This window comes from Oncorhynchus kisutch, linkage group LG3 (assembly GCF_002021735.2).
Source record: "Oncorhynchus kisutch isolate 150728-3 linkage group LG3, Okis_V2, whole genome shotgun sequence".
NCBI lineage: Eukaryota > Metazoa > Chordata > Actinopteri > Salmoniformes > Salmonidae > Oncorhynchus > Oncorhynchus kisutch.
The window spans coordinates 55,719,618-55,863,796 of NC_034176.2; the positions used below are offsets into that span (position 1 = coordinate 55,719,618).

The window sequence follows — 144,179 nt, forward strand, 5'->3', positions numbered from 1 at the left end:
CATCCAGCTGACAGATGTGACATTTCATGAAGCTAATTAAACAGCATGGTCATTACACAATTGCACTTTGTGCTGGTGACAATAAAAGGCCACTCTAAAATGTGCAGTTTTGTCACAACACAATGCCATAGATATCTCAAGTTTACAGGGAGTTTACAATTGGCAAGCTGACTGCAGGAATGTCCACCAGAGCTGTTGCCAGAAAATCTCATTTAAATTTCTCTACCTTTAAGCCACCTCTAACGCCGTTTGAGACAATTTGGCAGTACGTCCAACCAGACTCACAATCGAAGAAAACGTTTAACCATGCTAGCCCAGGACATCCAAATCTGGCGTCTTCACCTGTGGAATTGTCTGACACCAGCCACCCAGACAACTGATGACACAATGGGTTTGCACAACCGAAGAATTTCTGCAAAAACTGTCAGAAGCCATCTAAGGGAAGCTCATCTGCATGCTCGTCGTCTTCACCAGGGTCTTGACCTGACTGCAGTTTGGCGTCGTAACCGACTTCAGTGGGCAAATGCTTACCTTCGATTAGTGGAGAAGTGTGCTCTTCACAAATTAATCTGTTTCAACTGTACCTGGAAGATAGCAAGTGTTTATGGTGTCGTGTTAGGGCGAGTGGTTTGCTGATGTCAACGTTGTGAACAGAGTGCACCATGGTGGCGGTGGGGTTATGGGATGGGCAGGCATAAGCTACAGACAGCAAACACTACTGCATTTTATTGATGGCAATTTGAATGCACAGAGATTGCGTGACGAGATCCTGAGGCCCATTGTCGTGCCATTCATCAGCCGCCACCACCTCATGTTTCAGCATGATAATGGACAGGCCCATGTCACAAGGATCTGTACACAATTCCTGGAAGCTGGAAATGTCCCAGTTCTTTCATGGTCTCATACTCACCAGACAAGTCACCCATTGAGTATGTTTGGGATGCTCTGGATCGATGTGTACGCGTGTTCCAGTTCACGGCAATATCCAGCAACTTCACACAGACATTGAAGAAGAGTGGGACAACATTCCACAGGCCACAATCAACATCCTGATCTACTCTATGCGAAGAAGATGTGTCATGCTGCATGAGGCAAATGGTGGTCACACCAGATACTGACTGTTTTCTGATCCACACTCCTACCTCTTTTTTAAAGGTATCTGTGACCAACAGATGCATATCTGTATGAATATCTGAAATCCATAGATTAGGGCCTAATTGATTTATTTAAATTGACTGATTTCCTTATATGAACTGTAACTCTTTGTTCAATAGCACCCATAAGCTTGGTTTAGTCATCTTCTCACTGGTGTTCACAACTATCCATCTTTCCATGTGTATAAACATCAAATTAGTATAGCCAATATACAATACATTCCTTGCACCCCCCGCACATCAAAGCAACTATAGAAGTCTTTTCTATTGCAGGTGCCCCTAATCGTAAAGGCTCGTATCAGGTTTCAGAAATAGGATCCTTTTAAATGCCCTTTTTACTCAAAAGCCCTAAACTGTGCTGAGTATATGGTTAACATGAATATTTGATGGGGCCACTTTAAGTTCCATGTTATCTTTTGTGTATATGCAGTACCTCAGATAGTAGGTGTAGTTTGTGGCTTTCAAAGAATATACTTAAACATAAACATCTAACCAGGTAATGATTTCTACTGCCTTAAATATCGATCTTGAGGAAAGATCAAATATACCTGCCTCTTCTACTTTCGAAAATATACTCTCTGTGCACATCTGCAGAATGTTCATTTTATTCTCATGATACTGTAACAAATATTTACATTTTATTACTAGATGTTTTTGATATTTAGTTTGTTGTTCATGTCTCATCAAAATACAAACAGAATTGTAATACTCTTATTACGCTTGATTTTAATCTTATCCCCACAAATATTTATAGAATTACATTCTACAGTAGTTGCTAGGTCCATCTTCCGATCGAATGTGTCCAAGTCTCTTATCCAGGTATCCAGGTGTCCAAGTGTATCACTTTCCATAGAGCACTAACACAGCTATTCTAGAGAGGCACGCTGCCAAAACAACATGTTTCACTTTCCCCCTGTGAATACCCAAATCACAGACGCTGTTCAGAGCCCCAACCCATCCGGCTCAGTCAGGCAGGAAGTCCCTGAATGAGCTGAAGCTGAAGCTGCGGCCAGAGGGGCCAGGAGGATTGGAGTTGATCCTGGGGATCTTCTCCATCAGCTTGGAGACTGCTCTCCTGCGAAATGAGGCTGGGGAAGTGTCAAGTTGCTGGATCACATCTCCATAAAGAACACTAAAGACGGCCGCTGTCTCTTCCCATCCGTCACGCACTGAAATCTCGTGGAAGGGCAGTTTTAGACCCTGTGACAGGCCTTCTCCATCCTCAGTACTCACCATTCGGTCAAACTCAAGGTCCTTCTTGTTGGCCACAATAACTATGGGAGGAGGCTCAGGGCTGCACTTGCGGGCGCCTGAAGAGGAGTGGATGTGATTGACGAGGAAACAGAGGCGCATGACCTCGTCAAAGCTACACCTGTCTGTTACAGAGTACACAATCACAAATCCATCTCCCCACTTTATCTTCTCTTCGATCAGCAGGGCATCTTCCTCCTTACAATAAATGTATATTTAGATATAGAACTGCAACAACAACACAAAAATCATATATCAATAAAAAACTATACACTGAGTACACCAAATATTAGGAACACCTTCCTTAATATAGTTGCACCCGCCCTCTCCCTTTTGCCCTCAGAACAGCCTCAACTCGTTGGGGTATGGACTCTACAAGGTGTTAAAAGCGTTCCACAGGGATGCTTCCCACAGTTGTGTCAAGTTGGCTGGATGTCCTTTGGATGGTGCACCATTCTTGATACACACAAAACTGTTGAGTATGAAAAACCCAGCAGTATTGATGTTCTTGACACAAACAGAGGCACTTAAATCTTTTGTCTTGCCCATTCACCCTCTGAATGGCACACATACACAATCCATGTCTCAAGACTTTAAAATCATCTGGTCAGCCTATGTCATGGAGCAGGTGTTCTTAATGTTTTTTATACTCAGTGTATATGATTGAGTGGAATGTATTTGCAGAAATAATATGGCCAATTGACTGGTAACACATAGGTCTTCAAACTGCTGACCATGGTTGCATTATAATGAATACTCAGGATTCTGAATCTGGACAGAAACATGAGTGATCAATGATGATTAGATAGAATTGTAGGCTATGTTAAAACAATTTAGATTGTTTCATAGGATGATTGCATAACTGTTAGGTTAAGCCAAGCACGCTCACCTGCCCTGCTGTGTCCAGTATTTCAAAGTGTACCACATCACCACCAATAGACATCTCATGTCTGTATATGGTCTCTGCAGAAAGACATGCCAATTGTTTGTCAAACTTGATAGAGTGATCCATATTTATATTATATTCATTCTAATTATTTATTAATCCTTATTAATACACTAGGCTACACTGCGTCTTTACGCATGGCATGACATATCGGATTAAAGTCGACGCAATCCCTCTCCCTCTGAATACCTACCGAGCGTTGGGTCATACTCGCCAATGAATCTTCTAGTGATAAAGCGCACAGCCATTGCTGTAAAATACGAAATGAAATATGAGTTTTATGAAAATTACTTTTGATAGATATTACACGTGTGAAACTGAAGCAAGTCTGGAACTAGAGCACAAATCTGGATAATCTGATGATAACACATAACCTATGCTATAATATTTTCTACATCAATTATTGTTTCTACGCTAAAGTGGCTCTGTGCTTACCAGTTTTGCCAACAGCCGCTTGGCCCAATATCACTATCCTGACCGTTCTCGAAGACAAACTGCCTGTCCTTTTCAAAGTTCTTGATAGACCAAAATTGGTGGACATGGTTTCTTTATCCATTGGATGTTGTTAAATTAGTCATCAAATTCAACCATAAAAAGTTTCCAATTCATATTCGATGCGTTCCCCGAGCTCTACGAGATTGTACCAGCACCCACACTCCTGAATAGCAACCTGGACTCAGGGGGTAGACGTAACATAGTAAACAAAAAGCCTTACCTTATGTATGGTATGTATTAATTTGTGGATGTCCATTATCCATTTATTATATGTTAGGTATTAGAATTCGTATGGTTAGCTAACCTTAACAATTTAACCTAACATACTAAGTAGTTGCAAAGTTGCTAATTAGCTAAAATGCTAATGTTGCTCGTGATGACATTCAGATACGCAACATTTGGGTTACTAGACGTCCACTCTGCCCAATCACCCTCCGAAGACAGTAACAACCGACCTTTCAATGAGGACTCAAATCTTTTGCCAGTTCACGTCACCTATTTGTGGGCCAAGTCCTCTTTGCATTCACATTGCTATGTTTAGAAAGGAACCAAGATCTTTTTCCAACACGCACTCTGGGTTTTTACAAAGTGCAGGACAAGCCATTTTATCCAAATGTGTTCCCGGACAGCTAGATATAACTACTTACATTTTAGAAGCTAATAGATTGCATTTAGTTAAAAAATTTGACATTAATTATAATCAGAAGATACTATTAACATGTAAATTTGATTGGTAACATAATACATAGCAATAGAGTAACTACAGAATAATGCTGTCATTGAAAATTGTACACCCTAGGTGGGCTACTGCCCTTTTAAGAGCTAGAATAGATTGCCTACCCTATGGTGTGATTTTCACCAAATATGTTGTCTTCTCACATTATTCAATCTCCAAAATCAATAAACAGCTTATGAAGCTCTCTTAGCCTATAGACCACATATAGTTTTTTTTGTATCTCAACAAAAATTATAGTCCTTGACAATCGCTAGTCAATATCCAAAAACAGCCGTTTTTCCCCACGAACATGCACATCCTCATCTTCTCTTTTGTGACACCAACGTGAGGGTTTATGGCAGGGAAAACAGTGTTGCAGTAGTCTAGTGTGTGGTGCGGGAATAATGACAAGCGAATTTGGGGAGCTTGGCGTTCATTGTCCTAAAAAAATGGAACCAGACCCAAAATTCAAGCAAAGCGAAGTCAGACCACCTTTTTTTAATTTTACCTTTATTTAACTAGGCAAGTCAGTTAAGAACAAATTCTTATTTTCAATGACGGCCTAGGAACAGTGGGTTAACTGCCTGTTCAGGGGCAGAACGACAAATTTGTACCTTGTCAGCTCGGGGGTTTGAACTTGCAACCTTCCGGTTACTAGTCCACCGCTCTAACCACTAGGCTACCCTGCCGCCCCGGTCTCAGTTCGGATCTCTTCGGGGCTCTTTTGAGGGGTCAGAGTTCTTTTGGAGTGTTCACACTGCACAAAACAAAATTAAACAAACCACATTGAGTTCACAAAAACTGTCTGAAAGGGACCAAGTGTGAAAACGTTGTCTCAGAGTTTTTCGTTTACTATATTATGTCTAGTCTATGAGACCAGGCTGGAATACCTCAAGTTTTCCTTCTTTTCTGTCTTCAAGCTAGGTTTCTCAACTCCCGCAACATATCATATGGCTATTTGTCATATAGGCGAGAAACTGTGCCTGAATTTCACCAATTTCATAACAGATTCATAAATAATTGACCTATGACAGATTGTTGTAGATGTACAATATAAGCACATCTGCTTACATAAAAAAAGGTACATTTACAAAGATTAACTTTAAAGTTACCAAATGTTGTGTATAAATACGTTTTCCCATTATATTTTCATACTGAGCACGTGTTCTCAATTTCAGTGCCACATTCACTGACCAAACGTTTATTTACAATTCAAAACATATAGCATCATGTCAATCTGGGAGCAACCTCAATTGTGTTGATCCGAAGCACTGTCTGTGGTTGTACAATAACTGAAAAAGGAAAAGACAATAGTTATTCTTGCAGCAGCCACACTTATGTAGAATTAGTCTGAAAAACACACTGTCAGGTTATTCATATTGCTTTCACAGAATTTACTTCAGAGGATGAATATCCTTCAGAATATTTGAACATATAATTCATGAAAAATGCAAGACCTCAAGTGTGCCTCTCTTTTCTGTTGTGATATCCTGGGTCATTTCCGCTCTCTGGAGAAATTTAATGTTCCTGTTTACTCCAAGAAAACAATATCAAATTATACTTGACCAGTAATTGGCATGTGTGGACAGAGGAATTTAGGTCATTCATTGAATCTAAAAAAAAAATATATTATGATCCAGTGATCACCCAACTATGTATCCCTTAATTAAAAAGTGTGTAGTGTACCCATTCATACAGTGGTTTCCCACTTTCCTTTTCTACTAGCTACCCTGGAATGTGTCACTTTCCCACACTAAAACTCTTGCAGCTTTTACACACTTGTTCATGCTGACAATTCTCCCTGGGAAATTATATTTGACGTTTACATTAGAGTGTTGTTGTTTAGATTGTTTCCCAATTACATTAAAATACCCTTCATAGGAATATTATGGGAATAAAGGAATAATGTTGTGCTAGCTTAGATTTGTACACTACACAGTTTAAGATATTATTTTAACCTCATTGCTAAAATATAAAGAAAAACAATCAACAGCTGTCTTTTCCAGAACCGCATGTGAACTTTGGGCCATGTTTGGGTTTTGAATGTATGCAGTAAGGCGTAGAATATACTGCACTTTTTTGTTGTTGCCATATTCATGTCATATTCATATTCTAACAGCCATTTCCCCTCCTCTGTTCACATGTAGTCGTGATTTGGTCAGAGTAGAGGCAACTGTCATTGAGAAGTTGAGTGTCCATTTTGCAAGTCGACAATGGAAAGTGACAAATGAGGACCTGGTCCTCATTGAAAACCACATTAGACTTGAGAAGGTCTGTGTGCTATATATTCCGAGTGTTATTACTATTTGGAAAGGACGTCTGTGGTACATAACTGCTGGGGAACATGAGCCGAAATTGCGTTATTTTGATTCTATCATATTTTGGGTGGGTGAAGGTGTTCTCTTTAAATAACTTGAAATCAGACATCACACAGTAAGAATTGTAATCTAGAATCAATATGGAGAATTAAGTTATAATTTTACATTATGAAGTTGAGTGGATATACTGTACCTTGATGGTAATTTGATGATCTGAAAACTTTGATGACGTGCTAGGGCAGGACACAGAAGTCCTGAACGACAGCTCTTCAATTACTCATTTCCCTCAGAGAGAGATTGATCCTATTAATTCATCTCTGAAATACACGCTTGTTGTGTAACTACTCACTGGCTATAAATTACTTACACACCAAGATTATGCTCAATACATTCAATTGCGACCAATTTTATACAGATGAGACGCATTAATGAAAGCTGCTGATTTCCTTTTGATTTCAACACAAGTCATCAAGCTTCTCATATGTAATGGTTAGCTAATGTGCACATTTAGCTTGCTCTATTTCAGAGATAATACACTGCACGAATAATTCGACCAGTTTAGATTTGTGGACATACGGGTAAACGACCTACCCATTTGATTAAGAACAAGAATTTGAATATGTGCTTGTAATCTCCAACACGCTCTCAGCATCTCCAGATATCATTCCTCAAAGTCAGCGCCATATTGCCAGTGAATGGTGGGCGTTACAGTCATTACATTCCCCGGATAACTGTCGAAGTAAATTAAGTTCCATAAAAAACTATTGCTATTAGGAAATTAAAGATGCATTATACATAAATCCCTTCGCCATTTGCTGGTTGCTAAAATGCTAATATTCGCCTAATTTCATGTTGTGACAAAACAAGCAAGAGTAGTATGGAGATGTATTGTACGGCCTAAACAGCTGTGAAATATATTTTCCATAACCAAAAATATTTGTATTTTTAGCTGTTTGAAGCTGGTGTACAAAACCGAAAGAAAAAGACCAAAAAATGAATGAAAGAATAGGAAGCATTTCAATAGCGCACATAGAACAAGAGCTACTGGTTTCAATGAGATATATAACGCACATTTCTATGTGCATTTGGTCTGTCGCCCAAAAAATTACATAGTGCAGCTTTAAGAACCAACATTTCACTTTTTTGTTGTTGCAAAACAAGTATTGAATACATAAATGCAGTGGAAGGCAGAAATAGGTGTGAATGAATGAGAAATATGCTGCCACATACCTAAAAAAAATAACATATATCATTAATAAGACGCCAGCCACTCAAGTCATAGACTGTTCTCTCTGCTACCACACAGCAAACGGTACAGATGCATCAAGTCTGGAACCAACAGGAACCTGAACAGCTTCTACCACCAAGCTATAAGACAGCTATTGGTTAACAATTTAGCAAACTGGCCCTTTTTGCTCTAATCTCTTTAAACTAATCACATACGCTGCTGTTACAGTCTTATAGGTGCTTTATCTCTACCTATATGTACATATCTACCTCAATGAACTTGTACCCCTGCACATCTACTCTGTACTGGTACGCTGTGTATATATAGCAAAGTTATCATTAAAGTTTTTACCATTTCTATTTTTCTTTCATTGTTGGGAAGGTCCTGTAAGTAAGCATTTCACTGTTAGTCTCCCCTATTGTTTACAAAGCATGTGACAAATATTTGATTTGATGAAGACTTTTTATTCCAAAATAAATACATTTAAAAAACTATATTTTTGAAGGTTCCCATGAGGACTTTTCCCAGCCTCAACACTTTGGCAAAAGCAAACAGAACAGCGTCTGTAGACACCTCTGTGGCAAAGCAACAGCTCCATTTTTTAGGGGGGGGGGGGGGGGGAATACCAGTACTGTAGGTCAAAATAATGAAAGTCACAGTGGAGTGCCAAAACACAGAGTTGGCTGGGAATTGTGTATTTAGGGTTTAATATTACTGTATTGAATGACCATTTCCTTGTCAAGATTGTGGGATATCTTTTTTATATTTTATATGCATTGGCAGAGAAATGTATAACTAACAGAAGCAGACTCCAGTGCTGCCTGCAACCTTTGAAATACAGGTCCATAGTCTTCGTTTTGCTTGCTCCAACCTGTCCCTTAACGTTTGTGGGTTGGTGAGAAAGACAAACACGTCTGGTCATTTTCAGCACCAGAGCCCATGCTTCCCAAATTGTCTAGTCAGGCCTCTCTCTAGGTTGTCCAATGGTAATCATAATGGAGGCTATACTCATGCCACATAAGGCCATCAGACTCCCAGCAGGAGAATGGGCCTATCCTAGGCCTAAATTGAAAAGGTTTCCTGCTTTTACAAATTGCAGTAAATCAAGACACCAGTAGGAGTCGTCATGTAAAGAAATTAGCTAAACTTGCAGTTCAGGCTCTCAACAGAGATCTGTAAACTGTGTTCCCCTACCATGAAATGTACTTAAACGCAAGCAAAAATATGTTCAGGAAATGTACCTTTTCTAGTTGACTCGGATATTTCAACACATTATGCCTTCACATTTTCTTCAGAGAAAAGGGCAAATAGTCAGAGACAATTTTAATATGAATTTTTTAAATGTTTAATTGTACATAAACAAACCAACCAAATAGGGATCACAATTTTGGCTCACAAAATGACTGCTTATTGAGTGTGCACTTAGCTTCACGCCTGTGGAGACCGTGTTATCCTTAATCCAAAACATTTAAGACAATATCGAACTGAAATTGTTTTAAAAAGCAACTGTTTTGGACTTGTAATAAATTCAGCAATGTCTATGCCTCACAGCAAAATCACAACATTGTAAAACGAAACAAATATAAAGAAAAGCATTTAATTGAATTCAACTAAAGGAGACTTCACAGAAATGCATTATTTTATCAATTAATATTACAGCTGTACAGACTAAGGTTTGGTCATGTGGCAACTAAGCTCTACATGGTTGAACTTCTTTTAATTTCAATGTCACATTGTGAAATATAATAACTTTGTTCAAGTAGAAAAGGCAAAAACTGTACAAACCAAATTTTAAATAGAAAATCAGTCACTTTGTACCAATAATAATGCTAAAAATATCCAACAGGTTTCTTTTTTAGGATCACATTTAAACTCAGACCTAGCAGCTGACAAATCTGGAAATACAAATCTATCACAATGTTAAAATGAAATGAGCCCAGTCAATCCAATTAGTCTATTTTTTCTGCAGGTCAATTAATTTTAGGAGATTCCATCCAACACATTTTTTGTTGAACAATGGGAGATCAATAACCCAGAGAAGTGGTTTTTAACGGTGAAAATAATTAAAGGGTAGTTCCGAGTACAGAACACGTGACAGTTCTATGATGTGGGAAGAGTTTCCATTTCTAAGACCCAACCCTGGTTTGAGAAGAGGGCCCTGATGTTAACCAACAGGGATGGAGCCATGTTTTAACAACTGCAAAGACAATGGTTTGTATAGATATGGACCACTTAAATGATGACAGTAGAAGGGATTCATTTTGCCCAAGTAAAGCAAATTGACGAGGTTAATGCACAACGACACACACATAACACGGCAAAAGTTATCAGACAAAATCATAAGGTCAGATAAAGCATCACTTCACACGCTACAGACTGTGCCAATGCAATACATCTATATTAAAAAACAAGGTATGCTAATAAAACCTGTGCTCTCTGGGAGTAAAATACAAAGTTTATCAGGACCTGCATGAAAAGGTAGTGTTTAGCCTTTATTATGAGACAAAAACAAATCACTGAAAACACTCCCAACCCAACATAATTAATCCTGAAGTAGCTACAAATAAACCTTTAAGGGCACATGCTTTATAACCTGGTTTTAATGCATGAGATCTTTGATTTTGTTGTTTGACCTAGTTTGGGGACTACTTGTACAGAAAAATCTAAATCTTTCCAACACCGAACTTCACCTCAAATCCTAATGTAAAATATGGGTCCCTAAAATGAGACTAAAACACACACATGAAAACCTACGAGGTACAACCCACCACATTAACATTGAAAAAGAAACCAACCCCTACTTTTTGTTGCCCAGATCTTAACTTCAGTGGGTAACGTGTAAGAGATAAATGTGTCCAACAGCGTCGTTTGGCACTCGTTTATTCATCTTTTTTTCTTTCTATAAACAAAACTCAATCACATTTTGCTGAGGATTACAGTGCAGTTACAAAAACGTGCATGCTAAATATATATTTAACTGTGAAAAGAAAATCAATTCTGCCTTTTAGTATATTTTATTATTCAGACTAAGGATGATTTCCACACAAAAGGAAATTAAAACATTATGTGCCTGTGATGACTTCACACACTGAAAGACAAAAACGGTGATTCAAGTGTATATCGTTGTCACTCAAAAGAAACTCCCAAAAAATTACCATCATGCCAACTAGCCTAGCACAAAATTACAAAGTCATCCCCAGTTCAGCAAAATGTGACCAAAGACATCCTAAAAAAAAAAGTGTATAACTTACAAGAGAAAAAACACCCAAACACAGAAGTCGTTTCTATAAATTGATTGGTTGTTTTCAGACACAAAACCAAAACGTAGGTTGGGGGCGCTAAGGAAGACCGCTCCAAATATAATGAAAAAAAGAAATGAGTTTACCATCAAGGTAAAAATTAAACAAAACAAAATTAAACAGATTTGGAAAAATCGAGTGGTTATGTCAGTAAGTTCTAGAAAAATAGATTGTCTTTTTTGCTTAAAACAATACTCATGTAGCTTTATACATTGATTTTCTTGGCAGTCTTTCTAGCGCACCCTACTGGCAGCACAAAAAACAAGAGAGAAACACAGACCCCCCCCCAATAAATGTCAAAAGGTCAAAAAGGTGAACATTTCAAGCGTCAGAGAGGTGCAGAGGACAACGAACTGGACGATGAACTTTTGACGTCACATCAACATGCTAGGCAAACGATGAACAAACGGGCACGAAGATATCTAGAATAAAACAAAACAGGGAGACAAACCTAGGTTAAAGCAACAACAGAAAAAGGAGAGGGGAGAAAAAAGAAAATCCTGAATGATTATCTTTGCATGGGGAAGGGAAGGGGTCACTACCAGATACACAATCTAAACACAGAACATTTAATGTGAGACAGAAGAGGTGAAAGGGTGAAAGGACGGAGGGGGAACACAAGCAACATGCGAACAGAGAATTGAGGTGAGAACTTACAGGACACAACACCGAGACACCACACTGACTGCCTACTACTGTACAGTCAACATTTGTGACTTAGTATTACATTTGAAGATTTTTAATAAAGTAGTCAAAAATAAAAATGAAAATAAATAAATTATCAGTAGTATTCCAATTTCAGAAAATAATCCTCCCAAGGGGTTTAGTGCCGTCTGTCCCAATTTGCTTTTATAATTTCCTAACTGATTGTAAAAATTGCAATTTTTTGATATTCATTGCTTGTAATGAGTCACCTGGGTTATGAGCCAGCAATATTAGATGAAGTGTGCTTTGATAGAATGATCTATGAGAGCTGATTGTCAACTAATCTCAATTGACATTTCTCTTTGGATTTTGTGCTTTATCTGTTCATAATTCCATCATATGCAATGCAGCTTACATGCAATGCAACTTACATCCACAGCAAAACAGTGAAGTACAGTATCTGGCAAGGAGGTACCTTTTTAAATAAGAGGCAGTTTGTCAATTCAATACAGAAAGGGTAAGTAAAGACAGCGCAAACAAACTTCAGACATTTTATATAACAAATTAGTAAAAAAGTTTAACCTATAAAACTTTAAGACTACATTAGTCTGTTTCACTTTGTAAACAAAACAGCTTTTCTGTGAGTGTTTGGCATCTTCTCATGTTACCTCTACCATAATCTGCTGCTATTCTTAAGGATTCGTCTTCTGTACGCTTACTCAAAATTATGCCTTGCATACAAAACAAAATGTATGAGATGTACAGCAAAGTTTACAGTGATAGTTTAGTTCATATACAACAACTATGTGCTCCCATCAGTTGAGATTCAGTCTTTGGATCTTATTTTAATGGCAGCAAATACCCTTGACTTAACCCTGCTTAAGCCTATTTTCTCAGTTGGTATTGTTATGCACATGGAAATAATAGTTAAATAGGCACACATCTATTCTTAAAATGTAAGGGGGCTACTGTTTTGAAATCTTTAGCAGCTCTGGCAAATCCTACTCATTGACAGCAGTTCTATACAAAATTGCCACTTGTTGCACATTAACAATAAACACTTGAATAGGGCCACACAGGTCAGTAGTTTAACCCTCACATATTTAAATGTAGTAACCAACGTCACATTAGGACTCTACAAAATACTGTTGAAGATTCTTGAAAACGATCATTTAAATTCAGAGAAATAATGTAGGCAATAAATAGTTCCCGACACTCCGGAGAAGTATAAAACCCCTATAAAAATAGAAAAGGCATAATAGTTTTGTAATATACATCTGGACAATTGTTTATTTTCCATTTCCATAAAAACACTTCATAAGATAATGGAAGTCTAAGAAACTGATCACTGTGTTTGTTGTAGTGATAAACATCTATTTAATGTCGCCAATCATGAAATGCTAGCGTTTTTAGTCAATAATAAATACACACAAGGGAATAAAAATCTGCAGGGAAGCCAGTATTTTGAGTGAGTAGTCTCATCTAACCAGGTCAGAGGTAGAGCAGACTACTTAAAACTGCGGATGACGAATAATTACAAAACATTTGGGTTAACACCGAGGATAAATAATAATAAAATAAATTATAATATCTACTTAGAGCATTATTTTTGCATCAGTAATTAGTAGAGACGATTGGATACTTTAGGATGAATCTGTCAAAATGGCCCGACGTTGCACTTTTTTTTGAACATCTTTTCTAGAACACTCACTATTGCCGCAAGCATAAAATGCCAAGTGATATTCCATTTAGTGTTAGAAGTAGGACTGATGATCTACTTGAACTGACAGCTAAAAACAGAAAGGAAATAGATTGAATGGGAATATTCTAAATGGGTCGGAATGCTCGTTTGATGTAAAAGATCATGGCAGAATAGAGACTAAGTTATTGCCACTCTTAAAAGTCCTATGAAGGGCAGCATTAGACAGAAGGCCAAATTTACACATCTGACAGGTGGGGAATTAAATGACTTAAGCCAGATGACACCATTGTGGCCGTGTTCATTAAAACTTAAAAGTAGGACCCAATTATACCTCCCTTCACATACATTCAGCACAGCATCTGTTAAATGATGCAGGACCCCATATTATCTATCAGATATCCAATTGAAAAAAAAGGGTGAAGTATTTCAGATAAACTACACTACATGCCTGAAGCAAGGGCGTGGCGTTGTGACATTGTCTTGAGACAAATCAAGAGGTTGGCAAGTTAAATATCTCACAAAACCATCCAAGGCAATACTGCTGACGTCTTACAAATCAATTCATTCAGAGTTGTAAAAAAGTATATTTTGCGCCAAAATATAATGTTGAGGAAAGAAATCAAGCTTCTTGTTGGTTGTTGAATAAATAAACAAACAAACAAAAATATAAATAATAAGTAAAAGCCTACTGTATGCATTGTATTCCTGGTAGAGCATCACAAATAGACTTCAGGCAACTTAAACAAAAAAATAATAATAGAAAAGGTCTCGTCTGCTGGAGTGAAGTCAGATCTTGCGTACATGTAGATAATTTATCATTTCAGTTGGCAAACAGCTATTGTTTTCTTGCCATTATCCGGTGCATGGTCTGTCCATCCTCATTTCAAAAAGGCAGTTTTCTGGAAGGCTCCGCATGACGCTCAGTGTCCTAATGTACTGTATCAGTTTACGAATGCAACCATGTGGATGGTTTGGTTATGATGGGATTCATTTAAAGTGGGGCCAGGAGGCATGGGGCAGGATAAGGTGGTGGTGGGTGCAGGAGTAAAAAATTAAGGGGATATTTTGGCAACTGGCTGTCATTCTGCAACATCATTATGACTTAAAACTTTTACACAGAAAACTAAATGACCACCTTAACTTAAAAAAATACAATTATGTTTAAAAACAAACTACTTCAAAACCAAAACAGAATGTAAGTGTCCAGTTTCAGTTGAGCAAAATATACGTATCATTTTACATGTTTTTTGTTTTGTTTTCTGCTTGCGTTTGATAATACAGAGAATAAAAAGGATTGACCCCAGCAAAGTGGTCATCTTGTCATGCGTAAAGGGAGAGGGAAGAATGAGGAGAGGGGTAGGGGTTTGCAGCAGCGTTTTAGTTTCTTATTTCACACTCCACTTACCAGAAAAAAACCCATTTCCTAACCAAGTCCAATTGAGAGATAAAGCGCTCAGTATGGCTTGCTGTCATTTTTGGATCGCTTCAGCTGCACCTTTAGTCGCTTCATACCAATTTGGAAACCGTTCATCGACTGAATGGCGGCCTGAGATGAGACTGGATTGTCGTAACTCACAAAGCCTGTAAGAGAATCCAGGTAAAAGTCACATGCAAGATACAAATCAATCCTTGCCTTCATAATAAGAACACACTATATACACAGCCTTACTAGTGATGTGCTGTTTCCCCCATCCTCCAGCTTACCAAAACACTTGCTGAGGTTGGTCTGCTTGTCAATGAACACCTTAGCAGAAATAACGTTGCCAAAGGGCATGAACATCTGGAGCAGGTCCTGGTCTCCAAACTCCTGGGGGAGGTGGTATATGAACAAGTTGGCTCCCTCAGGGCCTTAAGAGAGCAGGAAATAATTTATTAAAACATCTGACACCACAAGATGACAATGGATACAACTAAGCCAGAGGCAAACATTTTGTTTTTGACAGATTAATAGCATTTCAAAATGTTAGCCGAGGAGCCCTTTGATACGGATTTCTGCTCATTTTAAAATGACATTTTCAACAACTAGTACTGTGAAAACAATTCAGAGTGTTGCAATTAATTCTTACCCGTGCTCCGACTGTCGCTTGCTGTAGCAGCATATTTAAAACAAGACAGAACCCTCAGCAGGTGACAATACATATTTTCACCAATATGCCACACTAAGGTCACATCACAAATGATTGAACCTAAACTCTTAATATCCCTTGCACTAGTACTACATTCAAACATCAATCACAGTGTAGCATGTGATCCCTGTAGAGCAGACATTTGAGTTAACACAAATCTCCCCATCCCCACTCCAACAAATCAAATCAAATGTATTTATATAGCCCTTCGTACATCAGCTGATATCTCAAAGTGCTGTACAGAAACTCAGCTTAAAAACCCAAACAGCAAGCAATGCAGGTGTAGAAGCACGGAGCCTAGGAAAAACTACCTAGAAAGGCCAAAACCTAGGAAGAAACCTAGAGAGGAACCAGGCTATGTGGGGTGGCCAGTCCTCTTCTGGCTGTGCCGGGTGGAGATTATAACAGAACATGGCCAAGATGTTCAAATGTAACCCTTTTATGCCCCATCTTCATCCCCCTACTTGCCTTCCTTCTGGCTCCCTGCAGCACTGACACTCTGTTGGGAGAGCAGGCTCTGGTTGTAGAGGCTGGGGAGGGCAGCAGCAGCGTACTGCTGGATCCCGGAGTAGGCCTGGGTAAGGGCTTCCATGGTGCTACCAGTTCCGTTCGACATGCCCCCGCTGCCTAGACCACCGTTCAGGGCTGCCATCCCTAGACACAGGAGCTCTGTTACAAGATTAGGGCTAGAATACCTTGAATATGTATCATGCACTATTCACATTTGAGATAATATATTTGTTGTAAATTAATTCATACAAATAGATGTTTGAGTCTGCTAACCTGCAAGTGAGCCCATGTTGAGGCCGGCTCCAGCCCCTGCGGCCAACGACTGCAGCGCCCCTAAAGAGGCCATGGGGTTCACTGAGTTGTTGTTACAGGAGGTGGGTGACGATCCTGCTGTGGAGATGAGTCAACCCCAAAACAATTAATCACCTAGAGGAAAACTCTGCTAGTAGGACTTCAAAGTCTTAATTCACAGACCAGGGAACAGAATGAATGCAGAGACAAGGGATGGGGAAGGCAACAGGAGGAAAAGTTCATGAGAAACAACAGTGTTTACAGAGGCGTCCGTGGAACGAGGTTAAAGATGCATACAGGTGAGGGGGTGAGAGATAAGAAGTGTGACCAACCCTTGTAGGTGTCCCATGATGAGTGTGCTTGCTGTCCAGTACCCGTACCTGAGCTGGTGAGCACACTGAGGGGACTGCTAGAGGTGGTGAGAGCGCTGCTGCCCGTGGCCTGTGTGGCGCTGGCCGCCGCTGCCAGAGCAGCCAGGTTCTGCATGGCATTCAGCCCTGAGACACATGCATAATCGGCACTTAATACGGGCCATGGAACCTAGATATCGCTTAGGTCAATATATAGGCTACACCGAGTCGAAACTAGGATCATGCAATCACTGTTTTTGTTTTACAGCATGTGAAGCTTAAAGCAGAGAGTTGCGGGTACCTTTCCAACACAATCTGAAAATGGGTGAGATGGGAGGCAAAAGTACAAACTTAGCAGCCCACACAATCAACAAGAGCACTGGCCAAAACACACAGAAAGCAGATACAACAATGCAGTGATCTGTGGGGTAAGTCAAGAAGGGGATAATGAGCTAACTTTGGTAAACATTTTGAACCAACTCGGATGAAGTTTCAATATGAAGTTAAAGCAGGCTTTGTAAAATATTGAATAATTGTAGCTTGCCCCATGACATACCCCGTGGTTATCATATTGGAATGAAAAACATTAAATTGCTCAGTTTTTGCCTTGATGAATTCGATCAGTAGCCACTCACTGCAGCAGACACACTGCTAGAAACCAGATTTTTAAAAAAACACCAGTTTGTGTGTTCGTGTTTACATCTGGAGTTTCCTGGTGGCAGCGCGTTTCAACTCAAAATGTGATTAATATATGAGAAGCAGGATTTTAACATGTTCCCTCACCACTGCTTGACACAAACACACCACACTGAACAGATTACTTGGGAGTTCAGGCATGCAGGGAATGATGCACGTAGCAGTATCAATTAACGCACATCTTCACCAGGCACATTACTGATGGCAGTTGGATGAGGAGGAAAATACATTCAGCATGCAGGTGTAAGAATGGAAAGCGGGGAGAAGGAAGAGAGGTAGGAAATGTCTTTGTTTTTACCTGACATACCAGACATGGGGTGAAGGTTGTTGAGGGTATTCCCAGAGGTGGCAGACTGCTGGAGGAGCTGTAAATAAAGCTAGACATTACACCAAAACAGAGAACAAAGGGTCAGGACTGCATCCAGGACTGTGCTTTCAGGAAAGAAATAGAAGAGAGAGACAGAGTGGGGAAAGAAAGGTAAAGTGGGTCAGGAGGACCGATGAAGCGTAAAAGGACAGGAAAGAGCGGAGGTGTCCATGTTGGTGATGAAGAGAGAAAGAATCACAGAGAAAAGAGGTGAAAAAAACATGACGCTGAGAAACACTGAGTGGGATGAAATGGGAATTAAGAGGAAGGCAAGACAGTGAAGAAAAAGAAGAGGTTGGAAGATATTCACAGCACACCCATGGAGCAGCACTAACAGCATTGTAGAAAGCTCTGCCATCTATATTGGAATGGCCACATCTTTGGAGGGTCAGAATTAGAGAAGCCAATTGAAAACATATTAGGTCTTTTGATGAGACTAGATGGCCATCCAACATAGATAACTGGCAACGATGCAAATATAAACCTAACATCCTTCAAGAAACACAGCAAACCAAATATAAGCAAGGAGGGGAGGGAGGGATGGAGCTGGCTTGATGCAGAAAATGGGTCTCCATCTAACCTGTCAGATTAAGGAAATGGCCCAAAAACTTAAACAAAAGCATAAGATAAATGTGTCTACTCCCTAAGGTCAGGGGGAATACTTACGAGGACAAACTAACAACGTTCAATCCATGGAAACCATATGTCAAATTAAGTCCTGTAACAAATTGACAACCTCCAGTTGGCACTGTACAGTTAATGCTCTAGAGCAGGGGTGTCAAAACATATGGCTAACACTAAAAGTGAAATGCATACTTACGGGACCTTCCCAACAATGCAGGGATACAAATAGAGAAATAATAGACAAATAACACAAGGAATAAATACACAATGAGTACCTATAATTTGCCTACATACACGGTGCACCAGTACATAGTCGATGTGCAGGGGTACGAGTTAATTGAGGTAGATACAGTTGAAGTCGGAAGTTCATGTACACTTAGGTTGGAGTCATTAAAATTCGTTTTTCAACCACTCCACAAATTTCTTGTTAACAAACTATAGTTTTGGCAAGTCGGTTAGGACATCTACTTTGTGCATGACACAAGTAATTTTTCCAACAATTGTTTACAGACGGTTTATTTCACTTATAATTCACTGTATCACAATTCCAGTGGGTCAGATGTTTACATACACTAAGTTGACTGTGGCCTTTAAACAGCTTGGAAAATTCCAGAAAATTATGTCATGGATTTAGAAGCTTCTCATAGGCTAATTGACATCATTTGAGTCAATTGGAGGTGTACCTGTGGATGTATTTCAAGCTCAGTGCCCCTTTGCTTGACATCATGGGAAAATCTAAAGAAATCAGCCAAAATGAATTCTAGACCTTCACAAGTCTGGTTCATCCTTGGGAGCCATCTCCAAACGCCTGAAGGTACCATGTTCAGCTGTACAAACAATGGTACGCAAGTATAAACACCATGGGACCATGCAGCCGGTATGGAAGGAGACGGGTTCTGTGTCCTAGAGATGAACGTACTTTGGTGCGAAATGTGCAAATCAATCCCAGAACAACAGCAAAGGACCTTGTGAAGATGTTGGAGGAAACAGGTACAAAAGTATCTATATCCACAGTAAAATGAGTCCTATAATCCACATAACCTGAAAGGCCGCTCAGCAATGAAGAAGCCACTGCTCCAAAACCGCCATAAAAAAGCCAAACTACGGTTTGCAACTGCATATGGGGACGAAGATCCTCTGGTCTGATGAAACAAAAATATAACTGTTTGGCCATAATGACCATGGTTATCTTTGGAGGATAAAGGGGGACGCTTGCAAGCTGAAGAACACCATCCCAACCGTGAAGCACGGGGGTGACAGCCTCATGTTGTGAGGCATTGATGGCATCATGAGGATGGAAAATTATGTGGATATATTGAAGCAACATCTCAAGACATCAGTCAGGAAGTTAAAGCTTGGTCGCAAATGGGTCTTCCAATTGGACAATGACCCCAAGCATACTTCCAAAGTTGTGGCAAAATGGCTTAAGGACAACAAAGTCAAGGTATTGGAATGGCCATCACAAAGCCCTGACCTCAATCCTATAGAACATTTGTGGGCAGAACTGAAAAGCGTGTGCGAGCAAGGAGGCCTACAATCCTGACGCAGTTACACCAGCTCTGTCAGGAGGAATGGGCCAAAATTCACCCAACTTATTGTGGGAAGCTTGTGGAAGGCTACCCAAAATATTTGACCCAATTTAAACAATTTAAAGGCAATGCTACCAAATACTAATTGAGTGTATGTAAACTACTGACCCACTGGGAATGTGATGAAAGAAATACAAGCTGAAATAAATCACTCTGTATTATTATTCTGACTTTGCACATTCTTAGAATAAAGTGGTGAACCTAACTGACCTAAGACAGGGAATTGTGAAAAAATGATTTCAAATGTATTTGGCTAAGGTGTATGTAAACTTCCAACTTCAACTGTATGTACATATAGGTAAGAATAAAGTGACTAGTTAACAGGATATATAATAAACAGTAGCAGCAGAACATGTGATTCGAAAGAGTTAGGGCAAGAAGGGCCATTGCAGATAGTTAAATATTTAACCAAATAGCTACCCGGACAAACTACTTAGCAGTCTTATGGCTTGGGGGTAGAAGCTGTTCAGGGTTCTTGTTGGTTCCAGACTTGCATCGGTACTATCATCAAGGACATCAAACACCCGAGCCACAGCCTGTTCACCCCGCTATCATCCAAAAAGCGAGGTCAGTACATGTGCATCAAAGCTGGGACCGAGAGACTAAAAAACAGCTTCTATCTCAAGGCCATCAATTTGTTAAATAGTCATCACTAGCCGGCTACCACCTGGGTACTCAACCCTGCAGCCCTATATACATAGACATGGAATCACTGGCCACTTAAATAATGGAAGACTAGTCACTTTAATCATGTTAACATACTGCTTTCTCATATGTAGATTTGGGGTAAAAAAGTATTTAGTCAGCCACCAATTGGACAAGTTCTCCCACTTAAAAAGATGAGAGAGGACTGTAATTTTCATCATAGGTACACTTCAACTATGACAGACAAAATGAGAGAGAAAAAATCCAGAAAATCAAATTGTAGGATTTTTTATGAATTTATTTGCAAATTATGGTGGAAAATAAGTATTTGGTCAATTACAAACCTTGTGAAGACTTACAGAAAACGTTTGACCTCTGTCATTGCCAACAAAGGGTATATAACAAAGTATTGAGAAACTTTTGTTATTGACCAAATACTTATTTTCCACCATAATTTGCAAATAAATTCATAAAAAATCCTACAATTTGATTTTCTGGATTTTTTCTCTCTCATTTTGTCTGTCATAGTTGATGGCTGACTAAATACTTTTTTGCCCCACTGTATATACTGAGATGGGCTATATGTTCCCAACATAAGCGATGATGATTGATACCGCAGAGAAGCAAGATTTAGACATTGCATATAATTTAACAGTTCCATTTCACGTTGCTATAAACATGTATTATAATTTACCGGTTTCTTGCAGTTATTTTTCCCAGGAAAAGGGAATGGTTTTGAGCAGTAAATCTCAGTAACCGGGTTTCTGCCATTCAACCCTAATCGATACCGCTTGCCGTGCTGTAGCAGAGAGAACAGTCTATGACTTGGGTGGCTGGAGTGACAATTTCTAGGGCCTTCCTCTGACACCGCCTGGTATAAAGGTGGATGGCAGGGAGTGATGTACTGGGCAGTACGCACTATCCCTGTAGAGCTTTGCGGTCAGATGCCAAGCAGTTGCCATACCAAGCCGTGCTGCAGGCAGTCAAGATGCTCAATGGTGTAGCTGTAGAACTTTTTGAGGACCTGAGGGCCCATGCCGAATCTTTTCAGCCTCCTGAGGGTGAAGAGGCGTTGCCGTGACTTCTTCACGACTGTGTTGGTGTGTATGGACCATGACAATTCCTTAGTGATGTGGACACTCAAGGAACTTGAAGCTCTCCACTACAGCCCTGTCAATGTGGATGGGGGCGTGTTCGGCCCTCCGTTTCCTGTAGTCCATAATCGGCTCCTTTGTCTTGCCGACATTGCGGGAGAGGTTGTTTACCTGGCACCACACTGCGAACTCAATATACTTTTAAATCAGTAAAACCAAATTAAAACTGTAGAAATGATAATGGATCTACATTCAATTTTGACGCCGATTAAATATAACACATTTTCAGTGCGTCCCTCCGGACCTCTATATAGACCGAATGCGGCCCCACTGGGCAAAATTAGTTTGACACCCCTGATCTAGAGACTGTCTAAACCAGTCTGCCAAACAGTGGTGCATTTTAATGTGTCCCAGCTGTAACCCTCATCTTTCTAGAACAAACCTGCGATTGTAGGTAATTGCAGCCTAAACCTTAATTTGCTTGCAAACACAAACAACAAGCTAAGCGTTGTCCTGAATAACTACCTCGCAAAATTTGAACCCAAAAAAGTGTGTCAATTTCTAAATTGGAACATTAACAAGGGCTTCAAGCCAAGCCACGGGTCTTTCCAAAGCTCTGCTGGGGATGGTGCAAGAGGAGGTGGTCACTTACTGCCAGATACTGTGGGCCCAGAGAGTTGAGCCCAGTCAGGTTCCCCCACATTGAGGCAGCGTTGAGCTGCTGCATCTGCTGCTGAAGCTGCTGGGCGATGCGCTTCTGCTCTTTGTCCTTCTGCGTGTCGGCAAACTTCACGACGATGGGAGACGAACAGCCCTAAGAATTCGGTAGACAGCAAATGGTGTCATTTGAAAACAATCTTCGATATTCCTCCAGCACAACAGCAATTTCAAGGTAGCATTACTTGACCAATGGGCCCTTTAGCGAGCCAATCATATAAGGGAAAGAGGAAAACAACAGGTTATTATGTTATACTAAACAAAAATATAAAAACGCAACATGCAACAATTTCAAAGATTTAACTGAGTTACAGTTCATATAAGGAAATGAGCAATTGAAATAAATTCATTAGGCCCTAATCTATGGATTTCAAATGACTGGGAATACAGACATTCATCTGTTGGTCACAGATACCTTTAAAAAAGGTAGGGGTTTAGATCAGAAACAAGTCAGTATCTGGTGTGACCACCATTTACCTCATGCAGCGCAACATCTCCTTCATATAGAGTTGATCAGGCTGTTGATTGTGGCCTGTGGAATGTTGTCCCACTCCTCTTCAATGGCTGTGCGAAGTTGCTGGATATTGGCGGGAAGATGCCGTTGGACACATCGATCCAGAGCATCCCAAACACACTCAATGGGTTACTTCTGGTGAGTATTCAGGCCATTGAATAACTGGGCCTTTTTCATCTTCCAGGAATTGTGTACAGATCCTTATGACATGGGACCGTGCATTATTATGCTGAAATATTAGGTGATGGCGGCGGATAAACGGCACGACAATGGGCCTCAGGATCTCATCACGGTAACTCTGTGCATTCAAATTGCCATTAATAAAATGCCATTTTGTTCATTGTCCGTAGCTAATGCCTGCCCATACCATTTCCCCACCACGGGGCACGCTGTTGACAACATTGACGCCATACACGTGGTCTGCGGTTGTGAGATCGGTTGGACGTACTGCCAAATTCTCTAAAACAATGTTGGAGGTAGCTTATGGTAGAGAAATTAACATTCAATTATCTGGCAACAGGTCTGGTGGACATTCTAGCAGTCATCATGCCAATTGCATGCTCCCTTGAGAATCTGTGGCATTGTGCTGTGAGACAAAACTGCACATTTTTGAGAAATAAGCTTTATATGCATATGGAACATTTCTGGAATCTTTTATTTCAGCTCATGAAACATGGGATCTACACTTTACTTGTTCCGTTTATATTTTTGTTCAGTGTAGAGTCTCTGTTTCTGAGGGATGGGAGGTGTTCAGGTTCAATGCTTACCTCCATAGTTTGTGATTGGTGCATGGATTTGATTGTTGACTGTGCCATCTGTCTTGCTGTAAAAGTGATAAACGCACAACCTGCAGAAGGGGAACAACTCATAAATGGTTGACATACACGGTCCTGACTCCTGACAGTATTTAGAAACAGATAACAGAAAGCATACAGCCCAGATTGCAGCATGCTATGGAGTCTGGTAAGTTGTTTTAAGTCTTGTTTTAGTTGAACAGCCCCCCAAAAAACACACTTGGAACAGTGTTAAACAGATATTTGGATCATCAATTACTAGAACTTAGTCAATATGCTACATCTAGAATTAGCAAGTGATGACCTTGAGAGAGGCACATTTTCTGTGAGAGGATTTGTATGGAAGATGTGTGGGATTTGTCAACGAGAGGACAAATGAGTGCAATTACTTATCACTCATCTGTTTGCAACTATTTTAGAGTGAGTGTGTATGTACCGCATGTAGAGAGATTAATGTTAAAACAACGACCAGTCCTTACAGTATAACTGATAGAGTAAATGTGTTTGGGTGCGTCTTGAAGGTGTGTGTGTGTGTGTGTGTGTGTGGATGACGATGAGGATGAAAGGTGAACTGAATCTGCCTCACCACGGCTCAGTCCATCCGGCCCACGTAGTATTCTACATTCCTCGATCTGTCCGTACGGCGAGAACATAAGTCTGATGTCATTCTCATTACACTTTTTCGATATCATCCCTATGAACAACTTCCTGTCTTCCACCGCTGAAAGAGACAATGAGGAAGAAAAGGTTGTTTCATCAAACAATGACCAACTGCATTAGAGACAACATACAACAACAAGGGCAGCTTCAAAGAGGTAGGGCTTCAACGTAAAAACAAATTACCACATCATCCAACAGTCTCCACTGCCTGCAGAGATGTAGCTATACTCACCATTATTCTTCTCACTGTCAGCTGGCTTCATCTGAACGGGGTGATGCATCTTTTGAGGAAAGACATTGAATTTAAAGGAAGCAAGAAGTGCTGACAGAGACTGCCTTGATAGGTATGAATGGATATGTGTGGAAGGCATACCTATAAAATCTGCGATGCGGAGAACGCAGACGGAATCGCAGAATCCAGACATTAAAACGGAATTCAACAATATTCAAAAATGTATTGGACTTAGTAGGGAATCAACTAAATGTATTGCAAATTATTTAAATTTGCCCAAGTTTATCATAAAACATGAACAGTGTGCATCAGTGATGGGTATTTCCTGCAACTTTCTGAAGAAGCAACGAGAATTCCCCCTGACTGTATGTGTGGTGCGCGCATCTACCACTTTGTTAGGCATTAACAATGATGCAAATAAGTATTCCGGTAGATGGAAAGGCTTTCCCAAAAACCTTTTCAATGAAATGTCAACTACAAAGTAGCCTATGCTTACCTGGCAGAATGAGATTATTTGCATCAATCCAGTATTTATTTTGCAAACTCTATCATCACATCTGCTCTACAAAAAGAGCATCTTGCTAGGTGCCATTGAAAATAAAGGGTAAATACACACCAAAATCTAAATAAAATGTAGAAAATCTAGACCTCAAAAGCAGTCTCCTGATGTTGTTTAACCATTGTTGTCGATTTATAAAATAACTAAATGGGATGCTCTATTTAAACTGTGATTTTGAGAGGGAAAACCTGAAAAAAAGGGGGAAATGGAAACCTGTAAAAACTAAATGGAGAAAAAAAATAGATTTTATAGAGCCCTACATTGAGATAAAAGCTGAACAGCAGCACTGACTGTTGTACTAGAACCTGGCAAGCTACCCAATACTTTGCCTATTCGATTTACTGATGAAGTTAAAACTTCCACCGATTCTACTCACCCCAGGGAGAATTTTCATGTTGTGAAGGGCATTTTGTGCTTCCAACGCTGATTTGCGAGCGTAATATGTTATGAAACAACAACCTGTTTGGAATGGGATATAGACAGTTGTTAGACAACAAAGTAAATGACACTCAATTTGAAAATGACATTGATAGAGTATTGGTGGGCGACCGAAAGTAACCACCACAGTTCCCCCCCTGGAAGCCTCTTCCCCGGAGCTAAAAAACATTCTGTACATGCGCTACTTCACAAACACATCCCCCTCCCTTCACGTTTCTCTCGCTCCTCTGAACCCTTCCTATCAACCAATTTGATCGACATGATGTAGGCTAGCCTACATCTGAGTCTTATTTCTGAACAGCTGATATAAAAACCTGGAATTTGAACAAACACCCCCAAAATATATATCCACACAATACCAGTCAGAAGTTTGGACATCCACTCATTCCAGGGTTTTTCTTTATTTGGACTATTTTCTACATTGTAGAATAATAGTGAAGACATCAAAACTATGAAATAACACATACAGAATCCCATAGTAACCAAAGAAGTGTTAAACATAAAAATATTTTATATTTGAGGTTCTTCAAACTTTCCACACTTTGCCTTGATGACAGCTTTGCACACTCGGCAAAGGCCGGCCCAGGGGTCGTATGCGGCACACTACCTGATTTAATATGGTCCGCGGAATTATGCTCAGATCACAAACGTATTTGTTATTCAAATTAAAAGCCCAATGAATACCTCACCTTTCTGTAATGATTTAACTCATATTGCTTGTGGGGCATTTAATTTGAAAGCACGTATAAATAACTGCATGAGGACAGACAGTGACTGACAGGCTGACACACACATCACAGTTACAAATAGTAGCTAGCTAAAAATTGCGCAAAAAATAGTTTTTCAAAGATTTAAAAGAAAAGGAAAGCACACCCCGGGGGCGGCAGGGTAGCCTAGTGGTTAGAGTGTTGGACTAGTAACCGAAAGGTTGCAAGTTCAAATCCCCGAGCTGACAAGGTACAAATCTGTCATTCTGCCCCTGAACAGGCAGTTAACCCACTGTTCCTAGGCCGTCATTGAAAATAAGAATTTGTTCTTAACTGACTTGCCTAGTTAAATAAAGGTAAAATAAAACAAAATGAATGTAGGGTGTTCCAGCGAGAGTGGGCATAAAAATATTTCTTCATTGAGGTATCAGGGGATGCTGTGTGCAAACAGAGCATCGCTGTCTTGAAAGACTACAACTTGTCCTGACACTTCCAGATGAAGCATGCAGAGAAATATAGGAATGTCTTCTGAGTAGAGGGCAAGGGCACCGAAAGAGTAGCTTTCTCAGTAGCAAAAGCAGCAAGGACTTCTCACAAAACTGAATTCAACAAATGACGGAATTGCGAGAGCTAGCTATGCATCTTTAATTATTATTATATGTTATTTTTATCTTACTTTCTTATTTTCTTAACTGCATTGTTGGTTAAGGGCTTGTAAGTAATTATTTCACTTTAGGGTCTACACCAGTTGTAATCGGGCGAATTCATTAAAGAATGTTTAATTGACTCTGCAGCAAAACTTTGCCTCAACAAGAAAGAGCTGTTTGAAAATGTTTCCCTGTCAAGACGAACAGTGACACAGTGTGTTGAGGACATCACAGAGAATATGGAACAACAGTTGAAAGACAAGGTAAAGGATTTCACCTATTTCTCATTGGCCCTGGATAAGAGCACTGATGCACGTGACACGGCGCAGTTGTTGATATTCTTACGAGGCATAACCCCAGACTTTGAAATTACAGAGGAGCTTGCTTCAGTGCAGTCAATGAAGAGCACAGCCACAGGGAAATATTTATTGGAGGTTAATAAGTGTGTGAGTTTAAAAAAGTTAGTGTGACCACTAACGGGTGCCCAAACTTGACAGGAAAAAATGTTGGCCTTTAGAAAAGGATACAAGATCAAGTAGCTGAGCTGAACCCAGATCAGAAAATTATTTTCCTGCATTGCATTATTCATCAGGTGCTCTGTAAATGTGTTCTGAAAATGAGCCATGTTTTAGATAGCCACTAAAGTGGTAAACTTCATAAGAGCAAAATCTTTAAACCACAGGCAGTTTGTCTCACTGTTGGAAGAGAGAGTTGGGTCATGCAGATACCACAAACGTGAGATGGATGAGTTTGGGGATGGTGCTTAAGAGTGTGGGACCAAAAGTCGGAGCTGGCTGAGTTTTTGCAAATGAAAGGAAAATGTGGATTTCCCTCAACTGCAAGATAAAGAATGGTTGGCTGATTTTGCCTTCACCGTGGACATCATGGCCCTCATGAATGAACTGAATTCCAAACTACAAGGGAAGGGCCTTTTTGCACATCAGATGTACAGCCATGTCAAAGCCTTCAAGGGAAAATGACTCCTCCTGACCCGCCAAGTAGAAGCCAACAATCTCACCCACCTTCCGACACTACTAGTCTGTTCCCTATCAGATGAACATCGCCGCTGCGTGCTTGAACGGTGAGTTCTCATTGTTTTGAGGATTTCAAAGTGCTGGAAAATGACACGGTTGGTTTCCTCTCATTTCACCTTCAAAGTGGATAACACCCACTGACCTGCAACTTGAGCTTATCGATCTTCAGTCTGATGCAGTGATTGGACTACTATTCAAAACAATGTCACTGACGAGATTCTATGCATCTCTCGATGAACAAAACTTCCCAAAAATTAGGAGTCATGCTCAGAAGATGTTTGTACTGTTTGGGTCAACCTATGTATGTGAACAGACATTTTCAGTGAGGAAATATAAGATAGCTCATCTCTTACTGACTCTCACCTCTCAGAAATCCTGCGCATAGCAACGTCAGAAACTATATCTGACTTCACTGCTCTAGTCAATGCCCATCAGAGACTTCACTCCTCACACTGAGTAGTTTAAATGTAATGTTGAGCTCTCTCTTTCTTTTTCTTGTGCATACCCGTTAACAAGAGTTCTATCTGTGGTGCTGAATGCACAGTGAACTTTTCCCTTTGTGTAGTTCATTGCATGTTTAATAATGAAAATACCTACCAAAAGGAGAACATGGATGTGGTTTATTTCTGTGCATGTTAAAAAAAGATAAATAAGTAGCATATCTGATCGTGATTTACAGTAGATATATCTGTCAACAGCCATACACATGATGCATAATCCTATAATATGATTCTGGCCCACGACGGCAAAATATAGTCTAATGTGGCCCTCCATGGAAAACAATTTACCAGGCCTGTTCTAGGCATTCTCTCAACCAGCATCATAAGGTAGTCACCTGGAATGCATTTCAAATAACAGGTCTGCCTTGTTAAAAGTACATTTGTGGAATTTCTTTCCTTCTTAATGTGTTTTGAGACAATTGGTTGTGTTGTGACAAGATGGGGGTGATATACAGAAGATAGCCCTATTTGGTAAAAGACCAAGTCCATATTATGGCAAGAACAGCTCAAATAAGCAAAGAGAAACGACAGTCCATCATAACTTTAAGACATGAAGGTTAGTCAATCTGTAAAATTTCAAGAACTTTGAACGTTTCTTCAAGTGCAGTCGCAAAAACCATCAAGCGCTATAATGAAACTGGCTCTCATGAGGACCGTCATAGGAAAGGAAGACCCAGAGTCACCTCTGCTGCAGAGGATAAGTTCATTAGAGTTACCGGCCTCAGAAATTGCAGCCCAAATAAATACTTCAGAGTTCAAGTAAGTGATATCTTAACATCAACTGTTCAGAGGAGACTGGTGAATCAGGCCTTCGTAGTCAAATTGCTGATAAAAAAACCACTACTAAAGGACACCGATAATAAGAAGAGACTTGCTTGGGACAAGAAACACGAGCAATGGACATTAGACCGGTGGAAATCTCTACTTTGGTCTGAAGAGTCCAAATTTGAGATTTTTGGTATCAACTGCCGTGTCTTTGTGAGATGCAGAGTAGGTGAACGGATGATCTCAGCATGTGTGGTTCCCACCGTGAAGCATGGAGGTGGTGGTGTGATGGTGCTTTGCTGGTGACACTGTCTGTGATTTATTCAGAATTCAAGGCACACTTAACCAGCATGGCTACTACAGCATTCTGTAGTGATACGCCATCCCATCTGGTTTGCGCCTAGTGGGACTATCATTTGTTTTTCAACAGGACATTGATCCAACAGACCTCCAGGCTTTGTAAGAGCTATTTGACCAAGAAGGAGAGTGATGGAGTGCTGCATCAGATGACCTGGCCTTTACAATCACCCGACCTCAATCCAATTGAGAAGGTTTGGAATGAGTTGGACCGCAGAGTGAAGGAAAAGCAGCCAACAAGTGCTCAGCATATGTGGGAATTTCTTCAAGACTGTTGGAAAAGCATTACAAGTTAAGCTGGTTGAGAGAATGCCAAGAGTGTGCAAAACTGGGAAAAAGGGTGGCTACTTTCAAGAATCTCGAATATAAAATACATTTAGATTTGTTTAACACTTGTTTGGTTACTTCATGATTCCATATATGCTATTTCATAGTTTTGATGTCTTCACTATTATTCTACAATGTGGAAAATAGTCTAAATAAAGAAAAATCCTTGAATGAGTAGGTGTGCCCAAAACTTTGACTGGTACTGTATATATATTTTGTAAGCTAATTTAGGATGTAGGGTAAAACTTTTTCGGTCTGTTGTAACTAAGGATATTGCAGTTGCACAAGTAGGGCGCAGTATAAACATTGCATTGGAGCAAAAAACAATCTGCGTTTTAACCAATTAACATAAATCTGTTAAACTGAAGGGAAAAAAACACATTTTGACTGACAATCGTCCTCCAGCTCAGACAATGTTGCAAAAAAAATAATAACATTAAATCTCAATTTTGACTGCCTGTCTGAGTCCTGCTTGTTTGATATCCTGTGGTAGCCGAGGGAGTAGTAAAGTAGAGAATATCGTAAATAAGCAGAAGCTTAGATTGTTTAGCTATCGGAAAGAGGATTCCAGAGAATTCAGCAACACAGCCAATACATGTAAAAAAAGGCAGGGAATTCTGGGTAGGGTGAGGAAGTGTAATGGACACCTCTTGTGAAGAACTCAAGACAGCACTGTCACCTTTGCTCTGTGGGGGGTTTTGACTCCTGTCACGCAACACATTGATTTCGTAGACGGCGCCGTAAGGCTCAAAAAGCTCCCGCAGCTGTTCCTCTGCCCAGGACCGTGGGATCTGGCCAACGAACATCTTGATAGCATCGATGTCGGGCTGGTCTGGGTGGTCCAGGGTCCCATTCATCTTCTTTGCCCTGAGAGAAAAAGAACGGTTGTTATAATATGGCTACATGACGTGAACTAGGGCAAAAGAAGCTACATTTAAAAGCAGTCTTCCCCAGTAGCACATTAAATATGTCCCTGCTGGAAATAACAATTGCATAATACACTAAGCAACTGGAAGCTTCACAAAATGGCATCTTCTGAGCAAGGGCTGTTTTGCAGAAAGGTACAATCAAGTGTAGACTAATTCAGTAGCACTGCATAACTTGTAGTCAAGTAAAGTTGTTAAGTGTCAGTTGAAAGAGGTGACGTGACTGAGGAAACATTCTAAAATGCATACAAAAACATACGGCACCAAATGCATACCGCCAGCAGAGAAATTACCTATGCAACTAAGACCAATAGCTCTAAAGAGAATGATCTTGACATTCGTTTTGAGAGATCTGATCTTTCATAACCAAACAATGATTTATTTAATGTAATATTGAAGGCTGCACAGAACAAAAGAACATCAAGTCCATCCTTGTCATATCCATAATGTGAATGAATTAATAGATAATAAATATAATTTGAATTTGTGCAAGCACAAACCAACTAGGTTTTCAGTTGACAAACGCATACCTCCATATCATCAGAGAAATCCAATCAAGACTGTCTAACCTAATAAAGTAGTCAAATTCTGACAGGCTAATTCTATTTTTATGCATTCAGACACCATATTCAGTGTTTAAGCCAATATCGCATTTCAAACACAAATGAAAGACGGATTTATTGAGATTGCACAAAAGATTTCAAATAGGACAGGAATATTTCAAGTAGAGGTCGACCGATTATGATTTTTCAACGCCAATACCGATTATTGGAGGACCAAAAAAAGCCAATACCGATTAAAATCGGTCGATTTTTTGGGGTGAATAATGACAATTGCAACAATACTGAATGAACACTTATTTTAACTTAATACATCGATAAAATCAAATTTAGCCTCAAATAAATAATGAAACATGTTCAATTTGGTTTAAATAATGCAAAAACAAAAGTGTTGGAGAAGAAAGTAAAAGTGCCATGTAAAAAAGCTAACGTTTAAGTTCCTTGCTCAGAACATGAGAACATATGAAAGCTGGTGGTTCCTTTTAACATGAGTCTTCAATATTCCCAGGTAAGAAGTTTTAGGTTGTAGTTATTATAGGACAATCTCTCTCTATACCATTTGTATTTCATATAACTTTGACTATTGGATGTTCTTATAGGCACTTAAGTATTGCCAGTGTAACAGTATAGCTTCCGTCCCTCTCCTCGCCCCTACCTGGGCTCGAACCAGGAACACATCGACAACAGCCACCCTCGAAGCAGCATTACCCATCGCTCCACAAAAGCCGCGACCTTGCAGAGCAAGGGGAACAACTACTCCAAGTCTCAGAGCGAGTGACGTTTGAAACGCTATTAGCACACACCCCGCTAACTAGCTAGCCATTTCACATCGGTTACACCAGCCTAATCTCGGGAGTTGATAGACGAAGTCATAAACAGCTCAATTGCTTGAAGCACAGCGACGAGCTGCTGGCAAAACGCACAAAAGTGCTGTTTGAAAGAATGCTTACGAGCCTGCTGCTGCCTACCAACACTCAGTCAGACTGCTCTATCAAATCATAGACTTAATTATAACATAATAATACACAGAAATACGAGCCTTGGGTGATTAATATGGTCGAATCCGGAAACTATCATCTCGAAAACAAGATGTTTATTCTTTCAGTGAAATACGGAACTGTTCTGTATTTTATCTAATGGGTGGCATCCATAAGTCTAAATATTCTTGTTACATTTCACAACCTTCAATGTTATGTCATAATTATGTAAAACTCTGGCAAATTAGGCAGCCCAAACTGTTGCATATACACAGACTCTGCGTGCAATGAACGCAAGAGAACTGTCTTCAGAAATAGTCTTCACAGAGTTCGCAACGAGCCAGGTTAGCAGGCAATATTAACTAAATATGCAGGTTTAAAAAATATATACTTGTGCATTGATGTTTATGGTTAGGTACACATTGGAGTAAGACAGTCCTTTTTCGCGAATACGCACCGCATCGATTATATGAAACGCAGGACACGCTTGATAAACTAGTAATATCATCGACCATGTGTAGTTAACTAGTGATTATGATTGATTGTTTTTTATAAGAAGTTTAATGCTAGCTAGCAACTTACCTTGGCTTCGTACTGCATTTGCGTAACAGGCAGTCTCCTCGTGGAGTGCAATGTAATCAGGTGGTTAGAGCGTTGGACTAGTTACCTGTAAGGTTGCAAGATTGAATCCCCGAGCTGACAAGGTAAAAATTTGTCATTCTACCCCTGAACAAGGCAGTTCACCCACCGTTCATAGGCCGTCATTGAAAATAAGAATGTGTTCTTAACTGACTTGCCTAGTTAAATAAAGATTATTTTTTTATTGGCCAAATCGGTGTCCAAAAATTACGTAAGTATTCAGACCCTTTACTCAGTACTTTGTTGAAGCACCTTTGGCAGAAATAACAGCCTTGCGTCTTCTTGGGTATGACGCTACAAGCTTGGCACACCTGTATTTGGGGAGTTTCTCCCATTCTTCTCTGCAGATCCTCTCAAGCTCTGTCAGGTTGGATGGGGAGCGTCGTTGCACAGCTATTTTCAGATCTCTCCAGAGATGTTGGATTGGGTTCAAGTCCGGGCTCGAACTGGGCCACTCAAGGACTTTCAGAGACTTGTCCCGAAGCCACTCCTGCGTTGTCTTGGCTGCGTGCTTAGGGTCGTCGTTGTCCTGTTGGAAGGTGAACCTTCACCCCAGTCTGAGGTCCTGAGCTCTCTGTAGCAGGTTTTCATCAAGTATATGGGTGTACTTTGCTCCATTTCCCTGGATCTTAACCAGTCTCCAAGACCCTGCTGCTGAAAAACATCCCCACAGCATGATGATGCCACCACCATGCTTCACCGTAGAGATGGTATTGGCCAGGTCATGAGCGGTGCCTGGTTTACTCCAGACGTGACACTTAGCATTCAGGCCAAAGAGTTCAATCTTGGTTTCATCAGACCAGAGAATCCTGTTTCTCATGGTCAGAGTCCTTTAGGTGCCTTTTGGCAAACTCCAAGTGGGCTGAGGAGTGGCTTCCGTCTGGCCACTCTACCATAAAGGCCTGGTTGGTGGAATGCTGCAGAGATGGTTGTCCTTCTGGAAGGTTCTCCCATCTCTACACAGGAACTCTGTCAGAGTGACCATCAGGTTCTTGTTCACCTCCCTAACCAAGGCCCATCTCCCCTGATTGCTCACTTTGGCTGGGCAGCCAGCTCTAGAAATCTAGGAGGTTCAAAACTACTTCCGTTTAACAATGATGGAGGCCACTGTGTTCTTGGGGACCTTCAAATTCTGCAGAAATGTTTTGGTACCCCAGAGCAGTGGCTTCGGGACAAGTCTCTGAATGTCTTTGAGTGGCCCAGCTCGGGCCTGGACTTGAACCCAATCCAACATCTCTGGAGAGATCTCAAAATAGCTGTGCAATGACGCTCCCCATCCAACCAGAGTGGCGCAGCGGTTTAATGTACTGCGTCTCAGTGATAGAGGCGTCACTACAGACCCTGGTTCGATCCCAGGCTGTATCACAACTGGCTGTGATCGGTAGTCCCATAGGGCGGCGCACAATTGTCCCAGCGTCGTCCGGGTTATGCCGTTATTATAAAATAAGAACTTGTTCTTAACTGACTTGCCTAGTAAAAAATAAAAATCTGTGACTCAACACAATTTTGTCTCGGAGCTCTACGGACAATTCCTTCGACCTCAAGCTTGGTTTTTGCTCTGACAGACACTGTCAACTGTGAGACCTTAAATAGACAGATGTGCGTCTTTCCAAATCATGCCCAATCAATTTAATTTACTACAGGGCAACTCCAATCATGTTGTAGAAACAGCTCAAGGATGATCAATGGAAAGGGGATGAACCTGAGCTCAATTTGGAGTCTCATAGCAAACGGTCTGAATACTCAGATGTGTTTTACATTTTTTATAAATTAGCAAAAAAAAATCTAAAAACCAGTTTTTGCTTTGTCATTATGGGGTATTGTGTGTAGAGTGATGAGGACTATTTATTTAATCCATAATATAATAATGCTGTAACGTAACAAAATGTTCAAAAAGTGAAGGGGTCTGAACACTTTCCGAATGCACTGTACATTGAGAATGACCGAGAGAGTACGGAACACATTCCGAGAAAAACGTGAAGCGATAGATCTAAGGACACCATCTTATGAGCACATGAAGGGTACTTCGGGATTTTGGCAATGATGCCCTTTATCTTCATCCCCAAATTCAGATTAACTCATGGATACCATTTTATGTCTATGTATCCAGTATGAAGGAAGTTAAGAGGTAGTTTCCATACTTTCCAAACATTGCGCTAATGCTAGTTAGCAACTTCCTTCAAACTGCACGCAGATGTAAGAATTATACCCACGTGTTCATCGGACTCGAATTGCCAAAATCCTTTATCACTTTAAGGATACCAGGAAATATAATCTCAATGGACACAATACTGCCTATTGACATGTCATGACAAGAGTTCACTTTTTAGTAATTAAGCACGATTTGTGAAAATCGTTCAACCTGGTTCTATTTCTGTGGTATTGATAACTCAAACTACCTTTAGATCACTGAATAATATGTAAAAAATATTCTAGATCCAAATGGCCTCATATAGGCAAACCAACCATAAGCTTTAATAGGGTTGGGCGGTATACTGTGGCATTTTGAAATACACACGGTATGATTTTCAATTCCATGGAAAATATTTTTGTAATCAATGTTTTAATTTTTTAAATGCAGTCAACATGTGCACTAGGTTAATAGATAAAACAGATTGCGTTCATTTCACCCGATTATTTTTCATTATGAAGTTTACCAAACAGCTGATTGAGCCGGTCAGGTGTTTGGTTACAAAAAAGTACAATGGGCAAATGGGAGCTTTGTGAGGGGAGTTACTCCTGTGCAGTACAATTTAAGTGAGGTGATGAAGTTACACTTAGTTCTATGACATTCACAACTGTTTGCCAGCTATATGTTATAGCTATTAAGTTAACTTTCTGAAATGTGCCAAATTAATTCTCTCCAGCTGTTTATTTGGTTAGCTAACTTGCTAGCCAATTGGCTATTGCAAGATCAAGCATCTGAGTCTTGGTAACAGCAGAGGCAATCCCCTGCTTGATTAAGATATACAGTTGAAGTTTACATACACCTTAGCCAAATACATTTAAACTCAGTTTCACAATTCTTGACATTTAATCCTAGTAAAGAATCCTTGTCTTAGGTCAGTTAGGATCACCACTTTCTTTTAAGAATGTGAAATGTCAGAATAATAGGAGAGAGAATTATTTATTTCAGCTTTTCTTTCTTTCATCACATTCCCAGTGGGTCAGAAGTTTACATACACTCAATTAGTAGTTGGTAGCATTGCCTTAATTGTTTAACTTGGGTCAAACATTTTGGGTAGCCTTCCACAAGCTTCCCACAATAAGTTGGGTGAATTTTGGCCCATTCCTCCTGACAGAGCTGGTGTAACTGCGACAGGATTGTAGGCCTCCTTGCTCGCACACGCTTTTTCAGTTCTGCCCACAAATTTTCTATAAGATTGAGTTCAGGGCTTTGTGATGGCCGCTCCAATACCTTGACTTTGTTGTCCTTAAGCCATTTTGGCACAACTTTGGAAGTATGCTTGGGGTCATTGTCCATTTGGAAGACCCATTTGCGACTAAGCTTCAACTTCCTGACTGATGTCTTGAGATGTTGCTCCAATATATCCACAATTTTCTTTCCTCGTGATGCCATCTATTTTGTGAGGTGCACCAGTCCCTCCTGCAGCAAAGCACCCCCACAACATGATGCTGCCACCCCCGTGCCTCACGCTTGGGGTGGTGTTCTTCAGCTACAAACATAACGATGGTCATTATGGTCAAACAGTTCTATTTTTGTTTCATCAGACCAGAGGACATTTCTCTAAAAAGTATGATCTTTGTTCTAGGGTTGCCGTACTATTATGGCTGACCGTGTAAAACAACACATTTCACTGCACCTATGTGGAGTATGTGACCCCCACAAAAATATACTTTTTTTTGCCTGTCCTTGCAATTAGTTTATGTTTGCATGTGTTCGTTAGCACTTACCTAGCATATTTGGAATGCTTTAGTACTTGTTAACAATTTGTTAGCAAATAGCCTGCGGCTATGAAACCCTGACCTGTTCACCGGACGTGCTACCTGTCCCAGACCTACTGTTTTCAACTCTCTAGAGACAACAGGAGCGGTAGAGATACTCTCAATGATCGACTATGAAAAGCCAACTGACATTTACTCCTGAGGGGCTGACCTGTTGCACCCTCGACAACTACTGTGATTATTATTATTTGACCATGCTGGTCATTTATGAACATTTAAACATCTTGGCCATGTTCTGTTATAATCTCCACCCAGCACAGCCAGAAGAGGACTGGCCACCCCTCATAGCCTGGTTCCTCTCTAGGTTTCTTCCTAGGTTTGGGCCTTTCTAGGGAGTTTTTCCTAGCGATCGTGCTTCTACACCTGCATTGCTTGCTGTTTGGGGTTTAAGGCTGGATTTCTGTACAGCACTTTGAGAACTCAGTTGATGTAAGAAGGGCTATATAAATACATTTGATAACACAATTTTTGGGGCTTTTTTTTTTTTTACCTTTGAAAAAAATTATTGCACCACTGGTAAAACCATGTATGGTACTGGTAAGGTAGTAAGGTATGAAAATATGCTCTATAAGCTCTAACCTGCTTTAGTTTGGAATGTATGACAATAACTGGTAGTAGCCTATTTATTCACTTCACATTAACCCACTAAAGCCTTAATGTGTATGTTACATCTAAGCAAGGCTAAAATGAAAAGATAATTAGAAGTAAAAAATAAAAAATAAAACAAGATCAAAGAATAAGCAACAAACTTTCCTAATGATTTCCCTGTATAGCGAAATTGGCAATAACATGGGTTAGACCACGAAATATGTAGTCTACAGTATGCATAAACATCACAACATACTTGTTTTAAAGCCTCTGACATGTACAATAACTACTGTTTGTAAGTTGATCTAGAAAAAAGCAGCAGCTAAAATAATAAAATCCAACTACACTGCATACGGAATACAGACTCTGAACCATTATGGGGGACATTTGGGGAGTATGCACCTGTTGAAAACTCGCTCTTCTACCGTTTTCTCATTCCACATCTACATATCAAATTTGAAGTACCAAGTTTTGGAATGGAACATTATGACAAGCACAAAAAATGTCAAGTCACAAGCTGGGACCAAACTACAGATCAAGAAATTGAGTATCAGTATAGACTGATGCTGAAAACACATGACTAAATACGAGGTGGATCCAATATATCAAACAAGTAACATTATAACCTACCCCCCCACCAACATGACACCAAAACGAATGTAAAAAAACTAAACCTCAAATTCATTTCTGAAAAGCACTTTAGCAATAGGCTATTAACCCATTGCTAGAAAGAAGAAAAACTACTTACACGGGACTAGAATTCAACGAGCAATGGTCCACCATCATCTCAGGCAAAAAATCCAGTTTAAAAGAGGCCATGTTTTTGTGTTTCTCCCCTTTTCCAAAGTAAAAAAAAAATTGAAAGATAACTCACTTTTTCACACCAGAAAATAAGTCAAGATACACTGCAAACTACTAGAGCCTACTCAGAAACTTTTCTTCAAGAGTGTGAACTTGTGGAAAGAAGCATAGGAGTGGCTGTTGTGGAAAAACTATGGCGAAACTACATGGAGGCTGATGCAAAACTACGAGAAGTAACAAAAAATGGTAAAGAACCAACAAATTCAATTAATTGGACAACGGTGAAACTTTGAACCAGAGTAGAACACACAACAAATCCTCACTGTCCAACAAACTGGGTCTAGATTAACAGAAGAGTAGGCAGGCCACTGAAAGCTGTGGCCCTGGGTCCCACAAAAAAAAGTGCTGATGGGCTGGGGCTTTTTGTGAGCATTTCTCTTAGCCAAGCAGAACTGGGTGCAGCGTCAGATAAATAGAGTGTCAGATTGATGCTGATAAGGACGAGTGACTGTCCGGAATGAATGGGGAACGGGGGCGAGCTGGTAATCCCTGCACTAATATGAGGCTGGGAGACAATCAGGTTCCGGCACTGGGACTCGGTTACCCTGTTGTTCTGTGGCAGTGGGTGGGTGGGAGGGGGGGCTGGGTCATATGACATTGGTCGCATTAACTCCCCCACCCTAACCCCCTGACCTTAGGAAACCCACAGGCATGGCAGAGAACACATAAACAAGGATGGCAACCTGTGTTAACAACCTGGGCAGTGGATGGCTCTATAACCTTTCCTTTTCTTTTGTTTGCGCCATCACAACAACCAGAGGGGTTTCAAAACCACTATTACGATTTAATAAGCCCACTTAAATTATAGAAAACATTGCTTTCAAGCTTTCTTGACTATTTCTATAAAATGTTTCCCTTGGGCCAACGGAGACATTCCGTGTGACTAACACATTTCCGATAATTACTATAGCTCCTGCCTTGGGCCAATCAGTGTCATTTTGTAAATGCCAGATCTCTATGGCAAGACGCATCAGTCACCCAAGTTTAGTCAAAATCCGACCAGTGTGGTCTGAGTTATAGCATGTGGGAATGTTCCTGGTTTGGTTGGAAGCATGCACGCACACAAGCGTTTGATGAAAGCAATGTCTATGTGGGAACATTATTGGGAACATGAGATACAACTAAACTGAACAAAAATAAAAACGCAAAATGCAACAATTTCAAAGATTTTACTGAGGCACAGTTCATATAAGGAAATCACTCAATTGAAATAAATTCAATAGTCCCTAATACATGGATTTCACGACTGGTAAAATGGAAAAATGGCGCCGGAGGAGATGGCCGCCGTTTTACGGTCTCCTAACCAATTGTGCTATTATGTGTTTGTTTTTTAATTAATTAATTTGTACATAATGTTTCTGCAACCATCTCTTACGGCAGAAAAGAGCTTCTGGATATCAGGACAGCGATCACTCACCTCGGATTAGACAAAGATTTTTTAACAACAACAACGACAAGCAGGACTCACACAATATTCTCCAAACACCCCGCAGGGCAGACATCCCAATTATTCGCATAAGGAAGCGACGCAGAGGAAGTAGAGCCGGATGGCTCGTCCGGATCTGCAGAAGGAGAGTAGGAAAGCTGCCATTACCGTCAAAATTACTCGCCAACGTGCAATCATTGGACAATAAACTAGACGAGGTACGATCACGAATATCCTACCAACGGGACATCAAAATCTGTAATATTCTATGTTTCACGGAATCGTGGCTGAATGACAACATGGATATTCAGCTATCAGGAGACACTGCACCGGCAAGATAGAACAGCACACTCCGGTAAAACGAGGGTGGGCTGTCTGTGCATATTTGTAAACAACAGCTGGTGCACAAAATCTAAGGAAGTCTCTAGATTTTGCTCGCCTGGAGTATTGTGATGAATTACAGGCCACACTACTTGCCTAGAGAGTTCGCAGCTATACTTTTTGTGGCCACCACAATCACATGCGGGCACTAAGAACGCACTCAATCAGCTGTATAAGGAAATAAGCAAACAGAAAACCACTCACTCAGAGGCGGCACTCCTAGTGGCTGGAATCTTTAATGCAGGGAAACTTAAATCAGTTCTTCCAAATCTCTATCAACATGTTAAATGTGCAACCAGAGGGAAAAAAAATATAGATCACCTGTACTCCACACACAGAGACGTGTACAAAGCTCTCCCTCGCCCTCCATTTGGTAAATCCGACCACAACTCTATCCTCCTGATTCCTGCTTACAAGCAAAAATAAAAGCAGGAAGCACCAGTGACTCGGTCTAAAAAAAATGGTCAGATGAAGCGAATGCTAAACTACAGGACTGTTTTGCTATCACAGACTGGAACATGTTCCGGGATTCTTCTGATGACATTGAGGAATACACCACATCAGTCACTGGCTTTATCAATAAGTGCATTGAGGACGTCGTCCCCACAGTGACTGTACGTACATACCCCAACCAGAAGCCATGGATTACAGCCAACACTCATACTGAGCTAAAGGTTAGAGCTGCCGCTTTCAAGGTGCGGGACTGACCCGTAAGCTTACAAGAAATCCTGCAATGCCCTGCGACGAACCATCAAACAGGCAAAGCGTCAATACAGGGCTAAGATTGAATCATACTACACCGGTTCCGACGCACGTCGGATGTGGCAGGGCTTGGAAACTATTACAGACTACAAAGGGAAGCAGAGCCGCGAGCTGCCCAGTGACACGAGCCTACCAGATGAGCTAAATCACATCTATGCTCGCTTCGAGGCAAGCAACACTGAGGCATGCATGAGAGCATCAGCTGTTCCGGACGACTGTGTGATCACGCTCTCCGTAGCCGGCGTGAGTAAGACGTTTAAACAGGTCAACATACACAAGGCTGCGGGGCCAGAAACCCTAGACCCACTCCAATTTGCATACCGCCCAAACAGATCCACAGATGATGCAATCTCTATTGCACTCCACACTGCCCTTTCCCACCTGGACAAAAGGAACACGTGTGAGAATGCTATTCATTGACTACAGCTCAGCGTTCAACACCATAGTACCCTCAAAGCTTGTCACTAAGCTAAGGAACCTGGGACTAAACACCTCCCTCTGCAACTGGATCCTGGACTTCCTGACGGGTCACCCCCAGGTTGTGAGGGTAGGTAGCAACACATCTGCCACACTGATCCTCAACACTGGAGCTCCCCAGGGGTGCGTGCTGAGTCCCCTCCTGTACTCCCTGTTCACCCATGACTGCATGGCCAGGCACGAGTCCAACACTATCATTAAGTTTGCAGACGACACAACAGTGGTAGGCCTGATCACCGACAATGATGAGACAGCCTATAGGGAGGAGGTCAGAGACCTGGCCGGGTGGTGCCAGAATAACAACCTATCCCTCAACGTAACCAAGACTAAGGAGATGATTGAGGACTACAGGAAAAGGAGCACAGAGCACATCCCCATTCTCAGCAACGGGGCTGTCGTGGAGCAGGTTGAGAGCTTCAAATTCCTTGGTGTCCACATCAACAACAAACTAGAATGGTCCAAACACACCAAGACAGTCGTGAAGAGGGCTCGACAAAGCCTATTCCCCCTCAGGTAACTAAAAAGATTTGGCATGGGTCCTGAGATCCTCAAAAGGTTCTACAGCTGCAACATCGAGACCATCCTGACCGGTTGCATCACTGCATGGTACGGCAATTGCTCTGCCTCTGACCGCAAGGCACTTCAGAGGGTAGTGCATACTGCCCAATACATCACTGGGGCAAAGCTGCCTGCCATCCAGGACCTCTACACCAGACGGTGTCAGAGGAAGGCCCTAAAAATTGTCAAAGACCCCAGCCACCCCAGTCATAGACTGTTCTCTCTACTACCGCATGGCAAGCGGATCCGGAGTGCCAAGTCTAAGACAAAAAGGCTTCTCAACAATTTTTCTTCTGGACTTCTGGACAGGTAACCAATGGTTACCCAGACTATTTACATTGTGTGCCCTCCCCCCAAACCCTCTTTTACGACGCTGGTAGTCTGTGTTTATCTTATATGCACAGTCACTTTAACCATACATCAATATACATACTACCTCAATTGACCCGACCAACCAGTGCTCCCGCACATTGGCTAACTGGGCTATCTGCATTGTGTCCCACCTCCCGCCAACCCCTCCTTTTACGCTACTGCTACTCTGTTCATCATATATGCATAGTCACTTTAACCGTACATACTACCTCAATAAGCCTGACTAACCTGTGTCTCTATATAGCCTTGCTACTCTTATTTTCAAATGTATTTTTACTGTTATTTCTTTACTTATCTACACACACACCTTTTTTTCGCACTATTGGTTAGATCCTGTAAGCAAGTATTTCACTGTAACCTGTTGTATTCGGCACACGTGACAAATAAACTTGGATTGGATTATACAGATTTGCATATGTTGGTCACAGATACTTTTTTTTAAGGCAAGGGCGTGGATCAGAAAATCAGTCAGTATCTGGTGTGACCACCATTTTCCTCATGCAGCGCGAGAGATCTCCTTCGCATATAGTTACTTGATCAGGCTGTTGATTGTGGCCTGTGGAATATTGTCCCACTCCTCTTCAATGGCTGTGCAAAATTGCTGGATATTGGCGGGAACTGGAACACGCTGTCATACACGTAGATCCAGAGTGTCCCAAACATGCCAAATGGGTGACATGTCTGGTGAGTTTATAAGCCACTGAAGAACTGGGATATTTTCAGCTTCCAGGAATTGTTTACAGATCCTTGCGATATGGGACCGTGCATTATCATGCTGAAACATGGTGATGGCGGCGGACGAATGCCACAACAATGGGCCTCAGGTTCTCATCACAGTATCTCTGCTGCATTCAAATTGCCATTAATAAAATGCAATGGTGTTCGTTTTCTGTAGCTTATGCCTGCCATATCATAACCCTGTCTCATGGTCTGACAAATACCGCTCCAGCTATCACCTTTCACCGCAGATGCGGAAGTTCGACATCGGCGGATTGAGACAGATCCAATGCAACAACAAAAAATCCCTAGTTTAAAACGGACAGATTTTTATGGGGATTTTTTTATATGCTAATTAAATTTCCACTGTGGCTCGGACATCGACTCTAGTGGGTTAAAATCGGCCCAGTGCTGTCAGAGGTATCACGTACGAACAAACTAATGTACGAAAGCACTAACGGACGGAGACAGATCCACAGTCCCCTTCCCGATCTCATCATGGGGGACAACAAGTAGACTACACAGACAGACATGATATGGGGAATAGGAGACATTGGCCTAACTTATGAATGCATACTGATTAATGGCATATAGTGGTGTAGAACTAGGCTATAGTCCATGTGTCTAACAATAACTCTGCCGAGCGCACTTTGAAGATGCTAGAACTGTCCACATTTACTTTTCCTCTGCAAACAAAACAAGTAATGAATAGGAAAATCAGATGGCCCCATATGATATTTTATCAATTTACCTAATTGGCTTGTTGTCTGTTCTATGCGAGAGAAATATTCCTCGAGGCGCATTCAAGTTGCGAGTGCCATAGGGAGGGACAAGCAGTCAACGCACAACAATACTTGCAATTGTGAAAAACAGCCGTTTTAATGGCCTTTGTTGAAAAGGGGGGGATCCCAGCTTTGCATTTCAACTTTATTTCTCAACTCCTAAATATATCGAACTGCACAATTTTCAACTGCGTTTTTAGCAGGAGTGCAATTCTCTCCAAATGCATAGGGGAGAGTGGGGCTAAATGTAACGGGGTCAATTGTAGGGTAAAACGCCACCCTCGCTCCCTCCCTCCCGGAGGACATGAGCCCTAGGATCATGCCTCAGGACAACCTGGCCGTCCCCAGCCAACCTGGTCATGCTGCTGCTCCAGTTTCAACTGTTCTGCCTGCGGATATGGAACCCGGACGTGCTAACTTGTCCCGGACCTGCTCTTTTTTACTTTCTGTCTCGACCTCTGAATGCTGAACTGACATTTACTTCTGAGGTACTGACCTGTTGCACTCTGTACAACCAATCTGATTATTATTTGACCATGCTGGTCATCTATGAACGTTTGAACATCTTAAACAATCTGGCCTTAAATGGCCATGTACTGTTATAATCTCCACCCGGCACAGCCAAAAGAGGACTGTCCAACCCTCAGAGCCTTGTTCCTCTAGGTTTCTTCCTAGATTCCTGCCTTTCTAATGAGTTTTTCCTAGCCACCGTGCTTCTACATCTGCATTGCTTGCTGTTTGAGATTTTTAGGCTGGGTTTCTGTATAGCACTTTGTGACATCTGCTGATTTAAAAAGGGCTTTATAAATAAATGTGATTGGGCCATTGACAAATTGTAAGTAGACAGATGACTTTTTTGTTGTTGAGCAAAAGTTGTGGCAACCAGGGAAAGTGTTAGGAGGAAAAAAATGGTGACATGAAGTGGTTTCTGTGATAAGTACAGGCAGGGGGCGTATTACCCCGGTTGGCAGTTACCCCAACTTAGCTAGTATATTCAATGTGTTTATGAAAAACATTTTTAGACATAAAATTCATCAATAGGATGCTAACTAGTTAAATATCGCATCTGGGAACAGGCTAATGATTAGCCCAATAGGATGAACGCAGGGTTCGAGCCCTGAATGCTGATTGGCTGACAGCCATGGTATATTAGATCGTATATTATTACTGCTCTAATTACGTTGGTAGCTAGTTTTCTAAAAGCAATAAGGCACATCAGGGGTTTGTGGTATACGGCCAATATACCACGGCTAAGGGCTGTGTCCAGGCACTCCGCTTGTGCCTAAGAACAGCCCTTAGCCGTGGAATATTGGTCATATACCACACCCCCTCTGCCTTATTGGTTAAATACGCAACCCCATGCTTCAGCCTATTTATTTATAGTTTATTTATGCTGCATCAGTTGGCCTATAGGTGATAAAGCTTATTGCTAACGGCATACCTCTTAATATGGACAAAGCATAGGCTATATGCATGGTACAATATGTACAAATACATTTGAATAAATAATTTCACCAATATGTTATTGGGCTCATTTCCGTAAGTGGAAATTGTATTCTAAATTGTATTTAGAGTGTCAGCATAATTTAATTGTAATTTATTTTGGAGTAAAATATCCTTTTAAAAAGTCACCTGAGCTTCTCAAGTCCTTCCCCATAAAAATATCTGAGGGACACACCGGACCCCCCAAAACAAGAGGGGGAGGAACCCGCACTTCAACAGTTTATGGTGGAAATCAGCTTGGAAATCAGCATGTTTTGCGTTATTTATATTATCAATTGATGTTAGCTTCAGCTGTAAGCTAGCAAGACAAGTTAGCTTACAAAGCTGAAAGCCACTGGTATCTTCTCGCATTGTAAAGTGTTCTAGCCTTCATGGACATTGTTTGGCAAACAGTATTAACAGTTTCAACAGTTCTACATGCAGTGTCGCATTATTCAAGTGTGTCAATTTCTGTGCGGCATGAGTTGGGAGCAAACATGATGCAGCCCAGACTCCTAGTGCAGGCTAGCAATGAGTAAGTGGAGCAGGCACAGTGCGTGCCTCGCACTATAAGGGGGACATTGGCTGTGCAGATAGAGTTGATCCAAGACACACATTTGACACAAGTACCGAAATAAAAATTCCAGGACCAAACTGTTTGTCATGTTCTAGTATTGGAAAGGTACAGACGTTTCAGTATACAGTGCAACACTAGTGTCTACATTATAGAATAGCAGATGCGGGAGTCATTTTCTAAAATGTCTGCTCGAAACATCCTGAGGCCTTTCAACTTTAGAATCTTGATACACTACCATTCTTCACATGCAATTCTTAACCACTACTTATAGGCCCAACTAGTATCTACTACTATAGTGTCCTTGTGAATTAGCCCTTGTGTGGCATGTCGAACCAAAGCATACCAGTGTAGGCATAGGGTCCATTGAAGGCGAAAAAGCAAGGGAGAGAAAGTGTTCTTACCCTCCCATGGTGGGTACCTCCAGGGCAGTGTGGGGAAGCTCACATTGTGGCTGCCCATGCTGCTCCGTGGACAGGTACAATACTTCAGCGTCGATGCTATCCATCCAGTGCCTTTCACAATCACTACAGAAATACACCAAACAGCACAGGACAAACATGAGACTCATGAGTCACAAGAAAAACAAACAGTAGATGGAAAGGACTTACAGTGACTGAGACAAAGACAGTTTGACAGAGGAAAAAGTGTAACATGCATGTGGAAGATATGAGAGAAATCGAAATGTACATGACAAAATTGGACACACAAGAATGATTTTAAAAACTAATTAATTACAGGCACTGCATGTAGACTAGCCTGTGCATAGTCGTTCTTTCTGGATGCAAACAAGGGCAAGCAACCTAGAAAAGGTTACATAGAATGCACAGCTACTAAAGTAGAGTGATTTGTCTTATTGCTTTAAAGACGATATGAAATGAGTGGACCTAAAAATACTGCTATCTCCTTGGCCTACATTTAAAAAATGAATTGCTAGTCTGAGTTACTTTGTGCTTCTCTGAATTATTTGCACAACAATCTCAAGGGATGAGAGAAGCTAGGTCAAGGCATTTGGTTAGATTACAACTACCCTGGGGTGTAAAGGTGAAAAACTGCATTCTGACACGAAGTACACCGACATATACACTTATATAATTAGCTATCTGTGTTGTTGAAAGGCCCCAAGATTCAGGACTGTTCATAAGGCAGATGTCCATAGCTACGGTACTCCATCATGCCAAAAAGTATTTAAAGTAGGGATGCACGATATAAAATTGGTAAGCATATCGGAATCGGCCAACTTTGGGCACTGGCCAGTTTAACTTCTTCGATATAGGGGGCGCTCTTAATTTTTGGATAAAAAAACGTTCCCGTTTTAAACAAGATATTTTGTCACGAAAAGATGCTCGACTATGCATATAATTGACAGCTTTGGAAAGAAAACACTGACGTTTCCAAAACTGCAAAGATATTATCTGTGAGTGCCACAGAACTGATGCTACAGGCGAAACCAAGATGAAATTTCAAACAGGAAATGCCCCAGATTTTGAAGGCGCTGTGTTCCAATGTCTCCTTATATGGCTGTGAATGCGCCAGGAATGAGCCTACACTTTCTGTCATTTCCCCAAGGTTTCTGCAGCATTGTGACATATTTGTAGGCATATCATTGGAAGATGGACCATTTTACACTACATCTACCAGGTGCTCGCTTGGTGTCCTCCGTCGCAATTATTGCGTAATCTCCAGCTGCGTTTATTTTTCCATTTGCTTCCGAGGAGAAACCCAAACTGCCACGAATGATTTATCATCGAATAGATATGTGAAAAACACCTTGAGGATTGATTCTAAACAACGTTTGCCATGTTTCTGTTGATATTATGGAGTTAATTTGGAAAAAAGTTTGGCGTTGTAATGACTGAATTTTCGGGGGTTTTTCTTAGCCAAACGTGATGAACAAAACGGAGCAATTTCTCCTACACAAATAATCTTTTTGGAAAAATTTAACATTTGCTATCTAACTGAGAGTCTTCTCATTGAAAACATCCGAAGTTGTTCAAAGGTAAATGATTTTATTTGAATGCTTTTCTTGTTTTTGTGAAAATGTTGCCTGCTGAATGCTAGGCTTAATGCTATGCTAGCTATCAATACTCTTACACAAATGCTTGTGTAGCTATGGTTGAAAAGCATATTTTGAAAATCTGAGATGACTGTGTTGTTAACAAAAGGCTAAGCTTGTGAGTGAATATATTTCTTCATTTCATTTGTGATATTCATGAATAGTTAACGTTGCATTATGGTAATGAGCTTGAGGCTATGATTACGCTCCCGGATACGACGCAAGAAGTTAACGCCGATGTGCAAAACCGATGTCAAATCTGACGTGCATACCTATATAAACGTAGGTAGATGACAAAAAAACGATGTCAAATCTGGCGTGCATACCTATATAAACGTAGGTAGATGACAAAAAATATAGAGCTACACGTGCAACAAAGCATTCCTAAACTAGCCCACAATGTCTGCTGTGTGGATCGAGCAGTCAACAAGTCGAGCAGTCATTTGAAAGAGTAAGAACATTTCTGCGAGACAACTCAAAGGCGAAATTCCTTAACACCAAAATAATGTAATTCATTGCCCTTGACAATCAACCGTTCTCTGTCGTGGATGATGTTGGCTTTCGCTGACCGGTCGAGCACTGGTACACACTACCAAGTAGGCGCTATTTTTTAGATGTTGCCCTGTCGGAGTTACACAGTATTGTTGAAACTTACATCCATGAGCTACTTGCTATGTCACAATTGACATTTGGACCAGCGATGTCAGCCCCATGAGCATTGAGTCTGACAGCACAGTGGGTCAGCGAGGATTTCGTACTGAGGAAAGCCATATTGCATGCTCAAGAATGTGCTGGTTCTCATACCGCTGCTGCCATTTCAATGGCATTTGAGAACAAGAACATGAACTAGCACCATTCCAACAACTTTATCGAGAAATAAGCTCAACTGCGTCTGCAGCAGACCTGATACACTGTCATGGGTTTGAAATGCCTGCTCAACAAAAATGGGGTTTACTTGGAAAAGTACTCTAATAGAGGCAGTGAACAAGCAATTCAGTGGCACTCTCTCTGAGCCTCTACTGTGTTACCACCATGCTCGATGCTGCGTACAAGCACCGCTACTTCGATGTAGACAATAAAAAACAGGGCTTACGTGAAATGTTACAGACACAGCTGGACAAGATGGAAACAAAAGCAGTGGCAGTGCACACCAAGGAAGAGAGGCCACAGACAGAGCTGAAACTTCACTGCTTGACATGTATTTTAATTTTAATTTGACCTTTATTTAACTAGGCAAGTCAGTTAAGAACAAATTCTCTAAACTGCCTGTTTAGGGGCAGAACAACAGATTTGTACCTTGCTCGGGGATTTGAACTTGCAACCTTCCGGTTACTAGTCCAACGCTCTAACCACTAGGCTACTATGCCGCCATCACACCATTCTTGATTTAATGTTGTCTTTACATATACTAAATAATGTGGGAAACTTGTTTTGATTCAGAACGGACCATTATCATGCACCCGTCTCAAAACAGGGGCAGCGGGGGGGAAAAAAAGTCATCTATATGCACTTAAATAGTTAATGGTGGTTCCGGTGGTTCATTTTCATGGCAGCCTGGTAGGCTAAACTCCTGTTGTAAAGAGAAGCAATATGCTTCATATTAGGAAAGTTGAGAAATAAATAGTAGGCCTAGCCTATAGATGGGAGGGGAGCACGTGATGCAGGGGAGCACGTGATGCCGCGGAGCTGAGCAGATGTTGACAAACCGAGCTCTTCAAAGTTATTCTATTATTACCTAAATAACAACGTTGAAACAATATTCTAACATCGGCTGATAAATTGTCAAGTACTTACCTTCCCAAAGAGCCATGGACCTCCAACCGAGAGGCAAGAAGGACGACCAAAATGTTGTTGATTCCCAAGATAACAATAACACTACAGCTAGCAAGATTAGCATTAGCCATCATAATTCAGACGACAGTTCCAGGCTGTTGCTCTCAGCAGCCTCTTGGGAGCCTGCCGACATGCTGGCTACTCTCCTCTGGGAAATTCAGGATGGTAACAAAGGTCTTTCTATGAAAATTGATAAGAAATCATCTGAACTCCATTCTTCCATTGACTACCTGAAATCCTCCATGAATGATCTCCTGTTGAGAACGACTGAGGTAGAGTTGCGCATTAGCACAGTTGAAGATACCATCGCTCGATATGACCAGGTCTTGATACAACTGCAAAAGGACAATGCCTACCTCAAAAACAAGGTAGATCAGATGGAGAACCAGAGAAGACGTAGTAATATCCGTGTGGTGGGATTGAAAGAGGACAGCGAGGGCCGTGACCCGGTCCATTTCTTCCCTCAATGGATCCCGGAGGTCCGAGGCATAATCAACTTCACCAGGCCGCTGGAAATCGAACGCACCCACAGAACATCAGCTCCGAAACCCCGGCCAGATGAGCCCCCACGGGCCGTCCTGATCAGGTTCCTCCGTTTCCAAGACAGAGAGAAGATACTGCAACTCACAAGAGCCAAAGGGGACATTACCATCAATGGCAAGAGGGTCATCCTTTTCCCGGATATGAGCGCGGATCTCGCCAGACGTCGCAAGCCGTTCAGACCTGCCGCCAAAGCACTGAAGGAGAAGAACATCACCGGCTACCTCATCCACCCTGCGTGGATGAAAGTTCAGTACAAAGGCCGAAGCCATCTCTTCAACACACCAGGAGATGTGCACACTTATCTCAAGGAACTGAGCAACGTCTGAGCCAGGACGGTCTCTCTGGGGGTTAAGATGCAGTTTGTTTTCTCTTATCCGGACTGAACTGCTGATATCTTCCGGTCACTATAATTGATTTGTACATTTTCAACTAACCGTATCTTTCCGGGGTGAGTTCTATTACATTTACAGGAGAGTATATTTTGGTTTAGTCCATATCCACTGGGCGAAGCAAATAAGTGGGCTTAGGCCCACTGCTTTCCCCCTCATTTATGTTAATCTTTCGAAAAGAGACTCAAGCAGCCCTTACCGTGGGCAGTAAATATTCAGCCATAAATATCTATTCACAACGTTTGTTTTCAACTTAGAGAGCTCGCAGGTTTTAGTTTACGCCAAGGTTTAGCTAGTAAGAGCAAGATGGAAAGCGAGCAGTAAACGTATCTCTACAAGTGTATTCATGTTTGATTGTTGGGATTGTTGTTTTTGTCTGACAATCAGGGTGGGTGAGATTTCCACCCCCCCCCTTTTTTTTCTATGTTTATTGTTTCCTTCCCAAAGAGACACATAGGTCACTTCTGTGTTCAAACAAAAGTTGAAACATTTCCTAACTATCTACATCTGATAGATGTCCATTCAGTAACATATTTGAAACCCAACCTATGCTTAATCCACAAAAATATGTCACATTCAACGTAAAAGGTCTTAACAGCCCGATTAAAAGGAAAATAATCTACACATACCTTAAGAAATTAAAGGCTGACATTGTGTTTTTACAACAAACACATCTTAGCCAGTGAACACAAGAAATTGAAGAGGGAATGGGTAGGACAAGATTTTGCGTCCTCTTAACTCCAAAGCAAGAGGAACTGCAATTTTGATAGACACATCCCCTTCTGCGTCAACAACACCATCTCTGATCCCTCTGGCAGGTTTGTTTTGGTGCAGGGGCATATGTTTTCAGAGTCTTGGACCCTATTGAATATTTATGCTCCTAACTTCGATGACCATATGTTTATTCAGAATGTCTTCCTTCAGGTCGCTCAAGCACCACTAGGATGGCTACTGGTTGGAGGAGATTTGAATTTTAAAATTTTTTAATACAGTTCTTGATAGGTCCTCTGATAAACCCTCACTTCTTACCAAAGCCGGCAAGCTCACCATGTCATTCATGAAATATCTCAATTTACTAGACATCTGGAGACAGTTGCACCCACAGGATAGGGACTACTCTTTTTATTCACACCCACACGCATAGATAACTTTTTACTTTCGACACAACTGTTTCATAGTGTTAGATGTCTAGTATCTCCCCAGATTGCTTAGTGACCATTCTCCTCTGGTATTATCAATCTCCATTCCTACCAAGGTAAATGGAGCATATAAATGGAGACTAAATTCTACACTCCTAAAGCAACCTGAATATTGTGCATTCATCAAGAGCAGATCAATATTTTTTACTTTGACGAACAAACCCTCCGCTCCTGACAGTTTCATTCTTTGGGACACATTGAAGGCCTATCTGAGGGGACAGATAATTTCCTATACTAAAGGGCTGAAGAGAAAACACGGTGCGGAACTGAGTGCCCTTGAATCTGAAATCTCCGAGCTAGAGAAAACCTACCAAAGAGGCCCGACTAAAGATCTATACAGGCTTTTGGTAAATAAAAAAACTGAAATATAATATTCTGAACACATATCAAGCTGAGGGGGCCATCACTAAATCAAAACAGCGTTATTACGAGCTTGGAGAGAAAGCTCACAATGTATTGGCATGGCAACTGAAAGCAGAGGAAAGTAAGAGGACAATTAATGCTATAGAAACTCTTACTAATGAGATATTTCGACGCTACTGAAATTAATAATACTTTTAAGAAATACTATGAAGACCTCTACACTTCCCAATCAAGCGATGATCTATCAGAGATCAACTCCTTTCTCTCCTCTCTCAACCTCCCATGCCTGTCAGGCGCCTGAGTGAACACTTCTCAGTTCCTGAATTGTTGGAGGCCATTAAATCCTTACCTTCTAATAAATCTCCTGGGGAGGATGGCTTCACTCCAGAGTTCTATAAAGAATTTAGGGAACTGTTGGTCCCCTACCTTATGGATGTACTTAAAAAAGCCAGGGAAGACAACTGCTTTCCAGAGTCTCTCTCTCAAGCAGTGATTACTGTAATCCACAAGAAAGGGAAAAACCCGCTAAAGTGCGCATTCCTATAGACCAATCTCTCTCCTTAACACAGCATCTTGGTGACCAGTTTACAATCTAAGAGACTGGAGTCATGTCTTCCCCTGTTGGTCAACCCAGATCAGACTGGCTTCATAATTAATAGATTGTCCTCCAATAATCTCAGAAGGTTCTTTGATATAATTCACCTTGCTAACAAAAACAAAATACCTAGTGTCGCAGTCTCCCTCGACGCTGAAAAGGCCTTTGGTAGGGTTGAATGGCCATACCTCTTTCGCGTCTTGGAATAGTTCGGTTTAGGTACCGTGTTCGTAAATTTGATAAAATCACTCTACAAATCTCCTAAAGCTAGGATTGCTACCAATGGGATTACTTCCTCCTCTTTCCCTCTTTATAGGGGGAACAGACAAGGTTCGCCCAATTAGCCCCCACCTCTTTGCCCTCGCCATTGAACCGTTGGCTGAGGCTATTAGAACGTGCCCTGACATACATGGCTTTGAGGTGGGCCCCCATACCCATAAATTATCACTCTTTGCGGACGACCTTATCTTATTTCTAACAACCCCAGAACACTCCCTCTCTCACTTGCAGATCCTACTACAGCGTTATAGTTCTTTCTCTGGATATAAGGTCAATTTTGATAAAAGTGAAATCTAACCGTTGTCTGTCTTTGTCCATCATACCATCAAGCACAAGTTTCCTTTTAGATGGTCGCCTATGGGCTTCACATATTTGGGCATAATGGTGGATGGTAATCTGAACAACCTCTATAAACTCAATCTGGCCAATTTGTTGCAAAAGGTGGAGGGTGACCTTTGTAAATGGATGGACTTAACTCTCACTCTACTGGGTAGAATCAATGTAATTCAAATGAATGTCCTGCCCAGATTTCTATATCTGTTTCAATCTCTTCCTATCCCTGTTCCCGCAGCATTCTTTTCCTCTCTCGACAAGCTGACCAGAAGGTTTATCTGGCACGGCAAAACCCCCAGGGTTGGCCTGGATAAACTGACCCTTGATTACAGTCAAGGGGGCTTAAACCTCCCCAATTTTAGAATGTACTACTGGGCTGCACAGTCTAGGTCTCTGGCTCAGAGGTTTGACAATGGTCCCTCTCCCTCATGGTTGAACATTGAAAAGCTTGAGGTAAATGATGACATTGGGCAGAATTGTTTTACAAATGGGACAGAAAATCTGTAAAAACCATCACAGACAACCCTTTAATCATACATTCTGTCCTGGCATAGTGCAAACTGCATGAGCTGTTCGGACAAGGGGGATTCCTTTCCCTTAAAACTCCTTTATGGAACAATAGATTGATTCCTATGTTTTTCCAGAATACTAACTTTAGACCATGGTCTGATAAGGGGATCACTCTTCTGGAACATTGTTACGAGGAGGGAGTTCTTATGTCTTTTTATCAGCTGAAACAGAAATACCACTTGCCAAACAGGGACTTCTTTAGCTACCTACAACTACGAAACTTTATTAGGGTGACTCTCAAGGGACAATGGAACCTACCCAAGATGTCACCTATTAAACAACTCTGCCACGCAGACCAACCACTGTTCAAGACCATTTCCCGTGTTTATGATGCTCTTATGTCAGGACTAACACTGCCTGAGCTAGATAAACCCCGACTTAGATGGGAAAAAGATCTGGGTATTGATCTTGATGAGGGTCTATGGAGTGACCTATGCAGGGATGGTGTTACATCCACATTGAACTCCAGATACAGACTGATGCAGTTTAATTTCCTCCATCAGCTCTATATCACCCCATCTAGACTGCACAAGTTCAACTCTGATATCTCCTCCCTATGTTTTAGATGTGGCTCAGATGAAGGAACATTCCTCCATTCCACTTGGCAGTGTTTAAAACTACACGGTTTCTGGCAGGGGGTATGCGATACCATATCCTCAATTCACGGGGTTGCATTCCCTTTAGACCCGGAGGTCTGTCTACTGGGCAACTTTACTAACAACAATCTTAGGCAAAGCCATACTATAAAGCTAACAGAAATATTGCTAGCGATTGCCAAGAAATGTATTGCCTTGAAATGGAAATTGGATTCCTCCCTGCCAGTTGCAATGTGGAAGTTAATAATTGTATCCCACTGGAGAAAATCACTTACTGCTTGAGGAATAAGTTAGACATTTTACAGAATTTGGCAACCTTTTATTGACTATATGGAGAATCTCCCCCCACATCACATTGATTGAATCTCTATATAATCCTCACATAATGTTTCACACGTAATGCATAATATGTAGCCTACGGCAGGTGACCATATGATCCAATGTCCCATTATTTTAATTTTATGTTTGTATACATAATTATAATTATTTTTATTACGCTCGTCTGTTACTGTCACTTTGTCCTATCGTTGTCTAAAATCTTTTCACTTTTGTTTTGAATGTTCTTAATTGAAAAATGCTAAAATAAAATATTCAACAAAAAAAAAGAAACCTGATGGGATCATCTTTTTAATAGAGACCATCACTTGCTTTTCTCACACAATTGCATAGCCTATAGAAATGTTGCACAACATGAGCTCATTCTCTCATGAAGTGTTTGATTAGACTTTTGATGACATTTGCATTGATGTCAGAGTGATTAGAGGGACAATCTAGTGCTGAGTATCAGGCAGTTAGCAAGTTTGGAAAGCTACCAATGACCATCAGCAGCATCAGAGCTTGGAGAAGCCTAATTACCTTGACTAAACGGTCACGTGGAAATTGACTGCTGTCATGACTCGTGACCACCGGTGTGGTAGTAATATGGTCACTGTAACAGCCCTAACCGGGGCAAGGTTCATCTTCCAACAGGACAAAAACCCTCATCATACAGCCAAGACAATGCAAGAGTGCCTTCGGGACAAGTCTCTGAATGTCATTGAGAGGCCCAATAGTTGAAGTGTACCTATGATGAAAATTACAGGCCTCTCTCATCTTTTTAAGTGGGAGAACTTGCACAATTGGTGGCTGGCTAAATACTTTTTTACCCCACTGTAGGTGCACCAAGATTGTAGAGTCTTTCCCAAGAAGACTCAAGGCTGTAATCACTGCCAAAGGTGATTCAACAAAGTACTGAGTAAAGGGTCTGAATACTTACGTAAATGTGACAGTTATTTTTATACATTTGCAAAAATGTCTAAAAACCTATTTTTACTTTGTCATTATGGGGTATTGTGTGTAGATTAATGAGGGGGGAAACAATTTAATCTATTTTAGAATAAGGCTGTATCGTAACAATGTGGAAAAAGTCAAGGGGTCTGAATATTTTCCGAATGCACTGCTAAACTACAAAAAAAAGCTTGGTCGACCAACAGCCTATCGACCAAACAATCGGCAGTCGAATAATTAGGGTCAGCCCTAATTCCAGCGCAGACTAGAATCTGAAGATGTTGGGAAAATTCTTCTTTATTGAACAAAATACAATTCTGAAGATTCTGGATCCCTATTTTAACAATAACATAACAGCCAACCCAAAATTCATGATAATCACTGCATTAGGTTGCACTTTGAAATATCCTGCATTCCTGCATGGACGTATTAGATAAAAACGTATTTCTTGAATACCATCTTGGTAGTATATTACACCTCTTAATAAACGCTGTGAATGACTTTATAAGTGATTACTTATTTTTTTCTATTGCGTGTCCAAGCTTTTTTTGTTGTTGAAGCGACGAAATTATGGGCTGGTACCACCAACTGAAAAAGTTAGTGGCGCCAATGCCACCTGAGGAAAATGTTAGGAGAAAGGCCTGTATTCCCTTCCCTTTTCCTGTTCTGCATCATCATAAAATTCCTCTCCTTGCCCAGTCCGGTTTTAACCCCGACCGCTTAGATATAATATGTACTTATAAGAATATTTAGAAGATAAATACACAACGTAGAGACAGAGTACAAGAGGTCAAGACGTCAATAGAATTAACAATCAATGGAAATAGTGTTTTTTCTGTAAAAGGGAATTATTTATCAATGGGTCAGAGACATGGGAGTATCTATACAGTGAGCCTGAAATAGTATACTTGTTATTTGGCCATTGGCCCAGTTGTACTGCAAGGACTTCTAATTGGTCAACCACAGGCTAGGGCTGGGTTATAAAACTAGATCCTGTCCCTTTGGAGATAATCACAGGAGAGAATCACTGGATAGCATCACTGAAGACAGGCGAGAATGACCATCTACTTCCAAGCATGATTTGTCCTAACCCCCGATTTGCTTTGGGGTCTGTGTTAAAGAATAACATCACCTGCTAACACTCTCATCCATATCCAGTCTCTCACCAGAGCCCCACTAAGTACATCCACAGTATGTTTTTTCAATACTGTCAATAACATTTAAACTATTTATTTGCAGTAGTTTTTTTAATACATTTGAATATTTGTAGCTACTTTTAAAGTAAATGCCTATAGTCAACTTGTACAACACGTTAGGAGACAAAGAACATTGCGTTCTTAATTTCACGTGTACGCTTATGGTAGTCCCCAGTCACGTGTTGTTAATTTACAAGCACACAACGATGAGAGGCCAGAGCCTTGTGATTCACTCACTGTTGTGCAGCATGCGTCAGGTGATTTAATTACAGCATGGAATTAATAACTAAAATATTTTCCATCTTATAACTATTATGTTACCTGTTAGAAATGTGCTAAATGCTCTGCAGTTGTGCATTTGGTTTGCTAATTTAGTAGCTAGTTAGCTAAGTGGTTAGCTTCTTCCAAAATCAAGCATTCACTTAGTAACAGCAGAGAATCCACTCCTGGATCAAGAGCCTTACTGGCTATTATTTGTTTTGTGCGTGCATAAAACTGTGAATAGAATTTTAGTTACTTGTATACTTTGTCAGAAACTGTACAAAAAGTTTGTAATGCGCTCGTTAGCATTCTCTACAGGATTTTACTTGTACTTGTTAGAATTGCTAACCTTCGGATTACAACGTATTAGTGGGTTTTGAAAACAGCGGCCGTTGTGTTCAGTGCTGGTATTACCGAATATCCCAGTACGGCGCAACACAAGGTTGGTATGACAATCTGGATACTGCCCAAGCCATAGATTTTCAAGTAAATTCAAGTCAACATTCACTGTCTTCTTGGTAAGCAACTACAGTGTAGATTTGGCCTTGCATTTTAGGTTATTGCCCTGCTGAAAGGTGAATTAATCTCCCAGTATCTGGTGGAAAGCAGGATGAACCAGGTTTTCCTCTAGGATTTTGCCTGTGCTTAGCTCTATTCCATTTATTTTTTATCCTGAAAAACTCCCCCGTCCTTAATGATTACAAGCACTCCCATAACATGATGCAGCTACCACTATGCTTGAAAATATGGAGAGTGCTACTCACAAATGTGTTGTAGTTACCCTAAAAATCACACTTTGTATTCAGGACAAGATGTTCATTACTTTGACACATTTTTTTGCAGTATTACCTGAGTGCCCTGTTGCAAACAGGATGCATATGTTGTATTCTGTCCAGGCTTCCTTCTTTTCTCTCTGTCAATTAGGTTAGTATTGTGGAGTAACTACAATGTTGTTGATCCATGCTCAGTTTTCTCCAATCACAGCCATTAAACTCCAATGGTTTTTAAATCACTTTTGGCCTCTTGGTAAAATCCCTGAGAGGTTTCCTTCCTCTCCGGAAACTGAGTTAGGAAGGACGCCTGTATCTTTGTAGTGACTGGGTGTATTGCTACACCATCCAAAGTGTAATTAATAATTTCACCATGCTCAAAGGGATATTCAATATCTGTTTGTTTTTTTACCCATCTACCAATAGGTGCCCTACATTGCAAAGCATTGGAAAACCTCCCTGGTTTTGTGGGTTGACTGTGTTTGATATGTACTGCTCGACAGAGGCACCTTACAGATAATTGTATGTATGGGGTACAGAGACATGGTAGTCATTCAAAAATCATGTTAAAAAAACATTATTGCACAGAGTCCATGCAACTTATTAAGCACATTTTTACTCCTGAACTTACAGTGGGGCAAAAAAGTATTTAGTCAGCCACCAATTGTGCATGTTCTCCCACTTAAAAAGAGGAGAGGCCTGTAATTTTCATCATAGGTACACTTCAACTATGACAGACAAAATGACAAGAAAAAGAAAAGAAAATCACATTGTAGGATTTTTTATGAATTTATTTGCAAATTATGGTGGAAAATAAGTATTTGGTCACCTACAAACAAGCAAGATTTCTGGCTCTCACAGACCTGTAACAACTTCTTTAAGAGGCTCCTCTGTCCTCTACTCGTTACCTGTATTAATGGCACCTATTTGAACTTGTTATCAGTATAAAAGACACCTGTCCACAACCTCAAACAGTCACACTCCAAACTCCACTATGGCCAAGAACAAAGAACTGTCAAAGGACACCAGAAACTAAATTGTAGACCTGCACCAGGCTGGGAAGACTGAATCTGCAATAGGTAAGCAGCTTGGTTTGAAGAAATCAACTGTGGGAGCAATTATTAGGAAATGGAAGACATACAAGACCACTGATAATCTCCCTCGATCTGGGGCTCCACGCAAGATCTCACCCCGTGGGGTCAAAATGATCACAAGAACGGTGAGCAAAAATCCCAGAACCACACGGGGGGACCTAGTGAATGACCTGCAGAGAGCTGGGGCCAAAGTAACAAAGCCTACCATCAGTAACACACTACGCCGCCAGGGACTCAAATCCTGCAGTGCCAGACGAGTCCCCCTGCTTAAGCCAGTACATGTCCAGGCCCGTCTGAAGTTTGCTAGAGAGCATTTGGATGATCCAGAAGAAGATTGGGAGAATGTCATATGGTCAGATGAAACCAAAATATTACTTTTTGGTAAAAACTCAACTCGTCGTGTTTGGAGGACAAAGAATGCTGAGTTGCATCAAAAGAACACCATACCTACTGTGAAGCATGGGGGTGGAAACATCATGCTTTGGGACTGTTTTTCTGCAAAGGGACCAGGACGACTGATCCGTGTAAAGGAAAGAATGAATGGGGCCATGTATCGTGAGATTTTGAGTGAAAACCTCCTTCCATCAGCAAGGGCATTGAAGATGAAACATGGCTGGGTCTTTCAGCATGACAATGATCCCAAACACACCGCCCGGGCAACGAAGGAGTGGCTTCGTAAGAAGCATTTCAAGGTCCTGGAGAGGCCTAGCCAGTCTCCAGATCTCAACCCCATAGAAAATCTTTGGAGGGAGTTGAAAGTCCATGTTGCCCAGCAACAGCCCCTAAACAACACTGCTCTAGAGGAGATCTGCATGGAGGAATGGGCCAAAATACCAGCAACAGTGTGTGAAAACCTTGTGAAGACTTACAGAAAACATTTGACCTCTGTCATTGCCAAGAAAGGGTATATAACAAAGTATTGAGATAAACTTGTTGTTGTTGACCAAATACTTATTTTCCACCATAATTTCCAAATAAATTCATAAAAAATCCTACAATGTGATTTTCTCGAGTTTTTTTCTCCTCATTTTGTCTGTCATAGTTGAAGTGTACCTATGATGAAAATTACAGGCCTCTCATATTTTTAAGTGGGAGAACTTGCACAATTGGTGGCTGACTAAATACTTTTTTTGCCCCACTGTATATAGGCTTGGCATAACAAAGGGATGGAATACTTTTCATTTCTTGTGATTTATAAAAAAAAATCAAAAAACAGGATCCCACTTTGACATTATGGGGTAGTGTGTGTAGGCCAGTGACAAAATATCTATATTTAATACATTTTAAATTCAGGCTGTAACAACAAAATATGGAAAAAGTAAAGGAGTATGAATACTTTCTGAGGGCACTGTATTCTCTCTGAGACTGGTCAGTGAGAAACTAAATAGTAAGTATTTTCTTCGATTTGTTTCATTCTTATTCTGCGGCAGGTAGCCTAGTGGACTAGTTGGAGCATTGGACTAGTAACCGAAAGGTTGCAAGATCGAATCCCCGAACTAACAAGGTAAAAATCTGTTGTTCTGTCCCTGAACAAGGCCGTTAACCCACTGTTCCAAGGACGTAATTGAAAATAAGAATTTGTTCTTAACTGACTTGCCTAGTTAAAAAGGTTTAAAAATTATATAATAATACAAGGAGAAAAAATTATAACAGCACAAGGAGGGGTCTGTCACACCTATGTGAAAATTCAGCCAACAGGAGTCATCTCCCCTCACTTAATCATTGAATTACTCCATATTATTCCACAACATCTTTGTGTCTTTCTTTCAAAATGGCATCTAAAAGCCTGTTGACAAATCATGATGCAATAAAAGGAAATACAGCACTCAGAAGCTAAATCTAAGGCCTCATACACAACCCTTTTTTTTAAACGACACTGTAGGCTATTGTTATAATGTATAATGTTATCATCATTACCGTTATAAATGTGGACATCACAGTTACAGGAACAAAGCATTTATTAAAACAACATAAGCACAAGTGTGTACAATCCAAATTAGTGTGACACATATGGAAACTGTCCAACTTCACCTGTTGCTGGCTAGTTACCTCCCAAATAACAACAGGCACCACACCTCTGCAACTAGTAACCACAAGACCTCATGGCAAAAACAAACAAAAAAATACTGATTAAATCAACAGTAAGTCAATATGTTTAACTTAAGTGATAGTGCAAAATGTCAAACGAAAAAAAGAGTGCATTCAAGTGCGTGGTCTGCGGCCAATTATTTGTTGTTGTTTGTATCCCAGTCTTATTGTGCAACATAATGCAGGTACGTTAACTATAAGGCTGGGATATAAGCGACCCAGAAGAATTGGCCGCAGAACGCACACTAAAGCAAAAAAAAATACAAAGTACGAATACATACAGAGAAATTATATTGATAACAGGATTTTGTAATAATAAAGTTGGTATGTAAAGAAAGGAACCCCCCCCCCCCCCCCCCCAGTCTGAACAAATGTTAAATGTATAAATTGATGGTTCGGATTACGAGACACCAAGGTAATATTTTCCATATTCTGTTCCAGTTAAAGGGTTGTTCAGATTCCCTTAGATCTGTGGACCATACTTTTTGAATGACTAGCTCAGAATATGAGGGTACGGATTCCACATTTGGACCAATGTAAAGCATCATTATGAAATAATGGAGTATGTGCGTGCCATTTTGATTCCCAGTTACAAGCACTTGAATGAACTCATGACTCAATTATATATGCACCAAAATGACAATCTGTTTGTCTTCAGTGCCTTGTGAAAGCCTAACACTAAGATCGTATTTTATAACTTAGCAAAACATTTTGGCAATAGAATAAGCTTTCAAATGATGCCCACCTGACCCAGATTGAACATTTTTGGATTGCATAAACAACAAGTTATTTTGTGATGGGCTGGGCTCCAAACAAACTACAAGTGTGCATGCTTCAGTTCCTCAATCGCAAACCTAGGAGAGCTTAATTGTTTGTTATTGTTGTACCTACCCCAACATTTCAATGAATATTCTTAATTTGTTACTGAATGTATCCAGATTACTTTCAGATTTCATTACTGGCAAATGCTGTGAAAAGTACAGTAAATGTAAAATGCACATCCAATTACAAATGTAATGTTTGGATTCAGGTGAACTGTTGTGTCCTCACCTTTGGTCTGACAATGTCCCCATAATCTCCAAAGTGTTCTCATACATTTGCTTTTTATATTTCTTCTGTTAGAAACATTTCAATTCGACCATAAGAAGGAAACGATGGCAATCATGTTTAGAACCTCTTGTGCTTTTTCTGCCCATGTGATGAAAATGAATCTCTGGCCATGACTTAAATAGCCTACTTGCCCTGAATCAAGGCATTGAAATAGCCATATTGTTTCAGCGATCCAACAGGCTGCTACTACTACTACAGCTCTCTGAATACTATTTTAAGCCAGCTGAGACCATTGCTTAAAAGGACTTTATGGGGATGTAGTCTACCTCTAAGCAGTAGATTCTAATCAGAGAGAAGGGGGGCTGAGAATGCCTAGCCTGATGACTTACCCTGGGTTTGCTTGTCACGTAGTTAATGGTTCTTCCCCCTTTATCCTGTTAACAAATAGATACATATAATGACCAAATCTTTGCGATTGACATTTAACAGCCACTGATTCTCACTTTCGCATTTTAAGCAATAAGACAAGAGTCAGGACTGATGATCTGCTTCCGAGATCTAAACCTGCTAACATAAATAGTCAAGTTCTCCAGTTTGGAGGACTCCGTGGTTCCATGACAACTCAACTGCATTGAAAAACTAAAACAAGCCATCTTCAACTTGTCATGCATACCACCCCCATCCAGTGTAGCACATTACCAGTGCTATAGGTCAAATTGTAATGCACCAGTGACGTGACTGAATTATTTGTATGCAATCAGTTTCTATAAATGTGTCAATACTTCAAACATTGCTTATGCTGCATCTTGTATGCATAATGAAAAATGTATGTCATGTGAGGTTATGACCACTGGTCTGTTCAACTAAACGCCATCTCATAAAATTTGTCATTACTCCAAACGAACTTGTAGAGAACCAGTTATCATACATCAGCAATTCTCTAGACACATAACAGTTGCATTTGACAGCTACATTCTTATGTATGAAAACGCTAGATTTGAAAATAGGTTACATTGAATATGGATACAGCGAACTGTAGGCATGTGACTTGCCGGTGCACTGTAGAGAGATCCATCGAAGTCACACTCTTATGAAGACACCAGTCAGAATCATTTTTGTTTTGTCGTGATATCTAACAATTACTGTATACTGGCAACTTAAATAGTTGCCCTTGAAGAACACAAGCCTCAACCACTGTTTTTGAACTGCCACTGTTGCAGCTCACTCATATGTGGCCTGAGAACAGACATTCGAGGGAAGTAGACTGACCTCAACCCTCATTTAGTTAGTTTACGGACGTTACTAGCTAACTATTCTATTGATTGATGCAAGGGTTGTAAAAATTGGAAATGTTCAACAGATCTCGTCTCAATTCAACATTTAGAATGTTTTTGTTCAAACGTTAGGCGAGTAGAAATAAATAGATGCTTTGCGTGTTTGTTTCTAGTGTATTGAGCATCAAATCCAATATATTAGCAGATTTGGCAGCTAACAGTAACTGTTCTATGAAACAGCAAGTGTTGTTGCTAGCTAGCCAACTCGTAGTGTGAGGCTAACAGTTCTATTTAGAACCATGCTCGGTGATACTAGTAACGTTAGCTTGTTGATTAGCACACCTACTGGCTATTTCAGTATTCTGTTAGCTAAATGCAAACATTATCAAAAGAAGAATCATGCGTATTTGGGAACATTAGCTAGCAGTTATGTTTTTGTTGTTGTAAGAATGGTTCCATTTAGTAAACAGGTAGCTAGTTTTCTGGAAAGCAGTTTAATGACGCATGTTGTTTGTGACCCTCTTTGCTGAGCCAGCTGACTGATCCATAAACAAGCCGAATGTGCGCCGCGATCTAGCGTCGGATAACACATTTATTTGATAGCTAGATAAATTAGCTGGCGAATAATTTTACTTTTACCCTACTTACCTGTGTGATGTCTTAACTTTAAATGCGACTACCTACGTGTTTAGCCAACACAGTGTGTTATCACTGTACTAAGTGTATGTTTGGTGGTTTATTAATTGTTTCGATTATTTTCTTGTCTAGCTCACTTTTAGACTTGTACTTCTATCTTGCAAAATGGCGGTCTTTCCTGCATTTACCATCAAACTCTCGGAAACAGGGGATTGGGGGTGTGACCGTCGGGGATGTTTTTTTAATTGAAGTGAATGTTGAACCAAACAACGTTAGCTAAATATATTTTTTAAGCTTTTTCTAAATGTGCGTTATATTAAACAATTTTTCGGGGCGCCTTTAGACCCATTGTGTCATTTAGAATAACAAGTGTCCCCTCTGTCAAAACATGGTAAGTTCTATATCCTTTCTCATGGGAGGATGTTATGTAGTCATTCTGTTATTTTATAGTTCGATGGTCACCTGCAAAGTTATTGCGTTGCCATTCAATATATATATCAGTGCATTTTGATGTAAGCTGCCTCTTCATCAGGTGCAAGGGAAAAACTATATTTTGGGCAGCATGTGAAACGAATTCTGAGAAGTCTGTTGTAAAACACCGTCTGAAACAAGCATTACACAGATGGTCATGTTTTTCAGCTGCTAGTTCTCAGGTTTTGACAGCTGGCTGATCCTGCCCCTGTATCTGCTTTTAGAGAAGTTGATGGTGTGTATGACATCCCTCCAAGGCCCAGGAATCTCCGATTCAAACTAGACAGCTCTGCAATCGTTATGTCGAAATACGTGTGCTACTCACCAGATATGAAGTTTCGCTGAGAAAATGTCTTAATTTAGTCCCATTGAGGCCGATATTCAAATGAAGGTTTAAATATAAATGTACACGCAATCGAAAGAATGCCTATTCACTCACATCCCAATGATAGCCGGATAGCACTAACCTTATTGCCATGCACAGGTCGGAAGTCTACAACAGCTCAATACATTGTAGGTGCCGAATAGTGGGTTTTTTTCCCTGATGCATGTAAGACATTTTTAAAATCCTTTTTTGGGGGTACATACCGGCCGTCACAGGAGTAAATGAAGACAGATGCTCATTGAAACCCCACATTTGGTGAATACCGAACGTATTTTTACATAACGCTTGCATATCTGTCTAGAGTTTGAATCGGAGCTTCGTGTTAGAGACGAGACACTCATCCTGACTTCTCTAAAGCACAGATACTGGGTATGTGTTTCAAGTTTTATTAGAGGATATGCATACATCGTCCAACGAAATGCTTACTTACAGGTTCCTTCTCAACAATACAAAATAGTAAAAAAAATAAGAATACGAACAAAGTAAAGGGCAGAATATAATAAACATTTTAGCATAAGTATAATACAGGAAGGCACAATTTATAGTACAATATTTACACGTGTATTGGGGACAATGGTATAATAAGAGTCTGGTAGCAGCAGTTGTGATATGTGCTAACGTGCGGGGAATCAGAGCAGGTGGTCAGTCCAGTTCACGTGTTCAGCAGTCTGATGGCTTGTAGATAGATATAAACTCTCGAAACGATCCTATGGCAAATATATTAACGTATCTGGTTATTTTTAATCAACCTAATAATTTACTTTGTGTAATAAGTCCTCCGGGCCACAAGGCGAAGTAGCCTGTTAGGTTGAATAGTACCTCTAGAACAACACCTTTTCGTCCCATTCATTTAGATCTTGTTGGTTTGTGGTGGGCCATGCATGTATGTCGGATTTGGCTTTAACATTAGAGGTGCTGACTACGCTGTGGTGTGATCATGTCTGGGGCGTTAGCAAGGGTACTGTTTTATCCCACATTAGCGTATAATGTTGTCATGGAAAAAGTATCATCAAGACGGTGGTTCAATCGCGTGGATCAGACTGTCATTCTAGGAGCCCTGCCTTTCAAATCAATGACTAAGGAGGTAACGTTAGCTAGCTAATTATTTTTGGTTTTGTGAACTCGTCCAGTCTTCTACTTGTAGCTGGCATGCACGAGCTACTGATTTTCTAATGGGAAAAAACATTGCCATCAACATTATTTTCTACTTCCAGCTGGTGCAGACAGAAAATGTCAGGGGGGTAATAACCATGAACGAGGAATATGAAACAGAGTACTTCTGCAACTCAGCTGAGGTGAGCTGATGATTTACTTCCTATGAAATTCAATGGCCGTCCTCTTGGAGAGAGGTGTGGAATATTATTTCAGTCCTGCTCCATAATCTACCTACTTGGCTGCTCATCATCAGGACCTTGATAAACTGATTCAGGTGTGGTAGAGCAGTTAGAACAAAAGCCTGTCTAGGCGGGATGGCCCTTCTCTATCCATTGGTACTAGAGGTCGACAGATTATGATTTTTCAATGTCGATACCGATTATTGGAGGACCAAAAAAAACCGTTTTATTTTAATGTATTTGTAATAATGACAATTACAACAATACTGAATAATATACATTTATTTTAACTTCACATCATACATCAATAAAATTAATTTGGCCTCAAATTTATTTTATTTATTTATTTTACCTTTATTTAACCAGGTAGGCAAGTTGAGAACAAGTTCTCATTTACAATTGCGACCTGGCCAAGATAAAGCAAAGCAGTTCGACAGATAAAACGACACAGAGTTACACATGGAGTAAAAACAAACATACAGTCAATAATGCAGTATAAACAAGTCTATATACAATGTGAGCAAATGAGGTGAGAAGGGAGGTAAAGGTAAAAAAGGCCATGATGGCAAAGTAAGTACAATATAGCAAGTAAAATACTGGAATGGTAGTTTTGCAATGGAAGAATGTGCAAAGTAGAAATAAAAAATAATGGGGTGCAAAGCAGCAAAATAAATAAATAAATTAAAATTAAATACAGTTGGGAAAGAGGTAGTAGTTTGGGCTAAATTATAGGTGGGCTATGTACAGGTGCAGTAATCTGTGAGCTGCTCTGACAGTTGGTGCTTAAAGCTAGTGAGGGAGATAAGTGTTTCCAGTTTCAGAGATTTTTGTAGTTCGTTCCAGTCATTGGCAGCAGAGAACTGGAAGGAGAGGCGGCCAAAGAAAGAATTGGTTTTGGGGGTGACTAGAGAGATATACCTGCTGGAGCGTGTGCTACAGGTGGGAGATGCTATGGTGACCAGTGAGCTGAGATAAGGGGGGACTTTACCTAGCAGGGTCTTGTAGATGACATGGAGCCAGTGGGTTTGGCGACGAGTATGAAGCGAGGGCCAGCCAACGAGAGCGTACAGGTCGCAATGGTGGGTAGTATATGGGGCTTTGGTGATAAAACGGATTGCACTGTGATAGACTGCATCCAATTTGTTGAGTAGGGTATTGGAGGCTATTTTGTAAATGACATCGCCAAAGTCGAGGATTGGTAGGATGGTCAGTTTTACAAGGGTATGTTTGGCAGCATGAGTGAAGGATGCTTTGTTGCGAAATAGGAAGCCAATTCTAGATTTAACTTTGGATTGGAGATGTTTGATATGGGTCTGGAAGGAGAGTTTACAGTCTAACCAGACACCTAAGTATTTGTAGTTGTCCACGTATTCTAAGTCAGAGCCGTCCAGAGTAGTGATGTTGGACAGGCGGGTAGGTGCAGGTAGCGATCGGTTGAAGAGCATGCATTTAGTTTTACTTGTATTTAAGAGCAATTGGAGGCCACGGAAGGAGAGTTGTATGGCATTGAAGCTTGCCTGGAGGGTTGTTAACACAGTGTCCAAAGAAGGGCCGGAAGTATACAGAATGGTGTCGTCTGCGTAGAGGTGGATCAGGGACTCACCAGCAGCAAGAGCGACCTCATTGATGTATACAGAGAAGAGAGTCGGTCCAAGAATTGAACCCTGTGGCACCCCCATAGAGACTGCCAGAGGTCCGGACAGCAGACCCTCCGGTTTGACACACTGAACTCTATCAGAGAAGTAGTTGGTGAACCAGGCGAGGCAATCAAGGCTGTCGAGTCTGCCGATGAGAATGTGGTGATTGACAGAGTCGAAAGCCTTGGCCAGATCAATGAATACGGCTGCACAGTAATGTTTCTTATCGATGGCAGTTAAGATATCGTTTAGGACCTTGAGCGTGGCTGAGGTGCACCCATGACCAGCTCTGAAACCAGATTGCATAGCAGAGAAGGTATGGTGAGATTCGAAATGGTCGGTAATATGTTTGTTGACTTGGCTTTCGAAGACCTTAGAAAGGCATGGTAGGATAGATATAGGTCTGTAGCAGTTTGGGTCAAGAGTGTCCCCCCCCCCCCTTTGAAGAGGGGGATGACCGCAGCTGCTTTCCAATCTTTGGGAATCTCAGACGACACGAAAGAGAGGTTGAACAGGCTAGTAATAGGGGTGGCAACAATTTCGGCAGATAATTTTAGAAAGAAAGGGTCCAGATTGTCCAGATTGTCTGGACTATATGGCCGACAATATGGCCGAATCCGGAAATTATCATCTCAAACAAGACGTTTATTCTTTCAGTTAAATACGGAACCGTTCCGTATTGTATCTAACGGGTGGCATCCATAAGTATAAATATTCCTGTTACATTGCACAACCTTCAATGTTATGTCATAATTATGTAAAATTCGGGCAAATTAGGCGGCCCAAACTGTTGCATATACACTGACTCTGCATGCAATGAACGCAAGCGAAGTGACACAATTTCACCGGGTTAATATTGTCTGCTAACCTGGATTTCTTTTAGCTAAATATGCAGGTTTAAAATTTAAAATAAAATGATTTTAAGAAAGGCATTGATGTTTATGGTTTGGTACACATTGGAGCAACAATACGCACCGCATCGATTATATGCAACGCAGGACACGCTAGATAAACTAGTAATATCATCAACCATATGTATTTAACTAGTGATTATGATTGATTGATTGTTTTTTTATAAGATAAGTTTAATGCTAGCTAGCAACTTACCTTGGCTTACTGCATTCGCGTAACAGGCAGTCTCCTCGTGGAGTGCAATGTAATCAGGTGGTTAGAGCATTGGACTAGTTAACTGTAAGGTTGCAAGATTGAATCCCCTGAGCTGACAAGGTAAAAAATCTGTCGTTCTGCCCCTGAATGAGGCAGTTAACCCACCATTCCAAGGCCGTCATTGAAAATAAGAATGTGTTCTTAATTGACTTGCCTAGTTAAATAAAGATTAAAGATTAAAGTCCAAAAATACCAATTTCCAATTGTTATGAAAACTTGAAATCGGCCCTAATTAATCGGCCATTCCGATTAATCGTCCGACCTCTAATTGGTACAGTAGTTTAATTGCCACAAATAGATACAGAACCTCGAATTTAAAAAGTTGCTTCGTGGAGCTCTTGTACGCAAGGTCCGGGGAATGTCAAACATTGCTTGTTGTGAGTTTTATAATAGCAAATATGAATTTGTATTAGAAACGGCTTTGTTTGTTCTGAAACAGGAGTGGAAAGCCGAGGGGGTGGAGCAGCTGCGACTCAGCACAGTGGACCTGACCGGTGTGCCCAGTCTAGAGAACCTGCACAGAGGAGTGGAGTTTGCACTCAGTCACCGGGAAAAGGGCTCCAGTGTGTATGTCCACTGTAAGGCTGGACGCTGTCGCAGTGCTACACTAGCTGCTGCATACATCATAAGGGTGAGTCGAGGGCTTTGGCCAGCAAACGACAGTCTTTGCTATCCATCGATTGCCACTGCTGGCTATCCTGATCATCACTAGTACTGAATTAGTTGTATTTACCTAACTTGTACATCAGTTTGTTGGTCTGTTTACAGATACACTGCTGGAGTCCAGAGGAAGCATGTCAGATGTTGGCCTCTGTCCGACCACATGTAATAATTCGTTCATCACAGCTGGAGATGCTTCGGCGGTACCATCAGCAAGTCTGTGGCGGAGGTTCCATTTAAGTGAGGCTGCCAGCATACTTATTGCACTTATACAGAAACTGTAAATTTAGCGTTGTCAAGGCGAACAATATGCTGCTTGAAGGGATTTTTGACCTTGAGCTCATTCTTTTACATAGTTTTGTTACTCAACTGGATCAAGTGTATATTGTATAATTCTCAAATGTTGTATAATTCAAGTGTCATCACAGCTCATCAGAACATGGGGTATAATAAATTGCCATCCCAATCAAAGTACTGACAGGTGGGTGAAGGGGGTGTATTTAAAAGCTTGTTTCTGATTTTTTTTCTTCCTTAATTAGGACATTTGATTACAATTTCTATGTTAAGAAAATTAGTGATATTTTCATTGGTACTAATTTCACTGATCGTTTGATAGTATTCTATATGGGTTGTAAAAACATATTGGAAAGTAATTATATTATTATAAAAGGATAGCTATTGAAACTTAATCCATTGAAACCGGAGTGAACACGGGGCCTAATTGTCTGGAAGCCCAGGTTGAAATGAGCGTTTGAATCAGGAAGGGTTACTCTCACGACCTCTACAAACCATGTTGAATAAAGTGATATGTTAACGTACTTTAGCGGTTGTGTGTGCAGTTGGTCCTTTTGGCAGTAGGAATGTGAGACAATATCCACAGGAAAGTATATAATTATGCAGAACAAAAATATAAAATGCAACTTTTTAAATATTCATTTTTCATGAGCTGAAATGAAAGCCCAGAAATGTTCCATATGTTCTGATGAGCTGTATAAAGCTTATTTCTATAAAATTGTGTGCACAAATTGGTTTACATTCTTGTTTGTGAGCATTTCTCCTTTGCCAAGATAATCCTTCCACCTGACAGGTGTGGCATATCAAGAAGCTGACTAAACTGTGTGATCATTACACAGGTGCACCTTGTGCTGAGGACAAAAGGCCACTCTGAAATGTGCAGTTGTCACAACACAATGCCACAGATGTCTCAAGTTAAGGGAACATACAATTGGCATGCTGACTGCAGGAATGTCCATCAGAGCTGTTACAAGATAGAGAAATTACCATAAGCCGCCTCCAACATTTTAGAGAATTTGGCAGTACATCTAACTGGCCACAACTGCAGACCACACCAGCCCTGGATATCAGTCTCTTAACATTCCACAAGGAGTTGAATGAACCTGAACAGAGTGGCAACTAAGCTAGGCCCAGATACAGGCCCAGATACATTTTGGATTAAAAATAGTACAGCAAAAGATAGCTGATGATCTATCCAGTGTTAAATTACCTGTCTGTAATTCGCATTAAAAGTAAATGGTAAAACAAAGATCCATCAACAGTTGGTTCTACTTCATCACAGTTAGATGGGGTGATGCAAAACCTTTTAACCAATATTTATGTAATTAAACCAAGATAGACCACTGCCTGTCATTTCCAATGTGAACAAATTACTAAGTGGGCAAGGAGAGCAGAGCCAAGAACGAGCTAGCGTTCTAGCATGCATCTGCATTTTTCCGTTAGGGAACGCCTACTCTAAAATGCGCGTATGCAATAACTAAATTCGCCTTTGCGCTAATAAACGCGATTTTAAAAAACTTTTGATCGTCTTCTTCTGTGGGTATTATGGCGGCCTACACCCAAAAAGGTGTATTGCCGCCACCAACTGGACGGTTTAAAACCAAACAATTGTATTAATACATACGTAATAGTAAAACTAAGGTAATCCAACCTAATAAATTGTTACATTGCCAAAACAAACAAAACTCCCACTTCCTTTTAGTTCTCCATATCTCCCTTCTCAGCCTCTAGGACCTGAGAGGGTGGTACGGCTTGTGCCAATATTGCATGTAACTCCTTCGCTGACAAATCTTTCAGCCCCGGGAACTGCTTCGCCACAATCACTATGATTTTTATCTTTCCCGACCTTCTCTCCACCTTGGCAGTGCCATTAATTACCATAGCTATAAATGCCAGACAGTCCACCTTCTTAACCTTTAAAATGTCAGGATCTGCTGGTGAAAGGCAACCCATGCATTCTGAAGTGTAGGCCTATCCACTACTCTTCTGGTGCACCATTCAAACCCTCAACCCTTTGTCACACCTGCTGCATATGAAATGCTCTGTACAACCCTGACTTTGGCCACCTCATTCCCTTTCATCCTTGAGTGGCATTCAGGAAGACATGGCTTCATGGTTCCCACCGCAATTGCAACGTCACATATTCATCACTTTTATAACACATATGATCCTTTCCACAACTTGCACATCTCGGCTTCTCCCTTCTGCAAACACTTGCTACACTCTGCAAAAATCACTGAAGCTGGATACTCCTCTATCTCCCTCACTAGCTTTAAGCACCAGCGGTCAGCGCAGCTCACAGATCACTGCACCTGTAAATAACCCATCCAACTACCTCATCCCCATACTGTCTTTTTTATCTTGCTCCTTTGCACCCCATTATCTCTACTTGCACATTCATCTTCTATCACTCCAGTGTTTAATTGGTATATTGTAATTACTTCGCCACCATGGCCTATTTATTGCCTTTACCTCCCTTATCTTACCTCATTTGCACACACTGTATAGACTTTTTCTACTGTATTATTGATTGTGTGTTTATTCCATGTGTAACTCTGTGTTGTTGTATGTGTCGAACTGCTTTGCTTTATCTTGGCCAGGTTGCAGTTGTAAATGAGAACTTGTTCTCAACTAGCCTACCTGGTTAAATAAAGGTGAAATAAAGAAACATGACCAAAACCTTTACAATGATCACACTGCATTGGTCTTGGGATAAATGCTCTGACTCTGTAGTTAATATACCATAACGGCACTTGAGTAGGAAGAGACTGCATATCAAAAAAACAAAAGAACAGACTTCACTTTTCATCACACGATTCACCCGAAGTGCTTCAAATCACTCCAGGAATATGTTTAATCTTCCCACGAAACGCCAGATAAAACCTCCTTGAGAGGTGCCCTGCTCAGAAGAGACACACACGACATTTCAAATGTATTAAATCAGTTTGGATAACTCATGGTTTATTCAAAATCGGTACTCTGCTCAGCAGCTCCTCATTAACAAACCGTACTCCTACTAGATACGGTCATTATCATCACTGTACACTACTCTGGTCCGTTTTTCATTATTTTGGACAATACTCAAATTCTCCTTGATTCTACCGCCATTTTATTCAGAATTTACTTCATCATCCGCTTCCGCTATCTTTCATTCGCCGTTTTGGTCCTATTTTCGAGTGGAAACGTCAAGCGGATGCCTTACATTTACATCCGGTGAAATATCTGTCTCGTTCTATCTGTGCGTTTAAACTACCCAGCGTCATAAAAAAAAAAACAGAAGAAGAAAATTGACAACGTCATTGAAAAAACATGGCGGCGTCGTTAGTGCGTTTTGTTCGCGGAGGTTTTAGCAGGACTTTGAATCGTAAGTATATTTCGAGCATTAACTGTGCACTAACATGCTGTCTTCATTTATAGTTAATGTGCGTGATAACGCATTTATATTGTTGTTAAGATCGCGCTATCTGTAGTCAGACAGTTCTCACTTGACCTTCCGTCAAATTGGCTAGCAAGTCAGTGGTTATGTTCCAGGTCAGGATTTTAGTTGTCACACTGCGCATCTAGAGGCTTGCTAAACGCAAGTCAGATGTTGTTCTTCTGTGCTGTACGACTTATACAGACGACCTGGAACGCACATTGCCATGTCAATTTATAACTTGACTCTTAACAGGCATGTATGCTTATAATACACTATATATACAAAGGTATGTGGACACACATTCAAATTTGTTGATTTGCTATTTCGGCTACAGCTGTTGCTGACAGGTGTATAAAATCGAACACACACCGATGCAATCATCATAGGAAAACATTCACAGTAGGATGGCCTTATTGAAGAGCTCAGTGACTTTCAACATGGCTCTGTTGTCAGTTCATCAAATGTCTGCCCTGCTAGAGCTGCCCCGGTCAAATGGAAGTGCTGTTATTGTGAAGTGGAAACTTCTAGGAGCAACAACGGCTCAGCCGTGAAGTGGCAGGCCACACAAGTGCTCTAGTGTGTAAAAATTGTCTGTCCAACTGCCTTGAGAGGCAATGTCAGCACAAGAACTGTTCGTCTGGAGCTTAATGAAATTGGTTTCCATGGCTGAGCAGCCACACACAAGCCTAAGATCACCTTGCGCAATGCCAAACGTTGACCGGAGTGGTATAAAGCTCACCGCCATTGGACTCTGGAATAGTGGAAACGCGTTCTCTAGCGTGATGAATCACGCTTTACCATCTGGCAGTCCAACAGACGAATCTGGGTTTGGTGGATGCCAGGAGAACACTACCTACCCGAATGAATGCATAGTGCCAACTGTAAAGTTTGGTGGAGGAGGAATAATTGTCTGGGGCTGTTTTTCATGGTTCAGGCTAGGCCCCTTAGTTCCAGTGAAGGGGAAATGTTAACGCTACAGCATACAATGACATTCTAGACGATTCGGTACTCCAAACTTTGTGACAACAGCTTTGGGAAGGTCCTTTCCTGTTTCAGCATGACAATGCCCCTGTGAACAAAGTGAGGTCCATAAATAAATGGTTTGTCGAGATTGGTGTGGAAGTACTTGACTGGCAGTCTGCACAGTGCCCTGACCTCAACCCTATCGAACACCTTTGGGCTGAATTAGAACGCTGACTGCGAGCCATGCCTAATCGCCCAACATCAATGCCCGACATCACTAATGCTCTTGTGGCAGAATGAAAGCAAGTCCCTACAGAAATGTTCCAACATCTTGTGGAAAGCCTTCCCAGAAGAGTGGAAGCTGTTATAGCAGAAAATGGGGGACCAATTTCACATTAATGCCTATTATTTTGGGATGAGATGTTCGACGAGCAGGTGTCCAGAAACTTTTGGTCATGCAGTGTATCTATTAGCTAGCTATATCCTTGTTATGACAGTGTTATGTAGCCATAACTGAGTCAAGTAATGTAAAAGTGTTAGTCGCTTAGCCACTAGTTAACGAGCAGTCTACTAGCTCACATTGAGTACGTAATGTTATTTTATGTAATATGTTACAGTTGCCAATCGAAGCCCATGTCTCATGCAAGCGAGATCCGAGACTACTGAAACAAAACGTGAGTATACCAGTGTCTAGAATTCACCCAGCCCGTGGCATTTGTCTTTATGGTGCACATTGTAGATAATCCCCAATGTAGTACAATTCTCTAACCATTTAGTTTTAAATGCAGTCAGTGATCTTTGCAACACTGAATACAATAGATGATTGAGTGCAACAATAATTGTATTGCCTCATCCTTTAAATAAAAAAATTAATGTGACTTATCTCTGTGTAGCCACTGTTAGACCCAAGGATGCTGTCACCCATAACCAACTTGCAGCTTTTGGAGAATATGTGGCTGAAATGCTTCCTAAATATGTGCAGCAAGTCCAGGTAAGATAATGTAATTGCACCAACTGCTATAATGAATATTCAGCTTTAACACAAAGACAGCCACACAATCATACAATGTTGAGCAACCCTTAAGGGAAACTGTACTGTAAATCCAAAATGCTTATGGTGCATCTCAAACATGGGGAACATACACATAAGGTTAGAAAGGAGCCCACACTTGGGAATTAAGCTGGCAACCGGAAGGTGTCTTGTATCAAATCTTAGTGCACAATTGACTACTAAAGTCATTTGATTCTTTATTTACCTTCTTAAAAAGCTTGCCGTTTGGTATAGCTAATTGAATGTCCGTTTGAAGCCATATGAGCTTCACAAGGATGCATGTTATATCTTCAGGTGACGTGTTACAATGAGTTGGAGGTGATGATCCATCCTGATGGGGTCATCCCTGTGTTGACCTTTCTGAGAGACCACAGCAACGCTCAGTTCCGAAACATGATTGACCTTACTGCAGTTGACATTCCCACCCGCCAGAATCGCTTTGAGGTACTATTCCGTCCAGACCCCCAGGCTGTTGTTCCAATAGTATACCTCTCTTCATGACAGTGCTTTGTTATTTTTGTGGTTATGAACGTGTGTTCAGACACAAACATAGAATTGAACCAGATTACTTTGATGAACCCTGATCTAATCAGAGGTGAAGTTTTTATGTCTAAGTCTGTTTTCTTTGGCGAATAGATTGTGTACAACCTGCTCTCCCTGCGCTACAACTCCCGGATCCGTTTGAAGACCTACACCGACGAGCTCACCCCAGTAGACTCCTCTGTGTCTGTCCACAACGCAGCCAACTGGTACGAGAGGGAGGTAAGTCTGACCGTTACATCGTAAGAATGCTTTACTTTCAATCTAACATTTTTGTGTTGGCAGCTCAGAATTTATATTTTGCCTGCCAAAATGCAAATTCTAATGAAAGGATAGGTTTGCCAAGCTAGAAGTCATTTACCAAAGTTACTGGTAATTAACAGGTAATCTATGGCAATCTATTGTGACTTTGGTCATTTATACATTAAAAAAAATATATATATTAATTTAGGATACATTTTTTACATCTGTCTATGTTCTCCAAGATTTCCTAGTGGAGACACCATATGGTTCAAGAGAAAATATCCTAATTAATGAAAAAAAAAGCATCTGATCAACAAAGGCATTATTTTAAATTAACTCAGCAACTTTTCAAATTATTTTTTCACAACTGCCACCAGTTTGGCGACAAAATATTAATAACAAAGACATATTGACATAGTAAAATAAGTGTGTGTGGAGGGGGGATATAAAGGATAATTCATGCCACTTGTTCACAAACTATAGTTTTGGAAAGTCGGTTAGGATATCTACTTTGTGCATGACACAAGTCATTTTCCAACAATTGTTTACAGACAGATTATTTCACATATTATTCACTATCACAATTCCAGTGGGTCAGAAGTTTACATACACTAAGTTGACTGTGCCTGAAAATTCCAGAAAATGATGTTGTGGCTTTAGAGGCTTCTGATAGGCTAATTGACATCATTGGAGTCATTTGGAGGTGTACCTGTGGATGTATTTCAAGGCCTACCTTCAAACTCAGTGCCTCTTTGGTTGACATCATGGGAAAATCAAAAGAAATCAGCCAACACCTCAGAATAGAAATTGTAGACCTCCACAAGTCCGGTTCATCCTTGAGAGCAATTTCCAAATGCCTGAAGGTACCTCGTTCATCTGTACAAACAATAGTACACAAGTATAAACACCATGGGACCATGCAGCCGTCACACCGCTCAGGAAGGAGATGCGTTCTGTCTCCTAGAGATGAACGTACTTTGGTGCGACATGTGCAAATCAATCCCAGAACAACAGCAAAGGATCTTGTGAAGATGCTGGAGGAAACAGGTACAAAAGTATCTATATCTGCAGTAATATGAGTCCTATATCGACATAACCTGAAAGGCCGCTCAGCAAGGAAGAAGCCACTGCTCCAAAACCGCCATAAGAAAGCCAGACTATGGTTTGCACATGGGGACAAACATCATACTTTTTGGAGAAATGTCCTCTGGTCTGATGAAACAAAAGTTTAACTGTTTGGCCATAATGATCATTGTTATGTTAGGAGTTAAAGGGGGAGGCTTGCCAGTCAAAGAACACCATCCCAAGCGTGAAGCACGGGGGTGGCAGCATCATATTGTGGGGGTGCTTTGCAGCAGGAGGGACTGGTTCACTTCACAAAATATATGGCATCATGAGGGAGGGAATTATGTCGATATATTGAAGCAACATCTCAAGACATCAGTCAGGAAGTTAAAGCTCGGTCGCAAATGGGTCTTCCAACTGGACAATGACCCCAAGCATACTTCCAAAGTTGTGGCAAAATGGCTTAAGAATAACAAAGTCAAGGTATTGGAGTGGCCATCACAAAGCCCTGATCTCAATCCTATAGAACATTTGTGGGCAGAACTCAAAAATCGTGTGCAAGCAAGGAGGCATACAAACCTGACTGTTACACCAGCTGTCAGGAGGAAAGGGCCAACATTCACCCAACTTATTGTGGGAAGCTTGCGGAAGGCTACCCAAAATGTTTGACCCAAGTTAAACAATTTAAAGGCAATGCTACCAAAATACTAATTGAGTGTATGTAAACTTCTGACCCACTGGGAGTGGGTCCTAACTAACCTAAGACGGGGAATATTTACTAGGATTAAATGTCAGTAATTGTGAAACTGAGTTTAAATGTATTTAAACTTCTGACTTCAACTGTATATTAAACAAAAAATGATATTCATTAAATTGCTGGTTTATATTTAGGATAATGTTTTACAGCTTTATCATTCCATTTTTTTATATAACTATGTTTAGATTATTTTATATGTTTTACATGTTATAAGGCCACACAGAGCCAGAGAACTACAGACGCCTGCATAATCTGAAGTACCCTAAAAGGCCATTAGAAGTCACAAAAATAAAAACTTGAATGTTACCAAAATTCTGGTAGTTTACTGGTAAACGTAGGTTTTTGGTAACACTCCCTTTCCAATACTATGAAAGTATATGTTTTGTACTTGTGTTATTAGGTGTGGGACATGTATGGAGTTTTCTTCGCCAACCACCCTGACCTGAGACGTATTCTGACAGATTATGGCTTTGAGGGGCATCCGTTTAGGAAGGACTTCCCACTGTCAGGATTTGTGGAGGTAAGGTCAGATAAGAATGCTGAGAAATGTCCCATGTCGTGCACATGCATTAAAGGCCAAATTATAACCTAATCCTATCCTAAGATCTGTACATGCGACTTCACAATACTAAAGTATTGTATCTACCACAAGAGGTTGGTGGCACCTTAATTTGGGAGGACGGGCTCGTGCTAATGGCTGAATGAGTGGAATGATATCGAACGTATGGATTCCGTAGGTTTGATGCCATTTCCATTCACTCCGTTCCAGCTATTATTATGAGACGTCCTCCCCTCATCAGCCTCCGCTGGTATCTACCATGTTGTTCATCCTGTCCATCTGGTACATCTCAGGTGCGTTATGATGATGAGGTGAAGCGTGTGGTGGCAGAGCCTGTGGAGCTCTCACAGGAGTTTCGTAAGTTTGACCTGAACAGTCCGTGGGAGGTGTTCCCAGCCCACCGTGAGGCCAAGGCACCTGAGCTGCCAGCTGGAGATAAGCCAGCTGACAAGTAACCATCAAACCCCAGAGATAAAATCCCCGTATTTAATATTTCCATACTGTTGATGGACTCATGTCCCACTTGAGTCCACTCAAGTAGTTATGTAAATAAAAACAAAAGCGAAACCATTTGTTTGTCTTGATATTTTTTTTCATTAGTTGGATGTGCTGAATAGTGATTACATTTTGACGGTGTATGTTTAAACTATAGCACTAGTACAAGCACATTTTATTGGTCACATACACGTGATGAGCAGATGTTATTGCGGGTGTAGCGAAATGCTTGTGCTTCTAGCTCCGACAGTGCAATAATATCTAACAAATTATACACACACCTAAGTAGGAATAAATTAAGACTATATATATATATATATATGGACGAGCGACGTCAGAGCAGAAGTGACTAAGATACAGTAGAATCATGGATGGAAACCCAGACCTTACCTGCCTTACCATAGCAAACCAAAAGAGGGCACTGTGTGCATGTTAAAAAGCAGGTCCGTAGAAGTGTGATACCATGGTTCAGGTTATATTGTGACATTTTAGACTTCTATTCAAGACCACGTATGCTTTACATGTTTAAATATTATTATTGGATCCAATTGATTTGAATATTATTGATGTTGATCTATGTCTCGAGTCGATTAGCATCATGCTGATATAAGCTCTCCCTATGGGCATGGTGAAGTTCACTGACATAGATGTGCCTTCTACCAATAAGAGCACAGAAAAATAAACATGAACTTTTATTTATTCTGCTTCACATGTTCCAAAGCATCCATTGTATAAGAAATATTTTGAACATCTCAAGGAGCCAACAAGAAGCTGACTACTAACACATGGGTTGAATGTACCCAGGGAAAAATGTTATTTAGTTTACAATCAGTCCTTTGTAAGGACAAAGATATAAGCACAAGTCACCAACATACCACTTACAACAAAGTTATTTACCAAAAATCACATATGGATAGAAATACAGTATCATTACAAATATCTGCAAAGCTGTTAAACGATTATTCTCCATGACAGCATGCATGAAATTATAAGTCAAATATTCTGTAAGACTCAATTCCAAAAATCATAATGCTTGTTATCTCTCTGGAAATTGATCTCACTGAACTCTAAGAAATAATACTTTTGGTGGGTTCCTTACTCCCTCACAAGTTATCATGCTAGTGGTTTTTAAATATAATTAAAGCTGTTATACAAATTTGGTCCACTCAACTCAAGAGGACTATTTCCTATTGCAGCCCATGCACAGAATGATTGAAATTGAACTACAAAGCAAATGCTAAACTATCATTTTCGCATACAAATTGAAAAATTATACGCAGTTTCAAATATTTTTCAAATCGCTGTATCGAAAAAGTCATTCCACCCTCAAAGTACAAAAGTTGCCACAATTAGGGAGTCAAGAGTGTGACGAAGGATGCTCTCCAAAAGTAGGTTGTGTAAGGGCAGCACCACAGAAGTGAGTATATGCCTGACTCAATGCAGTCACAGGCAGGTTAGTGGTTTTTCTTCATGAATCTTGTTCTGGAGGCAGCTATGCAGAGTGGTTACTAGCTGGCACAGCCAGAATGTCATAAAATCTGATTATAAACATAACCTTAACTACACAGCTAACCATAATGCCTAGCCCTAACCTTAAATTAAGACCAAAAATACAGTTTTGACTTTGCAGCTGGCCCATCTAGGGCAAATGGCTCAGTTCTGCCTCCAGGGCAAGATTCATGACAATAAACATCAACCTGCTATTCGCATAGTAGATGACTATTAACTGGGAGACTAACTATTACTGAAATACTGTCTCATTATTCATTGTCACATTTTGTGTTTATGCCTTTTGATAAGACACTGATTCAAAAGGAACACTACCCAGAGATGGTGGTGTAGAGAACCCAATAGGCTCACAATACTGATGTGGAGAATCAAAATACAGTATTTTCAGGAGTGTAAAACTAACATTAAAATTGGACTATATGCTATTTTTATGTGTTGTTTAAATGACCTCTCAAACTGAGCCTGTAATTTGCTGAAGTCTGGCACAATTTGGACAGCATTTTTCTCTCTTGGGGTGTGTGAATTAAACCGGCACGATTATCATAAGGGATGATATAGGATATTACATTTTCTCCACAGCATTAACCATCTGAGGAAATGAATTCAACTCTACTAAGTTAGAAATGAAATTATGAGTCTGGTGCCTCAAGGTCCAAAACTAGCATGTGCTCTGTGAGTATGGTGTCTGTCTTCGTCCAATGGATAGCCCTGCAGGGTAAAGGGACATTTTATTCTAAATGTTGGTCATGCTTTTTGGTTAAAAATTTCATTTTATTTCATTGTGATCAGACACGGCCCTTAGCAGAAACTCACTCTAAAATGAAGGAAAAATACTCATTTTGACACAAAGCAAGTGTCCCCATTATTTAACCATGCCTTTCAAGACATTTGATAAAGGTATGTTAAAAATCCAGATAAGTAAGTATTAACTGAGACATCATATCCTGAAAATATCAGAAATGCTAGCAAGTTGTAACATCTTCATTGAATTCAAGACTCCAAGTTGGAGTTTGACAAAGTAAACCCATTGAAAGAATTAGCTGGACATAGAATAATTGAGTGTAGTAGGTCCACAGCCAACTGTGTTCTTGACACTGTCCCTTATGGCTTCCGGCTCTGCTGTTGCTGCTGATTGGTGGGTGGTTTTTGGAGGTCTGGATAGACCAGGAATCCAGTGAAGGTAATATACTTGGCATGGTTGCTGTATGCTCCAAAGCCATCGCGCTGGTGGCTATAAAGCCAGACGATATCACCACGGTGCAGAGATAGCATCAGACTCTGGCTCTGCAGAGCCTTTTCAGTATCACTGTCATCATAGATCATGGCCTGCACCTCCAGGTGGTTCTTCATCAGCTTGACTGACAGTGTTTTGTGGGGAAGCTTGCCAGCATTGAAGGAGAAGAAGTAAGCTCCTGGAATACGGCAGGTGAATACACCTTCGGTGACGTTAAAGTCAGCGCCAATGTTGACAAAGTCTGTGTCAAAGGTGATAGGACGGTGCTCTGGGAAGCCCTGGTCCACCCCTACGATGCTCTGAGTGCGGCCAACAGAGAAGGCCGACCTCTGGTCCCCCTCTTCATCCTCTACCTCCTCTTTCTTCTCTATGTTGTCCCTTTCTCCTAGCCCATCTTGGTCAGTTAGGGTGTGGTCATTGGCAGCCGCCTCGTTTCCATACATACGAGTTGGGTCCTCATGCTTGGGGTCTTGGAAGGTGTAGGTGTCAGGGTAGATTAGGTAGCCGTTAAAGGTGGTGTAGTGACCTGTGTTGCTGTAGATGGCATAGCGGGGATCACCGTGAAGGCGGAGCCAGACTGTGTCACCAAAGTCCAGCTGCAGCATGGCGCTTTGGCTCTGCACCTTACGCTCTTCTCCCGCATTCTCATCATACACAATGGCCTGCACTTCATTCCTGTTCTTCATTAGCATGACTGACAGGTCACGACGTGGGAATTTCCCTACTGTGAAGGAGAAGTAGTATGCTCCGGGGATGCGGCAGCGGAACATGCCTGCCTTTGATTCAAAGTCCCCACCGATGTTAACATACTCCTTGTCAAAGGTCACCACCATCTTTGGTCCACCCTCCATGCTGCTGGTGCGTGCCACTGAGAAGGCAGACCGCTGTTCTGCATCCTCGGGCAGGCGAGCAAAGGCCCACATGCAGGTTACCTGACACATCAGGCCAATCAGCAGAATGCTAGCTGGTATCTTCATCTTCCTGTTGGGAAAAAGATTGTCCCAGTTAATTACACAACAAAGTGAGGTGCTTAATCTCAATATAATGCACAACAGGTATACTCTGCTCTGAATTGACTGTATGTCAACAATCGAATAGCTCAAGGCTTTGCCAGCTCAGTTCCGAAGTCAAATCAGAAACAAGTGAGATTGTTATTAGTGATTCAGTACCACCTGGATCCATTGAAGATTTAACCTTCTCTGAGACACTTGCTTTGAAAATATGTTTACCCCAAACAGAAGCAGCATTAATCCGTTCCTAATTAGCATAGGCTTTCATTTTACTCAGCTAATGAAGGAACAAAAAAGATAGACAATAATTATTTGCCCTCTGCTGTCCGAGGTGTCAAACCAACTGGAGAAAACACACATTCAGCTTCACCCGAAGTCATCCGTTTCGTTTACTCAACATCAATTATATCACGACTTAATTCTCTCCTGTCTCATCACTATATTGAACCCAATATCTTTGTAAATGTGCTTTGACAAAGGAGCTTGCTCAGAAACACGCCAGCAATCAACAGCAATCATCGAAAGGAATTAAGCTGAATGTTTTAACATTCTCTATGTGCAAATTATTATAGTCAGTGAGCATAATTATGTTCACCATTTAAAGGCTTGATCCCAAATATAAAGTCACACTTAAATAAAGGTTCAATACAAATAAATAAAATATAATGTGTAAAATGTCTGTGTGTGCTGCAATAAATATTGATTTTTAGTATCAATGCGGGCAGATTTCACTATCATTGTCATTTCCTAGTTCTAATTTGTCTCTATCTTCGGTGAGGCTCAAAACATATATTTGTCTAATGAGATGCTGCTGATGCAGTACACATTCATCTTCATCAGTGAAGCCACAACAGAAGCGGACCTGTCAGAAGGAGTTTCAGGCAATGTCTCAAGTTAACTTTACCAACATACAGTAGGTTATTCCATGGGGAGTCTGAACATTTCAAACAGTAAAGGAATTAAATAGAAAAAAATAGATCCCATGGGATTGATATAACTATTTATAAACAGCACTTGGGCTGATATGAACACAATACACATAGTTCTCGTCCTTGCGGGGACTGAACTCAACGATTCCGCATGTGATTTTCTGCTGCTCGGGAAAGGAAGACTAGATTTGTGTACAAGATGTGGGTTCGATGTGGGTGTGTTATGTTTGCTATATCGTACCCTGGCAGTTATTGTTGTTTGTCCCTCTTGAGCCACGGTCGCAGCATTTCGCCCTCAAAAGAGTCAGAATTAATTTAAGATAAATCAATTAATTTGGACGTTTTGTTTTGACAACTTTCTCACTATCTATTACCGGAGTGTGCGTCTGTCTGGCAGTGTTTCACAGCAAATCATGTTACAAAATAGGTTGCGAATGGATTTTGACTTTTGGAATATTGACAAGTTCCAGTTGGGATGCGCAACGTCTCAATTCTCATTTTGCCCAGAACAGTGGCAGACTCAATGATCACTATCAAACACATTAGCAAGTGGCCACTCGATAAAGGACTTGTTAGCCAATTGTGTTCTTTCAACATAACATTGGTGACATATTGTCTTATTTAAACAAGTCAGAGGCGCTCCATAATTTGGGCAGGTCTATCTCACTGTAGGTTCTGCTGTACAATTGGATAGAGCAAAATCGGTGCAGCTGGTTCTCGGTGCATGACAATTCTCCCTACACATTACCATCCTGTGTTAGTGGGCAAATGGTCATGATCGAAATCACCCGTGAAATATCCAATGGAAGTAGGAATGTAACAGCTGTTGCAAATCTCAGTTTTGGAAGATACTGACTTTATGATAAAAATGATACTAGTACAGTACCGTTTTACACTGAATGATATCGATGCAACATAAGCCGTTTTAAACTAGAGAAATATTTTTGTTGGGTTCAGCTGCTCTTTAAGGACTGTGAGGCTATCGATGAACGACAGTTCTAGTATTGTATGACAGCAGCCTCAAGTATTTGCTTCATTCTGCATTTGACCCGCCTGCTGCAAAGAAGTTGCTCATTTCTTTATGGTTGATGCACAGTGACATGTTGAAATATGCTCCATGAGCACATCATCCCTGTTTCCATCCAAAGACGAATAAGTCGCTTGTGGATAAATTTACATGGCAAGCCTTTGATGATGACTGAGGGCTGAGTCTTTCCCCTACAGTGAATGTGACATTGTATGCATCACATCTTGAATTACATTGGAGGAATTTACAATGATACATTTTTCTATTCAACCAAAAAGGAACAGAATACATCATCACTTCTATTTTGGATGTTGATAGCTTGTTTGTAATTATTTAATATTCTGAAATCTATTTTGAGTGTCTGCATGTGTGCGTGATTTTTTTTAGGGACACTGTGAAATGACTAGGCCTATGGGAGTCCAAAATAAGTTAGAGAGAGCAGCATTTCCTCACTTTAATGCTGTTGGTGAAAAGCATTCCACCACGCTGAGCCATCTGCTAGAAGTGATAACAAACAAATGCTCAGAAATGAACAAGTCCCAATGGGGACCAAATAGTCTCATCCCTGGAGTGTGGATGGATCCAAAAGCGGGCCTCGGTTGTGGAATTTAGATAAGTGCAATAGGTAGACTCTCAGTTAAGGTACAATACTTGAACGTAAATATTAGCCTATTGTACATTTGCAATGAAATCAATTTCTGGAAGTATATCCTCATAGTATACTCAAGTAAAATGTCACATACTATACAACAAATATAATATGTCATATGTGCAACATACTGTACCGTGCATTCGGAAAGTACTCAGACCCCTTGACTTTTTCCATATGTTGTTACGTTACTGCCTTATTCTATAATCTATAAAAATAAAAAAAATCTGCATCAATCTATACACAATAGCCCTTTAATAGCAAAGTGAAAACAGCTTATTCGAATTATGAACACCTTATTTACATAAGTATTCAGACCCTTTGCTATGAGACTTGAAATTGAGCTCAGGTGCACCCTGTTTCCATTGATCATCCTTGAGATGTTTCTACAAATTGATTGGAGTCCACCTGTGGTACATTCAATTGATTGGGCATGATTTGGAAAGGCACCCACCTGTCTATATAAGGTCCCACAGTTGACAGTGCATGTCAGAGCAAAAACCAAGCCATGAGGTCGAAGGAATTGTCCGTAGTGCTCCAAGACAGGATTGTGTTGAAGCACAGATCTGGGGAAGGGTATGAAAACATTTCTGCAGCATTGAACATCCCCAAGAACACAGTGGCCTCCATCATTCTTAAATGGAAGAAGTTTGGAACCACAAAGGCTCTTCCTAGAGCTGGCCACCCGGCCAAACTGAGCAATTGGGGAAGAAGGATCTTGGTGAGGCCGGTGACCAAGAACCCGATGGTCACTCTGACAGAGCTCCAGAGTTCCTCTGTGGAAATGGGAAAAACTTCCAGATGGACAACAATCTCTGCAGCACTCCACCAATCAGGGCTTTATGGTGGCCAGATGGAAGCCACTCCGCTTGGAGCCAAAAGGCACCTAAAGACTCTCAGACCATGAGAAACAAGATTCTCTGTTCTGATGAAACCAAGACTGAACTCTGGCCTGAATGCCAAGATTCACGTCTGGAGGAAACCTGGCACCATCCCTATGGTGAAACATGGTGGTGGCAGCATCATGCTGTGGGGATGTCTTTCAGCGGCAGGCACTGGAAGACTAGTCAGGATCGAGGGAAAGATGAACGAAGCAAAGTACAGAGAGACCCTTGATGAAAACCTGCTCCAGAGCACTCAGGACCTCAGACTGGGGTGAAGGTTCACCTTCCAACAGGACAACAACGACCCTAAGCACACAGCCATGACAACGCAGGAGTGGCTTTGGGACAAGTCTCTGAATGTCCTTGAACCCGATCAAACATTTCTGGAGAGTCCTGATAATAGCTGTGCAGCGACGCTCCCCATCCAATCTGACAGAACTTGAGAGGATCTGCAAAGAAGAATGGGAGAAACTCCCCAAATACAGGTGTGCCAAGCTTGTAAGCATTACATCGGCTTGCTCCTACCTATCTCTCTGATTTGGTCCTGCCGTACATACCTACACGTACGCTATGGTCACAAGACGCAGGCCTCCTAATTGTCCCTAGAATTTCTAAGCAAACAGCTGGAGGCAGGGCTTTCTCCTATAGAGCTCCATTTTTATGGAACGGTCTGCCTACCCATGTCAGAGACGCAATCTCGGTCTCAACCTTTAAGTCTTTACTGAAGACTCATCTCTTCAGTGGGTCATATGATTGAGTGTAGTCTGGCCCAGGAGTGGAAAGGTGAACGGAAAGGCTCTGGAGCAACGAACCGCCCTTGCTGTCTCTGCCTGGCCGGTTCCCCTCTTTCCACTGGGATTCTCTGCCTCTAACCATATTACAGGGGCTGAGTCACTGGCTTGCTGGGGCTCTCTCATGCCGTCCCTGGAAGGGGTGCGTCACCTGAGTGGGTTGATTCACTGATGTGGTCATCCTGTCTGGGTTGGTTGCCCCCCCCTTGGGTTGTGCCATGGCGGAGATCTTTGTGGGCTATACTCGGCCCTGTCTCAGGATGGTAAGTTGGTGGTTGAAGATATCCCTCTAGTGGTGTGGGGGCTGTGCTTTGGCAAAGTGGGTGGGGTTATATCCTTCCTGTTTGGCCCTGTCCGGGGGTGTCCTCGGATGGGTCCACAGTGTCTCCTGACCCCTCCTGTCTCAGCCTCCAGTATTTATGCTGCAGTAGTTTATGTGTCGGGGGGCTAGGGTCAGTGTTATATCTGGAGTACTTCTCCTGTCCTATTCGGTGTCCTGTGTGAATCTAAGTGTGCGTTCTCTAATTCTCTCCTTCTCTCTCTCGGAGGACCTGAGCCCTAGGACCATGCCCCAGGATTACCTGACATGATGACTCCTTGCTGTCCCCAGTCCATCTGACCGTGCTGCTGCTCCAGTTTCAACTGTTCTGGCTTATTATTATTATACGACCATGCTGGTCATTTATGAACATTTGAACATCTTGGCCATGTTCTGTTATAATCTCCACCCGGCACAGCCAGAAGAGGACTGGCCACCCCACATAGCCTGGTTCCTCTCTAGGTTTCTTCCTAGGTTTTGGCCTTTCTAGGGAGTTTTTCCTAGCCACTGTGCTTCTACACCTGCATTGCTTGCTGTTTGGGGTTTTAGGCTGGGTTTCTGAACAGCACTTTGAGATATCAGCTGATGTACGAAGGGCTATATAAATTTGATTTTGATTTGTAGCGCCATACCCAAGAAGACTCAAGACTGTAATTGCTGCCAAAGGTGCTTCAACCAAGTACTGAGTAAAGGGTCTCAGTACCTATGTAAATGGGAAATTTCACTTTATTTTAATTTTTTATATATTTGCTAACATTTCTCAAAAACAGTTTTTGCTTTGTCATTATGGAGTATTGTGTGTAGATTGATGAGAAGAAGGGGAAAAAAGTATCCAGTTTAGAATAAGGCTGTAACGTAACAAAATGTGGAAAAAAGTGAAAGGGTCTGAATACTTCCCAAATGCACTGTATAGTATATTTAGCTGAGATCAGATGTGGTTTGATGGGTTCACTGCTGTTCTTTCTGAGGCAGAGGCTACTACTTTTAAGTGTTCATATAGTGGTTTTCCTATGACATTTTTCTTTCCCCTTTTCTATCCCTCTGTGGATTCTGTGGATGAAACAATAAACAGAGGGCCATTGTTCCTGGGTGAGGACACAACCCCCCCCCCCCCCCTCCCATCTGCTAGGGTCAAAATGAAAGAAGCACTTGTCACTACCATGTACAGTTTCATATGTCTCCACAGCTTTTCAGACATGGATATCAGATGTGTTTTCTGTGTCCCCATAAAGAGTGTACATGTTTTAATACAGTACAGTGCATGTCATCCTTACAGTTCCAATGTTTGCAAGCAGAATTGCACACAAAACATCCATTGTGCTCAAGAACAAATATTTCCATTGCTCCCAATAATACCTTGAGTTAAACCCACCCACCGGAAGCACAGTTGAAAACGCTTTGTCTGCTGAATCTTGTAGGGAGGGAGACAGGATTACAAAAATCTCCAAATCTGGCATTGACCCATAAAAACATGTAATCAAGCACAAACTAATTTGCGAAAGCACATAACTGTGGCAATAGCACTGCTGTCAAGGGTAAACATCAACAGCTTTGAAAATGATACCCTGATAATTAGGTTTTCAATAACCCAGCATACCCAACAGCAATCCGGGTGTTATTTATATAGGATTATGTTAATCAGACATCATCATGTTGCGACAGCATATTTCAGGTTCATGTTGTATGATACACAGGGTTTAAATTAAACAGATATCCAGTGCCCTTTTCAGTTGCTTCTCATGTTTTGGTTTTTCAAACCCACCAGGGGTCTATTTTGAAATATGACAAGTGGCTTCTCTTATTTATTCCTCTTTTTCTTCTATACTTCTTATTTCAATTGACAGGATATACTGCACAGAGGACAATCATGAAAATCAACAGAGAGAAAACAAATTAAAAGCGTACATTTTCATAGGAACTAAAATGAGACTTATGTACGAAATGTGTTTTTACATGTTCAAAGAACATCATTGCCACACACCTAAAGGTAATGCGAGCCACTCAATCTTTGTCATAGGCATAATGTGGTGAAATAATCCCCTCTCTCCCATATGATCAGCCTCTGAACATGACCTGCTCAAACCTAATTCCAGGATAATAGCATCCCTCTTTTAGCTATCTGTGGTAATTCATGTAATTATACATGACAATGAGGTGTACCGCCGCGAAGCCATAGTTACCACCCAGACATATGGCTGATACCATAGGCGTATCATCCTATCGTTGGATCTGTGAACAATAGTTAATTTGCTTAGTTGGCACATTTATCAAAGGAGATGTGCGTACATTAGCTTACATTTACAATAACATGTCAAGTTAAGGGTTGGCTGTGGATATTCCTCTCAATAAACTCACCATCCTTCTCTCTGCTTTTCTAAAATGTACATTTCTGCTTAGCATCACCTACGTCTGCTTTGAATAAGGGTGTTTTTATTTTATTTTATTATCTTTGCACCATTGACATTGGGGATCACATTGATCTGTTTTCTTCGACAGCGCAGCCCCATGGTGAAGACAAATTGAGTACATCTGTGAGAATGCATATCAAAATGCACACTTCAGTCGGAGGGCCCTGGTATCCGACATGGTATGACGGGTCCCTGCCGCTTCTGTCCCTTTTATTAGTCACATCCTCGCCAGATGTCATCTCACTGCTCAAGTGGAGCCTTAACACGAGGCAGGGATCTGTCACCATCTGGGATCATTGGCTCAAACGAGAGAAAAAGGGGTAGGAGAGAGAGAACCAGCAACAGGGGGAAATGAGAGCAAAGAGCTTTTTAAACATGTCAGGCTGGATAAGGAATCTGTATCTGTGAAACTATGTTGTACTATTGGACGTTTTGCGCATGCCACCATGATAAAAAAACGGAGAGGAAAATCTTTCCCTGGACTGGCCCTTGATGCACAATCCCATCGTTTATAATGTGACAGCAGTAATGACCCAGAAGCACACAGACACACTCCATTAACAGCGAAGCACGGTTTGTGTTCGATCTACACCCTTCCAACAGGAGCAAGACACCTGGCGAGAATCTCACATATTGATTGTGTGAAGAGAAGAGAGGTTCACTGAGAAGTTGACTTGACAGCTCCCCAAACGAGTCCATAGACGGACTGGCTTCCGACGGGCTCAAGATTGGCAGGGTGGAGGCAGACTCGCAGCAAGGAGTATCAAACATAGCCACTGTTTGGGGCCTGCAGGGACCTCTTCACAACAACCACTGCCCATGGGACAAAGTATGAAACTGACAGGCCAACTTCTCTCTTTCCTTGATGAACATGGCATGAGTACTCATTATACATGATACTCCCACCAGCGCTATCATCAAATCTAATTTTTATTGGTCGCGAAAACACCAATCAATGCAGTTAAACACAATTATCCTTCCATATCCCTATATCCTACAGTATCATAAACCTCTGCAGTAGGGCAAGATTAGTAGCATTGGAACATTTTTAAATTAGGAAGATTTAATATTAGTAATAAAAAAAATAAAAAAACATAATGGAGTTGATATTCCCTCTGTGTGAAATTTTTTGAGGTTAACGGTCTTGTTTTGTATTGTAAACTTTTGTGGTTCAAACCAGAGATCTAGATACTTAGCTATAGTGACAACTTTGCTGAATGTGTGTATGACTGAGCCTGTAATCCTCCCGCTTACATTTTGAAGAAAAAAATGAAAACATCAACTCCCTCTAACTAGGACACCTGCCTGACCGAGTTTGCATTTGTCTACATGTTCCTTTCTGCTTTTATGTACCAATTGGAATTAGTGAAGATTAAAGCCCCCTCAGTGTTTATCATCTCCTTTCTTCTCTATACCTCCCACTGCTGTTGACAGATCAACCTGAATCTGGGATTGGGTGGGAGATGATGGAGGTGCTCTTTCTTTGTTAGTGTTCTCCATGTACTGTAGATTAATTAAGCAATAAGGCACAAGGGGGTGTGGTATATGGCCAATATACCCGTGCTAAGGGCTGTTCTTATGCACGATGCAACGCAGAGTGCCTGGATATATTGGTATATTGGCAATATACCACAAACCCTCGAGGTGCCCTATTGCTATTATAGACTGGTTACCAATGTAATTAGAGCAGTAAAAATAAATGTTTTGTGATACCTGTGGTTTACGGTCTGATATAACAAGACTGTGAGCTAAACAGCATTCATGGCTCGAACCACCCAGTTTATAATATTCTATATACCATGCCCACGCATCCTCCAGCAAGATGTTATTACCTTCTTCTGGTCTATGCATTGGATACACTCAAATATGAACAAAGGAAGAGAAATTGAGAATACAGCAGGAGGCAGAGAGCATTGTATCCGGAGTCAACTAATAAACCACAATCTCAAGCAACCTACAGCAATCCTCTCACCTCCCTGAGATAAAGAGTGGTACATGATAGATGAAATGATACATTCCTATATACTCAGCAGTGTTTGGCACCCAGTCCGGATTCCATATCGATGTCGTTGTAGATCGGTGCAGACAAACAATGCATGTTGCTTAGACGCGACAGGACTGTAAAATGCACAACATCTACTCCATGCAAGAGACAAAAAGTAACCCCCTCTATACTGCAGTAACCCTTCGTTCAAGGTGTCCTTACCTCTGTGTAGGAGGAGACCGTGCTGTAGGAGAGGAATGCTCAAAGTTCTTCAAAAGGGCTCTGCACCAGGAAGCGTTCACTGTCTTTGTGTGTATCAACCTGCTGCTGCTGTCTGTGAGGCTGTGTAAGCAGCACACACACATACACACACACACTGGAGGATATAAGAGTGATAAAGGGGCTCCTCATCTGATCAGGGAGACTCTGGAAGTGCAGAGCGCTCCTCTACTAAGGCATTTTCTGCAGCGGGGTGACACAAGGGGGTATTGGAAAAGGTGAGGGGATTTTTGATGTGATGTCTTAGCATGATGTTCCATGTATCTCAAACAGATAATGGGTTTACATAAAGTTTCTATATTTTCTAATTGGATGTTTGTGAATATGTTTGTTTACGTGTGTGTGTGTGTGTGTGTGTGTGTGTGTGTGTGTGTGTTCGAGCGCAGCGTGTGTGCTCACATGAAAGGGGAGGAGAGAGCCTGTCGGGGTTTAATCACTGACGGGCTTTGTTATATGGCAACAACGTTGCCAATTTCACACCCATCCACATTGTTATAGTCATTATCCTCATTCTCAGTGGGAAAGAGGGTAGAAGAAAGATAGCATGTAATGCCCTCAAATTGAAATTCATCTAACAATACTTATTTTATAATCTCATTCAAATGTCTGTTCCTCCTGCACATATTTAAATGAGCAATCCTTCAATGTGTAACTTTCCCAGTACTTGGCAGACACGCTCTCTTCCTGCAGCAGGTGCTGCTAATTCAGCACCATGTGGACCTCCATTCTGTTCATGTTTGCAGCAAATGACCCATTTTGGCTCAGAACAAACAGGGGAGAGATGATGTCTCCAAAGTTCTCTCACTCTCTGTGACCAGTAGCCCTCCATCCTTCCTCCATTGTCTTGGGTAATCAATGAGGCCAAATCAAATCAAATCAAATTCCCAGAGTCAATGTAAATGCTGCATGCCTGGTATTGAATGGCACATAGAGGTTCTGGTTCACGTTTGATAGTGTTTTAATGGTTTCTAGTTTGCATGCAACTTTTTATTTACTGAACATTTATTGGTAGGTGTTCTGGCTCAAAACAGATTCTCATAGAAATATCATGAAAAGCAAAAAAGAGATAAGTCATCTCAACAGCAAAAAAAAACATGGTTATTCTGATTGTGAATGGGAAACGACATTGACAATGGTAGTTCAGGGCAACGTTGAGAGAAATGAGGAACAAATTTGAAGGCGGAGACCAAAATATGGTTATTACAATGTAAAGTGACATCTGAGCCTTTACTTTCCGAGCATTTGTCATCCTCCTTTTGTCATTGTTGTAACATGTCACACGTGACTTTGACAGCATGGCTATGGAGGGTAGGGGAGACAGTTGGAGGGAATGTTTTTGAGGAAAAACCAACATGTATATTGCTTTAATTATACTCTTCTGGTATCAAATCAGGGCCCATTGTTGAGCACACTCTTATTCAAGGATGCCAAGCACATAAATGTAATGTAGAGGGAGCTATTTGATATTTTGGTATTTTATTAGGATCCCCATCTGTGGAAGGTATCCGCTGGTGGCGTGTGGATGAAGAAAGGATGGACTCTGGTTTGATCAGCAGAAGAGGGATATTCTCATATGAGTGATGGAACAAGCGATTTCCATTAAAGCAATCACAATTTCCCCTGGTTAATAATTCAGGATAGAGATCTGCAAATGGTGACTGTCACATTGGCTCTTTTTACTCAATGTTGTACGAAGGACCTCAGTACTGTCCTGAATAGTTGCTGCGTTCTTGATTTATAATAAGAATGCAGTCACAGTACACAGTCAGAAGCCAGTGCTTTTTGCCTACGGCTCATATCTCTCCTTAATGTGTACTGTACGTGTGTCAGATGCTGCTACTCATGTTTTTAACATCAAAAACTAACATTAAGTAGATGAAAGGCCCATCCATTCCACCTTCAGACCTCACAATGATGCACACGGAAAGTATTGTTCCACAAACCATGTGTCCCTTTGAAATGTATGTACTGCTGGAGATGGTATGGGGACCCTTTGATATACTGTATCCAAGACCAGAGACCGTTTGAAAGTTGGGCTGGCCTACTTTCCTCATTAGCTATTTTTTTTAGTACAGGCTGAGGAACTAAAAATAGCACCATGCAGATATTCTACTTAAATCAGGCCATACAATTGGTACACAATATGTTATTGGCAATGGATCTTACTGAGATTAGAGATGATCATTTTGAAATGAAGAGATTAGCCACAGCAAGAGGCAATGATGGAATACAGAAATAACACTGGTCATGAGTGTACTGTTGGAATTCGCACACAACGGGAATATTCAACCGTGGTGCATATCGTCCCTGGAAAGGGCATCCACAACCATGTCGATGTCATTCTAGTCTTATGATTCTGATTTATTTCACTCTCACCTCACCAATTGCGTCCTTTTTGCTTCACATCCTGAACTATCTATTTCTGACTCCAGTCTATCATCTTGTTACATACGGTAAGTGCTTTCCCCCAAAACCAAAAGGATTTCACACGCCTGTCCTATCCCATCCCCATCTCATATGTGGCAGCCCAAAGTAAGCTAACATTCCAGGCATAATTATTCCGCCTGCTATGAACATTACATAATGTGATTTTCGTAATCTGATCTGTCATCTAATTGAGCATGATCTGTATCGACGTAATTAGGATATTTTACCACGAATGTAAACTGAATTCTTAAGGATTAATATGTCGACAAAGGGAAGACACCTACTGGACTGACAGACACACGGTTATTTCTCAATGGAAAAGAACAGACAGGGGACCAGACCGTACAGGTTTGGTGGTATTAGCAAGATGCCCTTGCAGGTGTAGGCAGTCCACCGTCTAACCTCAAAAGCACAGCCATCATCAATCTATGCCTCACTTCAGCTTGGCTGTGACTTATAGCCTTGCCCTACAGAGGAGAAAAGGACGCTGTGACAAAGGAGTCGGATTTTCTCCACTTCACTCTATCCTATTCCCAGGAATGACACCAGAACACGATTAATCCATTTTTGGAGGAGGCTTTTCACACCCTCCCAAAATTTGCTTTGACTCAATTGGTTTAATTTATTCTCTATTTTTTCCACTCTTTTTTTTAACAAACTGCTTTCTGCTTTAATATTCTGGCACAGGGAGGGAAGTTATGAACCCCTGTTCCCATAACATCTTTGGCAGATGGAGCGGCAATTATAAGGCCTCTATAAATCTGCTCCTTTTCAAAGTCTCTCCGTTTGACTTCCCCACAGGCTCTCGGTTGTGGGGAGACGGTCTGTTGGTTGTAAGCTGTGCAGGTGAAGTGAGGTGCCTTTTTTTTTTTTTACAAACCGGCAGACATACAGGCCGCTCACGAGGTTTCAAACAGCAATCAGATGAGGAACGTGTTTTTCTTTGGGATATAAAGGAAAATACAAGGATGATTGACTGATTAGACGTGGATTTAGTTTTTTTTATAAGACATTCACATCATGGTCATAAATCCAGGTCTTTGGAACTTTATCCTGACATGTAAGATTACTAAAGGCCTCATGTGGAGAGGGCTGTGGAGATTCTCTTCCAATAAATTCGAGCTCAGAGAAGTTTTAAAGCCATGCAGTAAGGTATTTCAGGATCCAGTAGGGTTTAGGGACAAGGTCTGCAGTGGTCTGCAGTGAAGCCAATGTGATTTGCAGCAGTGGCTGACACTATGTAAACTAAGAACACCTGCAAAATGCTAATCCTTTTCAGAGGAAAGGCTTGCTCCCCCGCTCCCATTTGTCCCATGCTGAAATGTTAATAATATAGTCCTCACAACTGACAAAGACATTTACATTTGGATTCCCTGTCTGGAAGCATGCTGATTCAATTTTTTTCCGTAATGTCCTCTTTCCCCCATCAAATAATTTATTGGGAGTATTGAGGTTAGTTTCCTTTGCGTTTTCTATATCCCAGATGGACACCCCTTCCCTTCTCAAGGTCAGCCATGTATGCAGTTCCCAATGCTACTGGTTCCTCACGACTCACATGTAGCTTTCCAATAGGCTTGCATGTCTCCTCGATCTGTTCTACCCTGTCTCACTAATATGATCGAACAACTCTAGTCAGTAAGCGGTTACACTCTTTAGTGGGCATGGCCATTGGAGATGACTGTACCATTCACATCTTAATGACCCCCCCACCAGAGCTTTCTCAAGAGTCAAAGATGCATGAGATATGAAGGGCTTGCTCAAATTGTGTCACAGTTTCCCATTCACTCATAAAGCTAATTGCCTACACACCTGACACATCAGATACTTCAGAGTACGGCTACACTGGAATCACAGTTCTATACACTTTGAGACCAGAGGTGCTGGAAGAATCCAAATATTTTAAAGCAATTAAAACACGTCCCCTCTCAAGTTGGTCATACAGGGGTGGCTTTTGCTAATGATTATGCGGCTGCAACCGTGCCCACTTAATGAGCATTAATGAATTATGCAAAGGAATGGTGCAGCACTTTACATCGTATAATGAGCATCAATGCCGAGTGCAAACACTCATAGAGCACTAATCACGCTCAAACACGCAAAAACAATTACTGGACAAAATTCAAATGTGAAGCTGTGCATATTGTTTACACATCAAAGACAGAGCCATGTGCATATTTAACCATTGTCAAAGCTCACACATTGTGTATTTCTTTATTCATTTATTTACACAGGTAAACACACGGCAGGAAGTGTTTCTGAAATCACTGGACATGGATTCGAAGAGGATTTGTCGAGAACTGTTCATGCTAGTCCTCAGGACAACGGAGGCTGGCTGAGGATAAACCATAGCGATTGAAATACACAAGTTTGCAGTAGCTTCTTCTTGTTTCGTCTGCTCATCTCTCTTCACCCAACCCCCCCCCACCCCCACCCCCCCACCCCACCCCACCCCAACACTAATTTCTGTAGCTCATTTCCTCATCAAAGCTGGAGTGTCCTGCATGTATGCCTGATAACAGCTTCAGAACAACCAGATATTATAATTTACTTTCCTCTCTCTACATTCAATTCCCGGGAACAGTGAAATTCAACAGACAGCGGGTCAAGTAGCTAGAAGGTTGCTAGATCGAATCCTGGAGCTGACAAGGTAAAAGTCTGTTGTTCTGCCCCTGAAAAAAGCAGTTAACCTACTGTTCCTAGGATGTCATTGTAAATAAGGATTTGTTCTTAATTGACTTAGAGTAAAATAAAGGTTTAAAAAAATGTAGGGAGCACGTGAGTTTATTTCCTAAACACTATATCCACACATTGGTTACATGTGATTTTTCATCAGAAATGATTGCTTATGGGTACCCTTTGTGTGTGTAAAACATTTCTGTTCTCAAATGTTGTATTAATAGATTTTAGATGTGTTTTGAAATGTGTTTATTTTTTGCTCAATTATATATATCCATTGTTTAGCTGGAATGGATTGTTCTCTACTGTATATGTGTTTGTCTCACCTAGCTAGCTTATGATCAATGCACAATTTTATGTCACTGGATATGAGCATCTGCTAAATGAACAAAATGTCAAATGTAAATGTTTTACATGCAGATCTCATCAAAAACAAAGGAGGACCGGCTTCCCGGGTGGCGCAGTGGTCTATAAGGCACTGCATCGCAGCTTAACACAGCGCGCATCCAACCCGGAAGCCAGCCGCACCAATGTGTCAGAGGAAACACTGTGCACCTAGCGACCTGGTCAGTGCGCCCGGCCTGCCACAAAAGTCTGTGCCACCAGAGACTCTGGGTTCGAGCCCAGGCTCTGTCGCAGCCGGCCGCGACCGGGAGGTCCATGGGGCGACGCACAATTGGCCCAGCGTCGTCCAGGTTAGGGAGGATTTGGCCGGTAAGGATATCCTTGTCTCATCTCGCACTAGCGACTCCTGTGGCGGGCCGGGTGTGCTGACCAGGTCGCTAGGTGCAAGGTGTTTTCTCTGACACATTGGTGCGGCTGGCTTCCCGGGTTGGATGCTCGCTGTGTTAAGCAGTGCGGTTGGGTTGGCTCTCGACCTTCGTCTCTCCCGAGCCCGTTGTAGAGATAAGACAGTAACTACTAACAATTGGGGAGAAAAAGGGTGTAAAAAATGTTTTTAAGCAAAGGAGGAACAAGGCACACTTCATTTAATTAAAATGGTACAAAATATAAAGTTTAAGAACTCTTTTTTTAAATATTGATGTCACAAATGTATCATTTCTACAGTTCTTAATAAAAAACATTGTTATTTGTTACATTGCAGTACTAGCAGTATTACTTCTTTCTCAGAGTGAGGCGAATATAAAGCATTTTGAGAGGAGAGGAGAGGAGTGGTTAGCCTACCATTTGAAGTATTTTATTAGGCCTATGTGGTCTTAAAAGGAAGGAAAATACAATTACGAAGATCCATTTTTATATACAATATACCAACGCACAGACAGCACATTGCGCAAACAAAACAACCCTCGCAACATCAACTGGAATTGCATGGGTCTATTACTGAATTTTTTGTTGAAAATATTATTTGAATGGGAAGAGACTGTCACTGGCAAACATGGTTAGAGACCCAACAACATTACATAGTATCCCCTCCTCGAGGAAGAAAGCACATGGGCTAATTATACTACACAAAGGAAGCAAAACAATGAAATACATCATTCCAACATTGCTTAAAATAAGTTACACTATACTAAGGAGATATATAAGCAATATAACAATTTAAATGTACATTTCGATTAAGACATTAATGAGCGCAAGCTAAGGAGGATGTAGTTGAAATGTCAATTTCTTCAGCACTTTTGAAATGGCTAGCAACAGAATTCAGAACATGGTCCGTTCTTACAGTATTCTCCCTGCACGCCAAGTCAGAACCATAGGATAAAGAACGGGGGCATATAAGCAGACAATGAAAGCTTGTATAATATTAGATTATGACATTTCGCTAAAACAGGACATCGGCTGCATGTGCACCACCAAGTCATAACAGTAGGCTAAGTTCTGAGGGGGAGAGGGACGAAATTCTTAGGGTGAGACACACGGGCTACTAACAGCTTACTCCACAACATACACTTAGTATTATTTTCTTAGCTACAGTATACATACAGGATCCTGGCAAATTACATAATTTATGCAGCAGCATACAAGACATATTTTGGACTCGCTGTTGTGCTCTGCTCACTTGAACAGGAAGGTGGCATTATCTCGCTTTATGGTGATTTCAAGACAAGTGGGAACTTTAAAAAAAAAGTTCTCAGTTGTCTTGAATGCACTGAAGTCGGAGACTTCCCAGTTGTTTTGAACCCGGCCATGATTGGGAGACCCATAAGGCGGCACATAATTGGCCCAGTGTCGTCCGGGTTTGGCCGGGGTTTGGCCGTCACTGTAAATAATAATTTGTTCTTAACTGACTTAGTTAAATAAATACAAATATTTTTTAAATGAAATGTGGCAGAAGTCATTCTGGACTGACAGCTCATGGTGTTGTGTGTGAATTTCTATAATTTTAAGCTTGGAAAAGAGACCCTTTCAAACAGATGTTTTAAATCCTTAAACCCAGACTAGGACCACACACCCTCTCCACTGAATAGCAGGCAGGGGAAGTAAAATAGTGATTGCTTTGCAACACTTCCAGTTAGCCACTGATTCCTTCCAAACAAACTCATGGTTGAATTTGAGATTTCCGACTTGTTTATGTCCAATGGCCGATGAGCACCGATACATTTTCTCTATAATTTATCTTCATATGACAAGGATTGAAAAGTTTTTGCCATCAGATTGTCAATATGATTCATGATCGTGACTGTTTGTCTAGCTAGTTAGCTAAGATTTTGAAAGTAGGATGAAGACTTGACCAGTCCAATCAAAGCCATGGTAGATATGACATCATTTTATCTGTGGCCAATGACCTGTCTATGGCAGCACCCAAGGTGGCTTGAACTGCTTTAGCTCTCCCTGTAGATTCTGCAGGGAAGTAGTGTCCTCATGAGTAACAGAACACTGAGCCATTCACGGCACAGCTAGAGAAGATTTCCAACGCCTACGCTCAGTGCTTTTACTGGCTGTCCCTCCACCACAGAAAGCAATGAGCTAGGCTGAAACACCTGCATTTTGGAGCTGCTTTACTCAAGAAAGAGATAATGTTTGTATGCAGCATTATGAACTCAATGAATATATTATTTTACATTGTTTGCAAACTGATATGTAATGTGAATGAATGCCGAAATAACATCAGGCCATTTTTTTTTTAGCTAAACAGGTGAGTCTTAAATTAGGTGGGGCTCTGCCCCCACCTGCCCTGAATGATGGGTCGCCACTGCATGAGATCCCGAAAACGTCTGTAGCATCCAAACGGTTTGGCCTACAATATTTCCACCATGGAAAGATGAGACTCTACGACCCCAACAAGCTCGTGGGACTCGTCTGAAGTCTGTTCCGCCGATCTGCCAACTTATGTCTGTAGCATCCAAACAGTTTGGGCTACACAGTGATATGACCCCTCTATGGAAAGGTGAGACTCTCACAAACACATACATGCTTTGCTTTAGGGTGCCCACAAGCCTCATCTGAAGGTAGCCAGGTACGAGTAAAACATTATGTAAGTACTGTACATATGGAATTAGTTTAGTGCCCCCCCCCCAAAAAAGGGGTTAAATAAGAGTAAAAAAATTATCATTTCCTGATCTTTCTTATATAGTACCGCTCAGATATAGGACAGACACTTTAAAATAAACTTCCTTTTTATATATTTTTTTCACTCTGTTTTTCCCTGTATGAATCTGTTATTCAATGGGTTTCTATGGGCTAAAGGCAGTAAGGCCGAATCATTTTATATCTTTTTTTATATATTCTAAAGGGGTCCTAAAATTCAAAATCAAATAGCTAAATGATCCTTGGTATGACCATCGTAAAATAATTGGGTACAGGTTGCGGTGGCTTCATCTACTTATTCTACATCCGACGATACCAGCCATTAGTCGGTGACATTATCCGGGGCTGAGCTCGACAAGGGTGGATCCCGAAAACGGTTCTTGTCACAAAAATGTCTGAAAAGGCAGAGCGGTTTGAGCTACAAATTATTATGACCCATCTGAGACTCTCACGAACACACACCTCTATGACGTTAGAAGTTCAGGGGTTCTTCTACATGGAAGATCATAGGAAATCCCAGGACATAGTGTTAATAATAAGCTCACATAGTTGCTGTCACAAGCTCCACACCGTTGTCATGAATTAGTTGGATATTCATTTCCCACTGAGCAAACAATTTCTGTACTTACAACATTCTTATAAATGCATTTATTAAAAATCAGGTTTATCAGGTTTTATAATTGTTTTATTGCCATTTGTCAATACAACTCAAATGCAGCTGTTTTTGTCAAATTGTTTTATGTTCTACTTGTAGCCCTGGTTGTCCTGAAAAGGAAATGGTACACCACGTCAATGTGAGGCTAAATATGAGGACAGAGCAAGCAGATGAATGAAAGTAGTGCTGTGGGAAGCCTGTTTACAATGGAGTTAAGAATAAAACAAGGACCCTTTGAACCTCTTGTGTATGTTTGCTTTGCACCTTGCTGTCTTGCCTTGTGATTACATGATAAGGAGGAAACAAAAATTGTTTAAGTTGTGATTTTATCTTTTTCTTTAACCTTTATGTAAATAGGCAAGTCCGTTAAGGGTTTTAGGCTGGGTTTGGGGTTTTAGGCTGGGTTTCTGTACAGCACTTTGAGATATCAGCTGATGTACGAAGGGCTATATAAATAAATTTGATTTGATTTGATTTGAAGAACAAATTCTTATTTACAATGAAGGCCTACCCCGGCCAAACCCGGACGATGCTGGGCCAATTGTGCACCGCCCTATGGGATTCCCAACCACGGATGGTTTTGATACAACTTGGAATTGAACCAGGGTCTGTAGTGACGCCTCTAGCACTGAGACGCAGTACCTTAGACCTCTGCGCCACTCGTGAGCCCAACATCTGCCTTAATCAGGAGTGACTTAGACAGAGAAAGACAGATATTAGTTCTCAATTGGATTGGCACAAACCAGGAAATAAAGTGTCTCCCTCCCAGATCATCCCCCCCCAGAGCAGTGTGATTGATTGTCTCCGCTTCTCTACAGGCTACTGAATTTCGTGGGAGGGAGAGATGGGGGTGTCAAATTCCTCCCAGTCCCCTGAGAAATCAGTTATTGTTTTACAAAAGGATACTTATAGAAAAGGATCTTTGATAGAAAATCTAATTTTACTTCATAGAAAGGCTGCAATGTGCCATTGCTGTCCATTTAAAGTATCTACAGAAGACGTGGTTACACTTGAATGTTATCTTACAGCACACTTATATGACTACAGTGTTTTAGAAGTTACCAAGGAATATTAAGGTGGCAATATTTTCAGACTGCATAATCTTTTAAAAAATGTAAGCACTGCAGACAATTCCCTTCTCCTTGGAGCCCAATTACGGTTTCTCTCTGCACTGTGTCAGACTGCTACCAAACCCAGCTACAGCCACAGTTATTCCTTCTCATCATTGTGTAAGGTTTTTTTAATTTTGCGTTTTATTTGTGCACTAATAAATGTGGGGTGAGCTTGCTTGTACTGCGTCCAGAAAATGATGTATAAAGATAAGTGACGAATGGAAAAAAATTAGCGGGGGTCCTTTGAAACAAAAATAGAAAATGTTCTATTAAAAATGTTGAAAAGAGTCAAAAGGTATTTGGTAAATTATTATACCACTCCTATAGCCTAATGTTGAGTGAATCCCCCTCCCCAGAAAAAAAAATAGTCTCTAATTTGTAACATCATCCTAAAAGGGTTGTGCAAAGGCAATCAAGGGTCTTGCATGGGATAAATACTCCCAGTGGCAAACAAAAAAAGAGACAATACAAATAAGGTTCTAATACACGAAGCACTTCTCTTCAACCACACCTCCCTGTCTCCTTGGTGTAAAAAGCCAGTAGACTGGCAAGACTGACCCAATACTTGAGAGATGTCATCCAGTCCATTTTCACACCGGTGGTGGAGCGGAGAAGGGTGGAGAGGTGGAAAGTGATACAGAAAAAGAGAGCTGTTGGAACTGCTGTGGTGAAATGTGGGCTAGAGAGAGAATACAGGAAGTGGAGGGAGAGTCAATAGTTCAGCTGCTGTTCCAAATACATTTCATTTAAAACAATAGTTATGGTCATTAAGTACAATATAGCCTACTAGAGGTAGAAACCAGAAACAACACAATGATTGGTGAGACATTCTGGAATAGTAGTTAGACTTCAAACCATGGCAAATACACTCAGTACTGTGTCGGACCCCCCTTTGCCATGGTCAGCAACCATGTTCGGATACACTGTGGCGTTCAATCGTTGCTCCGTTGGCATCAAGGGCCCTAACGTGTGCCAGGAAATCATTCCCCACACCAGGACACCACAGCCACAAGCCTTTACCATTGACACCAGGCAGGATGGGTCCATGGACTCACGCTGCTTACGCAAAATCCTGACACTGCCATCAGCAGGACGCAACAGGAACCGGGATTCGTCGGACCAGGCAATGTTTTTCCACTCCTCAATTGTCCAGTGTTGGGTATCGCGTGCCCACTGGAGCTGCTTCTTCTTGTTGTTTTTAGCTGATTGGAGTGGAACCCTGTGTGGTCGTCTGCTACAATAGCCCATCCGTGACAAGGATCGACATATTGTGCGTTCCAAGATGTCATTCTGCACACCACTGTTGTACTGCACCATTATGTTTCTGTTTGTGGCCTGCCTGTTAGCTTGCACAATTCTTGCCATTCTCCTTTGACCTCTCTCCTCAACCAGCTGTTTTCAGCACCAGGAATGCTGCTGACTGGATGTTTTTTTCTTCTTTCACCATTCTCTGTAAACCCTAGACACTGTCGTGTGTGAAAAGCCCAGAAAGGCGGTCGCTTCTGAGATACTGGATCTGGCGCGCCCGGCACCAATGATCATGCGCCACTCAAAGCCGCTTAGAATGGGCAAAATGAGTGACCTAATGTTCAATCGAACAGTAACTGAATGCCTCGATGCCTGCTTCATATAGCAGGCCATGTGACTAAGAGCGATCCATTTTCATGAACGGTGTAGTGTACCTAATAAACTGGCCACCAAGTATACATGCCAGTAAGCACTAATATGGTTAGCCAAGTATCTTGTAGGCAATTGCTTTCAAAAGCAGCCTACATTACAGATTCAAGGGATGAGAAATAAAGCGTTTTCTATTTACTGTAGTAAGCGATCATTCCATGGATATCCACCTTTCATAAAATGTACTATGTGGAAGCTCGCTAAAGCACTCTGGAGCATCGTTTTCCTCGTTTCTGTTAACGTGCTGTTGCTAAGAGACCAAACAGTCTTCCTCATTCTCACTCCTGACTCCCACCCACTCAGAGCAAGCATGTGTCCCGTCTTTCACAGACCCCTCATGTGATGTTCAACACTGTAAACTCATGAAGCGTGGAGAAAAGGGGGTTGAGGTAGAAAGAGGTCCCTACCCAACCTCATGGTGCTCATCACAACCCCCCATTCCTATTTGGTGCACTGTAAAAAATCTCTCTCTCATATAAGGTTCTTGTTTTTTAGTGGGAGAGAATTCCGTCATTTCCTATAACAATGATTACCTACAGTATGTGTTCAAAAAGTGATTTGCATTATTTTCCCTAAAGAAAATGAACTACTTGTAATTCAGGAAACAATAGAGAACAATTAGTAATGGCATCTTTTTGTCGGCACAAATGCCACCATGGCTCGTTTTACAAAACCTATAGGGAAATTAATGGAGTTTTTGTAGGATTTTGGATTCACACGGCGAAAATAAGATCTGTGGTTAACACAGGCTTAGATCTTACACGTTTTGTCTGAGATAATTGTCATCAGCTAACACCACTTTGTGAATTTTAAAGCATTTATGTAATAACAATAACAAATCAAGGTGTAATAATTCATAAAAGTCATGTTACCTCACTGATATATAATAGAACAAAAAGGTATAAGAAATCTCCTCCGCCTGTGTTAACCTCAGACCTTTCTTCCCCCAGCGTTTATCCCAAAACCTTAATATCTTTCCCCATTGGAATGGCTGAACAAACCAGTGACTAATTTCTGTTTTTTTTAGGGCTACAAGCTGGCAAGCTCTGTCACTAGGAGAGCTGTCTATAGCTCTGACCTAGCATACGGTACCCATTTGACATCCAATATCTTCAAAGGCCAAAAATACAACTTCTCAATTATTCATGTGTATGTGGGGTTTTGACACTCATGCAGGTCAGTGGCACATAGGGAGGTTGGAAGGCTACTCCTGTGCACATGGAGTTAGGTCAGCAGCTTTAATAAAAACCTGATGGCTGTAAGCAGAATTTTAAAATGGCAAATACCTAGAAAGAATAGCTAAATATAATAAATTAACTGAATAATTTGTGCCTACTAAAAAATTGTACTGAATGTTGAATGTGTGTGCCACTTACCGTAATCCCATTCATTTGTCATTTTATGTCTTTCTCCTCCATTGCCCATCTGTAACCATCACACAACCTAAATCATCCTGGTTAGATAATGGATTTAAATGACATATTAATTGACTGGCATATGCAAATGTAAGCTGCCACTGATCACATGGGAAGTGAGTACATGAATCATGACACCTAGAGGTTTCAAAATACTCTATCCCCAGGCATCCCTATATGGTCATCCTTTATAATGTTGGGAACTGCAGCCTGTCGTCATCATAAATAATATCAAATTCAACTGGTTTCCTCAGAGTAAATAATTAGAGGACAAATACAGGCCAGTTCATTAGACCCTTGGAGCCATTGGTGTGTATATTAATAGTAAACACTGACACTACTTAGTCTACAGAATGTTTGCAAGAGTTAAGAAGCAAACACACACCTCTAAAATGTCATCTCCAGCTCTGCAGGGGAGATTTTGTTGATGTTTGAGCATGACTGCACCTAAAATTTAATTCAAAGCATGAAGGGAAAAAAATGTCAGAGCATGGAGTGAGAAGAGCTCATATAAAGATTTATTTGCTAGTGTGTTGAGTAATTTAACTCAAGTAAAACAAGAGCAGCAGGAGGGGGAAGGAGAGAGAGAGAGATGGAGCAAGGGAAGGAAGATAAAAAGTTATCTTATCAGTTCAATGGATGAGCATTCTGCTGTGCTTTGAACCACTTTTTCAATCCCTGTGCCAGACACCCCTCCTCTCCAGCTCACAGTCAGAGCCGAGCAGGAGGTGTTGAGGCTGAAAGTAAATGGGGACTGTGGGCTGCCCAACTCCTCCAGGCTTGCTAAGCTCAGCGTACACTCCAAAGCTTCCTGCCATAGCTTACAGCAGTAACGCAACCACATTTAATGTGCCATGATTTTACAATATCATCACATTTTGTGTCCAATCTACTGAACGAGCACATACCGGTCTCTAAAAATAAATCTACGGTGGAGGAACATTAGATAGTATACAAGCCCATACAACTCGTAGAAGCTGCATATACATTTTTTAAAAGGACAATTGTATTTGTTGCAATGTTTTCTTTTTACTGTCCCTGTTCTTCTAGGTTTAAATAGTCCTGTGTGGGTACAGTACTTGACTCGTTTCCCATTTTATTTGCTGCCTCCACCTAACCCGTCGCCGAATGTGAGACAAAGCTTTGACAAAGCCAATTATCAGGTTGGTGATGGCACCAGTGAGTCACTGACAGATCCCGACAGTGTGATTTACCTGGAGGTGGCTGGTTCTCTAGGGAACGGTTTCTACTCTTGGAAAATGAGGCAGACATGTTTCAGTATATTTCTGAATGCTTGGATGTAAGGATTCTAGATTTTTTGTTGTTGGACGTTTGGCTTATTCATGTCTGACACCCATTTTTTGTGTGTGTGTGGTATATGCACTCACTAGATTACCTTACACATTGTGCTCATCTTTAAGTAGAAAAGTCACTAGTTTGATTGGAGGTGTAGGGGAAGACGCAAAATCTATCAATGGTAAGGAATTCTATACATGAATGGAAACATTAAGGAAATAATGTATGTACTATACATGAGATTCAGATGCCACCTAGTGTAACAAATACACTGTCACTTGGCATATATAGTGAGCAAATATGAATGCAGCTAGATACAGTGCAGTAACCGTCAAGATTCTGAATGCTAATAAATGGGGGAAACACAGGATATGAAATCACATTAACATTAACCACACAACCAACACAATAGAACATTGAGTACTGAATGTCTCACAATCACCCAAAATAATATCTATAACAACAGTGTCAAAAAGACAACCATTTTTTTAAACATTCGGGTGAGAGAATAATTGCAACCAACTGGGCGGTGAAGCATCCACAACACAACATAAAGCGATGAATATTGTGCGAAGTGAATTTGACCTCATCCAGAAAGCTAATTGATTAGCTGCCATTTGATTTGATTTCAAATAGTTGTTGGTTGAAATATCTGATGTAGTCTTCTAAATTCATTTATTCAAGTGTCCTCCCATTGGTGTGAAAAGACAACATAAAAAGGCACAACATCAGCAGTGTTGACAAAGTTCACAAAAAAACAAACATTTATTCTCATGTTATGAAACGCACGATTGAAAGAAAACATGTATTTTCCATTGTAAGATATAGTATAATAAAGCCCAATACTCTCTGCAGTTGTAAAACATGTTGACCCTCACGATGTCCTGGCGACTCATCTGTCGGGCCCCTCCGATCTGAACACTAGAGTCTGGCTTTGGAATGATAGTTGGCAGCTTACCATAATCTTTAGCGAATGCATACCTGGAAGACAAACCATTGCATAGTACATGTACAACTGTGGCATACCTGTAGGTGGGAGATTGAAGGTTTATTTTTGCTTGAATAAATACAGATAATCCTAGAAGCTGACCTGCCATAGTGCATCACAAAGGTGTAGTCATACGGAATCATCAAATTATTGGTTTCCACCTTTCTGAAGATGTGTTCCTTGCCTAAAAGAAGAGATTTAGAGATACATTTTTCACTGTGATAAGACATTAGTATTGCCAGTCTGACGATAGAAACACATTAGCAGCCTCTAAAACAAAGTGAAAGTGGAGGCCTCTTACCTTTGCTGATGTTCTCTGTGACAACGGTGACATTATTGTCCCGGTCACCGCAGTTCTGCTCATGATGGACACAGCCACGCTGCTGTAAGGAGATCACCTGCTGACCACCCAAATGTGACCAGCACCTTAGAGACAAGGAGCAAAGCACACAGGCAGTCTTATCTTCGATATTAACAGTACTGTGTCAGGAAAGACAACGACTGGAGACAAATCTGCATTATACGAATTCCCTTATTTTTATTTTTTATCCTTATTTAACCAGGCAAGTCAGTTAAGAACACATTCTTATTTTCAATGACGGCCTGGGAACAGTGGGTTAACTGCCTGTTCAGGGGCAGAACGACAGATTTGTACCTTGTCAGCTCGGGGGTTTGAACTCGCAACCTTCCGGTTACTAGTCCAACGCTCTAACCACTAGGCTACGCTGCCGCCCCTTTTCACTTGAACGTCTACTTGTAACACCCATTTCCAGGGTGGAAATACAAAATAATCTTGATGCCGCTTCCACCACACATATTGGATGCAGGTAGACCGGTGGAAGGAGATGGGTCCTTTTATGATGATATCTTGCTCCTCTAAAGCTGCAAAGAACGAATGAGACGATTTTCACCGCACTGAATTTAGGACCCTTTAAATTGGACAGCAAAGGGGGCCATAATGAAAGTTGTGTGAATGGCCACTATACAAAATTGATTCAAAAATACACTTACTATACAAAGACGTATACACAGGCACAACCCCATTCTTGCTTTTTTAGGCCACTTGCAATCTCGAGCCGTGCATGGAGAAGCATTCCGAATCCTAGTTTCCATAGCAATATCTCCAAATAGGAAGAATGTATCATGTCTGTCAATGCCTATGGTAGGAAATAATGGTAAATACTTCAATCCAGAGTTCATTGCCATGGTTTCACCTTGTGTCATTATTGGACCATAGAAATAGGAATAAAAACATGTCTGTGCTTTGGACAGCAGTGTACACAAGATCCAATAAATTTGATACACATTCTTTAAAGCAAGATCTTACCCAAGTTTTCGTTGGCTGCCTCAGTTACGTCGGAGACGTCAAGATCACTGTCAAATGTATCTGTACCAAAGACAAAGCATTAAAGGCAATCTAGAATAATCATCGTATAATAACTGCATCATGTAGCAGTTTGAATTAATGTTTCAGATGTTGTCTTGACTCGTCTTCTCATAACAAGAAAATGGGATTCATGGCCTACCTGAGGTGTCCATGTCCTCATTTCCAGTTGTCACCTCATTCAAAGTCTGCAAAAACAAGATAACACATAATTACAATAAATAAAACACCTCATGCAATTTATTTAGTATGGCAGCGGAAGCAGTCATAACATTCATATTGAAAAGCTATTCCTATGATAATACGACTTTGTGAGATGTCTTACCACCAGAGGATGACAGTTTACTGCACGTAGCAGTGCTGAGGTAAGGCTCAGCATGAAGACAAGAGTCATGATGAAGGTGCTCTGGTCAAAGTGTTTTCCCTCTTAATCCAAGACCGGAAAGAAAACATGCTTATTTTATACAAATTTGTCTCTTAAGACATTCAAGCATTCAACTATCCAATATTACTCAGATATAATAAAAAAAAGTACACATCCAATACCTCCAATATTGAACAAAGAAAGAACATTGTAAAAAATTCAGTCAAGTAGCATTAAAAGTATAGTGTGGGTAATATGGAACTAGCATCGTCCTTTTACAAAGAGCAGTTAAGCACTTACCTGATGTAGGAAAAACTGCAGGTGAAGTGAAGCAGGATCTACTCTGCTTTTAAACAGATGCCGCAAAGTAGAAATGTATCATCTATTTAAGCTTAACCATAAACTCATTCATTCGAGATAATGTCAGTATCGCGTGATCCATATTATAAAAATGTTTAAAGTGAGAGAGTGATGGTTCCTTGGAAGCTAGGTAGATAACCACTCAGCAGTCAAAACATCTGGTAAGGTGCAGGCTACTGTAGCCTCCCAAGATAGGTTTGAAATTTGATCTCCCCTAATCATGGTTAGCCAAACCTGGGTCAAATACAATTGTCAAATACTTGACTTCTTGACACATTTTGGCCATGAAGAAAAGTTCCAATGGAATAGTACCAACATTGCAAACTTCAAGCTAAATCAGGTGCACCTCAAAGATATGTATTTGGCCCAGGTCTCTGGGGTTATCACAATTTTGTCAACACCATAATCCAGTTGATAAATGAATACTTCAAATAAAACAATTTTGAAAATATCAATGTTTTGGTTATGGAATAAACATAGCAAAACCATAAATACATCCTGCTTTATGATTTAGATAAATCATTGTTCTGAATTGCCTATGCTATATGACACTTTATAGACAACAACACTCTTCTCAGACTTGAACACGTGCAGCCAAAATAGAAAGGTCTGCAGATATGCTTTAAAACAATAACTTTCCTCTAGTATACCTGGTGTACATGGCAACTTAAACATTAGGAATACCTTACCTTTGCCCTCAGAACAGCCTCAATTTGTTGGGGCATGGACTCTACAAGGTGTCGAAAGTGTTGCACAGGGATGCTGGCCCATGTTGACTCCAATACTTGCCACAGTTGTGTCGAGTTGGCTGGATGTCCTTTTGGTGGTGGACCATTCTTGATACACATGGGAAACTGTTGACCGTTGCAGCTCTTAACACAAACCGGTGCACCTGGCACCTACTACCATACCGCCTTCAAAATCACTAACATTGTCTTGCTCATTCACCCTCAACCCAAAGATAAGACGACCCTCAATAGCAGACATACACAATCCATGTCTCAATTGTCTCAAGGCTTAGAAATTCTTCTTTAACCCGTCTCCACCCCTTCATCTACACTTATTGAGTGGTTTTAACATCACCTGGTCAGTCATGGAAAGAACAACTGTTAACATTGCATATACTCAGTGTATGTATGAAAACGATGGTGTAGTTACGCGGTTCTCACAATTTGTACATTTATATTCAAGTTTAACTTTAACATTCAAACATCAACTTCGACATTCATCCCTTACAATAAAATGTCACAATTAGTTTACATACAATAAACATCATTACTGTAAAGGCCGTGTTTGTTCTCATTATGTTTTGGTTCAACAAACAAACACCTAAGTCGCAAAGCAACTCAGTCACTACATTGAAGGAAACGTACTCTATATAAAATGGTTCCGTACACCACTCCTGGGAATGCCAGGGCTTTAAGGTCATGTGATCAGTGCAAATTTAGAGATTTACTAACAGCTAGAAATGTGCAGAATAATATCCAGGAAGTACCAATATTGTTATTCCCATGTGACAGATGTACTGGAGTAATTTTGTGGCTTGTTTGTTCACTGGTTTACAGTAAGTCACCATTCTGTTTCTCAAAGGGCATGGTTCTCCAATGCATGTCTTGATATCGGTCTTAAAAAGTAACCTTCGGTAAGATTTGTAATGAGAAAATGTGTTCATTTCATAAAACACATTTTATATTCATCTCCAGACATAAGATCGTTGTGTCATTCACTCAAATCATTTCCAAGCATAAGAATCCATTCAACAATACTACCGGATTATCCTCCTCATAGGACGAAAAGTGAAAATAATTAAACTGGTGGATAGGGATTTGATTCAAATGTTTAATTTCTGAATTGTACATAGATTAGCTTGTTACAGAAGTTTCACGTAAAACCATGTTCACAGTGAGTGCAGAGCCGTGGAGACAGAAATGTTTCCATTGCCCTCAAAACAGTCTCATAGCTGTAACACACCTTGCATCTCACCTCTTCCCACAGGTTTCAATCAACCATCTTAAACAAGTCTTACGTCTCCCTGGTTTAGTTGGTTTAGTTGATATGCAATTTTTTTTTAAATGATTTAAAGAAAAATAAATTAAAATGCAAATAAGTCTGACTGTAGGTAAAATTTTGAATACAAAAAAAGGGTAGCGAAATAGGCGATATGGAATTACTCTCATATCCCTAATCTCACAAAAGTATGGCTATTTTACTGAAAATAGAAAACTAAGCGTGCACAGCAAACCAACGTGGGTTTGAATGCACTGTAACCTTAATCTACTAACTATCCCAAACATACCATTAGAAATATTAAGTGTATCTACATACTAAACATAGGTCTGGAAAATGAACGTGAAGTACACAACATATCGTAAAGAAACTGCAAGTAACAGGTGAAAAACTGTGCATACCATCTCATCTTAATAAATACTTGGAAGTGAATTGTGCTTTGAGTGAAAGCTACTGAAATGTCTTTTTTTTTGTGTGATGCACAACAGAAGAGATCCTTTCTGCATCCTTGCAGAGGCATTCTCGTGATCAGTTAATTTGCCATGTACTATCCTGTCCTCCAGGGGTCGCTCATAATATCACCCAGCCTAATCCACTGCCGAGTGCTGCCAATCACATGGCAGGGGAAGGCTCTGCAGACATCCTTCCCTGTTATCCTTTTCAAAAGGCACTGTACCGGTTATGCCTATCACAAAGACCGAGGATAAAGCCCATGGGACGATGACCTCCATTCTGCTATTAATCCTCTAGTAGTTTGTTAAGGAAACATCAGTTTTTAATTTGGACTATATTCCTGTTTCATTATACTTGAAATGAAGAGCAACAGCTGTCGCAACAAAAACACATCCAGTCTTCTGGGAGAGGGGGGGGGGGGGGGACAACGACAACGACAACTGGCTGTGCTGGTGTTGTCAGTAATTCTCATGTCTGTACTCTGTTGTACCAATGGCTGTATTATTGCCCAGGAAGGGGGCGGGTCATCAGGATGTGACGACCTGGACGTAGTTAGCAGGGTAAAGGCCCACCTCTCTGTTAGCCAGCTGCCCTTTGCACCAGCCCTGCTCGTCCTCCTCGCCCATCTTCATTAGCTCTTCACCTGAGTGATGAGAGAGCAGAAAGCACAGGGGAACCCGCTTAAATAATAACTCACACTTTCTCCAGTCCCATGTATATCTGGAATATTCCACGGGCGCCACCTGTTGGGAGTGTGAAACATCTTCAGTGCAATTACATGCACCATAATTCATCTATATTCATGTAATGCACTGAATCTGAATCTGTTGTGTTACAGGGACCACCACAAGGTGGCAGCATAATTACCTGTGTACATCATGTTCACACCATATCCAAATGGTTGAAATGACTAATTATTGACATCTAGCTATATCATCTCTCTGTTTAATCCGAGGTGCTCTTCTAGAAAGCAAAAGCTCATTTTGAGGGCTTATTCCTTCTCCAAAGTATTGTTAACCCCTGCCTCATATGATTTGGCCTTTTGTGATCCCTCAAGACTAGAACCAAAAGTAGACCAAAACCAAGGCCACTGTGCACTAAGGTCTACTACAATCTCTCTACATGGGCACTTCAACTCCTATTATCCAGTATCCTCTCCAAATCCAAGGGTGTACGACCCCCCTCTGTGTAGATATCTACTAATCTAGGAGATGGCTCCCAGTTAGACTGGGCTCTGATGTGGGCTTAGACTGGTTAAGCTCGACTGGGAGGGAGACTTGAGTGTGACCCCACCAATCAGAGGGGCCTGGCACTGCCTTAACGGCAGCTTTATTTTCACTAGCGTAACAAAGGGTCCTCTAGGGTTGTAGTGATCACGGGAATTAACTGCTAGTCAAAAAAAATGGCCAATGTTACCCTGTGCCTTTTAGCTGGCAGGAATCATCTAGGATGAAATAACTGCATTTTGTGAAGTCTCTTGACAAATGACAAGTACGGTTCAGTTCAAGGTTCATTCACACACACAATGCACAAAACAATCGTCATGGCCATCAATTGCAACACTTACCTGCAGTGTTGACGAGTTGTAGGAGTTTAAAAATGATTATTTGATAATCATTTCGTTTGGCAGCATTTATTGCCTTCTTATTAGTTCCATAGCTATTTTGAGTGTTAAAACATTCAGAATTACAATGAATAACTTCACCCAAAGCTGTAAATACAATGTTTCAAACAGGACATCCTATGAAATAATTATATCAAGGATATATGTGTAAATAAAATCAGACCAAAGGGAACCAAGGCTGATCCTATACGATACATATCCTTTCCATAACTAAATCAGGTAAGCAGTAGGATACAAATGATATTGCTGCACAGTGTCTTCAAATCTGGTGTTGTGCAAATCACACTAGTATTAATTCTCCTACTGTTTCTATTTAAAAATTGAACACGTTTCTAGACCAAATGAACAAACGGTAAATTAATATCCATGCAAGACAAAGTGTGCATTAGGACCAGTGAACTGTGGCTGCCATGCATACATTGGTCCGAGTGTGTGTGTGTCGATGTCCGGTGACATTAATAAGCATTAGTAGGGATTAATACCTGCTTTAAAGCTCAGCTCATCCGCCTCCTGCCCAGTGTAATCATACAGCGCTCTAACTCGTACACCTGCTACCTTCTCTTCCTCCTCCACCCCATTAGCAGCGATGACCTTTTTGGGGATGTCTTCGTCAGACCAGTCTGATGAGTAGTCTTTAACCCCTCTATTGACAGGAAAGGAAAAAGGGCAGAGGGTTAGTATCCCTTGGCAAAAAAAAGCCAAACAAAATCTATTACTTTGAGTAGTCATACAAGGATGGAATCAAGAAAACACTGAACATGTAATATTCTCTTCCAAACTACACATGGAGGCTGAAACCACAAACGAAACAATGTCTTATCAAACGGGCCGTGTATTCTCATGTCACTGTAGCAATAACTAACCAACAGAGGGTGGTAGAGACCACAGGTCCCCCCCCCCCCAACAAGTTCTATGAAAGGTGACACTACATCAATATAACTTCATTTGATCGCAGTGCTCACACACTCAGATGAACAATCTGTGACTGGTGTGTATGCCTGTTAACTGAAGAGGTTAAATGCAACAAGAAGAAAAAAAAACACGAAAAATACAAGGCCTCTGACTCAGCACTAGTACAAACACTAATTAGAGGCTGCAGCTCTCTGTGGATACAGGAAGTTAACTCCTTGGGGGACCATGGTTACTAAGAACACAAGACAAATACAGTAGCAGAAGCCAAACAGTTTTTCAAAAGCTGGAATAATTGTAGTCTAAACACCTCAGAGGTACAGTATACGTCTCTGGAGCAAACCAGCTTTGGAGCAAACCAACAGGGAGTTAAACACAATAAATTGTCATCGTTTCGTTTGTCATGTTTTTGAAAAATAAAAACTCCGCCTCAAGTACCAAAGTCATGTTTTTTTATTAGAAATAAAAAAATAATGTACTCCTCATAAACTTCCATTGTCCCATGGTAACAGTGAGTCAGAAAAACAAGATACCGTACTCCAGAACTATTATTCCCAGTCTTTCCTGCTCCATGCACAAGGAAACTATTGTATTATAGAATATGAATGACACATGCTAACATTGTTAAGTCACTGCCCTAAAGCTGAGAAGACAAGTCATGAATCGTGGTGCAGTCAGACAGTAATCTCTAGCTCTGAATTTGAACAACTCATTTGGTACAGAAGCTACTGTGATAGGTCATTTGCAGGTCACAGAGAGCATAGTTACCTGGTGGTCTCCTGAGGGGTCTGGGGCGCCTCCTCGCTCGAAGGGACAATGTTGGTCAGGGTGACCACGTCCTCCGCCCGGCTGTTCCTCGCCTTCTGGTTGGAGATGGAGCGGTTTGACTCAGGGGACCACTCCTGGGACAAACAGACAAGTTAATATGAGACACTTTAAAAAGCAGGGAACTATTTTGTGTTTTCTAACTATCACCAGCTGGGAACATTCCATTTCCTCACACATTACAGAGGCTTCTTCCAAACAGTATAGTTTATTTTGAACATCTCTCACACTTACTGAGTGAAATATTTATTGTATTCATCTGGCCTATTGTGTTCCGTTTTTATTTTTTATTTTAAATCAATGCAGCCGATCAAAACCACACCTAAACACCACAATAGAACAGCCACCTCACAGAACTAATCTAAACCAAAATCACCATCCAATGAAAAGTGGAGGGAAAAAAAGACAAACGGTGTTAACTGATAACACCATTTCGCCAGTCACATGTTGAGGCATCATCTTTGGGAGGATACTAAATAACCAGAGCGCTTTTGAAGCCTTGTGCCTAGTGCTGGAGTCACTACAGAGAGCTGTGCTGCTCCCCAGCCAGGACAAAGGGCTCCTGTGTCCGGGGAAACCAGTGGGAATGCCAAAGGATTCCTAAGGAGACCGAGGAGAGCTGCCTCATTCTCGCTCTTCACAGTGGCTTTGCCTGGAACTGTAAACCAATGCCGGTTTCCAGATCAACATGCTCCTGTGTGCCAGCTATCGCAAGCTTTAAATGGATCATTATGAAGTACAGAATTTTTTGTTCACAGTAGCTGTAATTTTCCACAAAACTGAAAAATTGCATTTTGCAGCCCCATGCATGTGCAGTAGAGTGAAGGTGGTGACTGAGGAGCAGTTTTAATGGCATGGCTTACGAACCTTGGGCTGTGTGTGGGGTGGTCAGAGCAGTCTTTAGCTCTAAGAAAGCACTCCAGCATTCCAGAACCCACTCAGGTCCACATGTCACACAAGGGCCCATTCAATGTCAGGCCCATTCAATGCCATCCCCATTTGGAATTTACCAACAGTCCAAGCAAAAGCTCAATATGGCTCTATGGAGAAGATTTCTTATTTATATGAACAGTGAACACATTTTACAACATTTCTTTACCAGATAATTTGGGTTTCATATATACTATTTGAAAATCCGTAAACATAGGCAACATCTATTAGAAGCTTACAGTATGCAATTTGTATTATAACTCATGTGCACTCATTCAATAGACAATTGTTTACATAAAAAGGTTAGACCGACAAATGTCCTTTACCTCAAACTGTGGCCAGTTCATGCTCATGCCAGGCCCATGGGTGTTTCTCCACCACCTCAGGTCTTCGCTATCATTGGCTGCAGTGATGGTCTGGCCCAGGTCACAGTACAGGACCTTGAATCTAAGGGACAAATTCCTCTGTTAATCACTGGAGTCACATTCTCCACACTAAACACAATACTGTGGTCAATGAGCAAGATTGCATCCACACGTGTTGAACTAACAACAATGACGTAAGGTGAACATCTTGGGAATGAATACATAGGATAACAGGGGTTTGTGGCAAAATGAGAGCACACGCTTCAAAAACCATTTCATTATAGGAACATAAAATACTACAAACCATTTTTACAAATGGGAGGATACGGAGAGGTCCACAAATAAAACTGATATCACCATAACATTGTTATTTAGCTTTCTATTGGAATGTGTGACAGAGGTTGTTTTTGTTGTGGGATTGGTGGACTTTATCCAGTCAAACCCATAGTTCAACCCTTACTGTATGTACTATGCTAGGTTTATCGCAATCTCTGGTAATACCAAGCTATAAGAATGTGGCCAAATTCCACTGAATATTTGTTCAGCCCAACCATCAACAGTGGCATGGTCACCTGGCCCTTGTCTAAATAGAGTAAGGACCTGATATGAAAGACTGCTATTTAAATGGACAACACCAGCAGTTGAACATTCACTCCTTGTGTACACATTCTGTTGAACAGAAATGTAGGCTAATACTACGAAGTACTTGCACTAATAGATGCCCACGCTCAAAGTTTACTGTTCAACCGTATCAATCTATGCAACTGTAAAACATGACTAATGTCTCATCATACCTGTAAGTAGCGAATGTCCAGTGCCCAATTCAAGATAAATGGAAAATATATTTCTTAAAAATAAATCTATGAACCTAGATACGTTCTTAACCATTAATAAGTGTCCAGAATGTGTTAAAAAATAAAATAAAAATACCTCACTTCACAGTACAAGAATAGAGGCACTAGTCAGCAGAATGTGTGATTGTCATACCCATCATTGCTGGAGAGGTCCAAGTGTTTGTGGATGTCCAGCAGGACCTCCTTGAAGAAGCACAGCCTGTTCTTCTCGGCCTCCTGGGTGATCTCAAACACCTGCTCCATGTCCTCCATGTAGCGTGGGTTGCAGCGGTTCAGCTCCTCCAAAGCCTTCTCATAGCGCTCCTTTGCCTGGAGTAAAAAAAAAAAAAGACACAACTAACTAGGCCTCTGGCTTCAGACACAGATCACAGCATCACCATCTTTACGTGCAAAACAAGAAATGGGAGTAAATGGTAAACTCGCATTAGCCATATACACTACCGTTCAAAAGTCTGGGGTCACTTAAAAATATCCTTGTTTTTGAAAGAAAAGCACATTATATCTCCATTAAAATAATGCAAAACTGATTAGAAACAGTGTAGATTGTTAATTTTGTAAATGACTATTGTAGCTGGATTGCTGAATTTTCATGGAATATCTACATTGGCGTACAGAGGCCCATTATCAGCAACCATCACTGCCACTGTGTTCCAATGGCAGGTTGTGTTAGCTAATCCAAGTTTATCATTTTAAAAAGGCTAATTGATCATTAGAAAACCCTTTTGTAATTATGTTAGCACACCTGAATATTGTTGTCCTGATTAAAGCAGCAATAAAACTGGCCTTCTTTAGACTAGTTGAGTATCTGGAGCATCTGCATTTGTGGGTTCAATTACAGGCTAAAAATGGCCAGAAACAAAGACCTTTCTTCTGAAACTCGTCAGTCTATTCTTGTTCTGAGAAATGAAGGCTATTCCATGCGAGTAGTTGCCAAGAAACTGAAAATCTCGTAAAACGCTGTGTACTACTCCCTTCACAGAACAGTGCAAATTGGCTCTAACGAATAGAAAGAGGAGTGGGAGGCCCCCAGTGCACAATTTAGCAAGAGCACAAGTACATTAGTGTCTAGTTTAAGAAAAATATGCTTCACAAGTCCTCAACTCGCAGCTTCATTAAATAGTACCCGCAAAACACCAGTCTCAAAGTCAATAGTGAAGAGGCGACTCCAGGCTGCTGGCCTACTAGGCAGAGTTCCTCTGTCCAGTGTGTTCTTTTACCCTTATTTTTATTAGCCAGTCTGAGATGTCTTTTTCTTTGCAACTCTGCCTAGGTGGTCAGCATCCCAGAGTCGCCTCTTCACGAGGGTACTATTTAATGAAGCTTCCAGGTGTTGACTTGAGGCATCTGTTTCTCAAACTAGACACTAATGTACTTGTCCTCTTGCTCAGTTGTGCACCGGGGCCTCCCACTCCTCTTTCTATTCTGGTTCGAGACAGTTTGTGCTGTGTTGTGAAGGGAGTAGTACACAGCGTTGTACGAGATCTTCAGTTTCTTAGCAATTCCTCGCATGTAACAGCCTTCATTTCTCAGAACAAGAATAGACTGACGAGTTTCAGAAGAAAGTTTTGTTTCTAGCCATTTTGAGCCTGTAATCTAACCCAAACGCTGATGCTCCAAATGGTCTAGTCTAAAGGCCAGTTTTATTATTATTTATTATTTTTAAAATTAGGACAGTTTTCAGCTGTGCTAACAAATTGCAAAAGGATTTTCTAATGATCAATTAGCCTTTTAAAATTATAAACTTGGATTAGCTAACACAACATGCCATTGGAACACAGGAGTGATGGTTGCTGATAATGGTCCTCTGTACGCCCATGTAGATATTCCATAAAAAATCTGTCGTTTCCAGCTACTATAGTCATATACAACATTAACGTCTACACTGTATTTCTGATCAATTTGATGTTATTTTAAAACGGACAAAAAGCTTTTCTTTCAAAAACAAGGACATTTGCAAGTGATCCAAAACTTTGGAACGGTAGTGTACATTTATATATTTAGTTCTGTTATACCATTTAAAAAAAACTTCAGATGCCAGGAAGCACTTGGCTTTGACCTAGCTAATGTTGTTTGGCATGTTGGTAATCTGAGAGAAAGAGCCTGCCCTCCCTGAGCAGACAGAGAGCCGTTATGGGGTGTGGTCACAAGAGATTAGCTGTGGGCAAGTAAACAGACATAAATCCAGTTTTTCAGGATTTACTGTCTAAATTACAAACTATCCCTACATTCTAAATTAGGCGGAGCTTTGTTTATAGGAAAACTTTGATTACAAAATCAACATCAATGGGACCTTACGGTGCACTTCCTAAAGCTCATTATAGTTTAGACATGGGAGACAAACAGTAACAGCCTCCACAGATCCAGCCAGACAAAAACAGCTGCCAATCTTTCTGCTTGTCGCTGCAAGGCTGCCACCTGACAAGCCTCAGCACGCCAAACAGTCATGTTTAAAAAAAGGCACATCGGTATGTGCTTCCCCACCCACAATTTGACACTTGACGACAGGCTGCCTCTAGACAGCACACCAACTAAAACAAAGTTTTGTAACGGCACTGAACCAATTCCACCAACACATCTGCTATTTAGACTGGACAATTAGCTGATCCTATATGTAACCCGTATTTAACTAGGCAAGTCGGATAAGAACAAATTCTTATTTACAATGACGGCCTACACCGGCCAAACCCGGACGACGCTGGGCCAATTGTGCGCTGCCCTATGGGACTCCCAATCACGGCCGGCTGTGATACAGCCTCGACTCGAACCAGGGTGTCTGTAGTGATGCCTCTAGCACGGAGATGCTGCGCAAACTCGGGAGCCCAAAAGGCTTGTACAAATAACAGAATGCTCAAGAGGATGGCTTGTTACTTGAGTTCATGGTTACAGTAGGTTCAAAAGTATCAGGATTCCAGCGTGTAAGAAAAAACCTCAATGTACCTCACAAGCCTCTTGACTAAAATAAACGTAATGCAACCGGATGGCTACCTAGCTGAATACTTATTGTTCACATATGATCGGTGGAGTTTCAGTACCTTCTCTGATTCCTGGTTGCATTTCTCGACGCGGTCTGTAAATTTGCGGACCTCTTCCGGTGACTTGGTGGGGTCGGCCTTGGCATGGGTCTCGCGAGTCAAAGCAGTCTTTTCCTCTTTACGGAACTGGTGGTAACTCTTCTTAGACGACTCCACCTTGGACAGAGGAATACCTCCATTTACAATCATCGCCAACCCCACATCTACATTGTATTTGGTACAAATCATTCCCTAGGCTCTAGACCTCAGCTAAATCTGGTAATTAATAGTGTGGCCGTTGAACAAGTTGAGGAGACAAAATTACTTGGCGTTACCTTAGAATGTCAACGGTCATTGTCAGAACATATAGATTCTATGGTTGTAAAGATGGGGAGAGGTCTGTCCATAATAATATTAAGCTTTGCTTTGACACCACACTCCAAAAAGCAAGTGCTGCAGGGTTTAATTTTGTATCATCTTGATTATTGTCCAGTCATGTGGTCAAGTGCTGCAAAGACATATTTAAGCTGCAGCTGGCCCGGAAGAGAGCAGCACGTCTTGCTCTTCATTGTCATCAGATGGATAATATAAATACTATGCATGCCAGTCTCTCTTGGCTAAGAGTTGAGATATTTTTTATATTTTTTAAATAGTGACAGTCAATGTGTTGAAAATGCCAAATTGTTTGTATAGTCAACTGACACACACCTAGCCCACCCGACATGCCACCAAGGGTCTTTCCACAGTCCCCAAATCCAGAACAAATTTAACATGCCGTATTATATAGAGCCATTATTGCATGGAACTCCCATCTCTTATTCCTTAAATGAACAGCAATTCTGGTTTCAGAAAACAGATAAAGCAACACCTCACAGCACAACGCCTATCCCCTATTTGACCCAGATATTTTGTGTTTATGTGTTGATACACTACATGACCAAAACTGTGGACACTTGATCTTCAAATGTTCAATCTAAAGTTATGGGCATTAATATGGAGTTGGTCCCCGCTTTGCTGCCACAGCAGCCTACACTCTTCTGGGAAGGCTTTTCACCAGAAGTTGGAACAATGCTGCGGGGACTTGATTCCTTTCAGCCACAAGAGCATTAGGTTGGGCACCGATGTTGGGCGATGAGGCCTGGCTCTTAGTTGGCGTTCCAATTCATCCAAAAGGTGTTCGATGGGGTTGAGGTCTGGGCTCTGTGCAGGCCATTCAAGTTCATCCATACACCGATCTTGACAAGCCATTTCTGTAAGGACCTTGCTTTGTGCACCCGGGAGGGGGGGGGGGGGGGGAATTGTCATGCTGAAACAGGAAGGGGCATTCCCCAAACTGTTGCCAGAAAGTTGGGAAACACAGAATCGTCTAGAATGTCATTGTATGCTGTAGCATTAAGATTTCCCTTCACTGGAACTAAGGGGCCTAGCCTGAACCGTGAAAAACAGCCCCAGTCCATTATTCCTCCTCTACAAAACTTTACAGTTGGCATTGGGGCAGGTAGTGTTCTCCTGGCTTCCGCCAAACCCAGATTTGTCCGTTGGACTGCCAGATGGTAAAGCGTGATTCATCACTCCAGAGAATCCATTGCTCCAGAGTCCAATTGCAGCGAGCTGTACATCACAGCTTTACATCACTCCAGCCGACATTGCGCATGGTGATCTTAGGCTTGTGTCAGCGACTGCTCGGCCATGAAAACCCATGTCATTAAGCTCCCGATGAACAGTTCGGGCGCCAACGTTGCTTCCAGAGGCAGTTCGGAACTCGGTTGTGAGTGTTGCAACAAAGGACAGACAATTTTTAGGCACTTCAGCACTCGTTGGTCCCGTTTTGTGAGCTTGTGTGCCTATTTCTAAACAGTCGAGATGTTTCCACTTTACAATAACATCACTTACAGTTGACATGGGCAGCTCTAGCAGGGCAGAAATTTGATGAACTGACTTGTCGGAAAGTTGGCATCCTATGACGGTGCCACATTGAAAGTCAATGAGCTCTTCAGTAAGGCCTTTCTACTGCTAATGTTTGTCTGTGGAGATTGCATGGATGTGTGCTCCATTTTACACACCTGGGTGTGGCCCGAAATGGCCAAATCTACTCATTTGAAGGGATGTCCACATACTTGTGTATGTAGGCTGTGTGCCATTTTACAATGTATGTAGTTCTGTCCTTGAGCTATTTTATATTAAACAATTTTAACATTTTCAGTAATTTAGCAGCTGCTCTTATCCAGAGCGACATACGGTAGCAAATGCATAGATTTTTCATACTGGTATCCCATGGGAATCAAACCTACAAATCTGGCATTGCAAGATTCATGTTTTACCAACTGAGCCACACAGGACAAGCAACATTAATGTTCTGTATTATGTCATTGTTTCATATTGTGTGTGGACCCCAGGAAGCGTGGATTCTGCTTTCACAACAGCTAATGGGGATCCTAATAAAATACCAAACAATACTAACACAATGTATACTACTAATCTATTATTGGTCATTCAGGGTTGATGTCTAAACATTAAACTGGTTAAAAAAAAGCAAATGAGAAGAGCAACGCTCACGTCTTTCAGTTTCCGGACCCAGGGTTTCTGTGCCTTACGGAATCCTTCATCTGCATCTTTTGTCTCCCGGAACCCTCCGATCATCTGCTTGTGGAAGGCATCTTTCTGCCAGTTACGAATCTTCTCGCTGTCCTCCACAGCCAGGTGCTCCTTCAGCTCCATGTGGATCTCACTCAGCCTATCAGCAGCATTCATGAAGGCATGCCACGCCTTCTCCAGGGTGCCATACTGAGGCCCTTCAGGCGGATAATGGACACATTTCGGATAATGGACACCCTTCACAGGGTTAATGGACACATTTCACTCCAATAACACTTGGCTCCAAGTCATTTAATGAGAGTGAATTCATTATCAACCAGTAAATGATGACATATATATATATCTATCTTTGGGAAGGGGTGTCATATCCATTTTATGTACTTGTCACTGACAGCGTGAGAAGGTTGAGCCAGTATATGAGCATTACTACAGGCTCTTTTGGGGGCGGCCATGGTGAATGAGTACCTCCACTACCAGGCCAACTCACCTTTCTCCACCACGCCCCTCCACTTCTTGGCCCAGTCACTCAGCTGCTGGGAATAGCCCTTTTCAATCTTGGCCCGCTCCGCGAAGCAGCCGACTAGCTCGTTGCATAGCTTGTGTCCATCGTCAATACGCTTCACCGTCCTCTTGTAGTGCCCCGGCTAAGTAAAGATGGACACACACTTGTGTAAGAAAGTCACTTAATCATTATTAACGCATATCAGTCTCAGTCACATTGCACACTCCTTGATATCTGCAAGAACCCTAACCTTAGTGATGAATCAGCAAAACACAAATTGGCTTTACATTCATTTACTAACTAAATAACACAGAATACACATACACGATATGATGGCTTGATACACAATGGAAAGAGAGTCAACTTACCGTACATACATTTGGAAACTACGCTGACCGTAACCAGAATACTTAGCACCCTAACCAATGCTCATTCGGATTAGAAATGCAATATATATTAAAGCGTAGCTGTCTCTCTGTTTAACTCGATGGATACGTCGATCGGTAGTGGCTCGATGTAAGGCCCTGGTTGTCCACCAGAGGTCACAATGTCATTTGATAGTGGAGTGATTGTTAAGACAACCATTAGTACATCTGAAGAAACTATTCTAAGAGGGATCTGATCCTTCCCCTCGTGTCTTTGGTCTAATTCTAGGACCACTTTTACATGGACAGCTGCAGATTGAATGTTGGTGATCTTCACCAGTGTTGAGGTTCAGAGCTTCAGAGTTTCTAACCATTTGTTAACACTCAGCTCGCGCTGTACGTAGGCTGGTCTAATGTACATTTTGTTAACGAGTCCATTTAAGCACTCTGGCCAGAAAGGGGCGTTCCATCACGCCGACAAAATGTCTGTGCTCATGTGGGCGTGGTTACTGACTGGGCACAGGTTTATGAAAAGCAATCCTCTCATTTAGAAGGCTAAGAATCACGTGTCTTCACAAAAGTATTTTTATATTTAAAATAATATTTTATACAACATTCAGATGTAAACTTGATACATAGGATGCGTACACTTTCAGAGTTAATTACTTTGTCACCCCATCACAAAATAATAAACTATATCACAGGATTATTCTTTAGATCCAACGGACCATTCTTAACATATCTATCTTATGAATATTGTTCCTAAGTTCATTCTTTGGCCGTTAATTTTCAGCGGCAAAGGTCTTCCGTAGACAAAGGGATTTCTTTCCCAATACTGCAGGGCAAGAAAGAGAAAGTTCTCTAAATTTACGACCCAGTGTTAAGGTATCAAGACCAGCACAGCCCCCTTCCACGGGAGAGAGGTCTGGCTGGCTATCTTCAAACATTTGCCTAGCTGATGAGTCTTTTGATCCACTGTAAGGATAGTCATGATACCAGGGAGAGAGACATATTACATCACATAACCAACCACTGAACTCAATGCTCAGAGCAGGTGACTACTGCTGCTAGTTTTCCTCAGAGCAAGTGATAACTTGATGGGGCAGGCCTGATGAGGTGGGGGAGGAGAGGAGCCAATGGAATGAGGAACCTCTTACAGCCAGGACATGGAAATGTATAATCAGCAGGGACTCATTACGAGGGTTGCCCCTGTAGTGTTTCTCCTGAAAAAGGAGTCCTCCATGAAAACGATGGAAGGCTGCCTGAGGGGGCAGTCAGACTTCCACACCAGAAATGGTCAGCTCCACACGGTTGGCAGCCCTGGGGAGTGGAGTTGTTGAGCTTACCTCCCAGAAGCTTTCGCAGCTCCCAACGTCTCGCAGGTCTCCATTGGAAGACATTTCTGGATCACCTTTACAGCACGGAATGATGGCGGCAATCTGTTAAACTGAAGAGAGAACATGTAAGACTGACTGTAGATGGCCTATGTAGCTGGATATAGTTATGTGCAACTCACTCAAAATTCTGGGAGTCAAATTCAAGGGAAAAATGCCAAAAGCAACAGAAGCAACTACCATGTCATCACAAGAGACAAGTAAATTGCTGCCCTACTTGGCAAGCATACATGGGGTTAATACCAAAGCAGTGGCTGGGCAGAAAAAGAAAACTGAGAATATTTCTAATTTCCCACCTCCTTTCACCCTGACAACTTTCATGCATTTTCTGACCAAGTGATCCACAGCACCACATGACGTATCCAGTCACCTGACATTAAGCCACATCCTTAATCTGTAGAAAAGGCCCCATAGAGTCACCTCACAGAGCTAATGAGTCTACCCTGAAGGTGTAATCCAGTAAACCCTTAGGGTGAGGGGAGAGAGTGTCCATCTCTTTCTGAGAGGATTGAGCCGAGGCAGAGACAGACTAGTTTTTAGCCAGACTGAGTGGGGCTGGGGATCTTAAGATAACAATGCCCTGTCATCCAGGTCTACCCAGCAGCACACTTACATTGTCATATTAATTGCAAGTCAACCAAATAGCTGATATCTAATATGTTTTTTTTCAAGAGCAAAGCCCCCCCACACATCCACATTGCTTTAGCTCTAGTACATTCATATGCTTGAAGACATTCGTCGCATGGTCAATTGACAAGATAATCTATATTCATTTTTACAAAGTCAATAAGCTAGGTGAAAATTAACCCTGTACAGAGTTCTGGGGCCAGATACACAAAACATTACTTACACAAAACATTACTTACAAAAAAAACATAAGAAATTTAAGATGGTTTGGAAATGCAATTCCTCAAAATGTTCTTAGGAACTTCGTAAATATATTGTGGCATAGACAGAGACCTACTTGAAACCAATAAGCCTATGTGACAGGGATGATCGGATTTTGTTATTTCACACAGCCATCGGACTAGCTATATCAAAATCAAAAATAGATAACCAAGAAAAGATATTGAGGTGATGGTGGAGAGAATAGCAGCAAAGAAAACGGTTGCCAAGGATGAGCGAGAGTGGCCAAGCCTGTCTCTGCTGTCTGGGGTATGGCAAGGGACAGTGACGCCGTAAAAAATAAGTTGGCTGCTAAGAAGGGAGGTAAGAGACATTTCATGTGGAACAGCTGGAGGAGAAGGTGTCATCTAAACTGTAGGTTGGGCAGGGCGCGACACACACCTAACCAGCTATATAATTTTTTTTTTTAAGTATATCGACACCTTCAAATTAGTGGATTTGGCCATTTCAGCCACACCCTTTACTGACAGGTGTATACAAATTCAGTACAGCCATACCATCTCCATCAAGAAAATGGCAGTCAAATGGCCTTACTGAAGAGCACTGACTTCACGTAGAACCTTTGTTGGATGCCACCTTCCTAACATGTAAGTCCGGCAAATTTCTGCCCTGCTAGAGATGCCCGGTCAACAGCTGTTATTGTGAAGTGAAAACGTCTTGGAGCAACAATGGCTCAGCCGTTGTAGGCCATACAAGCTCACAGAACGGGACCATCGAGTGCTGAAGAGCGATTGCAACTCACTAGAGTTCCAAACTCCCTCTGGAAGCAACATCAGTACAATAACTGTTCGTCAAGAGCTTCGTGAAATGGGTTTCCGTGGCCGAGCAGCCGCACACAACCCTAAGATCACCATGGAGCAGTGCCAAGCGTCGGCTGGAGTGGTGTCAAGCTGTGATGTCCAATGGCGGCAAGCTTGACTCTGGAGCAATGGAAACACGTTCTCCGGAGTAATGAATCACGCTACACCATCTGGAATCTGGGTTAGGCGGATGCCAGGATGACACTATGCATTAACCTCTAAGCTAGGGGGCAGTATTTTGATGTTTGGATGAGCAACGTGCCCAAAGTAAACTGCCTATTTCTCAGGCCCAGAAGCTAGAATATGCATATAATTGGCAGATTAGGATAGAAAACTCCAAAGTTTCCAAAAATGTCAAAATAATGTCTGACTATAACATAACTGATATTGCAGGTGAAAACTTGAGGAAAATCCATTCAGGAAGTGCTGTTTTTCTGAAACTACTCTTTTCCATTGCAAGCCTATCCTCCATATAAGGGATATCAACCCGATTCCTTTCCCTATGGCTTCCACAAGGTGTGTAGAGGCTTTAGACAGTTTCAGGCTTTTATTCTGAAAAATGAGCGAGAAAGATCACATCGCGTCAGTGGATAGCCAGATGTCCTCAGATTTGTGCATGCACGCGCTCACCTGGAGCAAGACCTTTTCTTTCTCTCTTCTATTGAAAAGGTTACCGTACGGTTGAAATATTATTGATTGATTATTGTAAAAACCTGAGGATTGATTATGAAAAACGTTTGACATGTTTCTACGAACTTTACGGATACTATTTGGAATTTGTCTGCCCATCGTGACTGCACGAGCCTGTGGATTTCTTAACAAAACATGCCAACCAAATGGAGGTTTTTGGATATAAAAGAGAATCTTATCGAACAAAAAAACATTGATTGTGTAACTGGGAGTCTTGTGAGTGCAAAAATATGAAGATCAAAGGTAAGCGATAAATGTTATTGTTTTTTACTTTCGTGACCAATCTACTTTGCTGCTAGCTGTTGTAATGTCTGCTGAAAGCTGTCCTCACATAATCGCATGGTTTGCTTTCACCGTAAAGCCTTCTTGAAATCTGACACACCAGGTGGATTAACAACAAGTTAAGCTATGTTTTGGTATGTTGCACCTGTCATTTCATGAAAATTCAATATTTTTTGTAATTTAATTTGAATTTGGCGCTCTGCAATTCACCGGGTGTCGACGAAAATGATCCCACTAAAGGGATCTGTGCGCCAAGGAAGGTGGGATTAACTGTAAGGTTTGGTGGAGGAATAATGGTCTTGGCCTGTTTCACAGTTCAGGCTCCTTAGTTCCAGTGAAGGAAAATCTTAATGCTACAGTATTAATTAGATTCTAGAGAATTCTGTGCTTTCAACTTCGTGGCTGGCCCTTTCCTGTTTAAGCATGACAATGCCCCAGTGCACAAAGCGAGATAGGTGGAAGAACAAGACTGGCCTGCACAGAGCCCTGACCTCAACACCATCGAACACATTTGGGCTGAATTGGAATGGTCGACAGAGCCAGGCCTAACAGCTCAAAATCACATGCTCTTGGCTGAATTGGTCCCCACAGCAATGATCCAACATCTAGTGGAAAGCCTTGCCAGAAGAGTAGAGGACCAACTCCATATTAATGCCTATTATTTTGGAATGAAGTGTTCGACGAGCATGTGTCCACATACTTTTGGTCATGTAGTGGACATATGCTACACCATTATTCTTAGAATTCTAACAAGTAACGGACCTACAAATATGATAGACATCAAATGGTTCCATCCACATTTAACATGCGTATAAAGTCATATTGTACATACAAAGTAATAGCGACAGCTTAAGTTAACAGTGGTGAAAGCGCAAGGTGATGAGCTTGGTGCGGCTTTCCAATAAATAGAGGGCATATTATTTTAGTGACATGATCGTTCATGCCTGACTGAAATAAAAGCAGTCTCGCTCTTATCCATAATAATCGCATCAGTAGACTAGCCAACCGGCACTGTATCTGCAAAGCTGATGAAGGAGCCAAGATCAGAGCAGGCACATTTCCTATTTCAACTATTGCGTTGTGACAAAACAACAACAAAAATCGGTAGAGTTGAAAATGCAATGGGAACACAGGGAACTAGATTTTTATTCGGTACATGAAAACTGATGTGAAAAAGTACATTGTGCGCGCTTTGTCAGCACTCACTGATTTTAAGCCGCAACAAGTCCATTCTGTAGAAACATACCACTGGTGGGAAAATACACTTTCTTTATGCGGATTCTAGAATACTCGCATGAGGAATGGCACAATTGAATGGAAATCGAGCTACTGTTAAACAGAAAATGTTACACAATATTTCCTTAAAATACCCTTGGTGAGAATTACCAGACCTCAGTCAGACAGAGTTAGTGTGACATAGCTTTTAATGTGATAAGCTGCTTGTTTACATTCACACAGGACTGATATTAACAGCTCATGGATGGACTGCTTGGGATGAAGAGGCAGAGAAGAGGCTCATTTTGCGGGAGACAGTTCCGACATTCAATATCCCTCAACTTTCTGCTGGCTATGAGGGGTGGGGCGGTGCTGTCAGGCAGCAGAATGTATCCTAGCAGGAGAGGCATTTTCCACAAACATGCCAAAACAGGAGCATCTATGAGAGGCTCACTTCAGCAAGGCCTGCTAATTGAAAAGTTAATTTCTCTGACCCATCTCGAGAGTGGAAAAAGTTGGCTGGTGTGGGGATGCAGCATGACAAAGGTGATTGAAGCCCAGGGTAAAGTAATGTAAGCCCTGAACCATGGGGGAAAACTAGCAGCTCGTAGGGCGGGTAAAGGAGGGGTCAAACACCACTAATCTCCAGTCAATGACCAGCTGACGGCATAAGTAAGACATATCAGCAGCTTGAATATCTAGGTCACATTGGATTCAACATACGGATACAGATTTAGTCTCTGGAGGGGCCAGAGGCTCAGATTCAATAGATACTAAATGTCATGTTTTTATACAGATGCCATAAATGTATGGAATCTAGGGATATTAGTGTCCTTTAACAGAACATGAGGGTGAAAATCGAACAGATGGCTTTGCCATACTGATATTTAAATCACAAGGATAAGAGCACAAATAAATTCAAGGCAGAGCATGCACTTAGAGTACACACAATTCACACTACAGAATATTAAGTCTGTAAACATGACAGGCAGCAGAATCATACCTATGACATCTGGATCTCATTGCATGTAGCCTTTACTCAGAGATTACATGCTTAATCTGTAGCATTTGTTGAAACCTATAAAATACCAATTTTTAAAATGTAGTATTGAAAAACAAGCCCAAAAATAGATTGAATTTCAGAAATTCCACTAGGTCCTTGCCTGACTGTGCCTTTTCTATTCAATGTATATTGTCTAACAAAAACTTTTAAAGCACCATGAATAGTTTTCCTAAACGCTGTGGAAAACAAAGTACATGACAAGCATTAAGGAAGACCCCTGACACTTGAAAGCACATAACCACCATAAGTGTGAGCAGAGCAACAAACTTCAACACAGGCCCAGAGGCTACAGACCATGTGCTGCAGGCCTTCATTTGGACAACATCCCTGTGTCAGAGGATGTTGACGTTCCACCGGTCACCGACTTTGTTTAGGCAGTATGCTCAGCTCATCCAGATCACTTAGCAGAACTGGAATGTGTCTGTTTAAATCTCTGGGAGATGAAATCCTCAGCGGGGGCATGGCTGACAGAAGACAGCAGATCCTGTGTAGCAGTCAGAGGGATTTGGGTCAAAGACTGCTGAACCCTTCAGGGAAAAAGGGCACTAGTTGTCTCAAGTCAGAGATGGAAACAAGTATTTGTGGGCCAGTAGGCCAAGGACTGAACAGCATAGAGGGAAACTGGATACCAAATGGCAGCACATTCAGAAGCCATTATGGGAGATTTCACCCCTCCGCCCCCCTCAGATGTGGCTTTAAGAACAACTCGTAGCATGTGGAACTGGTTTACCTACATTGCTTAGAGACAAACATTCCAGCTAGATTAATAAAATGACAAAACCTAGAAACACTACCTGGAGATATTAAGTTATACATCTCTCCTCAGGATGTTATCCATGCTGACAGAGTAAGAAACTGAACATTGGCTCCTGTTCCCTCCAAAATTGGTTCAGATTAAAAGGAGAAGCCAAGAGCTCATAAACCACAATGGAAACTTGTAGTCATTATACGGGCAGCATGTGCAGCTATGGGGGAGGGGGGCAATGTATATTGTCCGGTGGCGATTTTTATGAATTGTTCAGCAGTCTAATGGCTTGGGGGTAGAAACTGTTGAGGAGCCTTTTTTTTTGGTCCTAGACTTGCGCTCCGGTACCGCTTTGCTGTGTGGTATCAGAGAAAACAGTCTATAACTTGGGTGACTAGAGTCTGACAAATTTATGAGCTTTCATCTGACACCACCAATTATATAGGTCCCAGATGGCAGGAAGCTTGGCCCCAGTGATGTACTGGGGCGTTCGGCTACCCTCTGTAGCGCCTTACGGTCAGATGCCAAGCAGTTGCCATACCAGGCAGTGATGCAACCAGGATGCTCTCAATGGTGCAGCTGTAGAACCTTTTGAGGATCTGAGGACCCATGCCAAATCTTTTCAGGCTCCTGAGGGGGAATAGGTTTTGTTGTGCCCTCTTCACGACTGTCTTGGTGTGCTTGGACCATGTTAGTTTGTTGGTGATGTTGACACCAAGGAACTTGAAGCTCTTCACCCGCTCCACTACAGCCCTGATGATGTTAATGGGGGCCTGTTCGGCCCGCCTTTTCCTGTAGTCCACGATCAGCTCCTTTGTCTTTCTCACATTGAGGGAGAGGTTGTTGTCCTAACACCACACTGACAGTTCTCTGAACTCCTCCCTATAAGCGGTTTCATTGTGGTCAGTGATCAGGCCTACCACTGTTGTGTTGTCAGCTAACTTAATGGTGTTGTTGTCGTGTTTGGCCACGCAGTCGTGGGTGAACAGGGAATACAGGAAGAGACTAAGTGCACACCCCTGAGGGGCACCAGTGTTGAGGATCAGCTTTGCAGATGTTGTTACCTACCCTTACTACCTAGGGGCGGGCCCGTCAGGATGTCCAGGATCCAGTTGCAGAGGGAGGTGTTTAGTCCCAAAGTTCTTAGCTTGGTGATGAGCTTTAAGGGCACTAGTGTTGAACGCTGAGCTGTAGCCGATAAACAGCAATCTCACATTGGTGTTACTTTTGTCCAGGTGAGAAAGGATGGTGTGGAGTGCGATTGAGATTGCATCATCTTTGGATCTGTTGGGGCGGTATGCGAATTGGAGTGTGTCTATGGTGTCCGGAAGAATGCTGCTTATGTGAGCCATGCGCAGCCTTTCAAAGCACTTCACAGCTACCGCGTGAGTGGGCACAGGGACTATGGTGGTCTGCTTAAAACATGTAGGTATTACAGACTCGGTCAGGGAGAGGTTGAAAATGTCAGTGAAGTCACTTGCCAGTTGGTCAGCGCATGCTTTGAGTACACGTCCTGGTAATCTATCTGGCCCCGCGGCTTTGTGAATGTTGACCTGTTTAAAAGGTTTTGTACACATCGGGTACCGAGAGCGTTATCACACAGTCATCCAGGACAGCTGGTGGTCTCGTGCATGCTTCAGTGTTGCTTGCCTCAATGCGAGCATAAGAGGCATTTAGCTCGTCTGGTAGGCTTGCGTCACTGGGCAGCTCGCATCTGGGTTTCCCTTCATAGCCCTTAATAGATACAATCTTAATCCTGTATTGACGCTTTGCTTGTTTGGTGGTTCGTCTGAGGGCATAGCGGGATTTCTTATAAGCGTCCGGATTTGTCTCCCATCCTTGAAAGTGGGAGCAAAAGCATTTAGCGCGATGCGGATGTTGCTTGTAATCCATGGCTTCTGGTTGGGATATGAACGTACAGTCACTGTGGGGACCACGCCATTGATGCCCTTATTGATTAAGTAGATGACTGAGGTGGTGTATTCCTCAATGCCATTGGATGTGTCCCGGAACATATTCCAGTCTGTGCTAGCAAAAAAGTACTGTAGTGTAGCATCCACGTCATCTGACCACTTCTGTATTGAGCGAGTCACCGGTACTTCCGGCTATAGTTTTTGCTTGTAAGCAGGAATCAGGAGGATAGAATTGTGGTGAGATTTTCCAGATGGAGGGCAGGGGAGAACTTTGTATGCATCTGTGTGTGGAGTAAAGATGGACTAAGAATGTTTTCCCCCCCTGGTTGCACATGTGACATGTTGGTAAAAATTTCCTGCATTAAAGTCCTCAGCCACTAAGAGCGCCGTTTCTGGGTGAGCATTTTCTTCTTTGCGCATGGCCTTATAGAGTTGGCTGAGAGCAGTCTTAGTGCCAGCATCGCTTTATGGTGGTAAATAGACAGCCATGAATAATACTGATGAAAACTCTTGGCAGATAGTGTGGTCGACAGAATACCTCATGGTAAGCTACCTCAAAACTTCATTAATATTAGACATCGCTCCAGCTGTTATTGACAAAAAGACACTCCCACCCCTCGTCTTACCAGAGGTAGCGTCTCTGTTCTGCCGATGCATGGAAAATCCCGCCAGCTCTATTGTCAATTTCTTCGTTCAGCCACGTCTCGGTGAACCATAAAATGTTACACTTTAATGGCCCATTGGTCATATAATCTTAATATGTACCAAGAAAGAAGAATGGAAGGCATTGGGAGTTTACTTGCTCGCCTCCGGCTTCTCAGAAGGACCCCCGATCTGCGTCCCCTTTTCCGGCATCTTTTCTTCACGCAAAAGGCGTGGATCTGGGCCTGTTCCAGTGAAAGCCGGATATCATTCTAGTCAGACTCATTAAAGGAAAAACGTTTCTTCCATTCCGCAGTGGGTAATCACTTTTCTGATGTCCAGAGGTTATTTTCAGTCATAAGAGACTGTAGTAGCAACATTATGTACACAATAAATTTAAAAAATAAGTTACACAAAAAAAGAAATTGCACAATTGGTTGGGAGAATGTAAAACATCAGCCATGTTCTTCGGTGCCATCTTCTCGAATACTTATGTAAATAAGGTAATTCAGTTTGTCAATTTAAATACAATTTCAAAAAACTTTCACTTTGTCATTATGGGGTATTGATGAGGGAAATGTGTTATTTAATACATTTTAGAATAAGGCTGTAACGTAACAAAATGTGGAAAAGTCAAGGGGTCTGAATACTTTCCGAATGCACAACTCCTAAATATAGATCATTCCTGCACTGAAGAACACAAGGTGATAATCCCAGTGTTTCACAAACCAAAGCAAACAATTGTTGCTACAGCAATACGACAATAAAAGAGCAAAGGAAATACTTGTGCTGAATACTATTGAAGCCTTAAAATGTATGGCATATAAGAACTCAGAATATTACTCATTGATTGCTATCGATAGTGACTGAGTAACACTTTAGGTGAAAAGCTTCACACATTCTAATTATTGGATTAAGAGGCCAGGCATTCTTGTGTGAATCATGGTAGAGGTGAAGATTAACTGAGGGAGATGACATAAACCTCATAGCAATGGGGAAACAGCCCATCCCCAAAAGGTCAGACAGACTACCCAATAATATTCAGTCAGACAAATACAGCACAGAGGAAAAAAATTAAATATAAAAATGCATTATCCACAAATTACATAAGAGTGGAACCCGAAGAGGACTTACCCAAGATTAAATTAATTGAGATGGGATGAGGTCAAAGATGAGGTCCCTGTTGAGGAACTTGGCTTTCTGTGGCACTGGAAGAGAGGTCCCTGTTGAGGAACTTGGCTTTCTCTGTGGCACTGGAAGAGAGGGGTAGAGTGTGAGAACTGAGGATAACAGGGAGAAATCAAGTATAGAGGAGCACAGCATGAGCAGTGGAGGAGAACCACTCACGATCAGAGCATGACTGAGGCTGGCAGTCAGATGGTTATAATAAGTCCTGGCTCCAAAAGGTGGCAGATTCTGAATTAGAGAGTGAAATGCCACACAGAAGCATTGGAAAACCAATCATGGGTGTGCTGGAAAACTATGCAGTGTGGTGGTCTTGGAAGAGACTACAGGTTGACCGATTATGATTTTTCAACGCCAATACCGATTATTGGAGGACCAAAAAAAGCCGATACTGATTCAATCGGATGATTTAAAAAAAAAATGTATTTGTAATAATGACAATTACAACAATACTGAATGAACACTTATTTTAAAGTAATATAATACAATCAAATCAATTTAGCCTCAAAGAAAATGAAACATGTTGAATTTGGTTTAAATAATGCAAAAACAAAGTGTTTGAGAAGAAAGTAAAAGTGCAGTATGTGCCATGTAAAAAAGCTAACGTTTAAGTTCCTTGCTCAGGACATGAACACATGAAAGCTGGTTGTTCCTTTTAACATGAGTCTTCAATATTCCCAGGTAAGACGTTTTAGGTTGTCGTTATTATAGGAAAATCTCTCTATACCATTTGTATTTCATATACCTTTGACTATTGGATGTTCTTATAGGCACTTTAGTATTGCCAGTGTAACAGTATAGCTTCCGTCCCTCTCCTCGCTCCTCCCTGGGCTCGAACCAGCAACACAAAAGCAACCATCGAAGCAGCATTACCCATGCAGAGCAAGGGGAACAACTACTAGAACACTCAGAGCGAGTTAAGTCACCGATTGAAGCGCTATTAGCGCACACACCGCTAACTAGCTAGCCATTTCACATCGGTTACACCAGCCTAATCTCGGGAGTTGATAGGCTTGTAGTCATAAACTGCGCAATGCTTGAAGCATTGTGAAGAAATGCTGGCAAACGCACTTAAAGTGCAGTTTGAATGAATGCTTACGAGCCTGCTGGTGCCTACCACCGCTCAGTCAGACTGCTATATCAAATCATAAACTTAGTTATAACATAATAAAACACAGAAATACGAGCCGTAGGTCATTAATATGGTCGAATCCGGAAACTATCATCTCGAAAACAAAACATTTATTCTTTCAGTGAAATACGGAACCGTTCCGTATTTTATCTCACGGGTGGCATCCATAAGTCTAAATATTCATGTTAAATTGGACAACCTTCAACCTTGTCATAATTATGTAAAATTCTGGCAAATTAGTTTGCAACGAGCCAGGTGGCCAAAACTGTTGCATATACCCTGACTCTGCGTGCAAATGCAAGAGAAGTGAAACTAGTTTAATATTGCCTGCTAACATGAATTTATTTTCACTAAATATGCAGGTTTAAAAATATATACTTCTGTGTATTGATTTTAAGAAAGGCATTGATGTTTATGGTTAGGTACATTCGTGCAACGATTATGCTTTTTTCGCAAATGCGCTTTTGTTAAATCATTCCCCGTTTGACGAAGTTGGCTGTCTTTGTTAGGAAGAAAGTCTTCACAGTTTGCAACGAGCCAGGCAGCCCAAACTGCTGCATATACCCCAACTCTGCTGCACAGAATGCAAGAGAAGTGACAATTTCCCTAGTTAAAAGAAATTCATGTTAGCAGGCAATATTAACTAAATATGCGGGTGTAAAAATATATATTTGTGTATTGATTTTAAGAAAGGCGTTGATGTTTATGGTTAGGTACAAATTGGTGCAACGACAGTGTTAAATCACCAGTTTGGCGAAGTAGGCTATGATTCAATGATAAATTAACAGGCACTGCATCGATTATATGCAATGCAGGACAAGCTAGATAAACTAGTAATATCAACCATGTGTAGTTAATTAGTGATTATGTTAAGATTGATTGTTTTTATAAGATAAGTTTAATTCTAGCTCGCACCTTACCTTGGCTCCTTGTTGCACTCGCATAACAGGTAGTCAAGCCTGCCACGCAGTCTCCTCATGGAGTGCAATGAGCGTCCAAAAATGCCGAATTAAATCGGCCTTTCCGATGAATCGGTCAACCTCTAAAAGAGACCCTCCAACTACGGAAGGTCAGGATCACATCTAAAATAACCTGCTAGGAATCAAAGAGAAGAAATCCGTTTGGAACTTCAGCCCCAATATTTTGTTACCAACCCTGGGTTGGGGGGCTGAGACAAGGTTACTTACAGTCACGGTCAAATATATTGGCACTTTAAAATGTAGCAGAATGTTCGGTTCTCTTTTCAAAACTGGATGAACGGCTATTTTTACCCTGTACGCACCTGCAACTTACCCGAGGTGAGAAATTATACAAATGAGAATCACTTGCTTTCAACCAAATGGACTTTGAATAATTTTGTCCAAGCCTTCATTTTGTTTTTTAAAAATTACATTCTAGTTAACAATCTTAAAATGTCATTACATTTTGTCTTTTGCAGTTGGAAATCAAACGAATACACCAAACACTCAATTTCAACCAGGGGTTAGATTTTTTTTTAAAGAACTGATGGCAGTAGTAACTACTGTAGCTACCTAGCCGGATAAAATATGTATCTAGCCAGCAAGCAACAATAAAGGGATTGCATAACTAGCTACACACAAAAAAAAATCTAAATATTAACTAGCTGGCTAGCATGAGGCCAGCAAACACATTCCTCACACACAAGGAACGTATTTCTGCCAAAGTTGTAAAGAAAAGGTGCCTCTCGGTCTCAAAACAAGTTTTCTGGAGACTTGTGGGACGAGTGCTGATGACGTCACCCACTGAATGCAATTTTTGGTAGCCGGATTCCGCCCAGACACAGGAGAAATCCGCACACAATGCATCCCTGACCACCTTCTGAAGTGGTCAACCAGATCTACACAAAAATACGGCCAAAGCAATCTTCGTACTCTGATAGCAGAAGTCGCATTTAAGTATCAAGTGTAGACATGACCAAAGAAACTGAAGGCAGGTGACAGCCCCCATGGCATTTTAGACATTCCTTCACTACATAAGGCTAACATTAATCATGCTTCTCTCACTAGCTGTAGCATATGGCCGCTTCCCAGAACTGAGACATCCTCCCTGTCAACAAACTGCATTTCCTCCACCTAAATTAAAGCATTCCATGTATCCATACATTGATAACAAGTTACTTTGAGTTGATAGACATGTTTGGGGCACGCAAACAGGGATCCAACCACTAAAATTGTTTTGCACTCAAGGATGCTAACACTAAACCAAACCCGCATGTTGAGTGTCTGACCCTTCGGTTGACCTAGGTAGCCCGTCATGGGGTAAATTAGTACATTGGTTGAACTAGCCCATCCCTTTGAATTGAGAGGTCCAGAGGACACGTCACTGAAGCACATGGCTTGAGTGATCAGGCATGTCAGTCATTGACACTGACGACTGAAGTCATGGATTATTTCAATGAGAGACCTGGCTTAATTACATAAGCAGTCCAATGCTGACAAAAGGCAGGCTAATGGATATCAGGGTTCAGTCCTGGGGGGTAAGTTCTCTTGTCCTAGCACTATACAGCTGATTCAAATAACCAACTCATTATCAAGCTTTGATTATTTTAAATTGGCTGTGTAGTAGTGGGGGGGGGGGGGGGGGCAGTGGTGCAAAGTTTTCTCCACTGTCACCAACCAACCACAGGTATGTTTACATAATTGATTCATTGTTTAAAAGATTAAAGAATATTTAGTGGCTGGTCGATTGCAGTTGCATACGCAATAATATAACTAAAAACGCCACCTCAAGTCTACAGCCAAACATCCAGAATTCAAGCCCAATGGTTTGCATTTCTGCAAATCTTCCATGGAGCACCTACCCCAGTAAAAGGATATACTGTTTGGCCACAGCACAGCTCCATGTACCCTACCCTAGAGGGCCTTAGTGAACCTCAAATCCCAGTGTTGGTAATGAGAAACAAAGACAGGTTGTGGAACAAACATATGTCCAATAACTACATAGAACAAAGGAATAAAAACAGTGTAGTCTGCTCTGTGCTAAAATCTCTGGCGGTGTCAATAATCAATACAGGTTGTCTTCAACAACAATGAAAAAAATAAAAGAAACAGCAGTACTGAGGCCCTCAAGGACTGGTGTTGAATATCTCTGTACTTCAGATTCCCTCTTACAATCCTTGAAACTAATGGAGGAAGAAGTTTAAAGCAATGTCAACGTACAGAGAGCCGTTAGTACTGGCCTACACACAACAAGCCTAAGGAAAGGCCGACTGTTTCAGCTACTTGCAGACGGACTGAATCTCCCATTTCTAAACCACAGATCTCATAGAGCTGGCATTGAGAAAATCCTGCACTCCAGGCTCAAGATAGTATAACAGCAGGAAGGGTTATTTAAGCAACGAGAAAGCTTGGCAGCAAGTGTGAGACCACCAGAGGCTACATTATAAACACACAAGAGTCTAATGCAGTGTGCCTTAATGGCATTGTCTCAAGGTGGTGTCACACATTAACATAGTGTACCATGTCCAGGCCATTGTTTTCAAAACCAGTCCTTAGAGAATGGCTGTGTGTCCCAGGAGAAGCATATAGGCTACACTGCAATAAATGAGACTAGAAAAAGATCCAAGTCTGTTGCATAAACAAAGCAGGTTTTGTTGAACAATAACCAGCTAAAGTATCAGACTAAGCAAGATATTGTGTACCAACTTCTTGCTTAGTCTAAGTATGCTAGGATCAGGCATATCAGTGATCATGCTTAATGGTTCTGAAAATCTATATTTCTATGAAATTACACATGCTTTTAAAAAGGGTGGGGTTGTTCTCATATTACAACAGAGCAATGCATCTTCATTTGGAGGTTGCCCAATCTATCCTGTGTATTGGCAGTTCTGCTCACAACACAACTAATAGCCATATTGTTGAGCTATTGAAAAAGATTGACAGACAAAGCAATTGCTCAGTTGGCCTACACAACGTTAATTAATCTCAAATTCACTTTACACTCTTACACAAACCTTGAATGTTCGCCAAATAGCTTGCAGTCGAATAGCAGTAGCCTAATAGATGATATCCATTGAAGAGGTGTATAGCCTACAGTAGCCCAAGGATAAATGTATTGTTCCACCGCCTTAAATACACATTTACAAAGGGTATTTAAAATCACATGTGAATCCAAACACAATTTAATAATATACCAGGAGTTAGTCACTCAACATAAATCACCATGCACGTTTGATCTTACATTCATGGAGTCCTAGTTACGCCTATGGTTAAGCCTACCCTGGCTGATATCTAGGTCATTATCGACACAATGTAACTCCTGCTCACCGCAACAACAGAACAGACGCAAACAAGTCGAATTGTTACAAAATTGTAACCATATCGTGTCTACTTTGTTTCTAACCAGTTTGCGACCTACCTGTTGCAGCTTCAAATCCCTCGTCTCTCGACGAGTTTACCAACGCCGGAGCGAAAACTCCCAAAGCAATCCCTTGACCAAACCAAGTGCATCAACAATTTCGCTTAAGAACTTTCCCGAAGACAGCGAAGGCCATCGTAGATACCACTCTGCCATTGCAACGAAGATATAATTATTATATTTCCTGCCCCTTCAAATTCACGAGGTAGGCCTAATATCATCGGCGGTAAATTGGTTAAAATGTACTTTAGTCAGAAACAGTGCAACAAAAGCCCCCAAACGTGTGCTATCTAACGGTAAGGAAGGTACAAAGGCAATCCTCCCGGTTGTTCTGGAGAGGTCTCCAACGCTGTGTAATCAGATGTTGTGGCGAACCACAATATCCATTCATCCAATTACAGGCCTTAACCCTTTACTGACTAGAGGCGAGTCTCTAAATTCACAGTGATAATTATGATCAGGCCATGTGAATCAAACCTTTTTCATTAATTATCACTCAACACATGGGCTACAACTCTACGTGACATAACATAATTGTCTGTGGAATTAATAGATTTATTTGAATTATGCCAAACACTTGTTGCTTGGTCCACTGCCTTATTCAAATACTTGTGAACAGCACCATCTCTAGGTCATCAGGTAAATCACACAATATTAATCGTTCGTCTGGTTCCTGTTGAAAGTAGCCTACTGTAGCCAAATGACAATACTTTTTTCAATACAATCATCTTCAACAAACCACGGCTAATAGTGTGAGATGATTTGAGGTTGGATGTGATCAATGAGTAAGGAAAAACAAATAGATATTGACCTAAACTGTAGGCTACATACAATATAACTATTATTTGACCTCACTCTTGGAAATCTGCTGAAGCGCGCTGTTGTATGTTCCTCTCTTCTGACATAATGTTTAATTCACCCTGAGGGACTTTGAGGAGTCATTAAGGTATTACATGCTGGTATCTTTGGCTGTAGTGATAAATAATGTTAGAGCAGAGAGACTGTTCTAGAAACACCACGCCCACAGCTCTCAATCTGACAGATCTGCTCACCAGTTGACCTACTATAGCCTACAGATGCTGGGGGACATTAAAAGGCACAATCAACCATGTGTCTCTCATATAACTTCTCAGAAATAATAACTTTTATCAGATGGATCTGAGAAGTTATATGAGAGACACATGGTTGGTGGGTCTTCAAGGTCCCCGAGCAACTGTAGGGTAATGAAGAAAAATAGGAAGCCACAACAGTGGTTGTTCTACGAGAAGAAAGCTGAACTGTTCTGTGATTAAGGTTTTTTATATACACTGAATAAAAATATGAAACTCAACATGTAAAGTGGTGGTCCCATGTTTCATGAGCTGAAATAAAAGATCCCAGAAATGTTCCATATGCCCAAAATGCTTATTTCTCTCAAATGATTTAGCACAAATGTGAATGAGTAGGTGTGTCAACTTCTGACAGGTACTAATATATATATATATATATATACTGATCAAAAAAATAAAGGGAACACTTAAACAACACAATGTAACTCCAAGTCAATCACATTTCTGTGAAATCAAACTGTCCACTTAGGAAGCAACACTGATTGACAATAAATGTCACATGCTATTGTGCAAATGGAATAGACAACAGGTGGAAATTATAGGCAATTAGCAAGACACCCCCAATAAAGGTGTACTTCTCAGGTCCTATGCTTCCTGGCTGATGTTTTGGTCACTTTTGAATGCTGGCGGTGCTTTCACTCTAGTGGCATGAGACGGAGTCTACAACCCACACAAGTGGCTCAGGTAGTGCAGCTCATCCAGGATGGCACATAAATGCGAGCTGTGGCAAGTAGGTTTGCTTTGTCTGTCAGCGTAGTGTCCAGAGCATGGAGGCGCTACCAGGAGACAGGCCAGTACATCAGGAGACGTGGAGGAGGCCGTAGGAGTGCAACAACCCAGCAGCAGGACCGCTACCCCCACCTTTGTGCGAGGAGGAGCAGGAGGAGCACTGCCAGAGCCCTGCAAAATGACCTCCAGCAGGCCACAAATGTGCATGTGTCTGCTCAAACGGTCAGAAACAGACTCCATGAGGGTGGTATGAGGGCCCGACGTCCACAGGTGGGGGTTGTGCTTACAGCCCCACACCGTGCAGGACGTTTTTCATTTGCCAGAGAACACCAAGATTGGCAAATTCGCCACTGGCGCCCTGTGCTCTTCACAGATGAAAGCACGTTCACACTGATCACATGTGACAGACATGACAGTCTGGAGACGCTGTGGAGAACGTTCTGCTGCCTGCAACATCCTCCAGCATAACCGGTTTGGCGGTGGGTCAGTCATGGTGTGGGGTGGCATTTCTTTGGGGGGGCCGCACAGCACCTCCATGTGCTTGCCAGAAGTAGCCTGACTGCCATTAGGTACCGAGATGAGATCCTCAGACCCCTTGTGAGACCATATGCTGGTGCGGTTGGCCCTGGGTTCCTCCTACTGAAAGACAATGCTAGACCTCATGTGGCTGGAGTGTGTCAGCAGTTCCTGCAAGAAGAGGGCATTGATGCTATGGACTGGCCTGAATCCAATTGAGCACATCTGGGACATCATGTCTCGCTCCATCCACCAACGCCACGTTGCACCACAGACTGTCCAGGAGTTGGCGGATGCTTTAGTCCAGGTCTGGGAGGAGATCTCTCAGGAGACCATCCGCCACCTCATCAGGAGCATGCCCAGGCGTTGTAGGGAGGTCATACAGGCACGTGGAGGCCACA

At 41.3% G+C, this 144,179-nt stretch overlaps 7 protein-coding genes and 1 long non-coding RNA gene across 45 annotated transcripts; 2 read left to right on the forward strand and 6 right to left on the reverse strand.

Annotated features, from left to right (window-relative positions):
• Window positions 1-1,743: 1,743 nt before the first annotated feature.
• On the reverse strand, window positions 1,744-4,506 carry LOC109872748 (ras-related and estrogen-regulated growth inhibitor). The gene is made up of 4 exons (XM_020464056.2): window positions 3,787-4,506; window positions 3,545-3,601; window positions 3,295-3,368; window positions 1,744-2,603 (listed from the first exon to the last, which is right to left on the reverse strand). Exons 1-4 carry the CDS (start codon window positions 3,905-3,907, stop codon window positions 2,118-2,120), a joined length of 738 nt encoding a protein of 245 aa, XP_020319645.1. The 5' UTR covers window positions 3,908-4,506; the 3' UTR covers window positions 1,744-2,117.
• Window positions 4,507-9,432: 4,926 nt separating this feature from the next.
• LOC109885115 (CUGBP Elav-like family member 1) lies at window positions 9,433-64,896 on the reverse strand. 33 transcript variants are annotated; one of them, XM_031808699.1, is made up of 16 exons: window positions 63,878-64,896; window positions 63,215-63,259; window positions 46,749-46,871; window positions 30,976-31,163; window positions 25,898-25,980; window positions 24,963-25,011; window positions 24,657-24,791; window positions 24,044-24,123; window positions 22,698-22,859; window positions 18,025-18,091; window positions 17,013-17,177; window positions 16,663-16,776; window positions 16,348-16,533; window positions 15,458-15,601; window positions 15,159-15,334; window positions 9,437-11,828 (listed from the first exon to the last, which is right to left on the reverse strand). In XM_031808699.1, exons 3-15 carry the CDS (start codon window positions 46,850-46,852, stop codon window positions 15,207-15,209), a joined length of 1,605 nt encoding a protein of 534 aa, XP_031664559.1. In that variant the 5' UTR covers window positions 46,853-46,871; window positions 63,215-63,259; window positions 63,878-64,896; the 3' UTR covers window positions 9,437-11,828; window positions 15,159-15,206. The 33 variants fall into 33 exon arrangements, with proteins under 33 accessions (XP_031664478.1, XP_031664512.1, XP_031664559.1 ...); XM_031808673.1 differs by having other exon boundaries at window positions 9,437-15,334; window positions 16,348-16,548; window positions 16,663-16,779; ... (1 more) ...; window positions 63,878-63,884; window positions 64,748-64,882; XM_031808696.1 differs by having other exon boundaries at window positions 16,663-16,779; window positions 64,748-64,881.
• Window positions 64,897-64,998: 102 nt separating this feature from the next.
• ptpmt1 (protein tyrosine phosphatase mitochondrial 1) lies at window positions 64,999-71,422 on the forward strand. 2 transcript variants are annotated; one of them, XM_020477098.2, is made up of 4 exons: window positions 64,999-65,126; window positions 66,806-66,886; window positions 70,169-70,360; window positions 70,498-71,422. In XM_020477098.2, the coding sequence occupies exons 1-4, from the start codon at window positions 65,124-65,126 to the stop codon at window positions 70,627-70,629; spliced, it is 408 nt and encodes a 135-aa protein (XP_020332687.1). In that variant the 5' UTR covers window positions 64,999-65,123; the 3' UTR covers window positions 70,630-71,422. The 2 variants fall into 2 exon arrangements, with proteins under 2 accessions (XP_020332687.1, XP_020332682.1); XM_020477093.2 differs by lacking the exon at window positions 64,999-65,126 and adding an exon at window positions 66,206-66,675.
• Window positions 71,423-73,909: 2,487 nt separating this feature from the next.
• On the forward strand, window positions 73,910-79,849 carry ndufs3 (NADH:ubiquinone oxidoreductase core subunit S3). Its single transcript, XM_020464068.1, has 7 exons — window positions 73,910-74,047; window positions 75,682-75,738; window positions 75,958-76,055; window positions 76,410-76,559; window positions 76,752-76,877; window positions 79,121-79,240; window positions 79,573-79,849. Exons 1-7 carry the CDS (start codon window positions 73,993-73,995, stop codon window positions 79,732-79,734), a joined length of 768 nt encoding a protein of 255 aa, XP_020319657.1. The 5' UTR covers window positions 73,910-73,992; the 3' UTR covers window positions 79,735-79,849.
• A 604-nt stretch (window positions 79,850-80,453) lies between these two features.
• On the reverse strand, window positions 80,454-92,947 carry LOC109885259 (complement C1q tumor necrosis factor-related protein 4). The gene is made up of 2 exons (XM_020477108.2): window positions 92,741-92,947; window positions 80,454-83,498 (listed from the first exon to the last, which is right to left on the reverse strand). Exons 1-2 carry the CDS (start codon window positions 92,881-92,883, stop codon window positions 82,385-82,387), a joined length of 1,257 nt encoding a protein of 418 aa, XP_020332697.1. The 5' UTR covers window positions 92,884-92,947; the 3' UTR covers window positions 80,454-82,384.
• Window positions 92,948-108,064: 15,117 nt separating this feature from the next.
• On the reverse strand, window positions 108,065-109,017 carry LOC109874283 (high choriolytic enzyme 1-like; the record flags this gene model as incomplete). The annotated part of the gene is made up of 3 exons (XM_031808790.1): window positions 108,065-108,525; window positions 108,635-108,716; window positions 108,834-109,017. Coding segments are annotated over 3 exons (471 nt in total), but the record flags the coding sequence as incomplete, so codon positions are not given.
• A 159-nt stretch (window positions 109,018-109,176) lies between these two features.
• LOC116358235 (uncharacterized) lies at window positions 109,177-110,217 on the reverse strand. The gene is made up of 3 exons (XR_004206106.1): window positions 110,059-110,217; window positions 109,860-109,919; window positions 109,177-109,689 (listed from the first exon to the last, which is right to left on the reverse strand). It is a non-coding gene; the product is annotated as an uncharacterized LOC116358235 (long non-coding RNA).
• Window positions 110,218-112,459: 2,242 nt separating this feature from the next.
• Window positions 112,460-141,830, reverse strand: LOC109885270 (protein kinase C and casein kinase II substrate protein 3-like). Of its 5 annotated transcripts, none has more exons than XM_020477121.2 (12): window positions 141,425-141,828; window positions 137,968-138,142; window positions 135,865-135,983; window positions 126,427-126,527; window positions 124,701-124,857; window positions 124,175-124,410; window positions 121,640-121,795; window positions 118,741-118,916; window positions 117,715-117,835; window positions 116,402-116,535; window positions 115,207-115,367; window positions 112,466-113,743 (listed from the first exon to the last, which is right to left on the reverse strand). In XM_020477121.2, exons 4-12 carry the CDS (start codon window positions 126,478-126,480, stop codon window positions 113,628-113,630), a joined length of 1,311 nt encoding a protein of 436 aa, XP_020332710.1. In that variant the 5' UTR covers window positions 126,481-126,527; window positions 135,865-135,983; window positions 137,968-138,142; window positions 141,425-141,828; the 3' UTR covers window positions 112,466-113,627. The 5 variants fall into 5 exon arrangements, with proteins under 5 accessions (XP_020332703.1, XP_020332710.1, XP_031664634.1 ...); XM_031808774.1 differs by lacking the exon at window positions 137,968-138,142 and adding an exon at window positions 141,021-141,133; XM_031808770.1 differs by having other exon boundaries at window positions 137,963-138,142; window positions 141,425-141,779.
• Between the last annotated feature and the right edge of the window lie 2,349 nt (window positions 141,831-144,179).

Bases quoted from the DNA above. Each gene is read 5' to 3' on its own strand.
- ptpmt1 (XM_020477093.2), top strand. From the start codon at position 66,529: ATGTCTGGGGCGTTAGCAAGGGTACTGTTTTATCCCACATTAGCGTAT. The intron at 66,676-66,805 runs GTAACGTTAGCT...TTCTACTTCCAG, and splicing joins TCAAATCAATGACTAAGGAG to CTGGTGCAGACAGAAAATGT. The intron at 70,361-70,497 runs GTGAGTCGAGGG...GTCTGTTTACAG, and splicing joins CTGCTGCATACATCATAAGG to ATACACTGCTGGAGTCCAGA.
- LOC109885270 (XM_020477114.2), bottom strand. From the start codon at position 126,480: ATGTCTTCCAATGGAGACCTGCGAGACGTTGGGAGCTGCGAAAGCTTC. The intron at 118,917-121,639 runs GTACTGAAACTC...TTTTTACTCCAG, and splicing joins GCAACCAGGAATCAGAGAAG to GCAAAGGAGCGCTATGAGAA. The intron at 115,368-116,401 runs GTAACTATGCTC...TCCTGTCAATAG, and splicing joins ACCCCTCAGGAGACCACCAG to AGGGGTTAAAGACTACTCAT.
- LOC109872748 (XM_020464056.2), bottom strand. From the start codon at position 3,907: ATGGATAAAGAAACCATGTCCACCAATTTTGGTCTATCAAGAACTTTG. The intron at 3,602-3,786 runs GTAAGCACAGAG...CGTATTTTACAG, and splicing joins AGCGGCTGTTGGCAAAACTG to CAATGGCTGTGCGCTTTATC. The intron at 2,604-3,294 runs GTGAGCGTGCTT...ATTTATTGTAAG, and splicing joins TACTGGACACAGCAGGGCAG to GAGGAAGATGCCCTGCTGAT.
- ndufs3 (XM_020464068.1), top strand. From the start codon at position 73,993: ATGGCGGCGTCGTTAGTGCGTTTTGTTCGCGGAGGTTTTAGCAGGACT. The intron at 76,560-76,751 runs GTACTATTCCGT...TTTGGCGAATAG, and splicing joins CCCGCCAGAATCGCTTTGAG to ATTGTGTACAACCTGCTCTC. The intron at 79,241-79,572 runs GTAAGGTCAGAT...GGTACATCTCAG, and splicing joins CACTGTCAGGATTTGTGGAG to GTGCGTTATGATGATGAGGT.
- LOC109885259 (XM_020477108.2), bottom strand. From the start codon at position 92,883: ATGTGTGTGTGCTGCTTACACAGCCTCACAGACAGCAGCAGCAGGTTG. The intron at 83,499-92,740 runs GTAAGGACACCT...TTTTCCCAACAG, and splicing joins CGGTCTCCTCCTACACAGAG to GAAGATGAAGATACCAGCTA.
- LOC109885115 (XM_031808618.1), bottom strand. From the start codon at position 46,852: ATGGATAGCATCGACGCTGAAGTATTGTACCTGTCCACGGAGCAGCAT. The intron at 24,124-24,656 runs GTGAGGCAGATT...CCCCTTCTGCAG, and splicing joins GCCGGATGGACTGAGCCGTG to GTTGTGCGTTTATCACTTTT. The intron at 22,860-24,043 runs GTAAGCATTGAA...CCGAATTCTTAG, and splicing joins ACCAATCACAAACTATGGAG to GGCTGTTCGTCTCCCATCGT.